The sequence below is a fragment of the Amblyraja radiata genome, chromosome 13 (assembly GCF_010909765.2).
Source record: "Amblyraja radiata isolate CabotCenter1 chromosome 13, sAmbRad1.1.pri, whole genome shotgun sequence".
In the NCBI taxonomy this organism is placed as follows: domain Eukaryota; kingdom Metazoa; phylum Chordata; class Chondrichthyes; order Rajiformes; family Rajidae; genus Amblyraja; species Amblyraja radiata.
In genome coordinates, this window is record NC_045968.1 from 32767598 (window position 1) to 32911776 (window position 144179).

Genomic DNA, 144179 nt, shown 5'->3' on the forward strand with positions numbered 1-144179 from the left:
CCTAATTGCATTTTGAATAACCAGAGAAATGTGCTTTCTGTTTTAAATTATATTAATTCACTTGGTAAATTATTCTAAGCAATTATCACTTTCAGCAAATTGTTTTTTTTTCTTTGATTGCCTCCTCCTGCCTGAGCTGGCTGCTTTGGTGCCTGCAGGCCTTTCAGCAGTTCAATAACCAGGCAACACTTACAGTGATATGGGAGTGCTTTCCGCTGCTGAATAGAAGTAAAACTGCAGAGTACCTTCAATCCCTCATCATGAGCAAATTCGTCGGATGCACATCAAAAATGAGACTACAATGGTCCCAGCTCCCAGCTTCCTGCTGCTTTACCTCAACCAGGACACAACTGGTTGCCACCAAACTCCCAATGGCAAGGTTTCATATCTCATTGCCCGCCAGGGCAGTACTGAGGGAATGCTGTGTTGGCAGTGCTGCTGCCTCTCAGCTGAAATATAAAACCAGGCCTGGCCCTAGAAATGTATCCTACTTTTCTAACCATTAAACCATTATTACACGACACCCTAAAGTCGATTTATAAAACATTATATAGTCTTTGATATCAAACAGCCATTTATAACTGGAGCTTTCGGGTCCCTTATTTATGCCACACCATTTCAGAAACAGCAAGCATTTGCAGGAAGTTAAATGTCTCACATTTATCGCCGATAGACTAAGACTTCACCACCCACGTCTTCTTATCCCCACAAAGCTCAAGACTGCTGTCTGCTTCACCAGGATTCAGAGTTATGAGGGCAGGGAGTGTATACCCAGGTTTACTGTGGGGACATCAGGAGGTTGGTCGATCACATTTACTGTGGGAGGGAAGTATTGTTGGCAAGGGGGCCATAAAGATGCTCCTGAGCTCCCAACAGGTGAAGCGGGCAGAGATTGTCATTAACACAACTATCAGCCATATTATTCCCCATAGTATTGAAAACAAAATGTCATGAACTCAAGACAGACATTAAAAGCTGGAGTAACTCATCGGGTCAGACAGCATCTCTGGAGAAAAGGAATAGGTGATGTTGCGGGTCGAGACCCTTCTTCAGACTGACAGTCAGGGGAAAGGGAAATGAGAGATATAGACAGTGATATAGAGAGATACAGAATAAATGAATGAAAGACATGCAATAAAGTAACAATGATTCAGGAAACAGACCATTGTTAGCTGTGAGCTAGGTGAAAATGAGTTACAAACAATGAGACTCAACAAGACGACTTTGAAGCTAGTACAACTTGGGTGGGGGAGGGATGGAGAGAGGGGGGATGTAAGCGGAAGGATGGAGATGATCAGATGGTTATCAGAATGCGGCCTGGATTGGGTGGTATTGGCTAGAGGAGTGATTGCATTGAATTCTTGCGAATGCCGGAGGTTGAGGAGAAACCTGAAAGCAGTACATAAAAATTTGAGGGGCAGTGATACGGTAGACAGTCCAAACCATTTTCCTAGGATGGCAATGTCAAAGACAAGGGGGAATAGCTTTAAGTGTGCTTGCATGTGTCTGTGGGTGTGGTTGCATGTGTGGGTGCATGTGTGGATGCACGTTGGTGTGGGTGTTTGTGTTTCCCTCCACGTTGTTATCTTACATTTCCCTCTGTGCTATACCTTGTCTCTTGCCCTGTGTACCTCCCCCAAATTTCTCATATTTTTCATAAATATTTCTTTCTGCCCATGAATGGCCCGTGTCGTACTGTTCTCTGTTCTATGTTTCAAACACAAAACTGGCTTTATCAATGCATCAGCTCACAAATTCACATACTGGCCCTGCAGTACTCTCCGTTTCTTTTGTTACTTCCACACTCTGACTTTTCCACACAATTGCTGAAAGTCGCAGTGTGACTTTCACTCAACCTTTCATAGCAAACCTTTCATAGCAAAAGGATTTGAGTATAGGAGCAGGGAGGTTCTACTGCAGTTGTACAGGGTCTTGGTGAGACCACACCTGGAGTATTGCGTACAGTTTTGGTCTCCAAATCTGAGGAAGGACATTATTGCCATAGAGGGAGTGCAGAGAAGGTTCACCAGACTGATTCCTGGGATGTCAGGACTGTCTTATGAAGAAAGACTGGATAGACTTGGTTTATACTCTCTAGAATTTAGGAGATTGAGAGGGGATCTTATAGAAACTTACAAAATTCTTAAGGGGTTGGACAGGCTAGATGCAGGAAGATTGCTCCCGATGTTGGGGAAGTCCAGGACAAGGGGTCACAGCTTAAGGATAAGGGGGAAATCCTTTAAAACCGAGATGAGAAGAACTTTTTTCACACAGAGAGTGGTGAATCTCTGGAACTCTCTGCCACAGAGGGTAGTCGAGGCCAGTTCATTGGCTATATTTAAGAGGGAGTTAGATGTGGCCCTTGTGGCTAAGGGGATCAGAGGGTATGGAGAGAAGGCAGGTACGGGATACTGAGTTGGATGATCAGCCATGATCATATTGAATGGCGGTGCAGGCTCGAAGGGCCGAATGGCCTACTCCTGCACCTAATTTCTATGTTTCTATGTAACCTCCTCTCACAACAGTACCCTATTGGAGGCAAATATCACCAGGAACTTGCTCTCCAGTCAATAGGACCTCACCGCAGCACTGGGCCTGAGAGGTGTTGTGGCTGCTGAGTCCTAGGAACCAGTTGCACAGAGGGTATCTGACATCTCACAGGTATGGCTTCACCGCACCTTTGCACCACCTTACCCATCAGTGTAGGTGTCTGCATCTGAAAGGACTGCACCTGTAAGAGGGCGCAATTCCACCCCACCCACAATCAATTAGCAGAACATCAGGAAACAGGAGCAGGCCACTCGGCCCCTCAACCTGCCCCACCGTTTCATATGAATGTGGTTGATCTGCCCCAGTCTTCTCTTCTGCCAGTTCCCCGTGGCTCTCAATTTCCTAATCTTTCAAAAAATGTATACACTTTCTTTTTAAATTCCCCCAATGATCCATCCTCCATAACACTCCAGCATAGGGAATTCATCACCCTGTGCAAGATGAAGTTCCTCTGCATTTTAGTTTCAAGAGGCTTCATAACGTTAGAGAGACAGAATGAATCGAGTGAATCTAGTACCATCATGGGTACAGCCCTTCTCACCATCAAAAGCATCTGTATGAGATACTACCTCAAGTAGATAACATCTTTCATCAAGATTCCCCACTATCCTTGGTATGTCCCCTTTTTGTTGCTATCGTCAGGCAGGAGGTAGACACAAGCAGTAATTTACAGTGGTAATTAACCTAGAAACCACATATATTTGGGACGTTGGGGGAAAACCAGAGAAACCCATATGGTCACAGGGGGAAAGTACAAACTCCAACAGAGAGCACCTGAAGTCAGGATCGCACCTGGGCTACAAGAGCTGTGTGGTAGGGCAATAAATGTTTTTTTATTTCTCTGCTACTATTTTATTCTCTCCTGTTTCACTTTGTAAAGGGCCCCATTTACCTTTGCTAACATTGTCCCTTTTATGTTTCTGAAGGCACATTTACATTTACTCAGTTTATCGTGACTGACCAATTCACAATTGCTTGTTGTAGTTGCATGCCAACATTGCAGAACACAACTCAAGTTATGGCGCAGTTGGTGCAAATTAATCTGCTGATATTTGGAAGATGGAATTTTCTGGAAAGAGGATTTCCATCGACATCAACATTGATAGGTCACAGCCGTTTTCATTGATTGCATGGAATGGCCATGGGTCAGGAAATGTGGTCAGGCTCTGAGTCAGGAGGAGGTGACACAAGACCTACTTGGAGAGCAAGATCCATGATGATGCCGCAGCTGGGTTCTTCCTGCATGTGGCTGGTTTGGTATAACAGCTCTCAGCCCAGTGTAAGATTACTTTAAAGTCTTGAGGAGAGCCATTATACCTCAGTAACATCACCAATGAAAGTGTGAAGGATTGGGGTTGGCATAGGCACTGAAATTGTGAGAGTGCTGCATGGTCAGACGTTCCACTCTTGAGATGTGTTGCAAAACAAATCAGTGCTGGGTTCAATGTTTTTTATTTATCTGTATTAACAATTTGGATGACAACATAGTAACGTTGTTAGTAAATCTGCAAATTATGCCAAAATTGTTGGGACAGTGGACTTTAGGAAGGATATCTAAGTTTTCAACAGGATCTAGATTTAGTTTTAGTTTTAGAGATACAGCGTGGAAACAGGCCCTTCGGCCCACTGAATCCGCACCAACCAGCGACCACCCTGTACACTAGCACTATTCTACACACGAGGGACAATTTAAAATCATTACTGAAGCAAATTACCCAACAAACCGGTACGTATTTGGAGTATAGGAGGAAACCAAAGCACCCAGAGATAACCCATGCAGTCACAGGGAGAATGTACAAACTCTATATAGACAGCAACCGTAGTGAAGCTTGAACCCAGGTCTCTGGCGCTGTAAGGCAGCAACTCTACTGCTGTGATACTTTGCCACCCTAACTCAATCGGGAAGGTGGACCAGGGAAGAGCAAATTAATTTACTTCTGACAAGTTTTGCACTTTGGTATGTAAAACCATGGAAATATTTGCACAGTTACGATAGAGTCCCGGCGAGTGTTGTGGGACAGAGAGATGCATGGTTCAGCATTGAAATGTACAACATCATGAGGGGCATGGATAAAGTGAATGCATGTGCATGTTTCCCCGAATATGACAGTTCAGGTGGACAGAATGGGAAGGGTATTGAGCACAGAATTTGGGACATTGTGACCTTGTACAGGTCATTGGTGATGTAAATCGCTCATTACTAAGCTTCCCCCAGTCTAGTTTCAGTAAAAACACTGAATCAAGCTCTTGAAACAACTAAATTTTACTTTAACAAAAGCGCATTACAGTTCAACTACTGTACCTATCCCACCGTGGGTTTGATCCTCGTATCTGCCTGTTTAAGCCCTCTAGGCCTCGCTCAGACAGAGACACTCCAGAACTTCACGCAGTCCCAAGCGCTCTCCCAGAAGATCGACTCTGGGCCTCGTGGTAGCGGACCTTTTTATGTCCCGGGACCTCGAGGGGCCGAACCAAATGGGAGTGGTCTCTTAATAATCCAATTATAAATATCGATTAACCCCATACATAACAGACATTTTACTAACCCAATAATACAGCAGCTTAATACATTGTATTCAAACCGGACTTCGCAAGGAAGCCAATTTAGAAACATTTACCCTGATCTGACAGAAACCCAGACAAGGCTCAACACCTCATCCAATCAACACTCGGCAAAGTTGAAATTGCAACATTATTTACAATTATTTACAAAGTGTATGTCTGGTTTACAGCCATTCTATCCATTCTATGCATTTTGCACCTAATTGACAGGGTCTGCAGATGTTCTTATTCTTTTCTTGCAAATTGTATCTAGGCTCTACACACACTGGCACTACTCCGCAGCTTGTCCCAGCTCTGCAGAGAGCAATTCAAAATTGACCAAATCTCCCAGCAGCCCTGAAGCTTTTACCCCATTTTGAAGTCCCAGTCTCTCCAATTTAGCCTGGATTAACAGTGAGACCACACTTGGATTACTGTTTGCAGTTGAAGTCAGCTTTCGGAAGAAGGTTTCAAAGGTTACAAAGATCTTTTTGTGTTACATGTACCAATTAAGTACAGTGATATGCGAATTACCATGAAGTCAAACAAAAACAAAAGCAATGAGAAACACAACCACATAAAAAGTTAACATAAACATCCATCACAGCAGATTCCCCACATTCCTCACTGTGATGGAAGGGAAAAAAGTCCAATCTTCTTCCTCTTTATTCTCCTGCGGTCGGGGCAGTCGAACCATCCGTTGGGGAGATTGAAGCTCCCGCAGCCGATGGTCGAAGCTCCCGTGTCGAGGTGATCGAAACTCCCGCGTTGGGGCATTCGAAACTCCTCCAGCTTGGATTCCCGAAGTCAGTCTCTGACCAGAGACTCCGTGATGTTAAGACTTCAAACACCCATGGTTGGAGCTCCGAGTTCGACCCCTGGCAAAGGAATCGCGAGCTCTACGATGGTAAGTTCGCAGGCGACCGGGGTGGAGCTCTTAAAATCAGTCTCCAGCAAAGCCCATCAACTCCTCGATGTTTGGCCGCAGTGCGGACAGAGATACGATGCGGGAAAAAATCACATATCCGTCGAGGTAAGAGGTTAGACAATGTTTCCCCAACCACCCCCTTCCCCCCCACCCCTCCCACATAAAACAAGCTAAAGCACGCTAAAAACATACATTTAACACATACAATTAAAACACATAGAAGGAAAGGACAGACAGACTGTTGGCAAGGCAGCCATTGCTGGTGCCACTGGTGGAAGAATGTTGTTAAGTTGCAAATGGTGCTGAAAAGATTCACCAGGGCCGTTACCTGTACCTGTGGGCTTGAGTTATAGGGAGAGGCTGGATAAGCTGCTACATTTTTCGCTGGAGAATAGGAGGCTGAGGGGTGACTTCATTGGTGTACAAAATGACGTGGGGACATGAATAAAGTAAATGCTCACTCTCTTTTACCCAGAATAAATGATTTCAAATTAGAGGACACAGGTTAAGATGAGAGGGAGAAATTTAAGAGGGACTTCGGGGACAATCCTTAAACCCGGAGGATAGTCTGTACGTGGAATGAGTTGCCAGAGAAAGTTATAGAACTGGATACAATTACAATTTTCAAAAGACATTTGGACAGATATATGGATAGAAAGGATTGAGATGAATATGGTCCTAATGCAGACAAATGGGAATAGCCCAGAATGACAAATTCATCACCATTGCAAGTTGGGCAAAAGGGCTTATTTCTCATGTTGTATAGCCCATGATTCTATGTGGATTTAACGAATTTCTTGGCAGATAATCTGTCCCTAATGTCCTAGAAAATATTTAAACACCCAATCAATTACCGAAATAGATTTGTCACAATGTCGTTCATGGAACCTTACGATGTACAAAATGGATAGAGTGCTTTTATTACAGCACTTCCAAAATTGCTCATTGTTCGCAAGTGCTTTGGACCAAGAAAGACCTCATATAAATGCAAGCTTTTACTCCTATCATTCTGTAGTGTTCATCCCAAATAATGCATATTCTCATCCCTCATGCAGTTAAGTGCAGACGAGACAAATAAAATCTAACTCTGTTAGGCAGGAAATTGTAGAAAGTGCAGGGAGTTGAGAATGTTTCCACCAACATGCCCTCCCACTGTTCCATTCCTTGTCAGCTATAATTTTAAAAATATTTCTCTAACGCAATGCAGATGGTAAAGGATGTTGCAAGGACAGTTAACATTTCATCTAAACTTGATTATCAATTTATGTTAATCAGATTACTTCGAACAGGCTTAATTTGGGAGTGATAAAAGGCAGTTTAGAAAGCTTTCTCTACACAGTTAATTGAGTTTTAATTAGTTTTCCTCAACAGAGAGTTACGAATTGTTTCAAATCCATCGTGTGCTATTGACCCCAAATTACTTTGCATTCCAGCAGATTCTAACAATCTGCCACTGACATAGCTTCACAGTCAAACATAACATGAATCTCATGTTACCAACATTTACTGGTCCTATTAATCTTTTGACATTGCCGTTCCAACACTTCAGCAGTGCAACAAAAGAACAACATGTTTTGCTATTTCTGCGAGTATGCCTCTGAATTGGTATTGATGTTGGTTTGTTATTATTGTCACGTGCACTGATATACTGTGAGAGACTTCGTTTTACAAGCTATCCAGGCAAATCAGTACAATCAGATAGTGCAAAAGAGATAACAACCAGAGTGCTGAATGTAGTGTTACAGCTACAGGGTAGGTGAAAATAACAATAAAAGTGCAAAAGCTGCAACTAGGTAGATTGGGGGATTGAGAATACATCCTTAATGAGGAAGATTGGGAGATCAGGAATTCATCCCTAGCATATGAGGTCTGTTCAAGAATGGGATAACTTTGTAGAAGAAGCTGCTCCTGCATCTTGTGGTGCATGCTTTTAAGCTTTTATATCTTCTGGAGAGAGTAAGAGAGAGAATGATCGGGGTGTGAATAGTCCTTGAATATGTTGACCGCTTTGCCAAGACAGTGTGAAGTGTATGAGCCTGCACAGAGATCAATTTGATTTCTCATGGATTTAATGAACACGTTGTCTCTTTTAGTAATCAGAAGTGGAAGAAACTGCAGTGAGTTTTAAATTAGAATTTGTTGGGAAAATAATGCTAAACTTAATGCTCTTGATGCAATTAGTATGTAAATTGCACAACAATTTATGGCAGGGAAGAGATAACCCGGTAGCTGGTAATTGCCAGGTGCTGCTGATGTGATTTGTGTCACATCTGTACTGGCCTCAGGGATGGAGGAACACCTTCTAAACTCACTCAAAACTCTCCAGTCATAATTCTATAAACCTCTGCAAGGTCACCCTTCAGCATTCGTTCCTGTGAGAAGAAACCCAGCCTACCTAATCTCTCCTTATAAATGCAACCTTCCATTCCAGGACACATCTTGGTGAATCTCTTTTGCACTCTCTCTATAGCTACCAGCTCTTTCCTGTGATATGGCACCCAGAACAGTACAAAATGCTCTAATGCCCCTGTCCCACTTAGGAAACCTGAACGGAAACCTCTGGAGACTTTGCGCCCCACCCAAGGTTTCCGTGCGGTTCCCGGAGGTTGCAGGTGGTTGCCGGAGGTTGCAGGTAGTGGAAGCAGGTAGGGAGACTGACAAAAACCTCCGGGAACCTCCAGGAACCACATGCAAACCTTGGGTGGGGCGCAAAGTCTCCAGAGGTATCCGTTTATTTTTCCTAAGTGGGACAGGGGCATAAGTGTGAACAATGTTTTGTATTGCTGCAGTATGGCATCCTAACTGTTATACACAATGCCTTGGAATCTAATGGCAAGCAAACCAAATGTCGATCAAGCAAAGCAAGTTCAAGTTCAAATTCACATTTATTGTCACATGCACCAATCGGTATAGTGAAATTTGAGTTGCCATACAGCCATACAATTATAAAAACACAATACACAATAGAGTTTAACATAAACATCCACCATAGCGGAATCAATGTTTGACACTGTGATGGAAGACACTAAAGTTCAGTCATCTTCCTCTTTGTTCACCCGCAGTCAGGGCCTATGAACCCTCCGCAGTCGCCACTACAAATGGCCCGATGTACAGGCCCTCTTGCCGGGATGATCAAAACTCCGGCGTCGGAATGGAGCGGAACACATTCAGCGGCTTGGAGTTTCCGAATCGGCCGCTTCTTACCGGAGAAGGCAGCTTCCGATGCTAAAAGTCCACAGGCCGAGCTGGACGGAGCTCCATTACTGGTGATCCTCAGCAAAAGATCCCAGGCCTCCGCGATGTTAAAGTCTGCACCCGCGGCTAGAAGCTCCGCTGACCACAGCTCCACGATGTTAAAGTCAGCAGGCCCAACACTCCAGAGCTCCAACACTGGATATCCCCGGCAAGGCATCGCCCCGCTCCGTGATGTTAATTCAGCGCTGCGCCCGCTGCTGAAGCTCAGGCCGGTCTCCAGCTAAGTGACTGTAAAATGGTTTCCCCCTATCTATCTAAAGTCCATATCTACCACCCTGCCTTCATCAATCTCCTTTCTCTATTCCATATTACAACAGCAGAAAATACCATCTCCAGTCACATTGTAAAAGCACACAATACAATCTCAATGCATATTGTTACAGCATTCAAACCAATCTTAATGCATATTGTAACTACAGAACCCATTCCTCAATGCATATTGTAAACACACACATTATATTATGTTTCACGATCAATCATGAACAATTGAGCAGAACTTTAGCAAGAGCAGACAACCCTGAGCATCGTGGCCTTCCTCGCTTTGCACAGTTCGCTGGGAGTAACTGTTGTGCCAAGTATGATTATTTACTGACTTTCGTGCACTTCTGTGTCGGGGACTCAACTCAGCTGGCATGCGGTTCACCAGGACCCTGAGAGACAAGCCATATCAAAGAGGAAAGAAAATTCTCTTCAAATGTTTGCAGATGTAGATGTTCAGACAAAGTAATTTCCATAACCACGTCATTTAACAGAAACAGATGCTAACCAGCCGTGGTGTTAGTTTGAATCCTTCTGTGAGCCTGCACCCAGATTGAAGAGGCAGAGGGAAAGAAAACAGTCTTCTCCAGATGTGAATCATGATCAAAAAACCTTCTACACAGTTTAGAAAAATGTTTGGCAAGGACAGTTTGTTTGTAATATTCATTAATTGCAGCTTCAAATAGGAGCCAGCCATAACCAGTTTATCCTGAAATAGAAACACATTTATTTTCATAAGAGATGCTACAGAAGGACCTCACAGACATGTATAGTACAAAAAAGCTTTCAGGAAATTAGGAAGCTTAGGAAACATTTATTTCCATATTTTTGAAACAAATGGTCTAATTGTCTCTGCATAAGTTGTTCATTCTGAACATTTCATTCCATCATTCATCAACTTTCAATATATAAATTATACCAACCAAACTCTCTGCTTGATAAACCAGCATTGAATCTTCTTAACTTAAACCACACACAAAAAATCAACTAAATTCCTGTTCATTGTTAATAAATTATGATTTATTTTCCTAACATATTATTTGCTTTGAGACTTTAGTTCATGGGGCAGAAAAGTATGGAGGAATATGTCAAATGCAGGCAAATGGGATAAACTTGGATCGGTATCTTGGTCGGCAAGGACGAGTTGCGCCGAAGGGTCTGTTTCTGTATTGTTTGACTCTGACTAAATTGAGCCATTTCCTACTGAGAATGATTGTACTATTGTAGTTACAAAACTTAAGTCTACCGATCCCATGCCCCATTAGGATGCATCTGATTTCTCAGGAGCAGAAACCAAGTACCATCAAATGTTGAGCTGGTGCTACATGTAAAATAGAGTAGGAATTCATGCTGTGATGAGACCAGGTCTGTGCCCATCTGCAGTTAGAACACTGAGGCTATTGAGGAAGGCAACTGCTTTGCTTCCAGGTTTTGTATATAACATAAAGTAACTTATCTGCACATATAAAGGATGGCCACTGCCATTGCCACTTCATTCCTTTCCAAAATCTAACCACTATAACATCTCTCATTACACTGACATCATTTAAACATGGTAAGTGATTGATTTCTTGGCACTTCTGCTTTTGTCAAGCCTCTGGAATACATTGAAGAGTTCTAAAGTACTGCTTTGCCCTCAAAGATTGAGCCAGTTTTTGGCTGGCTGGAGATGACATCACATGGAAGCTAACCAACTTAATAGATATAAAGTTCAATTGGAATTGTCCAAAATATTCTCACTCTCTTTGGCTTCATTTTCTCTGAAGTCTTATTGACTCCCTCAAAACATTGCTGGTTATGAGAAGGGCAAGAGCTGAGGCTTTTATTTGCCACTAAACTAAGTGCAGACCCATTGGGTCTGCTCCCCCAATGCAATATTCCACCACTTACCTGTTCCCCCAACACAACCCGTTCACCAACACAATATTCCACCACTCACCCATAGCCCCCACCTGCGCAGGCGCAGCTCATTCCCCCTCATTCCCAGCATTCCCTCCCTCTCCTCTTCAGCCTCCCTCTTCTTTTCCTTCTCCTCCTCCCCTCCCCAATCCCTCCCTCACCACTCCCTCCATCTCCTTTCCCCTACCCTCAGTCATTTCCTCCCTCCCTTCATAACTCCTCTCCCCTCCCTACTCCCTCATATTCCTCTATCCCCCACCTCCTTCACTCCTCACCTATCACCCCCACTATCCCTCCTCACCTCCCCCACTGGCCTCCTCTATCTCTATTCTCCACTCCCTACCTCCCCCACTCCCTCCCTCCTCGCCCTCTATTGCCCCTCCTCCCCCATTCTCCCTCCTCATCTCCCCCACTTTCCCCCCTCTCCCTCCCTACCCCCCCCCCTCCCTCAATACCCCAATTCTCCATCCTCACCTCCACAGGATCTCGAGGGTGCCACCCCTTTCCCTCCTTGTGTGCCTGGAGATAGCAGTGCCACCGCTAGCCTCAGCGCCCAGGCCGCTGTTGCAGAGGGGGGTCAGCCTGTGATGTCACACACACACTAACCCCCCCCCCCCCCACACACACACACACACACACACACCTTAACACTTTTGAATAACGGGGGGGCGGGGGGAGGGGAGGGAGAGGTGGGGCGGTGATGTCACTTGCAGTGCGAGCAAGACGGCAGCAAGCAATCCATTGTGACGTCATCTGCGAAAGAGCCGGTTTATTTTCAAAGTTTTATCAGATTTGTTAACATTTTCGTAAATAACTCGAGAAATAAAGCTCGAAATTATCAGATAAGGCGATTTCGGACTCCAGGGGATAAATGTCTATCGGAATATGTGAACATTTTACCATTAGCGCGTCGTGTTTTCGAGAAGATGTGATTACACACAAACACACACACAAATACACAAATGAAGAAACAAGATCCGAGTTTTAGGTAAATAAGATATGGATATATGTATAGATAGATGCAATAAGTTTGCAGATTGCACTAAAGGGGGTGGTATTGTAGATATTGTGGATAGCTATCAACAATTACAGCAGGATCTTGATCAGTGGATGTGAGGAATGGTTAATGGCGATGGTAAGTCCGCGGCTTGAATCTCCAGGCCGGTCCCCAAGAAAGGCCGCACCACTCCACGTTGTAGGCTGCAGAGGGTAACGGAGATGCGACACAGAGGTAAGTGGCTGAAAAATGTTTCCCCCCATTCCCCCCCCCCCCCCCCCCACATAAAACATACCAAGAAAAATTAAAAATTACTTTAAATAATAAAACAGAGAAGGGACGAGACAGACTGTTGGTAAGGCGGCCATTAAGGGCGCCACCCGGTGAGAAGTGTCTAAGATCATGAGTTGAATAGAGAGAGAGTAGATGCATGGTTCTTTTACCCAGGCTAGGGGAATCACGAACCAGAGGACATAGGTTTAAGGTCAGAGGGGAAAGATATATCAGGAATCACACAGACCTTCATCATATTTGCTGCAAGATCTTTGAATAAGAACCCAGAATTCATCACCCAACAACATTCATTCTTCATAAACACAACATCTTTACTATTTATGGTAATATCCGATCTTATCTTCATGGGAATATATCAGACGGCAAATAAATGATTTGCCAATGTCACAAGAATAGTCTGCAAGAACACCCATTAGGCTGTAATTATCTGATGGTGAAGGACTCCTCAGTGCCACCAATCCCAACTTTCCACTTCCAACCTGCCCCAGCAGATGGCTGAATGAAAATCATCCACTTGTAATGAAGCACTAGCACCTTGACAACAAAGACAACTACCAGATTAATAATGTGGTCACAATCACATCAAGGTCAGCTACCCGATCAATCCCACCACACACTAAAATGGAAATATCATATCCATACAGCATAGGAACAGGAAGCCTTTGATAACCTACCGCATATGGGTCTGTTCAAGAAGATGAGGGCCATGGTATTAGAGAGAAGATATTAGCATGGATAGAAGTTTGGCTGAATGGCAGAAGGAAAAGAGTGGGAATAAAGGGGGCTTTTTCTGGTAGGCTGCCAATGACTAGTGGTGTTTCGCAGGGGTCAGTGTTGGGGCCGCTACTCTTCACGTTGTATATCAATGAGTTAGATGAGGGAATTGAAGGCTTTGTGGCCAAATTTGCAGATTATATGAAGCTAGGTGGAGGGACAGGTAGTGTAGAGGATGCAGGAACTTTGTAGAAGGACTTCAACAGGGAGAGGGGACATGGAATACAGCATAGCAAAGTGTGCCGTCAAGCACTTTGGTAGTAGGAATAATAGCATAGACTATTTTCTAAATGGGAAGATAATGCAGAAATCAGAGGTGCAAAGAGACTTGAGAGTGCTGGTGCAAGATTTACAAAAGTTTAATTTGCAAGTTGAATCGGTAGTAAGGAAGGCAAATGCAATGTTTGCATTTATTTTGAGAGGACTAGAATATAACAACAGGCATGTAATGCTGAGGCTTTATAAGGCACTGATCAAACTGCATTTTGAGTATTCTGAGCAGTTTTGGGCCCCATATCTGAGGAGGGATACACTGGGCCTATACTTGCTGGAGCTTAGCAGGGTGAGGGGGATCTCATTGAAACTCATAGATATAGTGAATGTGGAGAGGATGTTTCCACCAGTGGAAGAGTCTCGGACCATAAGGCACATCCTCAAAATAAAAGGACTATCTTTAAAAAGGAGATAAGGAGGAATTTCTTTCAACAGAGGGTGAATCTGTGGATTCATTGCCACATATGGCTGCAGAAGACGTTATTGGATATTTTTAAAGTGGAGACTGGCAGATACTTGATTAGTAAGGGTGTCAGACGTTATGGGAAGAAGGCAGGAAAATGGGGTTCAGAGGGAAAGATAGAGCAGCCATGATTGAATGGTGGAGTAGACTTGGTAAACAAAATGGCCTAACTGCTCCAACGACATGAACTTCTGAACAGTCTGAGACAGAAGTAGTCTAGGGAGCTGGTAGCTTAGATTTTGTTCATCCTGTTTATGTTAAGTCTGAAATAACATCACCACTATGGGTTTATTTACTCAGTGTGATAGAAGAAGATGCTTGTAACCCAAGAAACAAGGAAGTTAAACCCAGTCACACTGCTTGAAAGATATGCAAGAGGAGACACAGGAGACTGCACATGCCGAAATCTTCACCAACAAATAATCTGCTGGAACATCTCAGTGATTCATAGTCATACAGCGTGGAAACAGGTCCTTCAGCCCCAATAGTCTACGCTGACCAACATGTCTCATCTACACTTGCCCTCATTTGGCCAATATCCCTCTAAACCTATCCTATCCATGTACCCGTATAAATGTTCCTCTTAACTAACTTAACCACTTCTGCCAGGAGCACGTTCTATACACCCACCACCCAAAAAAGATGCCCCTCAGGTTCCTATTAATTTTTTCTCCCGGACCTTAAATCTGGTTCTCAATTCCTCGACACTTGGTAAACAAATCTGTGCATTTATGCTATCTGTGGCCCTCATGAACTTGTACACCTGTAAAATTGGCCCTTCGTTCTCCTGCACTCCAAGGAATAAAGCTCTAGCTTGCTCACCCTCTCCCAATAGCTCAGACCCTCGAGTCCTGGCAACATCCTTGTCAAGTTTTTCTGCATCCTTTCCATATTCACAACATCTTTCCGAAAACAGGGTGATCAAAAAGCACAGTTCCCTAAATGTGGCCTGACAAATGACTTGTACAAGTGTAACATGACCTTCCAACTATACTCAGTAGTCTGACTGCTGCAGGTCAATGTGCCCATAGCCTTCTTGACCACCCTATCTATTTGTGATGCCACTATCAAGGAACTACTGTATATACCTGCAGAATCCCCAGAGCTCTGCTAATCACTGTGTAGGACCTGCCCTGGTTTGACTTCCTACAATCTAGCACCTCACTCTTATCTGTATTAAGTTCCAATTAATATTCCCCAGCCCCCCTGCCCAACTGATCAAGATTCTGCTACAATTTTTATAACCATATTTGCCATCTACAACACCACCCACCTTAGTGTCATCTGCAAACTTGCTAATCATGTCTTGTGATTATCTAAATCGTTCATACTGATGATAACAGCAATGGACCCAGCACCGAACCCTGAGGCACATCCCTAGACACAGGCCTCCATTCCAAAAAACAACCTTCCACTATTAACCTCTGCTTCCTTCTATGAAGCCAATTTTCTATTCAGTCAGCAAGCTCTCCTTGGATCCCAAGCAATTGAACCTTCCAGAGCAGCGTACTATGCAAAACATTGTCAAATGCCTTGCTGAAATCCATATATACAACGTCTACAGCTCTGCCCTCATCAACATTTCTGGTCATATCTTCAAAAAACACTCAGATTTGTGAGACACGATCTCCCACAGACAAAACCATGCTGGCTACCCCTAATCAAGTTCCGTCCATCTAAATGTATTATCTGCCAGAGCTACCTCCTGTCCCCTTTTTGCCCTGTTGATTTTCTTTCTTAGCTTGCTACTTCATTCCAGCTGACTATACAGTACCTCCCCCATGCCTCCTTCTTATCTTGACCAGAGCCTCGATTTTGTCATCCCAGCTTCCTTGCGCCCAGCTGCTTTGCCCTTCACTCTGCATGCCCGGGATTCCTGTGGGCACACTTTTAAAAACATCTAACTTTTTCCAGACGTTCCTTTTCTTACAAATAACCTGCTCTAGTCGCCTTGAGTGAGTTCCTGTCTAATATCTTCAAGGTTGGTCTTGCCCCATTTTAGAATGTTAACTTGTTGCCCCATCCTGTCTCTATCCACAAACCTAACAGAACAGTGGTCACTGGTTCCAAAAGTCTCATCCATGAATACCTCAACCATTTGCCCTTCCCAATATGCTATGACTTCCTTTCCCCAACAGATGTTACTGGACCCATTGAGTTCCTCTAGCTGATTGTTTGTTGCTTGTACATACAAAAGTTGAAAAAGTGCAACATGAGAAAGTAGATACTTACCTACCCAATAGATTGAACTATGTAATATTGTTATCTTGTCTAGTATGCAGGCATTTCACTCCAAATTAATCTTAACCATTCCTTGCTCTTATAATTAATACTCCATGTCAGTTAACATTGATTTACAGTGGTATGCTGAACTTCCTGTGTAACCTTGGTTATTTAATTGCTGCGTCTGTGTCCATTAATGATTTGTTATTCAAACTGCCGGATGACCTTGGAAGTGTCTATTCATATTTATTAAGTGCTTATATGCCCAACATACAACTTATAAGTAGTGATTTTGTAGTCAATAAGTAGTAAGAGTTGGGGTCTGACCTTTTTTTTTTGAGTGATTCAGTCAGTAGCGCAAAGCAGCCTAATTGAGGATTGGTGGAATCAATCCATTTCAATTAGAATGAGTTAATGTAAGGATGATTCACAATCTGACTCAGGCATCACTCTGATGCTAAGAGGTAAAATTCCAACAGTTCCTGGATGGATTAAGCAGGGATCTGGCTGATTTGTTGGTATATCCCTGTGCTGATAATTAACCCCAGGTTGTTACAACATGTTGAACTTGCATTCCCACTGTGCTTCATGCTTTTCGTTTTTAGTTAATTATTAAGAGGATTTTCAAAATAAGTCGTTTGCAGGAAGTAACATTTGAAAGGCAGTTATCCCTTTTAAATATCTGACTCGGGATGGCATAGTGGCGCAACCTAAAGAGCCACTGCACACAGTTCCAGCAACCCATGTTCCATCTTGATCACTCCACTCTGTGTGGAGTTTGCACGTTCTCGCTCTGATCTTGCGGGTTTCCTCCGAGTGCCCCAGTTTCCTCCATTGGGAGTTTCCTGAAAATGGCATGTTGCTAACTGAGGGCTCATCCAAACACATCAGATGCCATTTTCTCTGCATGCACTGTCGAAAGAAATGTTCTTTTTTTTAGCAATCCCTTAAATCCTGCTGACTACTAACCTCTACTGTCAATCCCTCTCGCACTGGACATTAACACTGCAGGTACAACCAAACTTTAACTGTTGTCAAAGAGTTGGTGAAACAAATAAAACATTTAAAACTGCTTTAATTTTTTCATCTTTTTATTCCAGACGAAGCTGCCCATCATGTCTCCTGGTTGGTGTAGATTTACAATTGATCCCAATCCCTTCCTGGTTGTACTGATCACACACTCTCACTAGATCAGTCTGAAGAAGGATCCTGACTTAAAACGTCACCTGTCCATGTTCTCCAAGGATGCTGCTTGGCCTGCTGTTACCCCAGCACTTTGTGCCTTTTTTGGTAAACCAGCGTCTGCAGTTCTTCGTTTCTACACATTCTCCCTTCCCTGATTCTAGTGATCACACACTCCCCCAGCACTGGTTATACAGACCATTTATCTCCCAGCCCTGGTTATCTGGTGATGGGTGTTTGACCCGAAACATTGACTCTGTTCCATTTCTCACAGATGATACCTGACCTGCTAGGTTTCACAGCATTTTCTGATTTGTTTTACAACTAATTTCATGAGCTTTCCAATAACTCTGCTTTTCTGACTTTCTGGTATTTATCCAATCATCCTTAAAATGTCGAATCAAAGTCAAAGTCAAAGTTAAAGTAGCCTTTATTGTCATTCAGGCCTTGCGGTCTGAACAATATTTTGTTGCCTTGTAGTCCTACATATAGTAAAATGACAAAACACACAATAAACACAAATTAACATTGACCACAGTGAGTTCACCAGGCACCTCCTCACTGTGATGGAAGGCAAAAGTCTTAAGTCTTTGTCTCTTCCCTTTTTATTCTCCCTCTGCGCCGAGGCGATCCAGGCTTCAGATGTTGTGACCCCGCCGGGCGATGGTAAGTAATGTCAGTCCCACGGCCGAATCCGAGCTCCGCGAACGGGCCGGTTCAACTCCGCGGCCCAGGGTGGTCGAAGCTGCCGAAGCTGCCGCCCTCCAGTCCAGCGGACGCAGCTGTTGTTGCGGGAGCTCCGGAGAACAGGTCACCAACCTGTGACCTGCGAGCTCCCAACGATGTCGTCCACTGGGCCCGCGGTCGGGTCGGGTGGCTGCTGCCGCCGGAACACTGACCCAGCTCCGAGGCCGGGTGGCCGCTGCCGCTGCCCCAGCTCCGAGGCCGCCAGCTCCGATATTAGGCCTCGGCGCAGGCGGAGACAGAGACGGGGGATACGACAAGAAAAGTCGCATCCCCCCGAAGGAAGAGACCAAAAACATGTTTCTCCCCCCCACCCACACACATACACAACCTAATAAACCAAAAATTAACTAAAACAGGACAAAAGAACAATAAATAAAAGAAAAAAACAGACGGACTGCAGGCGAGCCGCAGCTGCTAAGGCAGCGCCGCCATCTTGGTTCTACTCACAGTCAGACATTCCAGAGCACAAAGATCCTTACAAAATACATGTATCGTTATATCATTTCTTATATAATTTCTGGTTCTTTTTCCGTTTCAATGGGTCCATCGTATCAGAGAACCATAGGATATTATAGGCCTACAAAGGCCAAAGATGAACTCTCAGTTACTCCCACTTCCCAGTGTATGGCTCTTCATGTCCTCACCCACGTACTATGGCTCCACCATCCTTTTGGCACACTCTTGCAATCATTTAATGAAATAACCTTTCCACAAATTCCTTCTGATCATTCTATCAATTCCCTTCCGACAATGTCCCCCCAATTACTGACCTGTCTGCTCTTATAAATGGGGTTTTGGTGTTACCCTGCCCAGGGTTCCAGTAACATTATACCTGTGTACTACATCTTCCCTGAACATTCTTTACTCCAGAGAAAACAACCCAGTGTCTCCTCTCTACAAACCTCTACAGATGGACTACAGAAAGTATCCTGACTGGTTGAGTGTGGTGGACTCATCCCAGCCAAACACAGGCACAATCCTCCCCGCAATCAAAAGCATTTATGTAAGGTACTGCTTCAAGAAAGCAGCATCTATCATCAAATATCCCCATCAACGTGGCCATGCTCTCTTCTCACTACTACGGTTGGCTTACAGGTATAGAGGCCTGAAATCCCAGGTAGACACAAAATGCTGGAGTAACTGAAGTCTGCAGAAGGGTCTCGACCTGAGACGTCACCCATTCCTTCTCTCCACAGCTGGAAAGCATTTTGATCCAGCATTTTGTGTCTATCTTCAATTTATTCCAGCATCTGCAGTTCTTTCCTACACACCGGCCTGAAATCCCACATCCCTACATCAGGATCGGCCACATTCCTGCAACCAGCAGGTTCTTGAAGCAACCTGCACAACTTTAATCATATCTCAGCAACGGAACACTATGGACCACCTTCTACACTACAATGGATGCGTTTTTTCTGTAATTATGTTTTGCACTAATGTCTTAGCTTTTTTCACACAGCCTTTTTTTTCTTTTTTACTGTCTTTACGTATAATTTAGTTATATCTCATGTATGCATAATTTAAGTTTTTGTGTATTGTCTGAGTATGTGTCTGATGCTGCTGCAAGCAAGATTTCTTATTGTACTTTGACGTGATCTATGTACTTGCTATCACCAACTCTTCCTGTACTGGAATACCCATAACCATGAAAAGTTGTCCAGAAGTGGCCTAACCTATTTAAGCACAACCCTACTCTTGTTTTCTGTGCTTCAGTCATTAAAGGCAACTTTCTTTATTGTCTTCTCATACACCGTGTCTACCCATCTTGCTGTCTGTAGGGATCTGTGAAGATGCACTCCAAGATGCTCCTGTTTCTCTACTCTTCAGTGGACAGTTTATTTCAGCACAAAAGCAGCGAATGGAATTCAGTCTGGAGAAGTGTGAGTCATGCAACTAATAGTACCTAACTAGCACATCTTGCAATAAAAAGGAACTGCAGATGCTGGGTTTCCCAAAGGTAGACACAAAATGTGGAGTAACTCAATATTTCTTACATATTCCCTTGTCCAGTTCTATCTCTACAAATGCATGATTTACACTGCTCCAGACTGAATTCCATTCGCTACTTTTGTGCTGAACTAAAATTGAGTCGGCCCACCGAGTCCGCGCCGACCAGCGATCCCCGCACATTAACGCCACCCAACACACACTTGGGACAATTTACACTTATACCAAGCCAATTAACCTTCAAACCTGTACGTCTTTGGAGTGTGGGAGGAAACCGAAGATCTCAGAGAAAACCATGCTGTCATGGGGAGAACGTACAATCTCCATACAGGCTGCACCCATAGTTGGGATTGAATCCAGGTCTCCGGCTCCACAAGCACTGTACCCTGTCCCACTTAGGAAACCTGAACGGAAACCTCTGGAGACTTTGCGTCCCACCCAAGGTTTCCGTGCGGTTCCCAGAGGTTCCTGGAGGTTTTTGTCAGTCTCCCTACCTGCTTCCACTACCTGCAACCTCCGGCAACCACCTGCAACCTCCGGGAACCGCACGGAAACCTTGGGTGGGGCGCAAAGTCTCCAGAGGTTTCCGTTCAGGTTTCTTAAGTGGGACAGGGGCATTAAAGTAGGCAGCAACTCTACCGCTGTGCCAACCTGCCGCCCTGTACACTGAAATCTTCCTGTAACCTACAACTTTCTTACAATCAACTAGATGTCAGTTAAGTAGCCATATTGAACCCCACTGTAATAGCCCTCATCACTAAAAAACCCTTCTATCATTGCCCTTTGCTTTCTGCCAATGAGCCAATCTTTAATCCAGCTTGCCATTTTCCCTTGAATCCCATGGGCTTTTGCTTCCTTGATTAATCTTCCGTGGGATTTTGTCAAATGCTTTGCTCAATTTTTTCTATGCATCATCAAATGCTTCATCCTCATTGACAGTCTAGTGTGTTCCACAAAAAATATAATTGTTAGTCAGATACGACCTTCTCTTCACAAATCCACACTGCCATCCTTGATGAGCCTGTGTCTCTGTAAATGCTGATTTATGCTGTCATTCAGACATTTCTCAAGGATATGTCCAAGACTGAAGACAGATAACTGGCCTGTAGTTACACAGTCCTGGTTTTACATCAGCTCCTTTATGATCGTTTGTCCTGTATCCTGCAGTCAAAGAGTAGCGGAAAATGTCAAAATCTGCCCTGTCTCCTCCTTTTTACAGCCTCGGATGCATGTTATATGTGGCCAGCAATTCACTAACTTTTAAAGATGCTTGTCCCTTTAATACGCCTTCCTCAATGTTAATCATTTCTGATATCTCACATCCCTGTTTAATATCAATCCCTATATCACCTCTTTCTTCTTTGAGCTCAAAGGTTTCATTGAGAACTTTACATAACTTTCTCCTCCATTCCCAGGCTGCCCATTTGGCCATCAATGGCACCTACCTGCCAATGCTTCCGTATGTACACGATATCCCTCAATTGCTCGTTAGTTTAACCTCAACACCTTCTACCACCCCCCTTCCCCAAACTGTATGTAGTCTTGAGTTCTAGGCATTGATTAAAATGCTTTATCTTGTTCCTCAATAACCATGGGATCTGGAATTGGGGGCTCCTCTTTTTCATATATTAAGTATGTATTCGTTCTGAACCTTCATCCTCTCGCAGTGAATGCTTCCACTGGGCCTACATTGCCACCCTCAACGAACTGTTCCAGTCCATTCATGCTTGTACAAGGGTCCATCCAATAAATTGGGCGATACGTTCATGCAGTTGGTAGAGCTGCCTCCTCACAGGGCCAGAGACCCAGGTTCGATCATGACCTTGGGTGCCATCTGTGTGGAGTTTGCACATCGCCCCTGTGATCATGTGGGTTTCCTTCTAATGCTCTGGTTTCCTAAGACATGCAGGTTTGTAAGTTAATTGGCCTCTGTAAATCCCCCCTCGTGTCGAGTGAATGGATGTGAAAGTGGGATAACATAGAACTAGTGTGAACGGGTAATCAATGGTCGGCGTGATCTTCGTGGGCTGAAGGGCCTGTTTCCATGCTGTATCTCTAAACTGAACTAAACTGAATAGGAGCAGGAGTAGGCCATTCAACAAACCTGTACCTCTATTCAACAAAATCATGGCAGATTTTTCCATGCCAGCACAATATATCTGGTCTCTCCCCATAACCCTTGATTCCTTTAATATTTGCAGCAGGTACTAAATGAACCAACACCAAGTGCAACCAGTCTACATATGACAAATGCACCTCTCAATAACATCATTAGTAGAAGTGATCACCACACAGTCTATACCATGATAAGATCCTATCTTCGCACCAAGGACACCGTGCATCACATTATGTGGAATTACAAATGCACCAGATGGAATAGACTCTGAACAGATCTGGCGGCTCAAAACTAAACATCAGCAGCAGCAGAGATGTGCACAGGTGGTTCTGTTATAACACGTGTTTCCATAACCTGAATTGAATATAACAAGATTGATGAATTAGGAAACACCGTATACTGTACATTTTGAGGGTTGAAGACGATTGCAATCGGGAACTAGATAACAACTTAAGAGTTGCTTTGGAAATTGACAAGCAAAAAAAAAGCTATCTTGGAAAATACAAAGTTGTCTTGAAAAAAAATCTGTTTCCATGTAACCTTCCTGCAGTGATCAGATACTATTGTCTCTTAAGAATATAGTCGCTCAGTTTCACTGCAGGTGGCCATAGAAATTGACAAGCAATCGCTTCTATGTATCTTTAATACTTATAGCTATTAAAAATATTTTTACTTTTGAACATCTTATTGGAGGAAGAAATAATTTTGTTTTTGCGAGACTGAAACTGTCTGGTCCCCCTTCCCTTTTTTTCCCGTTTTGATACAGTTATTGTTATAATGCCATTTCCTATAATGCTAGGTTTCTTCAGGATGCAATGATTGTGTTACAGTGGAACTACCTGTACGACCAAATTCTATGATCTCATGATCCAGCACATGCCACACTCTGTCATTATTTGCAAGCTAGGGGATCAATGGAGAGGATAGAGAATGGTTTAGGACCTTGGTTTCACTGGCAAGGCCCTTGAGAAATTGCCCCTGAGAAAGTCATGGTGAGCCACCATCTTGACCTGCTGCACCCCTTCTGATAAGCTGCCCCCACAATGCCGTGGGGAAGGGAGATCCAGAATTTAGTAACAGAGGAAGAAAGGATATGATACACCAGAAAGGTGTGCGACTTAGAGAAGGAACCACAGCTCCGGGTGGTCCCATATGCCTACTGCCCATGTCTTTCTTGCTGCTGGAGGTCGCGGGCTTGCGAGATGCCATTAGAAAAGACTCAAAGAATAACTGCATACTTTGTATATGGTACACACGGCAGTCACTGTTTGGTGGTGGTGGTGGGGATTAATGTTTAAGGTAGTGGCTGAAGTGCCAGTCAAACAAGATGCCTCAGCCTGGACAGTGTTGAGCTTATGGAAAAACAAGGAACTGAAGAAGGGTCAGTTCCTGGCTTACACAAAAGGACATAAAGTGCTGGAGTAACACAGCAGGTCAAGCAGCATTTCTGGAGAACATGGATCAACACCCCCCCCCCCTCCCCTCCCCTCCCCTCCCCTCCCCTCCCCTCCCCTCCCCTCCCCTCCCCTCCCCTCCACTCCCCTCCCCTCCCCTCCCCTGCCCTGCCATCCCCCACTCCATACATCTCCCAGTAAAACCTTAGGATAATCTTCAGCCCTCATCAACGCTGCTCAGTCCCAGCACATTGCAGTCCACCACAGCCCATTGTGCCTGTTAACCTCAAATTTGTATTCTGTACTCTTAGTGAAACAAACCTCTGTGGCAGCACAATGGGGCAGTTAATTGAGTTAGTTAGTTGAACTAACGGTCCCATTGTGCAGCCACAGCGATGCCTCATACATCCATTAACCTGAGTTCAGTGTTGACCTTGACTGCTGCCTTCATTAAATTTCCACATTATCTCTGTGACATCCCAAATATATGTAGATTGGTAGGTTAACTGGCCACTATAAATGCCCCTGGTGTGTAGTTGAGTGATAGAATCAATGTGAGAGCGATGGGGGTGGGAAAGCGGGGAGAATATAATGGTGCTTGATGGTCAGTATGGACTCATTGGCTCAAAGTGTGTTTCCATCCAGCATGACTTTATGACTGATGCAATGGCACCTTGTGTGAAATGCAATGGGATCTACTTATTAATGCAGTATTGCCTCATGCATTGTTTTTCACTGAGGTTCATGGAAGACATGCCCTTGATGGAAAAGATTTTCTGCAATTTCATTTCCCTCCCCCTTCCTCCAACAGATTGCCTGACTCTAGATGCTTGTACTCTCCCAATGATGACTCATGCAGAGCTAAGGATGATACCTGTACAGTTGCACTGCCTCATCACACAAGTCTGTAGGTCCTTTTCATTTACAGGATACAATCTTATTCAAATTAAGTCTGAAAATTGGGGTGCACTTCATTGACCTATTGCAGGGATCCTTGAACATTCATAAAATGATTGACCTGAAGCAATAGCTTGCTCCTTAGTACATCCTCCCCAGAGAGTATATATATATATATGGTGCAAGGTTTCTGATGCTGCACAAAAGTTGAATGCACACTGTACCCAACAGGAAAAGGATTAGGAAAGGGATATCAGACTGCAACCAATATTGTGTTTTTCTTGCTTTAACTTCATTTGGAATTCATTACTCCAGTAGTATTTCTTTGTCTTCATCTTAACTCGTGGATAGATTAGAATAGATTAACAAGGATAGTATCCACCGGGTGGCGCCAGCAATGGCTGCCTCACCAACAGTCTGTCTGTCCCTTCCTTTTTTGTTGTTTGTTTGTACGTGTTAAATGTATGTTTTAGTGTTTTTTAGCTTGTTTTATGTGGGGGGTCGAGGTAAGAGATTTTTCTAATCTCTTACCTCAACGGAGATGCAATTACTTTCCGTATCGTATCTCCTTCCGTACTGCGGCCTAACATCGAGGAGTTGGCGGCCTTTGCTGGAGACGGACTTCAGGAGCTCCACTGCGGGAACCTCCGGACTTACCATCGTGGAGCCTCCAATCCCTTTGCCAGGCTTCAGGAACTCCAAGCCGCAGGAGCTTGAACCGCCCCATCGCGGGAACTTCAATCGCCCTGACGCAAAGGCTTCGATCGCAGACTGTGGGGGCTTTGATCGACCCGACCGCGGATGGTTCGACTGTCCCGACCATGAGTGAATAAAAAGGAAGAAGATTAGACTCTATTGCCTTCCATCACAGTGAAGAACGTGGGGAATCAACTGTGGTGGATGTTTATGTTAACTTTTATGTAGTTATGTCTTGTTACTTTTTTAATAGTATGACTGTATGGTAATTCGAATTTCACTGTACCTTAATCAGTACACGTAACAATAAACTGACCTTGACCTTGTCAACGATGACATGTTTTCTACGAGACGGCAACCCCAATATCAGAGCAGAACCAACCTTGGGCTGCATCGACAAGAAAGCTCAGATGGCTATTCTGTTTCAACCTTCAGACTGCCACTTCTAACTAGCGTGAGTGCATTAAAATTCCCTGGTCAATCTGGGTCTGTGCATGACCTTAGCATGCCATAATAAATAACTGAATAGACAAGAACACAGCACAACAACAGAAAGTCGTGGGCAAAGGAAGATTAGATGCTCTTATGGTGAGGAATGCCACAACTGGACACTTCTCACCATTCTTCAGAGCTTTATTGCCACCTACGAAAGGTGCAAAGGAATAATAATAAATAACTAACAATGGCAATAAATAAATAAATAAATGGATAATTGTGTGGGCAATTAGTGATAAATACACCAAAATACACCAGGAGGTTGATGGTTAATTTACTTACATTTTATATTTCTAATCTCAGTGCCACGAATGAAACAGCAGACATCATGTTTATTATAATATATCCAAATTAACACGGACCAATTAATACTGTATGTAAAACACAATCCACTTAAAATGTATGAAGCGATTGTAACCTTGACAAAATGATTTATCCTAAAATAACTAAGGAAAGTTAGGATGTGAGTATCCCTTCTGGTGATGGTGCCCCACAGTTTGATGGGGTTGGGGGTTCATGTGTATGTAGTCCACAGTTGTTGGGGAGGTAGTTCCAGAGTAGATACTCCCACAGTATGTTAGTGAGGGGTGGTTTCATGATAAGTGCTTCCACAGTGTATTGGGGAGAGGGGTGGTTCAATGGTGGGTAATCCACAATGTGTCATGGAGTGGATTGCAGGTTAGCTAGTATACATTGTTGTGGGGTTGGGATTCCATAGTAGATACAACAACAGTATGATGGGAAGGGAGTTCCATGGTAGGTAGTCAATAGTGTGTTGGATAGGGGTTTTCAGGTAAGCCTTACACAGTGAGTTGGGGGAGGATTCCTTTCGTGTTCTTTTTCTAAGTCTGCACAAAACTTGAGAGTCTTTAATTTACAACAGAAGTCTTTAATGCTTTACTCAATGCTGGCAGCAAGACAACTCAAAATGGCTGCACACACACACACACTGTCTACAGACAGGATAAACTATATACAAACTAATCCCTTTGTCCTGTGCAGCGCCACCTGCTGCACGGGAGAAGCAATGGGTCCTCCCACCCCACACAGTCCACCAAACATCACATTCCCCCTTTCCAGTTTGAACATTTCCATTTGGTTGGACCTTGCTTCACTCTTTTTTTCCAGCCTTTTTTGCATTTCACAACTCCTGCTAAAGGCTCAGAATCAACAGTTTTCCTCTGTATCCTCTTATGAAGAGATATCAGTATTTGCTTTATCTGTATGCTGTTCTTTCTCCACTAGGCTGTAGTTTTTCTCGGCGGTCATCAGCGTTTTGGACGCGACGCGATTGATTCTTCCTTGCCGTTCTGCGCCATTTATGAGATTACAGCTCCATGTCCATATGGCGATGCATCGGCTGCCAGCGAGATCGGCTTCAATGGGTCATAATGGACCAAACGCGTCTTCTGGGCGAGCGTCTCCTTCAACCTAGCGAATGCGTGGTCACACTCTTTGGACCAGTGCCATTCGATGTCCTGTTTTCGCAGGTTATTCTCGCACTTGCTGACCATGTTGCAATCCGTGGTAGATGACAACACTATAGTTGATCCATCGTAGATCAAGACGTTCATGTCAAGCTTGAAAGCATGGATCCAGTCGATGGCGCACAGGGATGTACCTTCTTTACCAACGACGATCAGCGGCAACATCTGTGTCATACCATTACAGGAAACGTCGACAGTGCATTTGCCTTTTGTGGGAATGGGCTGTCGTCTGTATCCAAAAATGCGGATGTTGGCCAGTTTCAGTTTCGGCGATCCGATCCTCTCCCAGATGTCCTGACCCAGAAGCGACGCAGCCACACCAGTCCACCTGGAACTGTAGATTGACGTTCGAGACACGCAGCGAAATCCTTGGCTTGTCGGTGATCTTAGACACCCCGAGCACTTCAATAGAAATGGTCTCTGTGATTTGGTCTTTCTTGTCCTTTCTTAGTTTTCCTACGGATTGACACACTGCCTGGAGATGACCTTTTCGGTAACAGGCATAACAAACGGACTCGATATACTGGCACTCACGGTGATGATGAGCAGTCAAGCCGCGCCGGTAGCAAGGTTTCGATCCTCCTCCCACAGGGGGACGGCTCTTCTGAAACTGTCCCACCTTTTCCGGATTGGCTCTGGGTCGATCAAATGGTTTCTTGCGTTGTGGAATCTGGCGTTGCGGACGAGTCTGGCGAACCGTATGCATCTCCTGAGGGATCTTCGAATCTGTTTTTCCGGCCATTTATGCAGTTCTTTACTTAGCAGCTCAGCCATCTTAGTACACTGCAGCATATTCTTCAATGAGCCATCCGATTCCTTGAGAATCGCCTGCTGGATGAATGCGTGCCTGCAGCCCATGACCAGTCTATCCCACAATGCATTGTCTTGGCACTTTTCGCAGCATTGAGCTTTAAAATCACATGCCTTTGCCTTGGTGCAACGTTCGGCAAGAAATTTGGTGATCGATTGCCCTTCCCGTCTTCGAAATGCAGCTGCAAAACTGTTGTGATTTCAGCATATGAAACTTCAGTTACTTCTTCTGTACGCACATTTTGAAGCAGTGCAAAAGTTTTGGGAGACATTGATGAACACATGAGAGCCTTCTTCTTCAGGTCAGTAGTAATTGCCATACTTTCAAAATAAAACTCAGCTTACATTAAATACGACGACCACCTTTCTTGAAAAAATAGGCTCTTATCTGGGCCTTTGGATGCAATCCGAAGTATCCAACTCCTGACACCACTTTCGTGTTCGTTTTCTATTTCTGCACAAAACTTGAGAGTCTTTAATTTACAACTGAAGTCTTTAATGCTTTACTCAATGCTGGCAGCAAGACAACTCAAAATGGCTGCACACACACACTGTCTACAGACAGGATAAACTATATACAAAACATCTCCCTTTGTCCTGTGGAGTCCTCCCACCCCACACAGTCAACCAAACATCACAATTCCACAGTATGTAGTCCACAGTATGTTCGGATAGGGGTCCTGAATTGTCCATATTGTGTTGGGGTGGTATTCCAGATTAAGTGTTGTACAGTGTATTGGGGAAGGGGTTCCAAGGTAGGTAGTCTACAGTGTATTGTGGAGGGGGCTCCTAGGTAGGTAGTCTGCAGTGTTTTGGGGAGGGGGTTCCAGGGTAGGTAGTCTACAGTGTTTTGGGGAGAGGGTAGTCTACAGTGTGTTGGGGAGCGATTAGTCTACAGTGTATTGCGGGAGGGGGTTCCAGGGTATGCTGCCCATGTTAGCGAGGGGGTTCCAGCCTTTCAATGAATGTTTGATAGATGAACAGGAGGATATGTCCAAGTGTGGACACTGAGAACCTTTTTACCAAGGTGGAAATGTCCAACAGTAGAGTCTGTGCAGGGCAAGTCATTTTACACAGAATGTGGTGGGGGCCTGGAACACATTGCCAGGGGTGGTGGTGGAGGCAGATACGATAGTGGTGCTTATGAGACTTTTGGATAGGTACATGGAAATGCAGGGAATAGAGGGATATGGATTATGTACAGGCAGGCCTGTTCCTGTTCTGTTCTGTGTTCTTCCCATGCTGTGTAAGTTGTGCACTATGAGTCTATGGCAATCTGCTTCAGAGTTTTTTGTGGGGTTGTACCCGTACTGGGACCTAGAGCCTGTCACTGTGGTTATCTGTCAATGTGGATACCTAAGGGTTAAACATGTATTGGAATCACTCGGAGATTATTAGAATTTAAACTGCATTAAATTAGTGGTATTATTCTTAGCTACAATGGCATTAAAGCAAAATCAATTAAAGAGCAGAATATTGACTCAAAATGGAAAAGATCACCGAAGGTTAATTGGAGAAAATTGAAACGCAACCATAAGCAAATCCCACTAACATTACTGAAGGAGGGTGATGCGTCATTTCAGAATTACAGGAAATACTCCAATTACACCAGTCAAATTGTATGACAGTTTCAAGGTCTAATAATTTAATGTAATTTATGGAAGCCTTCAACAAGATTGGGGATTCTGTATTTTGCGTCCTCCCCTCGCAGAATCAGAAGGGTGTCTTGTGTTCATATCAGTGGAAGCAAGATGCGAGCGTAGGCGTGAATTGAAAATAAAGTTACACTTTCTGCTGAAGGAACTCCAGATTAGGGCTGTTCTGGGCATCACACATTGGTTGATATTGGGAGCAGTTTTGTGAGGTAGAGTCAGCGCAAGAAAAGGTTATGAACTTGGAGAACGGATCAATATCAGAAGACACCATATGCTCCCCTCTGGATAGCATGCAAAATACTGCAATATCCTTGGCTCTGCGTCCCCAGGGATCAGGTGTTGTCGCTGCTCCTCCTTTCAGCTCATAATTAGTCCTCTTAACAATAAAGGAAATGTTGCTAAATCAATGCAATAAAGCTTTGGGGAGAGAGTAACATGGATCGATGGGTTGTTATCACCCATTCTGCGTCACCCTTTCAGGCAAATTTTATTTTCTGTGCATTTTCCCATGTAAAATGGTGCCTGAAACATGGCAAGAGGCAGTCCCAGAGATTAAGAAACATGCATATATGGTATACATACATGTATCATGCATTCCTGGTGCACCTCAAGAGGTTTTGCTACCTTTCCAAGTGTCTTTTCTACCTTATTCACCTATATTGTTGCCCGCCCCGCTTTGTTGGTTGCATGCAGCCTCTCCCTGTTTTTTTCATAGACATTCCCTTGTGTTTTATATGTCCCCTACCCCCTTTCACTGAATCTTAAAAAGGAGTTTAAATAATCTTTATCTTTGTTGATTGCCACTGGAAAATGGTTTCTGAGCATTCTTGAAGACTATCCATGTGGCAGCAGTGCTTAATCCAGAGGTCCAGATAAGCCAGGTGGAGTATGTAGTGTATTCCCGAGCAGAGGAAGTGAAAGTCAGTCGCATCTCGGGACGACAGATGGCACAATGAGCTAAGTGTTCGGCTGGCAACCGGAAGGTGGCCGGTTCGAATCCCGCTTGGAGTGCATACTGTCGTTGTGTCCTTGGGCAAGACACTTCACCCACCTTTGCCTGTGTGTGAATGTGTGTGAATGTGTGTGAGTGATTGGTGGTGGTCGGAGGGGCCGTAGGCACAGAATTGCAGCCACGCTTCCGTCAGTCTGCCCCAGGGCAGCTGTGGCTACAGAAGTAGCTCACCACCACCGAGTGTGACTGAGGAGTGAATGAATAATGCGATGTAAAGCGCCTTGAGTATTAGAAAGGCGCTATATAAATCCCATCCATTATTATTATTATTATCTCAAGGTACAGAGCAAGTGTAATAAACTTCATGCAGTCCAGAGAGAGTGAAATACAAATCTAAGGAAGACATAAATGGCAGTGCAGATACAACTAAAATTCGGCACCCTCAGAATTTTGATGGGGCTGGACTGGTAGATTTTCCCGACTATTCCTATTGAAACTTCAATCAACTTCTAATTCATTTTTCTTGAAACAAAGTTGGAAATGAGACAATGGAGCGCCAGTGAATGAAAAGTACCATGCCAGTAAGGCCTCAGTGTGGTTAATTGCGTGTCAGACCAAAGCTATCTGTGTGTTTAAAGGTGGGTGGAAATCAAATCCAATGAGTTTACTGTATATGGAGAACTGGAAACAGGGCCACAGTGAGGATACAAGGAGATGGGAATAGGAGCCTAGTAAGCCAGATGCCAAGTTAGAATTAGCAGAACCACACCACAGGTGGAGCAGCAAAGAGGGGAACTGGCAATAGAGGAACGGGACTCAGAGGCAGCAAGGGCAGGCAGATAAAATTAACCCGACTGAGAAAACATATTGGTGCTGCTAGGTAAGTGTTGCCAGCATATCCAAGGCCAAACTATAGGGCAGAGTTTCAGCCATCCAGGGTATCTAACTAGGCTTTTCCCTGACAAGCTATCATACCAATCTCCACCTGCCCACATATCCCACTCCCAAACCCTCTTGGCCACATAGGAACTAGTGATCCACCTTCCTTTAGACTAACTATTCTTTGGAATAGACTCGTCTGGGCCGTGGGTGGGCTGAATTCCCTGAATCCTCCTACCTCCCAGTCAGGAAGTCAGACCCACTCAAGGCTCTGTGGTCCTCCAGCTGGGATCAACACTGCAAGACTAGCAGCCCAATATGGTCTGATTTTCTTTTGGTGCAGAAATAACCTTACAAATTGTACAGATGCACAATAGAAAGCATCCTATTGGGATGCATACCAGGTTGGTTTGCCAAAGGTTCTGCCCCAGAAAGCAAGAAATTGCAGAGTTGTGGATGTGGCCCAGTCTAGAACACAAACCTCTCCATCGACTGCTTCCACACCTTCATGCTGCTTTAGGAACGCATCCAATATAATCAAAGACCAGTTTCATCCCGGTCATATGCTCTTCTCCCCTCTCTCATCAGGCAGAAGATATAAAAACTTAAAATGATATATACCACCAGATTCAGGACAGCTTTTCCCCCACTGTTATCAGACTACTGAATGTCATTCATAAGCTAGGGTGCAGTCCCGATCTCCCAACTTACCTCATTGAAAAATAACTTCCAAATACTTATTTCCATAGCTAGGGTGGTCTTCAATCTAAAACGTTATCTCTATTTCTCTTCCCATAGCTGCACTATGAGTAATTCCATTATTTGCTGTTTCAAGAAAAAACGTCCATTCTTATAAGAATGCCTCCAATACACCAGCTGGACTCACAAAAATATCACAGATTAGGCAAATATTGGAGTCTGAAGAAGGGTTCCAACCCGAAATGCCACCCATTCTTTTTCTCCAGAGATGTTGCCTGACCCGTTTATTTACTCCAGCACTTTGTGTCTATATTAGACAGGAAGCAGTCAGGCTATGCCACCAGTGCTGGCTTGTTGGAAACTACTTGTGTTTAGTCCAGATGCCTGGCTATGACTGCGACCTTGTAAATTCCTCATCATCAGATTACTGCCCAACCTCCCTTCAGAGTTATTCAAGGAATGAGCTAATTGGAGTCTTCTTTGGCTCTATTTCCAGATAGTTCCCCAAGTAAGAATTTTTCTACTCCTCTCCCATCTAGATCTTCTTTATGGTTTCGATTCTATGACCTTCTTTATCAGAAGGCATAGAGATGTTCTATGAATATGCCTCATTAGCTTATTTCTTATTGTAACCTTTTATCTTCTCTGTTCCGAGAAGAATAATTTTAATTTTTCCAACTCTCCAAATGAATAAAGACCATTAAACTGGAAATATCCCAGAAAATCACTGAAACTCTGAGATCCTTGCTGAAACGTGTTGCCAGGCATTGTCACCCTTTACCAGTCCACCAGTGAACCTGAATGCCATGATGCAATGCTTTGGAATTCTTGAAGTTTAATTTGAAATATAATATTTTTAAAAGTAAAAATTGATTTTACAGTTACTAAATTAAATTAAACTAAATGTTTCAATATTGGTCAATTACAGGGAGCCTCTATATTGTCTTTATTTTGTTACCTATTTTTTCCAAATTAAATTCTTGGTTTGTACGGGAGTCAGGGATTATGGAGAGAAGGCAGGAGAATGAGGTTAGGAGGGAGAAATAGATCAGCCATGATTGAGTGGCAGAGTATACTAGATGGGCCAAATGGCCCAATGCTGTTTCTATCACTTATGACCTTGTGACCTTAAATTTCAAGCAAAACATAGCAGCTTTGAATGGTAAAGTGAAAAACTCTGACAACTGATTTAAAATCATTCCAGTGTCACAACTTTGTGTTGTTTAAATGAATCATGATACTTCTTGCTTTATTTCTGTTGCTAGGTGCAAAATAGTGGAAAAACATGTCAAAGATGTTATAGTTCGGAACAAAAATGCAATTAATTTATTTTGTACGAAATAATCTTATTAATCTTATTTACCACAATTTTATTTAAAACAATTACATGCACCTCACTTCATCAAGGTGTCCTGTGCAGACAATTTCATGATGATTAATGAAGCACCTATTTTTCCACTTATATACAGTACTACTGTTATAGGTTTATACATCTAAGTATTCTGCATTCACAGGGTTGAGTCATAACATTGCTCCATCCTACCAGTCATTGATATAGCAGGCAAATTGTATCTGTTAAAATATATTCACCATAAACAATGGCAATTCAATAGCAAATGCAATCATTAGACTCAGAGAATCTTGCTGATATGCAAAGACTGGGTGGGGATATGACTCTAATTCCAAAAATTGTTCAAATACACAACATGAGAATGAAGGCCCAAATGCTCTCAGTCCAGGCCCCATGGATCTATTATTATAAAAAACAATGATAGCTCTGGAATAACGCTATTTGCATTACACATGATTAATTGGTTTATAATGGGATTTCAATCAGAAACTAGAGAATCATTTAAAAGTTACTTTAGAAATTGATATGCAGAAAAAAAGCTGTCTTGGGAAAAAAAGCAGACGAGGAAAAAAAACTGTTTCAATGCAACCTCCGCACTGTAATCAAACACCTCCTTTCTTTTAAGCTTCACCATGGGAGAAATTGACAACCAATTGCTTCCATTGATACTTACACAATGATACTCTATTGAACAATGTAACATATAGCCTTGAGTAGTTTTAGTTTGCAGTAACACAAATAAACTTATAGTGATTAAAAAGACCTTTACTTGAAAATATAATAGAGAATGTAGAATAGAACAGCACAGGAACAAGCCCTTTGGCTCACAATGTCTGTGCTGAACATGGTGTCAAATTAAAAGAATCTCATCTGTCTACACGTGACCCATTTCCCTCCATCTGTGCATGTGCACGAGCCTATTTAAAAGTCTCTTAAATCCTCCTATTGCATCCGCCTCCTGGCAGTAGGTTCCAGGCACTCACCACTCACTCTCTCTGCTCTGCACGTCTCCTTTAAACTGTTCCCCTCTCATCTTAAAGCTCTGTACTCTAGTCTTTGACATTTCCTCCCTGTGAAAAGATTTCTGACTGTGTACTCTATCTATTCCTCTCAGGATTTTGTAAAGTTCGATCAGGTCTGCAGTCAACCTCTAACATTCCAAAGAAAACAACCAAGGTTTGTCCACATCTCCTTATTGCTAATATCCTTAAATCAAGGCAGTATTCTTGTAAAACTCATTGCACCCTCTCCAAAGCCTCCACAACCTTCTGTAACGGAGCTACCAGAATTGTGCACAATACTCCAAATGCGGCCTAACCAAAGTCTCATAGAGCTGTATCACAAATTTCCGTCTCTTATTCTTAATGCCTCAGCCATGCATTAATCTGTCCTTTTCCTCCTCTTCATAACCTCATTTGCACATGGCGCAAGAAGTATTTGGAGATTCCTATCCTTTTACCTAACTCCCTATATTCACTCTGCAGAATCCCTTCCCTTTTCCTACATATGTCATTTGTGCCAACATGCACAATAACTTTCAGCTGCTCAACCTCCCCACGGAGAAAGTAGAATTTGTGTGTAATTCATGTATAATTTATATATAATTAATTTTTATGTGTTACCTGAGCCCACGTATCCGTTGTTCTGTTGCAAGCAAGTTTTTCAGCACCTCAGCATAATTCTGCATATGACATTAAACTCGACGTGACATGGCTTGAAAAACACATTGTTTTATTATAGCAATTGATCTAATGGTAAAATAGGTGCTAACATTAACTCAAAGGCAGATTAGTACTTAAACAGGAGTGGAATAGCGAAGGCTTCATCGTGGAAAACAGTTTAAATTCAGTGTCTGTTGCATCTTAATTTAGCTACCTCATTGTCATTTCACTTCTGGATTAGGTGCATTTCAGTAGGTTCAATGATGAGTGCAATTTGTAAAGGTATATATATGTACAGATTAAGAGTAGAGTATGCCACTTGTCCTCTCTAGCCTGTTCCACTAGATTACAGCTGGTCTTACTGTTAGCTCAACTCCACATCACTATCCACTGATGTTAACCTGTCTGGTCTGGGTTTGGGCTGCGTCCACAATTCTCTGCAATTGCTTATGATATTGAATAGAGCTGTTCCCAAACCATGCTTTGATATGTCAGTTTTAGTTTGTAGGCAGGGGGTTAAAGCACAACTAGTTGATACAAAGCAATTTCCTGAAGTATCGTTGAGGAATGGAGCAGGAGGCATTGTGTAGCAGTGGTCGAGGATGTTCTTGCTTTGGTGGGACAAGAAACATGCTGATACTACTTTGGTAGAATGCCCCTGAGGATGGCTTCATTGAAGTCTCCAGCTGTAATGGCCAAGGGTACGGGGTGTTTTGTCTAAAGGCTAATGAAATCTGCATGAGGAGGAATGTAGACTGCTGTCAGGATAGCTGAGGAGAATTCTCTTGGCAGGTAGTAGGGACAACATTTCACAATCAGATATTCCAGATCCGGGGAGCATGAGCTCTCTAGGACCACCACATCTGAGTACCACCAAGTATTAATTAGAAAGCAGACACTGCCGTCTCTAACCTTGCCCAAAAAGTGGCGTACAGTTCATCCGGTGAAGGGAGAAGCCTTCAAGGTGAATGGCACAGTCAGGTATGTCAGGGGTGAGCCACGTCACTGTGAGACAGAGCACACAGCTCTCTCTCAGTTCTCTGAGGTAGGTCAGTCTGGCTTTAAGTTCATCCAGTGGGTTTTCCACACACCGCACATTAGCCAGTTAGTATGCTGGGGTGGGGTATCCTGAAACCACGTTGTGTCAACCTCACTTTTAGCCCAGCGCGTTTCCTTCAGTTCCTCACTAGGTGGCAGCACTTTGGCCCTGTGGGTCGATTCCCTGGCCTATAGTCGCCGTTGGACTCCCCTGGAGGTGAGTGGCTGCTCTCAGAATAGGCATTGGCCACTTCCAAGGATCGGGCCTCCAGCTAGGACGGTACCCAATGGATGGAGTCGTCAGGTGCTACCTTGGTTCAGGCCTCTGAACTGGAGTCAGCATTGGTCAGCCTGGGAGGTCGGGCCTTTGGCCTGGCTGGTTCCCGCAGGTCAGTGATGGCTCTGGATGGTCCCAGAGGTGAGTAGCTGTGTTCAGTGGGAGCATCAGGCACTTCCAAGGTCAGGCCTCTGGCCAGGCTGGTTCCCGATGGCTGGTATCCATGTCAACGCATTCCATCCTTGTCTATCTAGACATAGATCACATTGTCTAGATCACGTTTAACAGAAAGTATCAGGCACTAGTTTTATTAACAAATTGCTTAAACATACATTTTACAACCATTAGCATCATGTACAGTGTTTGCTGTCTGCTGAGTACAATTGCACTGTGACATTAGCTCTATTAGTGACCTTTAGGCAATAACTCCCTTTTCTTCTCCTGTGAACCATATAAGAAGGCAAACATTATTGCCCTGGTGGAGGCAGTGCCATCATCCCAATATCGTTTTGTTAGAGGCATCATTTGTTTCATGGGCAGACAAGTATAATGTATACTCCCATTGGAGAGAGAAGGAAAACCTTTTATTTTACTTTAGAGATACAGCATGGAAACAGGATCTTCGGCCCATCAAATCCATGCTGACCACAAAATCCACCCCTTACACTTACACTATCCTGCACACTAGAGACAATTTACAATTTACAGAAGTCAATTAATCTACAAACCTGTGCGTCTTTAGAGTGTGGGAAGAACAAACGAGGATGTAAGGGCAAGGCTGCTTTATCGAATGAAAATTAGAGAATGCTATGTTTGGTTTTAGTTTAGTTTTGAGATACAGCAAGGAAGCAGGCCCTTTGGCCCATCGAGATCACGCCGACCAACAATCACCCGTACACTAGTTCTATACTACACACGAGGGACAATTTACAGATGACTATTGAACTCCAAACCGACACATCTTTAGAGTGTGCGAGGGAACTGGAGCACCTGGAGAAAACCCAAGCAGTTACAAGGAGAATGTACAAACTCCGTACAGACAGCATCCGTATTCAGGATTGAACCAAGGTTTCTAATACTGTAAGGCAACATCTTTACCACTGTACCACCCCAAACCTCTTCAAAGTGGGCATACTTTATGGAGATTTTCTAGTGCCGCTGTAAAATTGAGCAACAAGGAACTGCAGATGCGAGAATCATCAGCAAAACACAAAGTTCTGGGGGAACTCAACACGTTAGGCAGCATCTGTGGAGGGAAATGGACAGACAACATTTCAAGTCGGGTCTGGTCTTCTGAGTGCCAGGCTTGAAAAGGATTATTATTTTACAAAATGCTTAGGTGGCAATTGATCAAGAGGGATAATTATTTGAAAACTGAATGTTGGAAATTTGAAGTTATAGGTTCATAGGTTCATAAGTTCTATGAGCAGAATTAGGCCATCTGGCCCATCAAGTTCACTCTGCCATTCAATCATGGCTGATCTATCTTTCCCTCTCAACCCCATTCTCCTGCCTTCTCCCCTTAACCCCTGACATCCCTACTAATCAAGAATTCCTCGGGCTGAGTTAAGACAGCATCAAGGAGACAAGAACAGACAAGATCGTCTGCCCTCTTGGATTCTGGATTCCCCGCTGTTGGTTAAGTATTTGTCTTGATCATATAATTATCTTGTAAAAGCCTGTGCTACCTAACAAAATAGCTAGGAAGGAGCAGCAGATGCTGGTTTAAACCGAAGATAGACAAAAAAAAGCTGGAGTAACTCAGCAGGGCAGGCAGAATCTCTGGAGAGAAGGAATGGATGACGTTTTGGGTCGAGATACTTCTTCATTGGGGGTTCAGTATTGATGTGGATAGAGAACTGGCTGGCAAACAGGAAGCAAAGAGTAGGAGTAAACGGGTCCTTTTCACAATGGCAGGCAGTGACTAGTGGGGTACCGCAAGGCTCAGTGCTGGGACCCCAGCTATTTACAATATATATTAATGATCTGGATGAGGGAATTGATGAGGGAATTGAAGGCAATATCTCCAAGTTTGCGGATGACACTAAGCTGGGGGGCAGTGTTAGCTGTGAGGAGGATGCTAGGAGACTGCAAGGTGACTTGGATAGGCTGGGTGAGTGGGCAAATGTTTGGCAGATGCAGTATAATGTGGATAAATGTGAGGTTATCCATTTTGGTGGCAAAAACAGGAAAGCAGACTATTATCTAAATGGTGGCCGACTAGGAAAAGGGGAGATGCAGCGAGACCTGGGTGTCATGGTACACCAGTCATTGAAAGTGGGCATGCAGGTGCAGCAGGCAGTGAAGAAAGCGAATGGTATGTTAGCTTTCATAGCAAAAGAATTTGAGTATAGGAGCAGGGAGGTTCTACTGCAGATGTACAGGGTCTTGGTGAGACCACACCTGGAGTATTGCGTACAGTTTTGGTCTCCAAATCTGAGGAAGGACATCATTGCCATAGAGGGAGTGCAGAGAAGGTTCACCAGACTGATTCCTGGGATGTCAGGACTGTCTTATGAAGAAAGACTGGATAGACTTGGTTTATACTCTCTAGAATTTAGGAGATTGAGAGGGGATCTTATAGAAACTTACAAAATTCTTAAGGGGTTGGACAGGCTAGATGCAGGAAGATTGCTCCCGATGTTGGGGAAGTCCAGGACAAGGGGTCACAGCTTAAGGATAAGGGGGAAATCCTTTAAAACCGAGATGAGAAGAACTTTTTTCACACAGAGAGTGGTGAATCTCTGGAACTCTCTGCCACAGAGGGTAGTCGAGGCCAGTTCATTGGCTATGTTTAAGAGGGAGTTAGATGTGGCCCTTGTGGCTAAGGGGATCAGAGGGTATGGAAAGAAGGCAGGTACGGGATACTGAGTTGGATGATCAGCCATGATCATATTGAATGGCGGTGCAGACTCGAAGGGCCGAATGGCCTACTCCTGCACCTAATTTCTATGTTTCTATGTTTCAGTCTGAAGAAGGGTCTCGACCCGAAACATCACCCATACCTTCTCTCCAGAGATTCTGCCTGTCCCGCTGAGTTACTCCAGTTTTTTGTGTCTATCTTCTATAACAAAATAGATGCCTGCTTTCGAAATCATCATACCCTTGCCTGTGAAAATGATTTGACCAATTTAATGTAGCAATTCACCAACCTACCCAGTCTTCCCTTACAACTGAAAGGTTTCTTCCCAGCCAACTTTCTGGTGAATCTCTGCTGCACCGTCTCCAGCGTAATTATATCCTTACTACGTACAATAAAGATAGACACAAAAAGCTGCAGTAACTCAGCAGGTTAGGCAGCATCTCTGGAGAAACGGAATAGGTGACGTTTTGGGTCAAGACCCTTTTTCAGATTGAGAGTCAGGGGAGAGAGAACTAAGAGGTATGAAAAGGTACATAGAACAAATTAATGACTGATATGCAAAAAGGCATATCAAAGGCTGCAACAATGATCAAGGAAATGTGGAGCCCACAATGGGCTGTGGAGAAGGTGATAATGAGTAATATAAACAGTGAAACTTAGCAGGACAACAGTGAAACTAGTACGACGACAAGGGTGGAGGACGGCCTCTCTCTCTCCATCCCTCCCCCACTCTAGTCATCGTACTAGTACCTCTTCATATCTCTTGGTTCCCTCTCCCATGAATCTCAGTCTGAAGAAGGGTCGCAACCCGAAACATCACCTATTCATTTTCTCTAAGATGCTGCCTGACCCGCTGAGTTACTCCAGCTTTATGTGTCTATCTTCGATGTAAACCAGCACCTCCAGTTCCTTCCTACTACATACAATAATCAGGCTGTGGCCTAACCAACGTTTTATAATGAACTCCATGCTCTTACAAGTCAACTTCTCGTATGCCTTCTTCACCACCAACCAGTATCTACCTGAGCTGCCTCTGCCTGGGATTGATGGTTATATACAAAAGTCCTCCTGTTCTACACTATTCTGCAGGACTCTGCCAATCAGGTGTGTATTTTATCCTTATTAAATATCCACCAATGCATCACCCTGCACAGATTAAGATTAAATCCCATCTTCCACTGTTCCACCCAATTTTCCAAGATACCTAGCCTATAGTTCCCTATTTTTTCAACATCTATTTTTATTGGAAGTGCTACATGAGCTTCATCTATTGTGGTTGTTCCAGAATCAAGGTAACTTTGGACGATTATCACTAACATATCTGTTAGCTACTCATTTATCATTTTAACTCATTTGGTCTCACCATTACAGAGATATTCACTTTGTTCTACTCTACAACTAAAACTAACTTTTTTTCTCAGCTATGATGAAAGGTCTTGGACCCAAAATTGTAATTCCATTTCTCTCCCCACAGATGCTTCCTGACCTGCTGAGTGCTTCCAACATTTCCTGTTTTTATTCAAATTTCTGGAACTTGCAGTTTTTTTGAATGATTTTCACGTTTTTCTGCATGGCTTTAGCCTCCTTATTTCACAAATAATTAATCTTTACTGACAGTAACTATCTTGTCCCTCACTGTATCAGGATCACGATCCATTACTGTGTTTTCTGTGTCATGAGCAGTGAAGCCAGTTTCAAAACATTTGTTTAATGCTCTGGTGTTTGTTCAGGTCACTTATAATTTCTGTTAACATTGATTCCCAGGTACCCACCTTGCCACTCACTCCCTTTTATACAGAAGTTCTTAGAACCAGCTTTCAGTATTATGAATGTGTTACTTTCTGCCTCTTTAACAAAGTTTTGTTCAATCATTGTTATTTCCTAAAACGCTTCCAATCCTAGACTACCCTTCCTTGTGGCAAAGGATGGCTTATCAGCCTGTTGTAAGGCTCCAACCTTAGACTATTTTTATGCCTATTGATCTTACTTTGCCATGGATGGTTCACTTTTCTTTGGGACCATTTATTTCAAAATGAAATGGACATTTGTTGGGAAGTTTGAAAATATTTTTCAGTTTTATCTATTGTAACAACTTTTAATCTAATTTCCAGTCTTCTTTAGCCAATGTACTCTTGCATGTATACAATTGGTTCTGTTTAAGTTCCAGCCTTAAACTTTCAATTTCCCAAATAGGAGAGAGTTCTATTATATTTTGACCACTTTTGCCCATGAGGATCCTCACTGTGCAATTACTAATTGACTCGATCTCATTACACAACAAGGGGTCTAAAATAGCCTGCTCCCTATCTGTTGCATCATATCTTTTTTCAGAAAACAATCATCTTCCAATGAACTTTGGCTGATTTGATTATATCAGTCAAACTGAAAAATCAATTTTCTGAAGTTATTGCTTATCTTTGCTGTAAGCTTTTCTTATACTTTGATATGTATTTTACCTGTTGTGTTGCTGTTGTCGACTCTCCCACCATCTCTTCTCCACTCTCACTGATTCTGTTTCCTCCTCTTCTTTTTAAAGATTATTCCAACATTCTGCCTCTGTCCTCAACTTTTCCATTATTATCAGGACTAGTCCAACTTCACAACTCCTTTTCCATATTTCTGAACATCACATATCTAGGAATAATGAATTCCCAACCGAAATCATGTTATTATCTACAGTAAATAATACTCCAGCACCATTGCATCTTTATTGATTTTCTGGACTAGACTATTCGATGGTACTCCAGACCAAGCCATATTTTATTCATTTATGTTAGATGATAGCCAGATTGACAATAATATTTTCAGTGAAGAAGGTGAGTTTAAAGAGAACACGAGAAATAGGGCCCTGGTGTGGTAAAACAGAGCAATGGGAATAGGGCCCTGGTGTGGTAAAACAGAGCAATGGGAATAGGGCCCTGGTGTGGTAAAACAGAGCAATGGGAATAGGGCCCTGGTGTGGTAAAACAGAGCAATGGGAATAGGGCCCTGGTGTGGTAAAACAGAGCAATGGGAATAGGGCCCTGGTGTGGTAAAACAGAGCAATGGGAATAGGGCCCTGGTGTGCTAAAACAGAGCAATGGGAATAGGGCCCTGGTGTGGTAAAACAGAGCAATGGGAATGAGTTTAAAAAAAAAGTTGGAACATGGTCTTGGTCTTTTTAAACCTATACTAGACCAAGTGCAGACCCGTTTTCTGCTCCCCCAACGCAGCCGTTCCCTACCCGTAGCCCCCACGGAAGAAGTGGTCCTCCAACTCAAACCGTTCCCGAAGATAAGATTCCAGCACTCAGCAGTGCGGCTGTTTTTAAATGGCGTCTTTGAGGCGAGAGGCGGGCGCCAGCAGCCATTATGGTCGCTGGCCAGCAGGAGGCGACAAAATGAGTGAGTGGAGGGGGGGGGAGAAGGATTTTATTTAAAATGTGTACACGACGAAATTTAATGAGGAGTGGATACTTGGAATGAAAAGTGAAATCTCTACCGAAATGGAAACAATCTGGGCGTTTTTGGGTCTGGTGTTGGCGTAGCAACGAATCAAAGGCTGGCACCCACAAGTCAGGCAGAAACACACACAGTTTTAATATTATATAGATAGATATAGAACCCTGCTGAGTTTATAAGAAGTGTGGGAACCGTGGCCCAGTAAGTTTAAAGCACGGAAACAACACCAAGAAATATCCAGATGTTCAAACAAATGGATAGCACATTATCAGAAATTGACTGAATTAGTGCAAAGCCATTTATCTCCTGTGCCATGTGTTTGCCCAATTTGTCAAGAATGCTCACGCATTCAGGTACAGCTTTAGTTTCTCACCTTTTCTTTCTTCAATTTACTTTGCTAACACGCACCAGAATTGTTAAGCAGCCTGGTTTTGAAATTCATTTGCTTCACATATATGTCAAATGTGCTGATCGAATAGAAAACTACACAGGAATCACAGTTTCCAATCTTGGCCCCAGTACAATAGCTGAGCAAATTTTCTCAGAATTCTCTTCTTTTAACAGAAATGACACAACTGAGTGATAAGTGGCTAAAGCCCCTGTCCCACTGTACGAGGTAATTCACGAGTTCTCCCGTGTTTTCCCCTGATTTGAACTCAGAGAATGCCGTAGTTGGTCCGTAGGAGTTCGTGGATGTCTCGTAGCGGCTCGTAATGCTAATGGTAGGTATAAAAAGTAACAATTTTTTAAATCATGAGTATTTATTTACTCGTGGACATTTTCTGCAGGGATAAAAAAACGTCACGAGTTACCGGATGTCCCGAGTACCTACCGTTAGCATTACGAGCCGCTACGAGGCATCCACGAACTCCTACGGACCCGCTACGGACATTCTCCGAGTTCGAATCAGGGGAAAACTCGGGAGAACTCTTGAATTACCCCGTACAGTGGGACAGGGGCTTAAGTTACAGAGTGATCTGCACAGAAACAGGCCCTTTGGCCCATCCTGCCTGTGCTGGACATCAACTACTAATTTGCACTAATCCTATATAAACCCCAGTAGAGTAGTGGTTTTCTGGAATGAGCTGCCAGAGGAGGTGGTAGAGGCAGTTGCAATTATAATGTTCATCTCAACTACTCCATTTTGAACACTCGACTGATTAAAACTCTTCACTGAATTGCTGATTTAATTATTTTGTGTCAAACTGCAAACATGGATACACCTTATTTATATAAATCCTGTCAAAACCCATCACTGGGCCAATGCAAGCCACATAACCAGGACAGAGCCAACACTGCTAAACCAGCAGCCATTGACAAATTTCTCACCAATTCCCAAAATCTCCCCTTCCTGGGCCAGAGTAAATACAGCAAAGATCTGCTATCCTAGCTGACTGCCACTGATGACAGACCTGCAAACCTCAGCTGCTTTTTGGTTCAAAGCCACATTTACTGCACACAAATGATGTATCACTGCTGCAAAACAGAGGCAGTCTGGGAGAAACACAGGCTCAATTATTGCAGCTCCAGAATATATAATCCCTTTTAAAGATACATCAATCCATCTCCAGGTTGTTACTTAACTCCATTTATATTACTGAACTGTCAATTCCCATTTGTCACAAGTAAATGAATATTTAAACTTTAATAAATAAAAGAAAAATGTAATTAGATCCAGCCACTTCAGCACACACAGATCTTCCTCCCAACACATGTCCCAAAGGGGTAAATGGAGATCTGTGACAATTGTAGCCTTATTCACAAAGTAAATAAATGCTCTGATGTGCGAATCTATGGTACAGGTGCACAACCTTTTATCCGAAAGCCTTGGGACCAGACACTTTTCGTAATTCAGAATTTGTCGGTCTTCGGAATGGAATTTTTTTAGCGTAGATTTTAATGGCTGGCTCAGTGGTAGAGTGCTCGGCTCATATCCGCAAGGTCGCGAGTTTGCGCCTTGATCCTGGCAGTAAACTCGGTCGCGAGTTTGAGTCTTCAACGTCTTTTCTTGCAGAATAAATGTTTGTATGAAATGCAGTGTAGGAGAGGTGTACTGACTGTGTGGGCAGAACTTTGGAAGTGATTGCCCACCAGTCTAAAAAGCCGCTGTGTCTCCCTGTCCCTGGGATAGCAGGGGGCGATCAAACAGCACAATACCCCCCTCCCCCTCCAACTACAGAGGAATCCGCTCCCCAATGGGCCGCTACGGCGACAAGTGGCAGTATGCCCACAGCCCGAGCTGCGCCCCCTCATCCGCCACCCCAAGAACAAGACGTACCTTGCACACCATCAGCTTCTGCCCCTACGTGTTCCTCTGGAGTTGGAGCGGGGCTGGGCTGGAGTTGCTGCTGGCTGTGGGTCTCTGGGATCTCCGTGCTTGCAGTGGGCCTGGGGGTCGGTGTCCCGATGAGGGGGCGCAGCTCGGGGAACGGCTTCTGGTGGTCCTGACGTCTCCGGCCAGTTTGCAGTTTTCCTCTGGAGTTGGAACGGGGCTGGGCTGCTGCTGGCTGTGGGTCTCTGGGATCTCTGTGCTTGCGGTGGGCCTGGGGGTCGGTGTCCCGTTGGTCCTGACGTCTCCGGTGACAGTGCAAAGCCCCCGCGCCGGTGCAATGGGCGGGGAGCTGGAGAGGGGAGGGAAGGGGTCACACACATGGCCGGGAAGCAGAGGGGTGTAGGTGGGGTGAAACTGAAGGGAGCGACAATCTGCTGCTGCCTGCCCCGCTGAGTTAAAAAGTTCCCACGCAAGACTCACGATACACTGTGTATCGTGAGTCTACCGTGGGAACTTTTTAACTCAGCGGGCAGGCAGCAGCATATTGTCAATTATTAACCCTCCCGCGCAATATACCCTCACCTTCTCTTTTATGAATGGGGATTTAGTTCCCCTTTCTTCGAGGACCGACCGGAGGTTCCGCTGTCACCTCTGCGGGCCGCCCTCGGTGAACGTTTTCAAGGACCTTTCTTCAAGGACCGAAAAAATGGCCGCTATTCGGAGGTTTTCGTTATTTGGATCTTCGGATAAAAGGTTGTGCACCTGTACTACAGTGTGTATTCACCCCAAGTCCGGATCTAATGATTTTGATGATTAAATCTACAGAACACACACCCACGTGGAAGTACAAAGATACATCATTATGCTCCACTTACTACAACAGGTACTTTGTTATCTCTAACACAACAAAACAAAATAATTCTTGTGGGAACATTTCACTGTCCTCAAACATCGCCTGCGTTTCTTTCCATTTGTACTATCGGACCTATTAGTATTTCCAATGGGTAACTGCTTTACATTCAGCAGCAGCATCTCACGTACACTCCCACACACATCCAAACACTCTCACACACATACTCCCACACCAACACACATGCACGCACGCATGTGCACACTCGCACACAAAAATACATACACACACAGGATCATCTCGGTCTGTTTCGAAGGCATCTGGGTCTTCTGGATCTTTAGTATGGACGGTGGACAAATGAGAGGACATACATACAGTATACAACATATCCTGTCCTGTTAATTGAGTGTACGAAAGGCAAGTTGGGAAAGATTGAAGCAGGAAATCCCAGTGGCCGAAAGCCAGGAATCAGTTAATTGCAGCTACCATCGGCGTTCTTTGTTTGGATGAGTATCGACTGGGTAATGTCAGATGGGGTGGAAACGATTAGCCTCTTTATAATCTACATTCTTGAGTCAGCAAAGGCTTAACATAAATATTTATTTGACATTTTATAACAAATCTTGTAAAGATTTTCAGAATCGCCAAGGTGTACAGTGTAAGGTTATGGCAAATGGGATCAGTGGATGGGTGCTTGATGGTCGACTTGGATATGGTGGGCCGAAGGGCTAATCACTGTGCTCAATGATTTATAAGGAAATATAAATCCGTCTAAATTCATGGGTCATGTCATATGTCATATTTCAGAGGACTGGATTCATTATTTGGGCAATGTGATTTGAGATCCTATTCCACGATTCATAAACATCATAGCTGATCTGTATGCCATTCCACACATCCACCTGTCCCGGGTAAGTACTCACCCTTCATCCCACCTTTTGTCTATCAAGAATCTATCATGAGACACCAACAATAAGCTCTAATATGAATTGTCCCATTTCACATGACAAGTATCTATGATCATCATAAATGTGATACACATAAAGAGAAACAACATGGAAACAGACCCTTCAGCCCACCAGCTTGACCATCAAGCACCCATTTATATACGAACCATACCTTAACCTATTTTGATCTTCCCATGTTCCCATCATCTTCCTCATCCCCCTCATCATTTTACCTTTCACCTACACTAGGGATAATTTGCAGTGGCCAACTCACTGACCAATCCGCATGTCTTCAGTATGTGGGAGGAAATGCAAGCAGTCACAGGAAGAATATGCAACTTCCACAAAGAACCCCAAATCCCGGGTTGCTGGTGCATCTCTACCAGCTGCACTGCTGTGCCACCCACAATAGCATTGTGACACATGGTTCTGATACATTGGCAATTGTGGTAGGGTGGCCTTCCTCATATGTTACCACAAAAACTCATGTGCACTGGATTTCTGTCTGCACTACTTAACACACCCTGCCACAAGAAATGTTAATAACATGCAGGATTGAAAGAAATCTGCATGAATGGAAATTTTGTTGAATGAAAAGAAGAAAGCATTTTGTTATTCTCCTTCTGCTTATGTTTCTTTTAAATTTAAACTACATTTTCTCCTTAAATATCTTAAACTATCAAAATTAATGTATATTTCTGATTAACTGTCAAAGTTGATGATTCCACCAACACCATACAAATCTGTCTGAAAGATAACAAGTTATGCCCCTGTCCCACTTAGGAAACCTGAACGGAAACCTCTGGAGACTTTGCGCCCCACCCAAGGTTTCCGTGCGGTTCCCGGAGGTTTTTGTCAGTCTCCCTACCTGCTTCCACTACCTGCAACCTCCGGCAACCACCTGCAACCTCCGGGAACCGCACGGAAACCTTGGGTGGGGCGCAAAGTCTCCAGAGGTTTCCGTTCAGGTTTCCTAAGTGGGACAGGGGCACAACTGTGCTGGAAGAAACTGCAGTTGCTGGTTTAAACCAAAGATAGACACAAAAAGCTGGAGTAACTAGCAGGACAGGCAGCATCTCTGGAGAAAAGGAATGGGTGACGTTTCAGGTCTGAAGAAGGTTGTTGACCTGAAAAGTCACCCATTCCTTAGAGAGAGAGAGAGAGAGAGAGAGAGTGAGATGCTCCCTGTCCCGCTGACTTACGCCAGCTTGTTGTGTCTATCTTCGATAACAAGTTACTAAGTCATTAAGATTTCCAGATTAATTTTCAAGCGTTTGAACCTTTTCACATCCTGTGTCTCTGTCCACTACAACCCTTTCTTTCTGCTGGTGGAATGTTATTGTCATTTTCATCCAGGTGTTTTGAGTTGCTCCCAGGATTTCAGTACCTGCAGGAGGATGCTGATAATGGCGCTCTGTTGAGCAGCACTGCCCTCTCTTGGTGGGCAGTGTGTGATCAGATCAGAATGCTTTATTGTCATTGCATGTGTCACATACAACGAGATTACTGTGTGGATTCAGATAGTGATGAGGCCAAGATGGTGGAGCACTGTGAAAAGTGAGGATTCCCTGAGAATGCCGCTGACTTCAATTGTAAAGAAAGTCAAATGAAATGTAAATGTTTTGTGCTGCTGCCAAAGGAAGTTTTAACCATCCTTGTGAATCAGGTGAATCTTCAGCAGAGCTTATTTCCCACCAGCAGTCTTCATGTCAAAAATGAAAAACAAAAGCATTCTAAATCTACATTTTTTTTTTCTCTCCTTGGGGATCGCTTACAAGGGATTTAATTTTGCATTACACATCGGCTTGTGCACCGCAATGCATCAGGCTTGCTTTTGAATTAATAAGTTCTGGTTTCAAGCGCCTCACCAAAAACATGTAAGAGTTAAGACTGACCATCGCTCGACTGTTAGAGATTTTATCTTTCGATTAAGTGGGTGAATGCATTCACAGAGAAGCTTAATGGCTCCATTCCTTGTACTCTCTCTACTCAGCCTCCTACACTATTCCAGTAAAACCCACCATAAGCTTGAAGAACTGCACCTTCATTTCCATTTAACCATATTGCAGTGCTCAGGACTCAGTACAACAGAGTTCAACAGATAATCAGCCTTCCCTGGACCATGTCTTTCTCCATGGTTAAAATGGAGGGCAAATACTCTTAGATATCCATATATATACATATATATAGTCATCTAAATTAGTGATATAAATCACATCAGCAGTGGACCCAGAATCAACCCTTTTGACATCCACTGTTGACAGGCCACCAGTCAGAAAAACAACTCTCCACAAAGACCCTTTGACTTCTTCTTCCAAGACAATTTTGAATCCATTTCACTAGTTTACCCTATATTCCATGTAATCTAACCTACCATCTTAGCCAACCATGCGGGACCTTGTCAATGGCCTTGCTAAAGTCGATACAGACATCCACTGCCCTGCCCTCATCACTCCTCCTAATGACTTCTTCAAATAACTATCAGATTTGTGAGACATGATTTCCCACAAACAAAGCCATTCTGACTATCCCTTATCAGTTCTTGCCAATCCAAATGCTGTTAGATCCTGCCTCTGAGAATCCCCACCAACAACTTTCCCACTACTGATGGCAGATTCACCAGCATGTAGTTCCCTGGCTTGTCCTTTTTTGCCCTTCTTAAATGGAAGCACGACATTAGCCGTCTTCCTTCCTTGTGGAACTTAGGGCGGCATGGTGGGGCAGCAGTAGAGTTGCTGCCTTACAGCGCTTGCAGAAACCCGGGTTCGATCCCGACTACGGGTGTTGTCTATACAGAGTTTGTACGTTCTCCCTGTGACTGCGTGGGTTTTCTCTGAGATCTTCAGTTTCCTCCCAAGCCATACAAGTTTGTAGGTTAATTGACTTGGTGTATATGTAAATTGTCCCTTAATTGATGAGCTGTGATTTGAGGGTGTTAGCATTGGAATCAATGGATTCCTTGCATCATGGAGGACAATACGAACATTCTGCAGTGGGTTTTGTTACCATTGAAAGGCCTGAAGTGCTTCCTAGCATTGCCAATGAGGAAGGTCAGCAAGCTTTCTCATACAAGAGCAGTGGCAATGACCAAATAATTCATTGGTTGAAGGACCAATAGTGGACATAACACCATGGGGGATGTGAACCAGGATCAGAAAATGCTGGAAATGCGCAGCCTATCACTCAGGAGAGACAACCTGATCTGCAGAACAACAAAAAGGTTTAAAGTTGAATCAAATGCATCTTCACTTGCCCAACAATTTACATCTTGAGTCACAGAGTCATAAATAGATAAAACATGGAAATAGGCCTTTTGGCCAATTGAGTCATGCCGGCCAGCAATCATACAATACATTAATCCTACATTAATCTAATTTTTGTTAATAAACCCCTGTTTCGTATGGGGCAAATGTGCCCCATTAACACAAACTAGAAGCAGTAGGCCAACACTTCATGTCTTCCCCATTGTTTGATTGAGGAGAGATGTCTTCAGTCAGAGGGTAGTGAGTTTTTTGGAGTTCTGGAACCATGAGAGCTGTGGAGACTCAGTAGCTGAGTCTATTCAAAGCACAGATCAATAGATTTTTGCATATTGAAGCATTTGAATGATTTGGGGTCAATAGAGGTAAGATGCACTGAGGTAAAGGACAAGATGTGAATGAATGATGGAGCTCTCCCAAGGGGTTAAATGACCTCCTCTACTGTTTTGGATGGGATGGGATGCGATGCGATGGGATGGGATAGGATGGGATGAGATGGGATGATACACCATGGAAAGAAACTCTTTTACGCAGAGTCCACTTCAACCATCAATTACTCATTCACACTAGTTTTCATCCCTATGCACTGGGAGGAACTTACAGAGGCCAATTAACCTACAAACAGCATGTCTTTGTGACGTGGGAGGAAGCACTCAGAGGAATCCCTTGCAGTCACATTCCAAACTCCACATAGACAGCACCCGAATTTAGGATCCAACCCAAGTCTCTCGCATTGTGAGCAGCAGCATTGGGCCATGCTCACATATGATGCTCTAGCATTTTGATGGTGCAAGTAAAGAAACAATGGATCGGTCCAGAGAGGCAGAGCATGGACCTCAAATGACCAGAGAAAAATAATGCTGAATCTGGAAATCCAAAATGAAAACAGCAGATGATGGAAAGGTTCATAGGTTGCATTTGTTAAACTCCTCAGTGACAGTGTGGTGGATCCAACCCATCAATTAAACCTGCCACTCCCATCTGTTGATTTAGGTCCATTGTCACGGTATGTGAAGCCAACAGTTTTGAACCTGGGTTTTAGGATGGACAGTGACTTTAAGTTAGATCACCAAATAGGCGCGGTGGTTAAGTCCAGCTTCTTTCACTTAAGGAAGCTGGCAAAGGTGAAGCCCATTCTCGAGCGGCAGCATTTTGAGACAGTAATCCATGCCTTTATTACATCTAGGCTGGATTACTGTAACGCACTCTATTTTGATGTTGCTCGTTCTTCACAGGCTCGTCTCCAGTTGGTTCAGAATGCTGCTGCTCGCTTTTTAACTGGAACTCGAAAGAGGGAGCACATAACACCAATTCTGGCCTCCCTCCACTGGCTCCCGGTGCACTCTCGAGTTCATTTTAAAATTCTGTTATTTGTTTTTAAATCTCTGAATGGGCTCGCCCCGCCTTACCTCTCTGAGCTGCTCCACCCATACGCTCCTGCCGGGTCCCTCAGGTCAGCTGATCAGCTGCTCCTGGAGGTACCAAGGTCTAAGCGGAAGCTCAGAGGGGATAGAGCCTTCTCTGTTGCTGCTCCGGCACTCTGGAACGCTCTGCCGTTGCACGTCAGACAGGCCCCCTCACTGTCCATCTTCAAAGCCAGTGTTAAAACACATTTATACTCCCTGGCTTTTGACCATGCATGAGACTTTGCTCCTGTTTTTAGTATTTTTAATATTTATTTATTTTGAATATCTTTACTTACTCCATCTTTTAATTGTTATTATTGGTGTGTATTAACTTTTTTGTCAATGATTAGTGATGTACAGCACTTTGTTGCAACTATGATTGTTTTTAAAGTGCTCTATAAATAAAATTATTATTATTATTATTATTATTATTATTATTATTATTATTATTATTATTATTATTATCTGCATTTATCTCTACTTTATATATAAATTGCAGTCCCACGAGACTGATTGAACTGGAGGTCCTGCTGACTCAGTGGTTCTGGGGGGTGGAGTTGGCCACGATCTCTTCCTGGGCTCCAACCCAGGGCCACACTCGGTGTTGCCAATTTTAAAAAAAATTTTGAATTCTTTTCTGACAATAATTTAAGAGAACAACTAACTTCAAAGTTTAAAGGGCCCAAAGTAAAATAGATAGAGGGATTTGGGCCAAACACAGGCAGGTGAGACTAGTTTAGTTGGGGCATCGTGGTCAGCAAGGGCAAGTTGGGCCAAATGGCCTGTTTCTGTGCTATATGACTCTATGATTACTAGAAATTAATCAATAAAGAAAGAATAACCAAAATGCTCACTTACATTTAAGGACCTGTCCCACTTGGGCGACCTAATTGGCAAGTTTAGAAGAGTTTGAAAAAATGTCATGTTGAAGATCTCCTTCGACTATGTAGAAGACCTCCTTCCACCTTATTCGACTGTTGAAGACCAGCTTCGACTAGCTTCGACTAGCTACGACTATCTTCAGGAAAATTGGACACCGAATAGTGGAGAGTGAAGACGACCTCCTTCGATCTCCTTCGACCGCCCTTCGACCTCCCTTCGAATATGATGAAGACTATCTATGACTACCTTCAACTACCTTCGACTACCCTCGATTACCTACGACTAACATGCCGACCTACTACGACCTACTACGACTAAACCTACGAGTAAAAAAAATATCGATTTTTTTCCATGGAGACCTTTTTTTATTCGCGGGCATTTTTTAACATGTTGAAAAAAACGCCGCAACCTAGCTAAGGCCTCGAGTACGCGGAGACCACTCTCGAGCATGAAGGAGAGTTACAAAGATCTCCTACGACCTCGTGTTGACCATGCTGCCTCTATGAGTCGAGGGCAAACTCGCCAGAACTCGCGGATTAGGCGCGCAAGTGGGACAGGCCCTTTACACTTTCTATCAGTTGCTAACCCATTCGTGAATTGTGACACGCTGATTAGCTAGATTTGAAATGCATCCTGTCCCTAAGCTGGGGTCATTTGCACTGACTCTGCACTCAGTGATGAGCCCAGAGTTTGATGCCACTTTGTTTGGCCTTTATATGCACACATGCACAAATCAGAAACATGCTGACTTACAGGAGAACATTGCCAAGGCTTCTCTATCAAGTGGCCAGTAAAAGGTTGAGTTTTAGTCTAGGTTTATTATTGTCATATATATTGAGGTACAGTGAACAGCTTTGTTTTACATGCGATCCAAACAAATCAGATATACCGTACATAAATACAAACATCAAAATCAAGTACAATAGATAGAGCAAAGGTGAAATTACAGACTGTAGTTCTCAGCATTGTTGTGCATTTTAGCATGTCAGTTCTATGGAAAACGTCCAATATCTCTAGAGATTATAGGTGAATTGGACAGTATGGAAGGGCCTTAAAAAAGTACTGTTCAGAAGCTTGATAACAGAGGGGAAAACGCTGTTTCTGAGTGTGGTAGAGTGTGCTTTCAAATGTCTGTACCTTCTGCCAGTCGGGAGCAGGGAGAAGAAGGAATGACTGGGGGTGGGACAAATCTTTGATTATGTTGAAGATAGACACAAAATGCTGGAGTAACTCAGCGGGTCAGGCAGCATCTCTCGAGAGAAGGAATGGGTGATGTTTCGGGTCGAGACCCTTCTTGAGAGAGAGAGAGAGAGAGAGAGAGAGAGAGAGAGAGAGAGAGAGAGAGAGAGAGAGAGAGAGAGAGAGAGAGAGAGAGAGACGTGTGTTGCTGTAAAACAGACCTCGCGCATACCAAGACAAATATTCTTTTTGTTTTCTCTCTTGCCAATAAATCTGATGTGTTCATGTATGAGAGCGATTCACTGATGGACTGAGTCGCGATCAACGCTGTGGGCAGAGGCGGAGAGGGATAGAGAGGTGTGCTGCTGTAAAACTGGATCCCACGCATACCGAGACAAGTATTTATTTTGTCCTCTCTTGCCAATAAAACTGATTTGCAACTAAACAGACGAGTGAGCCTTTTACTGTTCTACTAGTCATATCCTTGAACCTGTTCCCTTGTAACAAAGGCAGTGTGAAGTGTAAACGGAATCAATGATGGGATTTATGCTCTGTGACCCAATGTGGAGTTCTATACTTTACCAAGTCAGAAGAAGAACTGCTACTGTCGTTGAGCTTAATTGGCACTGGGTAAAAGCCCAAAGACAACATGGGCATGGTAAAAAAAATGCAATGGAGAATTAAAGTGACAAGTCAAGTCAAGTCAGTTTGAGGTTATTGTCATATGCATAAGGACAGGGTGGTACAGGTGGAGTGAAAATGTTGCTTGCTGTAACATCACAGGCACGTGGACCTAGACAACGTAAAAAAAACATAAATTAGACAGAAATTACACCTAGATTCTACAAGGCAGTGAAATGGAAAAGACAATGCAAAAATAGACCGTTGCTGAGGTAGGATTAGAAAGTAACTAGACTAAGTGGGACCTGTTGGGTCCCTGTCACACTGGAGGCCTGGTCCCCCAACGCAAACCGTTCCCCCAATGCAATATTCCACCACTCACCCATAGCCCCCAACTGCGCAGGCCCGGTTCATTTCCCCTCATTCTCCAGCACTCCCTCCCCCTTCTCTTCATCCTTCCCCTTCTTTCCCCTCTCCTCTTCCCCTCCCCAATCCCTCCTCACCTCTCCTCCCCTCTCCTTTCCTCTGCCCTCAGTCACTGCCTCCATCTCTCCCTTCCCTACCCCCCTCCTATCCCTCTATCCCCCACTCCTCACCTCCCCTATCCACCCCACTATCCCTCCTTACCTCCCCACTGCCCTCCTCTCCCTCTATTCCCCACTCCGTACTTCCCCCACTCCTCTCCCTGTATTCCCCCTCCTTCCCCACTCTCCCTCCTCACCTCCTGCACTTTCCCCCCTCTTCCTCACTACCCCCTCCTCTCCCTCAATTCCCCCTCTCCCTCCTCACCTCCCCAGGTATCCCCCACTCCCTACCTACCCCCCACTTCCTCTTCCTCTATTCCCTCTTCTCCCCCACTCTCCCTCCTCATCTCTCCCACTTTCCCTCCTCTACCTCCCAACCCCCTCACCTCCCAAGGATCTCAAGGTTGCCACTCCTTTCCCCCGGAGCAGCGGCGGCGGCTGTGGCCCACTGTGGCTCTGGCTGTGGCCTGCGGAGGCTCTGGCTGTGGCCCATGGCAGCTCTGGCCGTCCCCTCCGGCCGCTTCCCGCCGACTGGCTGTGTGGCTGTGGCTGTGGCCGTGCAACGCTGGGCAACACTGGGTGAGGCGGGCACAGCCGGTGAATGACAGGGCAGGAGACCAATCCGCGTGCCGGTCACTGACAGGAGAAGAGGCCAATCTGCGCATGCGCATTTTTAAAGATTTTCAAACCTTAATAACTTTGAAACTATACGATCGATTGGAACAAAACGTGAGGCACTTGAGCACAGGAGAATAATGAGTAAGATGGCAAAATATTGTAGTGCTATCATGAGGGGAAATGAGGGAGAACGAACCGGGCCTGCGCAGTTGGGGGCTATGGGTGAGTGGTGGAATATTGCATTGGGGGAATGGTTTGCGTTGGGGGACCAGGCCTCCAGTGTGACAGGGACCCAACAGGTCCCACTTAGTCTAGTTACTTTCTAATCCTACCTCAGCAACGGTCTATTTTGCGCAAAGAGAAAAAAAACCGGAAGAGCACAAGATCAGAATTTTAGTTATGTACGAGACCAAGTGAGACCCGCTGGGTCCCATCCCCTTAACATATTGCGGGGGGGGCGGCCTGCAGCGTTTTACATACACACTAACCACCCCCCACACAAGGTGGGGGGGGAGTGAGGGGAGGTGAGAGGGGGAGGGGAGAGGGGGAAGAGGGGGTAAAGGGAGGAGGTGTGAGGTGGAGGAGGAGGGGAGAGGGGGAGAGAGAGGATGGGGGAGAGAGGGGGGGGTAGTGGGGGGGGGGGAGTGGAAGAGGGGGGAGGGAGGGGGAGAGGGAGAGAGAGTAGAGTGGAGTGAGGAGGGGGGAGAGGGGGGAGAGAGGTAGGGGTGAGAGAGGAGGGGGGAGAGAGGGGGGAGAGAAGAGGGGGAGATGGGGAGGGAGGAGAGGGGAGGGGTAGAGGGAGAGGAGAGGGGAGGGGGGTGAGAGGTGGGGAGAGGAGGAGGGGGGAGGAGGAGAGGGGGAGAGGAGAAACGGGGAGAGGAGGGGGGGAAACGAGGGGGGGAAAGGAAGAGGGGAGCTGGTCGGGCGAGCAGGCTGCGAGCGAGCGTGCTGCGGGGCTCATGGTGAGTGGGCTGCTGGGCCCACGGGAGCGGGTGGCAGAGACTCGAGGGAGGCCGCGGGCGGGCACGTTCTGAGGATGGTCAAAAGCAACTGCGGGCCGGCAGATCGTGGCTTCCGCGAAGGGAAGCCTACACACCCGCATGACAGCCGGCCGAGTGCGAGTCGTCTGAGAGTTGGGGGGGGGGGGGGGTTTAAATAACTTGCAGCTCGTGCAAAAACAGTGCCCAGCAGGCTGCGCTTTGAAAACTGTGCACAGCTGGCCGCAAGGAGCAGAGCCATTGTGACGTCATCAGCTCGTTAGCTTTAAAAATTATCTCAGATTTTAATTAAAAAGTCAAGAAATAATGAATCAAATTTTCAGATAAGGAGATTTTTGAGATCATGAGGTAAATCTCTATCGGAATATGTAAAAATGTTACCGTTAGCGTGTCGTGTTTTCGAGGAGATGTGAATCATAGACACAGAAATAAATACACACACCCATCCACGATCAGAGTTTCATAAGTATAGTGATAGGTAGATAGATGTATAGATAGGTGGATGGATGGATGGATAGTTCAGGATCACACCAGCAGACCGCATAGAACTGTCATCAAAACACTCACCAAATGTATTCTTGATCTTCCCAGTTTATGGAAGACCACTTTGTGAGTGCTGAACGTAGTGCACTAAATCGAAATAAGGACAAATAGTGGGGTTTTTTCTGCATGATGGCTGTTCCTGTATAGTAGGAAAAAGGTTGGCAAAGGGGCAACTGTTGGGACTCCTACAATTACATAGCTGTAGCTTTGGGAAATAAACTGCGAACTATATAGACTTGGACGTGTTTTTGTCTTTGCACTGTTATTGCTTGTTATTATATACTGAACTTTGTTTTAGTTGTTTATTATGGTGTTTACAGAGAACTATCTGTCGTGCTGCTACAAGTAAGAGTTTCATTGATCCGTTTGTGACATATGACAATAAAATCACTCTTGACTCTCTTGACACTTGATGAAGTGGCATTGGTGAACGTGAAGGAAAGAAGGAAAGAAAATGCCACAGAGAGACGTCATAGAGTAATTGAGCCATACAGCATGGAAGCAGGCCCTTCGGCCCAACTTGCCCACATGATCTAATTTGCTCCAGCAGGTATCTTTAGACTGCTGAGAGGGGAGAAAAGGGGAACATGTGCTTGTGATGGCATCACATGGTAAATTGCAGAGGATTGAATTTCATCCTAGATGGGTTTACATCTAGGTGAGATATAGTTCTGGGAAAGAAGAGAGGAGATAAGAGCAAAAGACCTGGAAATGAGGACCCTGCGAACTATGGTTTTGGAGAATCCTTGGCTGAGGAAAATAGATGATAGACCATATAAGGAGGTGAAGGGAGAGAGGAAGTGGGATGAAGAAAGCAAGGTAGTCAAGAAAGTTGTGGGATACTGTGGGCTTATTGTGGATGGTGGCGACCAACCTAATCTCTGGAATAGAGATGGTAAACTGGAGGAGGGACACATGTTCCAGGTGAAGAGGACAGACCATCGAAGATTATCAGCAAGGTGGGAGTGGGGAGTAGCATTGATCCATTCATCCTTACCAGGCAACCTACTAATCAAATCTGGATCATTACAAAACACCAAACACAGAATTGACTTTTCCCTCGTGGCCTTGACCACGATGTGCTCTAAAAACCTATCTTGTAGGCATACTACTAAGAGTAAGAGTATATAGCAGTTTTATTTTTGCTCTAGATTCCAGCACTTGCAGTATCTTGTACCACTGTCCCTCTGGGTTTGTTATTCCTTCTACAACATTCCAACATTCTCTGGAGGAAACTTTCAAACCGTTCTTGCACTTCTAAAAATGCCTACAGCTGGGAATAAATCACACTGGAGTATTAGATGAAGGTTCTGTGAAATTGAAGCAAACACATTTAATGTAAAAACTGTTTGCCTTAGCCCACGCAGATAGATGAAAATGAAAAAAACCGCAGGTGCAGTTCTGAAATCTAAACAGAAGATGTTGCAAACACTCAGCAGGTAAGGCAACATAGATGTGAAGAGAAACAGTTAAGATTTCAGGTTTGGATGCTCCATTGGAACGGAAGGATACATACAGATCATTATCCAACCATACAGTTGAGTAAATGAAGTCAAACCAGGGCAGAACCTTCACAGTGAATGGCAGAGCCCTGGGAACTATTGAAGAGCAGAGGGATCAATGAGTACAGGTACATATTTCTTGAAAGTAACACACATAAGGTGATCAAGAAAGATTTTGGTACATTGGCCTTCATCAATCAGGATATTGAGTATATAAATTGGGATGTTACAGTGATATAAGATGTTGGTGAGGCCTCATTTGGAGTATAGTATTCAGTTTGGTCACCTTGCTATAGGGAGGATGTTGTTAAGCTGCAAAGAGTGCAGAGAAGATTAATGAGGAAGTTACCAGGATTGGAGGGCCTGAGCTATAAGGAGAAGTAAGGCAGGCTAGCACTTACTTTCTTGGCGCGCAGGAGGACGAGAGGTGATCTTATAGAGGTGTACAAGATCATGATGGAAATAGATAGGGTAAATACACAGTCTTTTACCCAGAGCAGAGGAATCAAGAACCAGGGGACAAAAGTTTAAGTTGAGAGGGAAAATATTTAATCGGAGTCTGAGGACAACTTCTTCACACAGACGGTGGTGCGTATATGGATGAACTGCTAGAGCAGGTAGTTGAGGCAGGTCCTATAACAACATTTCAAAGACATTTGGATGAGTACATGGATAGGAAAAGTTTAGAAAGATATGGGTCAAACACAGGAAGGTGGGACTAGTGTAGATGGGGCATATTGGTCGGCATGGGGAAGTTGGGCCGAAGGGCATGTTTCTGTGTTATATAACTATTTAGGTGTGATGCTTAATTCAACAATTGATAGTAGCCCAAATGGCAGCAGGATTAACCTGGTGCTGGATAATGAAAAGTTTTATAATTATTTCTGATGGAGCAAGTACTATTTTAAAGTAGATGATATGTGCACATTATTCTACCTCTTCATTGTAGCATGACTACTTCTCATATTTCCCCACAGGGACCCCTTGGCTTTTGGGGTTGATTTAACACAATATGAATGGCAGCCTGTGGCTCAAGGCCCCATAATGATTTTAAAAAACCTTCTTACTTCTCAGAGAGCAAACACCACAACATAATTTCTTTACCATTATTTGTAACATTCATATAATCTTGTCTTTTTGTATGATTAATGGAACATCAATGATGTCAAGTTAATGGATAGTTTATCAGTCTAAAGCGTTCTGAGTACAGCAAGCAAAGTGTTTGCTGCTGCACGTCAGCCAGTGGCAGTGAAATGCACGTTAGATTGTAAGTAGACAAAAAGGCTGGAGAAACTCAGCGTGTGAGGCAGCATCTATGGAGCGAAGGAAATAGGTGAAGTTTCGGGTCGAGACCCTTCTTCAGTCTGACCCGAAATGTCACCTATTCCTTCGCTCCATAGATGCTGCCTCACCCGCTGAGTTTCTCCAGTATTTTTGTCTACCTTCGATGTTACCAGCATCGGCAGTTCTTTCTTAAACAAGTTAGATTGTAATGTCTCTTCAAGGGGGATTAACTACGATAATTGTTTCTTAAAACAAAGCTGAGCCAATTCTGCATTTCCTTATGACATCCTCTGGTGCAATAAGCAGCAGCCATTTAGGGCTCTAAAAATGTCTGAAAACATAAAATAGGAGCAGGGTAGGCCACTCAGCCCCTCAAGCTTGGCCCACCATTCAATCTGATCATGACCTCAACTCATCTTCTTTCCCAGATCCCAGTCCTCAATTCCCTTATCTTTCATACATTTATCCACTTCCTCTGATATTCCTTCAATGGTCTAGCATCCAAACCCCACTCAGATAGAAAATGCCAGTGACTCAGCCCCAACGATCTACAGGTCAGAAAATGCAGACACTCAATGGCAGAGTGGAAAGCATGGACATGGTGGGCTGAGGGGCCCATTTCCGTGCTTATGAAACTATGACCATGAGAGGGCTATTCATTCAGCCGCATATTTGACCATTCAGCTGGAGCGCGTCCAAACCGTTCCTTTAACCCAGCTTCCACTCCTGCTTCTTCCTACCTTACTCATAATGGAAAAGGATTCAATTTATCATCCTTAAAATAAAAGCGAATGACCTTACACTGAACTCCATCAGCACTGGATATGTGCGCTTATAATCGCAGTTCATGGGGGGCAGGGACTATGACTCACACTCACCCATCACACCATTCTACAGTGAGTTTATTTATATCCACGACACCAGTAAGCAATGACTGCAGGTCTGGTAACAACATTTACAATTTGAAATTTGCTGTGTATTTAAGGGATTAAGTAAAAAATGTAATTCAATCAGATATCCTTTTCAAAGGAATAAAGATATCAGCTGCAACTTGGATTTCAGAGAGTCTGGACTCAGTGTGTGGCTGTTGGAATGGAAAATTCTTCCAAATTGCCAGGGTTTGATTTGAAAACCTGCAACTGCAGCATGTTCGTGCATAAATTATCTGATGTGCTTCTTTAATGACATCGAAAACATGGGCTTTCCACTTGGATATTTCCCAAGATTCCACACTCATGCTGTTATTCCCAGAATGTGTTGTGTTGTTTCCCCAGACTATTTTTCAGTTATTTTAGCTCCATTTTATTGCAGGTGAACTCCAGTGACTAGAAACTTGCATTTATTCAATGCCTTTATCTTACTTAAACAGCCCCTGGTGTACTTTGACACCAGACAACAACTGAAGATATTAGATTCCAAATGAAAAGCTGGTTAAATGAATAATTGTTATGGAGTGCCTTAGTAAAGGGTAGAAAATAAGAGAGGAAATCTAAAGCTACGGGGAGAGGCAGATGAAGGTATGGTGTCCCATAGAAACCAGGCTTGATAAGATGACAGAACTGGATGCTTTAGATCGGAGTGACATGAGAATGAGTGACTAGATTGCTCTCCCCCTTTCTCCACATTGCAAAATGTAGATGCTTCTTGACAGGATGGTTCAAATCAATAGTGCAGTGCGTGGCAAATATAGAATCACACAAGGGACAGGAGCAGGAGGGGGATGATCAGTCCTTTGAGTCTGCCCTGCAATTCATTAAGATCATGGGTGCTCCACTCTTAGCCTCAGCTTCTAAAAACATGCTCCACTCTTAGCCTCAGCTTCTGAAGAAGGGTCTCAACCCGAAATGTCACCTATTCCTTCTCTCCAGAGATGCTGCCTGTCCCGCTGAGTTACTCCAGCTGTTTGTGTCTATCTAATGACTAAACGGCGTAGTTTTAAAGTGAGCGGGGTAATGTTTAAGGAGATGTGCAGGGCAAGTTTTTTACACAAAGGGTGGTTGCTGCCTGGAATGTACTGCCAGGGGTGGTGGTGGAGGCAGATACAACAGTGGTGTTTAAGAGGCTATTGGATGGGCACATGGATATGAAGGGAAAGCAGGCTGATGAGATTAGTTTATCTTGGCATCATGCATGGCACAGATGTTGTGAGCCAAAGGGCCTGTTCCTATGTTGTACAGAACAGTACAATGCGCTATGTTCTTTGGTCTCACCTTAAACCAAGTTCTTGATCACTCAACCCTGGGGAAAAAATGTGTCCATTCACCCTGTGTATGCCCCTCAGGATTTTATTGTGAGAGGTCGAGAAAGAATCATCAATTGGCATTACAGATTCATCTAATTAGCAGTGGGGATTAAAGGGTAAAATTGATGACTTATTTTCCTTCATATATAGATCGGGCATTGCTTTTGAATTCATGTATTGCCCATCCTTATTTATCCAGTGAGGCTGGTGGTGAACTGCCTTTCCATTGTCCAAACAAATACTCACACCTTAAGATTCCTCTTTCAACAATTTCAGCTTCAATTCTTTGATCTGTGGAAATAAGAGGAGAACTATTCTCCCTGCTGAAGTGGGGACCAATGGGTGCAAATTTCACATATCTTTAATTGGTCTGCCACTGTCATGTCCATCTTTCTTTCACAAAGCAAAGGACTGGGTTGAAGTGTGACTGGAAAAGCCTGCGGTCACCACTCTGAGCTTTGCAGAGAAACTGAGCATTAGATTCTGAAACTGGAACCACACTGCTTTCACAAAGGCTGCATGCGGTTCCATTGATCAGATACGTGGTTTAAACAAGTAAAGTGAAATATTTCAATGAAAATTAACTAGAAATTGGACTTCATTACATTATTTTTAAGAACCACCATTAATTACAATTAAAATATTAAGAGAGCAGAAGGGAGTGCAGATGATGAAACCTTATGCAAAGTGCTGGAGGAACTCAATAATTCAGGCAGTATCTCGGGAGGGAATGGACAGGCGATGTTTCAGGTTGTGGCCATTCAGGTCATCGCCTGTCTATAGCCTCCCCAGATGCAGCCTGACCTGCTACGTTCCTCCAACACTTTGTGTTTTGCGCAATGAAATATTAAGATTTTAGTGATTGAATTTCAAAATCCTGGTGTTTCTGTGAATTGTTTGCAAGCTTGTAAGCTTACGCTAGTGTACTATTACACTGGCAACTGATAAAAGTCATGGAATCTTTTAGAGTTATCAAGCAAGAGGTATGGAAAGGGTAGCGCGGTGGCACAGCAGTAGAGTTTCTGCCTTACAGCGCTTGCAGTGCCGGAGACCTGGGTTCGATCCTGACCACTGGTGCTGTCTGTATTTGTACAGAATTTGTACATCCTCCCCGTGACCACGTGGGTTTTCTCTGAGATCTTCGGTTTCCTCCCACACTCCAAAGACGTACAGGTATGTAGGTTAATTGGCTTGGTGAGTGCGTAAAATTGTCCCTAGTGTGTGTAGGATGATCGTGTTAATCTGTGGGGGATCGCTGGTTGGCGCAGGCTCGGTGGGCCAAACAGCCTGTTTCCATGCTAAATTAAACTAAACTAAACAAAGCTATATCCAGTTTAACACCAGCTCCAACACTGCAACAGTGCCTCTGTTCTGCACTGAAATGTCAGCCTGGATTTTTGCTCTCCGGTTTCTGGGCAGATATAAACTCTCAACCCTTCAGCAGGAAAGTCAGATTCCAATCAAATGAGCCAATCAGCACACACTCTGTGCAGAGGATGAACAGTGAATCGACTCATCCATCATGCAGCATTCATTTGGAGTGTTGCCAACTGAAACTGGGTCACGTTGTTCTGATTTAGAACAGTTTCCCTCTACTTACAGGAAAATGAGTTTCCATTGAGTTCTATTCACTACAGCTACATGACTCAAAGCTTACTCCATTATTTGACACTTACATGCCTAAAAGTGTAAGTGTCACTAAAAGCTGTCTGGTAACCAGTCCTGGCTCCATTATTCCATAGATCAATGTATCCAGAGGTTACAGCTTTATGTCCGAGGTGATAGAGGTGTGACTGTCCTTGAGTAGAGGTCTGCCAGTGGAGTTCTTGCTGTGGTCATCAGGTTCACTGTCACTTGATTCTCATTGCCCCCTAGCTTGAGCTTAAGCAATGCTCAGAGGAACCACAACAGAAGCATCCATGACAACAAGACAATAATCAGAGAGATGGCTGTGCACCTCCTTCAATGGGTCCATGAAACTTTGCTTCTCCAATTCCCCAAATCACTGGGATGATTGATTCATGCTTCATGTTTCCCAGTTTCCTGCACATGGCTGTGGTAGGGTGGCCATTAATTCTTCCTGATCAGTAGAAAGGGACCTTAGTCTAGTTAAGTCAAGTTTATTGTCACATGTACAAGTACAGTGAGTGTATAAGTGCAATTACCATCTTGCTTGCAACAGTATCACACTCACATAGACTCAGAAAACACACAAAACATAAATTATTCATAAATTACGCATAAATTCTGCATGAGAGTTGAAAACCGACTGTAAAAATACAAAACATTAACACAAAAATATACAATTAGAAAACAACATGGAAAAGCAATCCCAATCAGTGCAAGAGGTGATGCACTCAGTGTTCCATTGCTGAGGTGGCATCAGTTAGAGAACAGTGGACTGCACAGCGGCATTGATGATAGAGCTGCTACCTCACAGTGCCAGAGACCTGGGATCAATCCTGGCCCTAGTTGCAGACTCTGCAGAGTTTGCATATTCGCCCTGTGACTGCATGGATTTTCTTTGGGTGCTCCGGTTTCCTCTCACATCCAAAAGACGTGCAGGTTTGTAGGTTAGTTTGCCTCTGTAAATTGCCCATAGCGTGTAGGGATCGGAAGAGAAAGTGGGATAACATAGAACTAGTGTGAACACGTGATGGATGGTTGACGTGGACTTGGTCGGCTGAAAGGTCTGCTTTATCTGTAGACTGTATCTCTAAACTAAACTAAACTTACTAAACTAAACTAAATTAAGTAAATTGAAACTATAGAAAAGTAGCTGGTCCTGAATCTGGTGGTGTGGAATTTCAGGATTCTGTACCTCCTGTGTGATGGTAGGAACGGGAATAGGGTTTGTGGGGATTGTGGGGATCCTTGAGGCAGTGCCTCCTATTAATAGTTTTGATGGTGGGGAGGGCCAAGCTCTAGATAGCCTGGGCTGTGTTCACGACCTCTTACATTTTTGTATGCCATATTGGAAAATTCAACATAGCTGTTTTGGCGACTTGGAAGAACCAACATGGGAGCAAGCTATTTTAGATTCAGGCACTGAGCAATGAAAATAAATTAACTAATAATCTTGTAGTTAGGTGACTTTATGGAAGAATGAAAATATGAAGTAGTATGTTATACAGAGGTTGAAAGTGATTTTGTTCAACTTGAAGCCAGGGTCTTAAATCTAAAGAAAGCAAAGTACAAAGTTGTCAAAGTTGATTTTGGTAAATTGCAGAAATACATTGTAAAGTATGACTGGAGACAAAAGACGTTTAATCTTAAAGAATTCAAACATTTTCAACAAATATATATTTCTTTATGGCACCAAGAGTCAGGATGAAAATCAGTTCAAACATGAAAAAGGACACGTGCACGAGATCAAATGTTGCCAAAAAGAACAGTAATCCTGTGGATTGGAAAAATGTTAGAAAAGGTGAAGAAAAACATTGATAAAAGAAGGGAAGACAGAATACAGGGGTCAGATTAAGGAAAATCCCAAGGGTTTCTATACATGCATTACAAATAAAATAACCAGGGATAAGGGAGGACTGCTCAAAGACAAAGGAGTGAAACTATGCTTGGTCACTGGATGTAGGTGAGGTACTAAATGATTACTTTGCATCTGTATTCACCAAGGAGGACAGCAAGATCAGTATGGAGAATAAAAATATGCTTGGGCAGTTGAGATTGAGAAAGAGGTGGTGCTGAGGCTATTGAAGAACATGAAGGCGGATAAAGCCCCGTGGCCTGATAGGATCTATCCCAGGTTATTGAGCGAGGCAGGAGATTGCAGGAGCCATGAGGATCTTTGTTTCTTCTCTAGCCACAGGCGAGGTCCCTGAAGAGTGGTCATTGTTGTTCCTTTGTTTATGAAAGTAAGTAGAGAGAACTATAGGCCAATGAGCCTCATGGCAGCGATGGGGAACCTAGTGGAGGGAATTCTTTGAGATAGGATTTATTCCCATTTGGAAGAGAATTGTCTAATTAGGGATAGCCAGCATGCTCTGTACACAGCTGGTCGTGTCTCTCAAACTTCAACAGTCAAGAGTGTTTTATTGTCGTATGTCCCAGATAGAACAATGAAATTCTTACTTGCAGCAGCACAACAGAATATGTAAACATAGTACACTGTTAACAATTTACAAACAAGAGAAAAAAAAGTTCAGTGTGTATATATATATATATATACACATATATATATATATATATACATATATATATACACATACACACAAATATATATATGCTTATATACATACACATACGACAAACACATATAAAAACAAACAATAATAGTGCAATAATAACAATAATATTCTATGTAGTTCAGAGCTTATTTGAGGTTGTAGTGTTTAATAGCCAAATGGCTATAGGGAAGAAGTTGGTCCAGAACATGGAGATCATAATTTTCAGGCTCCCATACCTTCTTCCCGATGGCAGGGGTGAAATAAGTGTGTGGCCAGGATGGTGTGGGTCTCTGATTATGCGATTCTGGTAAATCCCTTCGATGGTGGGGAGGTCAGAGCCGGTGATGGACTGGGCAGCGTTCACAACTTGATTGAGGTTCTTGAGGAGATTGATGAAGGTAGGGCGATGGGTGTTGTTTACATGGACTTTAGTAAGGCTTTCATAAGATTCCTCACAGTAGACTGATCCATAAGATTAAGATGTACAGGATTTATGATGACTTGAGCATATGGATACTGAAGTGGCTTATTCATAGATGACTGAGGATTTTCATGGAAGATAGATAATCTGGCTGGAGGTTTGTGACAAGAGTGGTTTTGCAGTAATCTGTGCTGCTTGAGATATATATAAAATACGTAAATGTAGATGGGTGAGTAGGTTTGCTGACAACACCAAAATTAGAGGAGTTGCTGACTGTGAGGAATATAGACCAGGATAAAGACCAGCTGCAGAAATTGTTGGAGAAACGACTGATGGAGTTTAATCTGAGCAAGTATGAGATGATGCACTTTGGGAGGTTGAATGTAAGGAGAGAGTATATGTCAAATGCAAGACCCTTTACAGCGTTAATGTGCAGAGGGATCTTGGAGTCCAAGTTCACAGCTCACTGAAGGTGGCAGCACAAGTAGATAGGGCAATTAAGGTTTATGGTATGTCTGGCTTCATTGCTAGGGGCATTGAATATAAGACACAGGAAGTCATGATGCAGCTCCATAGGAGTTTGGTTTGGCCACATTTGGAGTAATTTGCATGGTTCTGGTTAGCCCATTATAGGAAATATGTGGAGGCTTTGGAGAGGGTGTTGAGGAGGTTTACCTGAATGGTGCCTAGATTAGAGGGTTTCAGCCACAGGAACAGGTTGGAGAGACTGGAACGTCAAAGGTTGAGGGGAGACTGGACAGAAGTATATAAAATTATGAGAGTATAGATAGGGTAGACAGTGAGAACCTTTTTCCCGAGTGGAAATGTCCAACACTGGAGGACATAGCTATAAGGTGAGAGAGGGAAAGTTCAATGAAGATGTGCAGGACAGGTTTTTTTTACACAGAGAGTGGTGGGGGCCTGGAACACATTGCCAGGAGTGGTGGTGGAGGCAGATATGATAGTGGCCTCCAAGTGACTTTTGGATAGACACATGGAAGTGCAGGGAATAGAAGGATATGGATCATGTACAGGCAGATATAATCAGTTTAACTTGGCATTATGTATGACACAAACATTGCGGGCTGAAGGGCCTGTTCCTGTGCTGTACTATTTTCTGTTCTATGAAGAAGACTCTATAGTTGGAGAATTCAATGAATGAGAAGGTGAAATTCTAGTGTAGGTCTCCATAAATAAAGAGGAGGTAAGCAATATCCTAGGGGGCTTAATGATGAATCAATCCCCAGGGCCAGATGGGGTTTATCCCAGGCTGCATTGGGAGAAAAGGGAAGAGATTGCTAGAGGTCCGGCTGAGATTCTTCAATTTTCATTGACCACAAGTGAGGTACCACCAGTTACATGCATCCATTCACAAAACTCTCCACCATGTTTTTCTCCCATTGACAAGCATAAAGTGCTGCGACCCTCATTGCTTGTAATATACACCATGATAAGATCACCCCTCAGCTTCCTGCACTCAAAGGAATAAAGTCCCAGCCTACCCAACCTCTCCCCATAGACCCTCAACTTCTGGAAAAATCCTCGTAAAACATTCTCTATAGTCTTTCCCTTTTTCCTACAAAACCTGTCTTAAAACTGAGCAATATACTCCATATGGAACACCAATGGCACAACAGTAACATAACATTCAAACTTCTGTACTCATTATCCTAACTGATGAAAGCCAGCATGAAACTATGTGTTTGTACTCCTAGATCTGTATAGAAAGAAATTGCAGATGCTGGTTTAAACCGAAGATAGACGTAAAAAGCTGCAGTAACTCAGCGGGTGAAGCAGCATCTCTGGAGAAAAGGAATAGGCGACTTTTCTGGTCGAGACCCTTTTGAGACTCAATACTCTGATTCAGACTGTAACCCAAGATCACGCTGCTCTACAACATCCCCAAGATCCTACCATTCACTGTGAAGGTCCTGCCTTGGATTGACTTGCCAAAATGCAATAACTCACACTTATCTGAATTAAACTTAATTTGCCATTCTTCGCCCACCTTATCAAGATACCGCTGTAATTCTTGATAATCATCTTCACTGTCTATGATACCACCAATTTTGGTGTAATTTGCAAACATACTAATCATGCTTTGTACATTCTCATCCAAATTGTTTAAATAGACAACAAACAGCAATGGGCCAAGCACCTATCCCTCGGGAAGACCACTAGCTACTCTGCTCACACTAACTCTGCTTCCTATCATTAAACCTATTCTGTATCCAGTTAGCCGGCTTGGCCTGAATCCTAGGCGATCTAACATTCCATAGGTGTGTAGCATGTGGAATTCTATCAAATGCCTTATTGTACTCCGTACAGACTATGTCTATGGTCTTACCTTCATCAATCTTCTTGGTTCCTTCATCAAAAAAATAAATCTTCAACCTGTCACTTGCCCAAGCAGTTGTCCCCATGTGCCTTAAAACCACCTCCATCGTGCCGGTGTCAAAACACTCCACTGCGGCAAGCCTCAACGACTTCCGCCCAGTTGCACTTACTCCCATCATCACCAAGTGCTTCGAGAGGCTGGTCCTGGCACACCTCAAAGGCTGCCTACCCCCCACATTGGATCCCTATCAGTTTGCCTACCGTAAGAACAGGAGTACGGAGGATGCCATCTCAACGGAACTTCACTCCGTCCTCTCCCACCTCGACAACAGAGACACTTACGTAAGAATGCTGTTCATCGATTACAGCTCAGCATTCAACATCATTATACCATCATTATACCCTCTAAACTGATCACCAAACTCGGTAACCTGGGCATCGACCCCTCCCTCTGCAACTGGATACTGGACTTTCTAACCAACAGACCCCAGTCTGTTAGGTTAGACAAGCACACCTCTTCAACCCTCACCCTGAACACCGGCGTTCCACAGGGCTGTGTGCTGAGCCCCCTCCTCTACTCCCTCTTCACCTACGACTGCACACCTGTACATGGTACTAACACCATCATCAAGTATGCAGATGATACAACGGTGATTGGCCTCATCAGCAACAACGATGAGTCGGCCTATAGGGAGGAGGTCCAGCTCCTAGCAGCATGGTGCGCTGACAACAACCTGGCCCTTAACTCCAAGAAGACCAAGGAGCTCATTGTAGACTTCAGGAAGTCTAGGGGCGGCACGCATACCCCCATCCACAGCAACGGGACGGAGGTGGAACGTGTCTCCAGCTTCAGGTTCCTGGGGGTCAACATCTCCGATGACCTCTCTTGGACCCACAATACCTCAACTCTGGTCAAGAAGGCTCACCAGCGTCTCTTCTTCCTGAGGAGACTGAAGAAGGTCCATCTGTCTCCTCAGATTCTGGTGAACTTCTACCGCTGCACCATCGAGAGCATCCTTACTAACTGTATCACAGTATGGTATGGCAACTGCTCTGTCTCTGACTGGAAAGCACTGCAGAGGGTGGTGAAAATTGCCCAACGCATCACCGGTTCCTCGCTCCCCTCCATTGAGTCTGTCCAAAGCAAGCGTTGTATGCGAAGGACGCTCAGCATCACCAAGGACTGCTCTCACCCCAACCATGGACTGTTTACCCTCCTACCATCCGGGAGGCGCTACAGGTCTCTCCGTTGCCGGACCAGCAGGAACAGCTTCTTCCCTGCGGCTGTCACACTACTCAATACTGTACCTCGGTGACTGCCAATCACCCCCCCCCCCCCCCCGACACTCCTCCCACAGGAAAAACACTATGACTGTATGCATGTAAATAGATTTATTTATTGAAATCATATTCTATGTCGCTCTCCAGGGAGATGCTAACTGCATTTCATTGTCTCTGTACTGTACACTGACAATGACAATTAAAGTTGAATCTGAATCTGAAATCATGAAATACCATTTCTCACACACAAAACAATGCTGACTATCCCTATTAAACCCGTGATTTTCCAAATGCATGGATATCTTATCCCTCAGAATCCTCTCTAGTAACTTACTCTTGGGAGCATCTTAAGAAAGATGTATACTTTGATCTGGTGAAACTGTATCATACATTTAAAGCAGATCTGGAAATGGCTTTGGAAAAGTCAAGCAAGAAAATGTTCTTCTTTTTGGAATAGGGCCAATTGCAGTGGGGAGGGAACAAACCTGATCTAAGTAAATTAGAACCAAACTTGGCAGATAAACTGTAATTGAACAATGAAGTCTTTTGAAGTATAGAGATGCTTCAACTGCAATCTGGGAGCATTCACATGAGGGAGCCGGATCAGGTAATTAAAGGCAGAAACTTTGAGATGGCTAAAGAGGTAGAGAATAACAGAGGGGAGAACAAAAGAGCAGGTGACAGATATCAGGTTGATAACCAGGGAGATCATTAGGAGTTTAGAAAGGGGATGAGAAAGGAAATACTAGAGGCAGAGTGATCGCATGAGAAGAGACTGGCAGGAAATGTAATAAGGAATCCAGAATTATTCTGCAGGCACGCAAACAGGAAGAAGGTTGTAAGGTGAGAGGTGAAGCCAATCAGAGGCCAAAAAAGAAACCGACACGCAAGGTGCTAAAATAATAGTTTCGATTAGATTTCACCAAGGGAATCACGTGAAAAGAAGATGTAATGAAATTCTGGATGTGCTAAAAAAGAATATTATTTACACAGCAGATGATTTGGGTCTGGGGCACACTGCCAGGTAGGGTTATGGAGGCAGGTTTAATTGCAGGCTCCAAAATGGAGCAGACTATGTATCTGGAAAGAAAGGACTTGCAAATGCTATGGGAAGAGGGTGGGCAGTGGCATGGACTTGATAGTGCTAATAAAGGAACGAAGAACGACCCAATGCACTGAATATGACTGTTCTATGATTCTGATTCTGAACAGCAAGAGACTCCAATGTGTCATTATATTACAATGGCTAATTTTATTAAATTCTATATTGATATGAATCATTTACATATAAATAAATACTCAACAAGCACAAAATAAAATGGCCAACCAGTTTGCATATTTTTGCCCAAGATTTACCTCAGTGTGAGGGCCTCAGATTCCACAAAATCACACTAGCCAGTCCAGTTGTAGATGGGCAGCAACTGGGCCTTAAGTGCCTCCCTCCCTCCCCCCCCCCCCCCCCCCCCCCCCACTGAACGGACGCGATGCCGAAAAGCCAAAAAACGGACATAAGCTCTCCAGGGACAGGAGAGAATCCAGGAGAGAGCCCTAGCCTGCTCAACCTCTGCCTATAGCTCAGCCCCTCAAATCCTGGCAACATCCTCGAAAATCTTCTCTGCACCCTTTCCAACTAAACAACATATTTCTTAAAACAGAGTGAACAGAACTGAACACAAAACGCTAAATGTCACCAATGTCTTGTACAAATTTCCCAATCTGCCAACTCTGTACTCAATACTCTGACTGATGAAGGCAGGAATTGGGAGTAAGGAATAGAGTCTTTGCAGGAAGCAGAGTGGGAAGAAATGTAGTCGAGATAATTGTGCGAGTCAGTGGGTTTGAAGGAGATGTCAGTCGATAGTTTATCTCCTGTGATGGAAACGGTGAGATCGTCACCTTCAAGTGAGATCAAGTTTGCTTCCTGTAAAGTCTTTATCCTCTACTCCAAATTCCTCTGTCTATGCCACATCTGTGCCCAAGATGAGTTGTTGCATACCAGGACATCTGAGATGTCCTAATTCTTCAGGGAACGGAGGTTCCCCTCTTCCATCATAGATGAGGCCCTCACACCTGTCTCCTCGGTGCCCCACAGCCTGCCCTTGTTCCTCCTCTCCCTAGTCATAACAGGGACAGAATCCCCCTAGTCCTTACCTTTCATCCCATCAGCCATCGCGTACACACATAATCCTCCGACATTTCCGCCACCTCCAACGGGATCCCACCACGAGTCACATCTTCCCATCCCCAACCCTTTCCACCTTCCGCAGAGACCGTTACCTCTGCAACTCCCTGGTTAACTCATCCGTTCGAACCCAAACCACCCCCTCCCCAGGTATCTTCCCCTGCAACCTCAGGAGATGCAACATCTGTCCCTATACCTCCTCCCTCGACTCAGTCCAGGGACCCCTACAGTCCTTTCAGGTTAGATAGTTAACTTGCACCTCCTCCAACCTCATCTACTGTATCCATTGTTCAAGATGCGGACTCTTATACATCAGTGAGACCAAATGTAGACTAGGTGATCACTGAACACTTTTGGTCTGGACTAATATGATCTCCCTGTTGTCAACCACTTCAATTCCTTTTCCCAATCCCACATTGAACTTTCTGTCCTAGGTCTCCTCCATGGTCAGAGTGAGGCTATTTACATATTGGAGGAACAGCATCTCATATTTAGCTTGGGCGGTATGAATATTGATTTCTCTAATGGGCCTGTCCCACTTTGGTGATTTTTCAGCGGATTGCCAGCGACTGTCAAGTTACCGGCAGTCGCCTGAAAAACCGGCAACTGGAACTGCGACTGTCAGAGTGGAACACACACAAACACATCGCTTCCTTCACCAGCCCGTTATGCAGACGGGGGACAGGGCAAGCGGGGGTTGTGCTGTCTAAAAAATTCACACGATGCAAAGCCAAGGTGAAACAGACACACACCGTGATGAACAGGAAGGTTGGCGCTGTAAAAAGATGGCTAAAGTGTACGGTAAGTCCTTTAAAAGAGGGGGAGAGAGGGGGAGAGAGGGGGAGAGAGGGGGAGAGAAGGAGTGGACACAACTTTTAGGAAGCCAGAGATACACGGCTGTGAAGCTCGGTGGACATTTAACATTACCGGTCAGTTATCCTTGGTTGTGAAAACTACTGCTTACCTTTTTTTTTCCCCCAATGAGCCAATGAAATTCACCGGTCAGCATCGGCTACAACCTATGAGAACCTTCAACCTCCTGGCAACCCATTAGGACCTCCTGGCGACCCAACTACGGCTCGAGAATTTGCGCGACTCTCCATGGCGGCTTCATTCTAGTCGCCGCTAATTTTTCAACATGTTGAAAATTTTACGGTGACCATAATGAGGCCACAACTAGTTCCCGAAATGTGGGAACTCCTCACGAACATGAAGGCAACTCCCTGACAACCACCCGCGAACATGTGCCAACCATGTGGCAACTGCATTGTCTCCTGCAGTCGCCTAAGTGGGACAGGCCCATAACTTCAAGTAACCCCTGCACTCCCTCTCTCCACCACCCAAGCCACACCAGGTTCTCGTTCTCACCTAGCAAACAGCTAACAATGACATCTTTCCTTTATCACTGTTACTTTTTTGAAAGACTTTCATTCATTTGTTCCGTATCTCTCTACATCACTGTCTACTGTATATCTCGTGTTTCCCTTTCCCCTAACTAGTCTGAAGAAGGGTCTCAACCCGAAACGTCACCTATTCCTTCTCTCCAGAGATGCTGCCTATCCCACTGAGTTACTCCAGCATTTTTTGTCTAAAGCAACATCTGCATTTCCTTCCTACACTTGTCAAATGGCTTGTTGAAATCCATATATACAATGTCTACAACTCTGCCCTCATCATCATTTTTGGTCACATTTTCTAAAAACACAATCAGATCCATGAGACATGATCTCCCACGTACAAAATCATGCTGATTCTCCAGCACTGAGAAAGTCCCAGTCAAAATTGGGGAAGTCACTCGCTATGACAACTCTGTTACTTTGGAATCTTTTGGAAATCTGTCTACAAACCTGCTCTTCTAACTCTAGCTTGCTATTGGGGGATCTGTAGCATAACACCATTAGAGTGTTTGCACCTTTCATATTCCTAAGCTCCACCTGTAAATAGCTCGTTCTAAGCTTCCCCTAATCTAGTTTCAGTCAATAAAATACTGAGTCAAGCACTTGCGCATATAAACTTTATTTTGGAAAAACACAATAACAGTTCCCCACTACTATACCTAACCACCGCGGGTTCGATCCTTGTATCTGCTTGTCCAAGCCCTCCGAGCCTTGTGCAAGCAGAGACACTCCAAAAGGTCACGCAGTCCCAAGCGTTCTTCCAGAAGATCGACACAGGACCTCGTGGGAGCTACCTTTTATAGGTCCCCGAACCTAGAGGGGCCGAATATATAGGGGTGGTCTCTTTACAGTCCAATAACAGATATCGATTAACACAGTATATGATAGACATTTCCCAAACCCAATAATACAATGACTAATACAATGTATTTGAAAGAGTGTTCCAGAAGGAAGCAAACAAGAATAACATTGAAACATGTGCCCTGAGATTCAAACAGTTTCTCCAAGGCTCAACAGTTCGACCAATTATCAATTAACAGGATGACCATCTCGCAACATTATTTATACTATTTACAATGCCCTTGCAGCAATCCAATCGAAATGATGCCTCTAGGGTTTGTTTGCAAAACTGCTATACATTTTATCAATTTAGGAGAAACAAGGAGAACACCTGGACCCCTCACCATCCTGCATACCATTCTGAGCCTAGACTGGCTGGCGCCATCCATAGCCTGTAAATATCAGCTGACAAGGGTTAAGCAATTCTGACAAGTGCAGGGATCCTCCATTTTATGGTGTCTTTAATTTGGCCAGTATTAACACACCCATTTCGCCTCAGCAGATGAACCTTCCAGTATGTCCTCTCTGAGTGACAGTCTCCCTGATTAGTAGCACAACTCATCCACCTCTTTTGCCTCCTTCTCGATTACATCTGAAACAATGAGACCCCAGAACAATGAGCTGCTAGTCGTGGCACTCTCGCAACAACATTTCCACAATGGCCAGAACATTATGGTGTAGAGATTGCACATTGTTCCTGTGACCTGCATAGGTTTTCTCCAGAAGCTCTGGTTTTCTCCCATAGTCCATAGACATACAGGTTTGTAAGCCAATTGGCTTGGTAAAATTGTAAAAATTGTCCCTAATGTGAGTAGGATAGTGTTAGTAGCCCCCAAAGGGCCTGTTTCCACACTGTTTCTCTAAACTAAACTAAACTAAACTATGCTAATTAAATTAAACTAAACTAAATGCTTCCTATTTAGTTTTGACCAAATTTACAACTTATCTTCCCTTACCTTGCCATCTCGCCTCCTTACTGAAATATGCTGGTCCTGAACTGATCACCTGCCTTTTAAATGATGCCCACATGTCCCATGTAGACTTATCCAATAACTCCCAATTTATTCAACCTAGCTCCTGCAGAATAATGCTGTAATATACCCACCCCTAATTTACTGCTTTTGCTCCAAGGTCCAGACATATGCTTATTCATAAGTATCTTAAAACCTACAGAGTTACTTTTCCCATTGAAATGCCAGTCACCTCATCAGGCTCATTTCTCAATGCAAGATCCAGTACGGTTTCCCTTCATGTTGGACAACCCACCTTATAGATTCAAGAAAACCTCTTGGATGTATCTAACAAATTCTAACTGTCTAATTCTCTTGCACATAGAAGTCCCAATCAATATTGTGGAAATTAACGTCAACCACAACAATTATTTAATATCTTTCCACAATCTGACTACATATCTGTTCCTCTTTATCCCAGACGTTATTGGGAGGCTTATAGTATTATCTCATCAGAGTGATTGCACCTTTCTTATTTCTGAGCTCTACCATATTGCCTCAGTGATGAATCCTCCACTATGTCCTCTCTAAGTGCCACTGCCATTCTCCCTGATTAATGATGCAACTCATCAACCTCTTTCATCTCCCTCTCTGTCATGTCTGAAACATTAAAACTCTGGACACTTCAGCCCATCAGTCACACAGTCTCAATTAATCTCTCCCTGCCTGTTCTTCCTTTGAAGCATACTGATTATAAGCTTGTTATTACCTCCACTTGCTGTCCGGCTGCTTTGGTTCCTTCCCCCTGTCCCTTGCCTTAAACTCTCCTAAGTAGCACTAGTGAACCTCTGTGCAAAGATATAAGTTCCCCTCCAGTTTGGAGCAGCCCGTCTGCCTTGTACAGGTCTAACCTGTACTGGAAGAGCCCAATGATCCATACATTGGAACGCCACCCTCCTGCATCATGATTTGAACTGCACCTTTCTATTCCTTGCCACATGGCATTGTAATCCTGAGATCATCTTCTTCAGGTGGCTTTGGTTGGGGGTGGGGCAGGGGGGGGGGAAGGAAAAGCTGGAAGAGAGGAGGGGCAGGACAAAGCATGGCAGGTAATATGTGAACACGGGTGAGGGTGGGGTGGTTGTGATAGGCAGATGGTTAGATATATACCAGAGATTATTATAAAAAAGTGAACCAAAAAGATTGAATAATTGCAAATTATTTGTTGAAGCACGAGGAAAAATATAGGTGGAGGGGGAGGGGGACGAGAAAAGTAAGTGCGAGCCTAGATGGGGTACAGGGAAAGGGGTGAAGAAAGCGATGGTGTAGGGGAGAATGGAGGGGAGGAGGTTGTTAGAGGTTACCTAGCTTTGGAGAATTCAATGTTCATTCTGTTAGGTTGTAAGCTACCCAAGCAGAATATGTGGTGCTGTTCCTCCAGTTTGTGTGTGGCCTCACCCTGGCAATGGAGGAGACCCAGGACAGATAGGCCAGTTTGAGAACTTTTACCTGCAAGCGGCATCTCTTCCACCTCAAAGCAGCCCCTCTCAAAATGGCAGCTTCAAAATGGCCACTCCACCAGGCCCCAAATCCTTTTTGTGGTTTGTGCAATTCACAGAGAGGCATTGCATTCTAACCTGTATAAATCACTAGCAACATCTGGTGTCAGTTGGAGCTGCTTGTTATATCTTCCAAATATGCTCTGCCAATAATATCCTTTCAAATATCTTAAGAGGGCAAAGCATCATGGAAATTCTTACAAGAGTTGTATTGTAGCCACAAGAAAGTCTGTAAATAATTTAGACAAATTCTATTGAGGTTAATTCCGACTATTACACGGCTGGGGATGGATTTAACCATTTACTATTTGAAGGAAATGTTCCCCAGGAAGCTTGCCCGTGCTTGACTGTATTTATAATGATACAAGGAATTTGGAGCATGCCTAATTATAAACATGGAGACTTGTGTAACCTAATCTGGTCAAAGAAAACTGATGTGATAGTGTGCACTCCTGCCCAAATTTGCTCTCCACTAAAGTCAGCATGGGGGTGGCCATCTAATTTTTCACTCAATCCTTGAGGTGTTTGCCCAGAAAAATATGAGCATTATTGAACTACAAATAGACCAACCATCTTACTGATTCCATCTTTAGTCACTAAAGAATTCCTGTGGATGCAGTATTGATATTACAGAATGAGCCCAATTCTCCTCCTCGTGAACTAGTGCAGGACAAAACCTGAAGGATTTTGTACTAATCTCAGGTATAGTGACAATGAAACTGCCAGATTGGTATAAAACCATTTAGTGCATCAAAGAAGGAAATGCGTCATCTTTACCTGGTCTAGACCAAACATAATCTCAGACACACCAATGTGGGCAGTTATTGGCAATGGGTAATTATGGGCAATCGTGGGTGCTCAGAATAGTCAGAAACTGCAAATCCTATGAATGGGACAGAGGAGCATTCAATACAAGCAACAAACTGCTTCCATTCTTCAGCAACTGTGCCCTTCATTCCTAATATTTACGTGAGTAATGCATATCCTGCACCCCACAAATAGAGATCATTAATTTTTCTGGGGTAATTAAGTCTTAAATGATTTATAATGTAACATTAATACTTATTGGCGAAAATCTTGGAGATGTGGCCTAAATACTTATTTGGTTGCTATTTTTACTGTGAATGTTGCATTAGGGTGTTTGATATCTTATAATTGGTTTGAGGTTCTTCCAAGATGTGGGAATTTGCATTGTGCTTCAAAAGAAGGGTCTCAAGGCATTTGACATGTGAATACACAAGCCACTTTTCACTGTGGTTGACCAAAGAAATTGGCCTATAAGGGCAAGAGCAGCAGCAGAAGGTACTCAAGGAGTTGAAGAATGGCTGGACACAAAAGCTGGAGTAACTCAGTGGGTCAGACAGCATCTTTGGAGAAAAGGAATAGTTAACGTTTGGCTAAAAGATGGCTAAAAGTTCCCATCAAACTGCAGGGCTTACCTAAACAACAGTAATTCATGAGATGACCTCTGGGTGCATCTCCATCACCTCTGAACGTGAATCACTGCAACCCCACTTTCCTGCACCACATTTACACCTGTGAAGGAACAGTTCCAGTTATAGAATGCTTTATTCCTACAAATAATTTCTTCAGTGTTCTAACAAACAGTTTGCGAGCAGAGCACGTTGTTTCACAATTCTTTTTATCAGTTCATCAATTTGGTATGTGCAATTAGAAGATTCATCATGAGTAAATCTTATCCAGTCTAGAGACCGGGTTCAAACCTGACTACGGATGCTGTCTGTACAGTGTTTGTAAGTTCTCCCCTTGACCCCGTGGGTTTTCTCCAAGATCTTCGGTGTCTTCCCACACTCCAAAGATGTACAGGTATGTAGGTTAATTGGTTTGATGAATGTGTAGTTTGTCCCTGGTGAATGTAGGATAGTGTTAATGTGCGGGGATCGCTGGTCGGTGTGGACTCGGTGGGTTGAAGGGCCTGTTTCTATAAAACTAAAACTAAAAGATAACAACTCTCCATATCGCCTCATTATTTTAAAATATATTATTATTTCATAAAATACTAATGTTAGCTTAAATTTCTTAAAGATGTTTCAACATCTCCCAGGATTATCCTGGATTTTAATAAATGAATAAGCTCTTGGGTTTTATGACGTGGCAATTCAGAACATTTAAATTGTAATGTGTCAGATTATTCCATTAAACCAGCCATGAAGCAACAATTCCTATCTGATAATGCATATTAGAGAGACATGCGCTATAGTGAATCTACTGCTTCATCTCAGCATGGACTGAGGAGGAGGTAAATTGGCAATCTTGAGATTAATTCCACATTTTTTTAATTCCAGGTTATTTACCTAGTTGAATTGGAATTCCATAGCTGCCATGGGATTTAAACGTGGCATTTGCAGATGGTCTTTCATTATCAGGGAACTGGACAGAAACACTCTGCTTGCGCTAATTAAGTATTGAGCATTGAGTATAGAAGCTGGGATGTAATGTTAAAATTGTACAAGGCATTGGTGAGACCAAATCTGGAGTATGGTGTACAATTTTGGTCGCCCAATTATAGGAAGGATGTCAACAAAATAGAGAGAGTACAGAGGAGATTTACTAGAATGTTGCCTGGATTTCAACAACTAAGTTACAGAGATAGGTTGAATACGTTAGGTCTTTATTCTCTGGAGCGCAGAAGGTTAAGGGGGGGACTTGATAGAGGTCTTTAAAATGATGAGAGGGATAGACAGAGTTGATGTGATCAAGCTTTTCCCTTTGAGAATAGTGAAGATTCAAACAAGAGGACATGACTTCAGAATTAAGGGACAGAAGTTTAGGGGTAACATGAGGGGGAACTTCTTTACTCAGAGAGTGGTAGCGGTGTGGAATGAGCTTCCAGTGGAAGTGGTGGCGGCAGGTTCGTTGGTATCATTTAAGAATAAATTGGATAGGCATATGGATGAGAAGGGAATGGAGGGTTATGGTATGAGTGCAGGCAGGTGGGACTAAGGGAAAAAAATTGTTCGGCACGGACTTGTAGGGCTGAGATGGCCTGTTTCCGTGCTGTAATTGTTATATAGTTATATGGTTATATGGTTAAATGTGATCAATTGTTCAATAATTTCATTCTTAACATAGATCATAGAACATAAAACAATACAGCACAGGAACGGGCCCGGCGGCTCACAATGTTTGTGCCGAACATGATGCCAAGCTGAACTGATCTCATCTGCCTGTACATGATCCATATCCCACTCTACCGTACACTTCCATGTGCCTATCTAAAAGCCTCTTAAATGCTACTTTCAAATCTGCCTCCAACACCACCCCTGGCAATGTGTTCAAGGCTCCTACCATTCTCAGTGTAAGAAACTTGCCCCAATGCTGCAATGCTGCAATGGAACAAATCCAGTGGTCCAAAAATCTAACTGTCAAATACAATCAAATAACTTTAAATAATTTTTTTATTGATGTGATCAATATTTGGGCCGTACTGGTAAGGCCAGCAGTTGTTGCATATCCCACGTCACCCTTGAGGTGGTGGGGGTGAAACGCACTTCAGAAACTGCTGCTGCCCACGTGATGGACAACTTGAGAGATCTCCAGATATTGACCAAACAACAATGAAGACTCAAAGATTTATTTTCCATTGCATGTGAAGAGTCCTTACTGGTGGTGGTTTTCCCAAATGTGTGCTCCTTCTGTCCTTTGAGTTGACAAGGTAGTGATTTAGGAATTGATAGACTTTTGGTGAGTTGTTGCAGAGTATTTTGCAACGGGTAAATATTAAAATCAAGATGTATGATTGGTTAAGGGAGTGAATATTTTGGGTGCTGGATAGGATCCCAATCAAGAGTTGTGCAAGAAATTGGATAGGCCACAGTTGATGTATTCAGTATAGGAAGGAACTATAGTTTCCAAGCTGTATCTAAACTAAACTAAATTGTTAGCTCTTTCAATCTCTCCTCTGATGCTGCCTGACCTGCTGAATAATTCCAGCATTCGGTTTTATTTCAAATTAACACCACCAATGGTATTCAGTTTTTGGAGATAAAAGAGAGGCCCGTACCCAAAATGGTCTGCCATTTCCCTCACAGCTGAAATCTCCTTATTGTTTTAAGACTTTGAGTTAGTGCGAGAAGGACAGAAAAGATACGTGTCAGCAGCTGGAAATGGTATATTTTGGGGAATAATTTCAAGATGGCAGGCTTTGAAAGAAAGCTACGTTGCTGGAATTGTTGTTGGCAATAGAATTGTCCTGACTTTACAGACTGATTTTCTGCCCTCAAAACTGGAAATATAAACCATCAGATGCCAGATGTGGATTGCTGTCTCAGATTGATAATGAGTCCATAAAAGGCAATGTAAAGAAATAAAGTCAATCAAAGCCAAGACTCTTTTAGACAGAAAAGTAACTTCCATAACCACAAGACTCGAAATAGAATCTTTTTTTAATTTATTTTATAAAAGAATCTTGTTTTAATTAGAGACTGTTGCCTATCCCAAACATTTCACTTTGACAACTGCAACTAAGCAGGCGGCTCATGAAGTACTGATTATTTCCTGCAAACTCATGCACCCTTGAGGCACCAGTAATTCCTTTGGCACATCCATGTAAACTGGTATAGCGACTAGACCATTCACAACCATAATATTTTCATTGTTTGAGCTTCAAATTTGGGGACATTAGCATGTCAGATGACCTGTCCTGCGCCCAGCACACAGATGTAACCACAAAGGAAGCACACCAACACTTTCTCAGAAGTTTAAACAGATTTGGCAAGTCACTGAAGATTCACCCAGAATCTTGAGAATCAGAAAACCTTTTCACCCAGAGAGTTGTGAATCTGTGGAATTCTCTGCTACAGGGGGCAGTGGAGGCCAATTCACTGGATGTTTTTTAAGAGAGTTGGATTTAGCTCTTAGGGATATCAAGGGATATGGGGAGAGAGCGGGAACGGGGTACTGATTTTGGATGATCAGCCATGATCATATTGAATGGCTCGTAGGGCCGAATGGCCTACTCCTGCACCTATTTTCTATATTTCTATGTTTCCAACAATCTCTACAGATGCATTGTAGAAAGTATCCAGTCTGATTGCATTACGGCTTGGTACAACAATTCTTACACACAGGAACATAAGAGGCTGCAGGAAACAAAGGACTCCACCCAATCGTTCATGGGCACATCGGAAGCATCTATGTGAGCCTCGACCTTATAAAGGCAGCATCTATCTTCAAGTATCCTCACCATTTAGGCTATGCTCACTTCTCTCTGCAAATGTTTGGCAGGAGGTACAGGAGCCTGAAGACCCAGACCACCAAGTTCAGTAAGTGTTAATTGTCTACAACTAACCAACCTGCATAACCCTAATCCTGCCTCTGCAATGGAACATTATGGACCATCTCTCGCACGACTTGTTTTCTAATTGTATTTTGCACTTATATCTTGTATTTTGCAGTATTGTTCTTGCCTTGCAATGAAACGAAGGACATAAAATAGTTCATGCATCACACACAGAAGAGATGCAGAAGAGCTGCTAAAGGGTCTGCTTACCAACATTTATCTGCCAAGAGAGGGCACTTCACTAAAAATATTTATAAAATAATCAGCTATACCATAAAAGAAGTAGAAATCTAAACAGAGTTGCTGAAAATCAGAAGAAATGGCCTGCAGTTGTTGGAAATCTAAAAGAAAAAACCCCATAAAATGCCAGCAACACTCTGCAGGTAGATAGCATCTGTGGAGAGATATCTGAGATCCTTTGTCAGTACCCGGAAAGAGAGAAGATAGGTTAGTTTTCAATAGCAGGCAAGTGTTGAGTAGAATTAAGGGAATATCTGACAGGATGAGGTCAAATGCATGAAATGGTGGCAACTAGAAACACATGATGCTTCTTTGGCCGTATGACGTGTTACAGATAGCACGGCTTGGGGACACGCCGAGCAGGTAAGGCTGTACTAATAGAGAGAGGAAATAACCAAAGTTCATCAAACAAGCCAAAATCACAGGTGGATGTTAGGCAGAAATGACCAATTGTAATACAAACAGAAAGAAGCGCTTAGCTAACATTGGAGAATTCGCCGTAGAACACAAAGTGTTGGAGCATCTCAGTGATATCACTTTGTCCAGCTCACAACTCTTTTCCAGCTTTCTTTCATCTACTACAATCAATCAAGAAGAGTTCCATCCTGATACGTTGCCTATCCATATCCTCCAGAGATTCAGCCTGACCTGACTAGTTACTCCAGCACTTTGTGGTCTATGCAAAATTTCAACATCTGTCGTTGCTTTGTGCCTACATTCGTGAATTTCAATATTGAGTCCTCCTGGCTGTAACTGTGCAAGACAGAAGAGGAGGTGTTGTTCCTCAAGCTCGCATTGGGCCTTATGATAACAGTCCGCACCTCAGAGTGGCAGTGGGGCAGTGAATTAAAGTGGCAGGTAACTGCAGCTCCATGTAAGTCCAACAGTTCAAACACAGGTGCTCCACAAAGTGATCACACAATATGCATTTGGTTCCTCCATTGTAGAGGGGAACACATTAGTGCAGCCACTGGTTGCAGCACACTAGACTGGAAAAACGGAATCACTGTTTCACGTAGAGAAACTATATGGGTCTCTGGATAGTGGGATGGGAAGAGGGTCGGTCTTCTCGGCTATATTATGGCTATACAAAACATTGGTTAGACCGTACTTGAAAATGGGACCCTAGAATGTTGGAGAGAATGTGAGTTTGGCATCTGGTGACCCAGATACTGATCCATCAAGTTTTCCAAACAACTTGATAGTGTGTTATTGGAGTACGACTGTACTCCCTTAGATCCTCCTGCACCTCTGTTGTTATTGGTCTTTTTCCCAATTCTGATGAAGGATCAGAGAGAACTGCAAATGTTTTGAACTGACCAGAGGAAGACAGAACGTGCATTCTGTCCGGAGGGAAATGGAGTGTCAGTGGGAACAGACGATGCAAGATCTCCACCTTCCTTCTCTGTTTCCAGGAATGGACAGTGTGAGAGTTCCGGCCCTGTGCTCATATCACTGTCCTCACCCACGGAGAGAAGAAAACGGCAGGGCAATATAAACATGACCTTCTTCAAGAAAGCTGATGCCTGACTGTGGTAATTACAGAGGGGCCTCCTTCTGTCTACTGCAGGGAACATCATCATCAGAGGCCCAGTGGATGGAGAGTTGTTGAGGATTCACCTGTCCACAGGCGGGCTGGATATGACCTCCACACTGCGGCAAATCCAAGAAAAACACAGGCAGCAGCAAACCCCGCCACTCTACAGACCTCTTTGAGACCTCACTGCAGCCTTTGACATGAGGGGAATATGGAACACCCTTTTCTATTGGAAAATGTTGACATGATGAAGGTCTCTTCAAATTTGGCTACCCACAGAAATTAATTTCCATTTTATGTTTGCTTCCCAGCATTGTATGACCCAAAAACATTTGGCCCATTTGATCTATATTAGCTCTCTTCAGTTACATTCTCTGTTGCCCTGTCACTTGCTCTCTCACAGGTCTAGCAATGTCCTTCGAACTAACACGAGCTGCACATGGGCAGTAATGGAGAATAGGATTGAATGTTGAGAAAGCAGCACAGATTTTCATACCACCATATGTCCCAGGAATCCAACAGTCCACATGTTACCAGGGAAAATGCAAAATCTCTGTGTTACTGGGGAAAGAAAGTAGAATAATTCCTCTGTATTACGGAGAATGGAGAGACCTGGAGTTCCCATGTTACCAGGTACAGATAATATGGGAGTTGCATTGCATCTGGGTACAGACAACACCGATGTCTCACTGTTACAGAAACAGAGATTGGTGGAGTTCTCCTTATAACAGGTATGGTATTTTGGAAATATTGCAAAGAATATGGTATTTAGGAATAGTTGCAGTTTGGTTGAGTGGGTGATCTAAATTAACGTTCTTTGGGTAAGCAAGCGTGGCTTCAACTCATTGAGTTTCAAGCTCATTTTCCCATGCACAAGCTAGTTTTGGGTATAAGCAAAGTTCATTTGAAGGTGACTTACAGAGTAATATCTCTTTGTCAGACTGCAGAGGACAGCAGGTCAAACACCAGGTTAAAAGCACCGGACCAGAGGTTTATCATTCTTTCTGCAGATGTAGATTCACGCATTTACTTCTAGTCCATCTTTGTAATCTGCTAATCTACAATGCTGATTGTTCCTCTACTTTCAGTTGTGCTCTGACTAAGATGATCTTCAGTAAATGTGTCCCTATCAGGTTAATGGACATTGATTCCCAAGGGACAAGTACCATGAACCTTCCTGTGGTGTTAAGGGGAGAAGCAGATCATATCTGGAATATCTCTTGGCTTTGGAAGGAAGATTCTTGCCAGCCTTTGGAGTGACATTACAGCTGCACCATGCCTTGTAACCAAGGGGTGATTCAGACTCGTAACCAGATCCTTCCCCTAGAGATTGGAAATCTATCACGTCTTCATGGCCAGGAGAGAGAGTTATACTCTGGCTGATTCCTCAAGCAGGAAGCTGAATTGGCAGAAACTGACAACAGTGATAAAAAATTAGCTTTCAATTCAGCTGTGAAATAGGCAGAATTTACCCACTTGGCTTTAAAGACTCTTGCCGTCTGTCATCTGATTTCTGCTCTCCCACTTGTCTCATTTCCCAAAATCAACCCGTCTTGTTCAAATCCAGTCGCAAAGGCAACCCTCCCTTAGCCAATTGCACTCTTTCTATGAAAAATTAAAACAAATATTGCAGATGGTGGAAATCTGAAATAAACAAAATGATGGTGCTGAAGGAAAATCTGTGGAAAGTGAAACAAAGCAAATTTTAGGTTAGTTTAAAGATTCAGCATGGAAACAGACCCTTCAGCCCACAAAGTCCACACCAAGAATCGATCGCCATTCCCATTAGTTCCATGTTATCCCATTTTCTCATCCAGTCCCTGCACGTTAAAGGCAATTTTATTGGGGCCAATTAACCTATAAACCTATATGTCTTTGAAAGGTTGGAAGAAACTGGAGTACCTGGAGGAAATGCACATGGTCACAGGGGGAGCACTCAAATGCCACAGAGACTGCACCTGAGGTCAGGATCGAACCCAGGTCTGGTGCTGTGAGGCAGCAGCTCTACCAGATGCACCACTGTGCTACCCTAATGTTTCAGGTCAAAGTTGCTTCGTCAGAACATTCATTATGACAATTGTTGGGGATACTAAACATGGGTTAAGTATTTCAGCTTATTTTAAGTGTTCACAGATGATAACAAATAAATGTGACCTTGCAGAGTCTCTGGTGTGGATTCCTTTCGATGTGCACCTATCAAGTTCAGTTTATTATTGGATTATCTGCAATTTGACATCTAAGCCGTATTATCTTTCCTGAGAAATAGGAAAAGGTGTTTAAAGGGATTTGGAAGGATAATGTTTAGAAGGATTAAGCTGCTCAAGTAAGGGTGAAAGGAAGGACTTGCTCTAATGAAGCGTTTTCCGTGATCTCAAGGTTTTCCAATAACTTTACAATTACAACGATTCACTGGAACTGCAGCTGCCTTGTATTGTGAACCATAGGCAACAAACTTGCATCCATCAACATCCTAGTGAGGAAATATGTTCATCACCAGATAGCTATGTTGGTTGATATTGGTTGATGGGTGAATACGAGAGTCAAGAGTGTTTTATCATGAAAGATTGAATTGTAGGCTCAAATCCCTAGAATGGGATTTAAAAATCCACATCACTAATGCTTCTATCTCCTGAGGCAGAGTAAGGACAACAAGGCAATGAAAACTAAACAAACTGCAGCTGCTGGAAACCTGAAACAGAAAGAGAATATGCTGGCTGAATGATACTTCCTAACTTTAGTTTTCCTTGGCAAATCATCTCAAGGAAGCCTCTGACAGTGCAATAAATTATCGTGCATGGAAATGCGACTTGCTTCCTGTCTGTCTCTGCCTCTCTTTCATGTGTGGAGTGCTGTTTTTCTTTTAATTTTTGCCTTACTTTCTTGTTGCCTTTATTTTCTTAGTTTAAATTGTTCGTGATGCTGCTTACATTCTTTGGTTTCACTTAGAAACTCGTTTGATATATTTTGTTTAAGCAATATCATCTCAGATATAACATTTCTTCGAAGCAATCGGGGATGAAAATCATTGAAATCTCTTACCAGTGTGAACACAAAGCATTCGGCAGTATGCACAGGAACAGGCCCTTCGGCCCACATTGCCTGTGTTGAACACAATGCACCAGTTTGCTTCCACAGCCTACAGGCATGCTGACTGGTGGATTAATTGGCAGCTGTACCTAATATATAGGTGAGTGGTAGAATCTGAGGGAGAGGATGTGAATGAGGGGAGAATAAAATGGTATGAGTGTAAATGGGTGGTTGATAATCAGCACAGACCCCATGGGCCGAAAGGCCTGTTTCTGTGCTGTCTGGCTATGACTACATAATCAGAAGATTTCTTTGACCACAAGAAGGTTATTTGCACCATTGCAAAGTTACCAATGACAGCTCTTCAACGCAGCTTTTTCTTCTCTTTGTTCTGTTTTTGATCTACAGCCTTTTATATTCTCCCTTTCAAACAGATATCTAATTCCTTTATAAGTTATGTAACCTATGTTCTGTAACCTTTGTGTAAAAAGTGTCCCCTTGCTTTTGCTTGTGATCCAAGTCTCACCCAAATAATTGTTGTTTGGCGAATGTTCATTTACCTCACAGAACCCAAATCCCCATTGATATGTTCCAATACCTTACTCTGGAACACATCTCCATCACTGAACATCAGGCTATTGCCTCCTGGACAATTAGGGACCGCATTTCCTCAGAAGTTTCCAGCTTCATTGTACCCCAAGCATCAGCTCACTTTTACCTCCTCTCCAAGATCCACAGACAGGACTCTCCACCTGACTGAATCACATCCTTTCCCTCAACTCTACAGTCTAGATTAAGGGTCTCAACCCTCACTGTCTCAAACCTAAGTCCATTTCCTTCCACAGATGCTGCCTGATCCATTAAATTCCTCCAGCTGCTCTCTTTATTTGTGCTGAAGGGACTGTTTCCCTGAACAAGTCTTTAGTTCAATCTTCCATTGCTATCAATAGCCACACAAGACAGCAAGAAGTTGCAGAGAGTTATGAACGCAGCCCAGTACATCACACAAACCAGGCTCCTCCTTGTCAACTCTTTCTATATTTCACCCTTTCTTCGGAAAGCAGTCAATATATTCAAGAGCCACTCTCATCTGTCTTCTCTCCTCTGCCACTGGGCAGAAGATACAAAAACTAAAAAGTACGTACCACCAGATCCAGGAACTGCTTCTTCTGCGGGATAGAATTTATTCCCATTTGGATAAGAATGGGTTAATTAAGGACAGTCAGCATGGCTTTGTACAAGGTAAGTCATGTCTTAATAACTTGATTGAGGTTTTTGAGGAAGTGATGATGATGATCAATGAGGGTAGGGCAGTGAATGGTGTCTACATGGATTTTAGTAAGACATTTGATAAAGTTCCCCATGGTAGGCTGGTCCACCAGATTAAGATGCATGGGATTAACAGTGTATGGATTTAGAACTGTCTTATTCATAGAAGACAGTGGATTGTGGGAAAAGGTCAATATACAGGCTGGAGGTCTATGACCAGTGGAGTTCCGCAGAGATCTGTACTGGGACCTCTGCTGTTTGTGATATATATAAATGACTTGAATGTAGACATGGACAGGTTGGTTAGTAAATTTGCAGATGACACCAAGATTGCTGGTGTCGTGGATTGTGAGGAAGGCTGTCAAGGTATATAGCAGGATATAAATCAGCTGCAGAAATGAGAAGAGAAATACAGATGGAATTTACTCTGGGCATCTGTGAGGTGTTGAACTTTGGGAGGTGAAATGTTAGTTGAAAATATACAGTAATAGCCTGACCCTTAACTGCATAGATGTACAGAGGGATCCAAGTGCATAACTTCTGAAAGTGACAACACAAGTAGATAGGGTGGTAAAGAAGGCATTTGGAGTGTTTGCTTTTATTGATCAGGGCGTTGAGTATAACACCTAGGAAGTCATAATGCAGCTTTGTAGGAATATGGCTAGGCAGCATTTGGAGTATTGCATGCATTTCTAGTTGCCTTCCACATGGGAAGGATATGGAGGTCTTAGAAAGGGTGCAGAGGAGAAAGATACTTGGATTAGGGAGTAATAGCTACAGGGAGAGGTTGGACAGACTTTGATTGTTTTCTCTAGAATGCAGAGGTTATGTAGAGATCTGAAAGAAGCATATAGAATGTTGAGGGGCATAATTAGGGTAGACAGCCAGAACCTTTTTCCCAGGATGGAAACAATATATACTAGAAGGTATAGCTTGAAGGTGAGAGGGGCGAAGTTTACAGGAGATGTGTGGAGCAAGTTTTTTTACATAGAGGTAGGTGAATGCTTGGAATGCTTTTCTAGGTATGGTGGTTGAGGCAGATACGATAATGGCATTTAAGAGACAATTAAATGGGTGTATGGATATGCACGGAATGGGGGAATATGGATTATGTGCAGGTAGATAAGAGATGGTCGTGGCATCATGTTTGGAACAAACATCATGGGCCAAATGCCTATGTTTGTGCTGTACTATTCTATCTTCTATGTTTTGTGATTTTCTGTAATCAAATTGTTTGCACGGTGGGTTGTGGGTGTATGGAACGTGCAGCCTGGAGTGGTGGTGGATGCAGATAGGATAGTGGCATTTCTGAGGCTTTAAGATAGAGGCACATTGATATGCAGGAACTAGTGGGATATGAATGATGTACAGCCAGAAAAGATTAGTTTAACAGCATCATGTTTAACTCAGACATGCTGGACTGAAGGGTATATTGCTGGGCTATACGTTCCATTCCACATTGTCATGATGCATTTATCCCTCCTCACTGTATCCTGCCTGATAGCTATTTCTCTATCCACACCAATATCTTTCCTCTAACACCATGGACTCTTGTGACATAACCTTTCTTGATCCTTCACATCCAGGAAGGGGAAGCCCATGTATGCTGGCAGCGGGCTGGGCCCATTCTGATCCAGTCCTATATAATTGGAAGGGTTAAAATTTTGAAACAAAATCTTTCTGATCAAAATTTCAGGAATTCAATGTGGGTAGCAATCAGGATTCAGCAAAATTTTCTAATCCATATTGGTACCCATTTCAATGGGCGGATGCTAAATAAAATAGATCAGGTATGGCAATCATTTGCTGCTAATAAGTACCTTTTGCACATTTGAACAAACTGTTGCATTTTCTAATCATGCTTTTGATGTCCACTGCAAAGACTCCCAGTGCAGTTCAGTGTGATTAGCATGGTTAGCAAGCAGCTTTAACAGTTGCTGACTGAGTGATCACTGTGAAGCTACAGCCCGGAAGCATGAGCACAACGTTAGCTCAACTTGACAGGACTGGGGTGCCTCTTAATGACAAGACTTTGAATGGAAATTTGGATTGCCCACTAAATTATTGTTAAAGGCATCACTGAGAGAAGAGCAGGGAAAATTTGCCTCCGTCCTGGCCTCAACCAATAAAACACTAATTGGTGATTTGATTGATGAATCGCCAGCTAGTAACAAAAACTGCACTGTATTTCATCAGTGATAAAGTGCTTTGATGTTTGCTGAAAATGCAAGTCGGGCTACTGAATAGTATTCTATTTTCTCTCTTTCCTTCCTTTCCTTTATTCCTCTTTCTCTCCTTTCTTCACAGGTGCCTGTTTATTTTTCACAACAGCTGTTGCATAGAAGTACACCCAGCTGCTAAGTTTTAATGGAATGTCATGTTTTGGAAAGGAGCCAAGACTAATTAGTATTCAAAAATGACTCGCATGATTTTTGCAGATGCTGAAAATGTAATTTTATGGATAATTGATTTTTAAGCTTCCGCTTTGATATTATTTACCCACAAACTGTGTAAATACTGCATGGTGATAGCAGAGAAATCCAGCCCAGCATGGCCCTTTTTAACTCAATGCAAAGATGACAAGACATCCATCTGCTCCTTTGTCTCGAAATGCTGTTTATTTTCCTGAGTCAGTCAAGTGGTGAGGCTGTTTGAACGCTCTAGAGGACTAAGTAGCCAATTAGAGAAAAATATTCCTCGCTCAACAGAAGGTGGGAATCTGGAACGTACTCCTTCATGGGTTACCTCGATTTGGGGGAATAATTCACTGATTTATAGTTATCAAAGGATAGATAGATCAAGGTAGGTGGACAGAATTAATGTACATTTCAGCACTGATCTAATTGAATAAAGGAGCAGGCCTGATGGACTGACTACCCGTTGATCATTGAATTCCAATTGGACAAATTTACGATAAATTATTTCTAAATATCCATTTCTATTCATGATAGGGAAACTTGCAGAATTGCTCCCAGTTTATAAACTAGCTTACACAGCTCAAGGTGAGAAGAAAGGAGGTTCAATTTAGCTACAGTGGCAATGCCTGACATTATTCAGCTGAAAAGAAGAAGCATGCCTCTTTGATCCATTTACTGTGACTGCTTTTGATCAGTTAGAGCCTTGCTGCTATTTAGATGGATATTCAGATCTGTAAAGTTCAAAAAAAAAAGTAGAAAATGTACTTGTAGATTGCCCAAGTAAAACTTGAGGTGGGTTACAGACTACTTGCACCAGATATAATTGATGTGCTGCCGTCTAATATATTCATGGGTAGCTGTGTAGGGCCAGGTCTCTCATGGTAACCCACAGGGAAGTGAGAGGAGAGAGGGCAGGTAGCCCAGAGGGGTAAAAATGTACACCAGCCGACCAATGTTCAGAACCATCTCATACCCGTGGATCCCTCTCTGCCACAAAAGCCCAGGACTGGTGTGATAAGTTTGATCTCTCCACCCAATTTTCCATCAGTACAATAATTGAATATCTCCCATTGAATATCTTCAATGGCAGTTTAGGAGTGCCCTCGGAAATAAGTTGAACCACTTTTAAAAACTTTTTTTATAGACTTTTAGAGATACAGCATGGACACCAGCCCTTCGCACAGACCAGCGATCACCCCATAAATTAAATTAAATTAAATTTCTTTATTTATATAGCACATTTTTAGTCAACTTGCATTGACCCCAAAGTGCTTCACATAATTACATTCACACACACAGGCAAAGATGGGTGAAGTGTCTTGCCCAAGGACACACACAGGCAAAGGTGGGTGAAGTGTCTTGCCCAAGGACACAACGACAGTATGCACTCCAAGCGGGATTCGAACCAGCTACCTTCCGGTTGCCAGCCGAACACTTAGCCCATTGTGCCATCTGTCGTCCCTACACACTAGCACTATCCTACACACTAGGGACAATTTACAATTTTACAAAAGGCAATTAACTTACAAACCTGTACGTCTTTGGAATGTGGGAGAAAACCGGTGCACCCGGAGAAAATCCACGCCGTCATAGGGAGAAGGTTCAAACTCCATACAGGCAGCGCCCGTAGTCAGATTCAAACCTGGGTCTCTGGCTCTGTGAGGCAGCAACTCTACCGCCACTCCACTGTGCCGCCCCAAGTCAAACCAATTAGTTTCGCATCCTAGAATAATTTCTGATGCCGTAACCCTGTAAACAAAAATAGTAGGAATGGGCAGGTCATCTTGGGGTTAGAAAATGTCACAGGGATCGATGTTAGGACGCCAGCTATTTTCAAGCTAGATCAATAATTGATGGAGGATGCCAAGTGCAATATATCCATGATTGCAGATGATACAAGTCTGAGTAACAGTGTGGGGGATGAAAAGGATGTCAATAGGCTTCAAGGGGATGTAGACAGGTTAAGAGAACATGACAGATGAAAATAATGTGGAAGAATTTGAGCTAATTCCTTAATTTTTGTTGTTTGTCACTCATTATCAAGACCATTGGTGGGCGGACTGGTGGCGCAGCGGTAAAGTTGCGGCCATCCAGCGCCAGAGACCTGGATTAGGTCCTGACTATGGGTTCTTGTCTGTACAGTGTTTGTATATTCTCCCCGTGACCTGCGTGGGTTTTCTCTGTGATCTACGGTTTGCTCCCACACTCCAAAAACATGCAGGTGCAGGTTAACTGGCATGGTTTAATTGAAAATTGTCCCTAATGTGTGTAGGATAGTGCAAGTGTGTGGGGATCGCTGGTCAGTGCGGACTCGGTGGGCCAAAGGGCCTGTTCCCATGTTGTAAACTAAACTAAACTAAGCTATATCTATAATGTTGTAAGATCTAGTGTTGTGACGTGTACAACGATTAGTGTTTCCTCATCTTCTGAATTGAGATCCTCCCATCGCCATAGAACAAATGCTATGGATTGTTGAGGAGTGAAAGTTGTGCGGATTCAACCTCACTTTCCTGTCTGGGAACATCTGGTTTCAGCGACGTCAAAGTGTAGATGGCTGGAGATGACTCTGGATGCAGAAAGCAACTGAAGGATTGCAGGATATACTCTCACACCGCCCGCAGAGCTCCACTCCTGCTTTTCTGTCTGGGTTGGTGGTGAAAGGAGAAAAGCAGAGTATTTTTTAACTGATGAGAGATGCGAGGTGTTGGTAATCAGAGGGCCATTGGGTATCCTTGTATACAAATCACGGGAAATTAACATGTTGGTGGAACAGCTAGTAAGAAAGCAGCAAAATGTTGGCCTCCATCACGAGGATTTATGTACACGTGTAAAGACATCTGACAGCAGTAATCTAGGACCCTGGTGAGACAGCATCTGAAATATTATGTTCAAGTTTGGCATCCTTAGTTCAGAAATAGAACATAATGAAGGCTCAGCTGATTGATTCCAATAAAGAAAGGTTAAACAGCGTGAGCCCTTATTCTCTATATTTTTATGTAAGAATGAGAGATGATCTCATTGAAAGCTTTCTGTGCAGTTTGACAGTTAGATGTAGAGCTGGCAGTCATAGAGTCAAAGAACGATACAGCACAGCAACAGGCCCAACCTTGATAGCCTCTTCTTATAACTCAAAACCTCCAGATCCAGTAACATCATTGTAAATATATTTTGAACCCATTCTAGTTTAATGACATCTTTCCTATAGCAGGGTGACCAGAACTGTACACAGCATTTTAAATATGGCTTACCAACATCTTCTACAGCTGTAACAAGACATCTTAAAACCAGTACTCAATACAGTGACCAATGCTAGTCTATCTGTGTCACCACTTTAAGGGAACTATGCATCCACACCTCGAGGACAGTTTCTTCTGCCACTCTCCCTAGGGCCCTGCCATTTAATGTGTAAATCCTGTCTTGCCTTAAGGAAATACAACATCTTGCATTTAACTGAATTAAATTCCATCTGCCATTCTTCGGCCCATTGTCCTGTTTATCAAGATCCCAAAATGATCATAGATAACCTTCTTCACTGTCCATCGTACCACCAATTTCAGTGTCATCTTCAACCTTACTACCCATGCCACGTTACATTCACATTCAAACCATTAATATAAATATCAAACAAAAATGGCCCCAGCAAAGATAGTTACGGCAGAAAAACAATCATCTTTCACCACCCTCTTTTTCGTACTGTCATTCTGTATCCAATTGGCTAGCTCACCTAGGTCCACATGTGATCTAACCTTCCTGATATTTCCTCTGACTGGGGTTTCTAGAAGTAGGATAGAAAAAAAGAATTTTTTATCAGCCAGAGAGCAGTGAATGTTCGAAATTTACTACACAAGGATTTTGATTGCTCAGTTACTGAGTATATTCAAAAGATTGAGAAGTTTTAAAATATTAAGTGAATCGTGAGATATGGTGTAATTGCAGGAAATGTCACTGAAGTAAAAGATCAGCAATGATCTTACTGAATGGTGGAGCAGGCACATGGGGCCAAATGACCTACTCCTGCTTATATTTCTTAAGGTCCTATATTCTTAAAATTGTAGTCTGGTTAATATTCTCTTCAATATTTTTCCTTCTAAATTGTTTCACTTCTCTCTAAAGTATTTGCAGCCACCCTTCATGCTGAGTGCAGTATTTTCTCCAAATTTGGAATTGATTACTGGTTTTCTCATTAATTTTCTATCAGAAGGATGAATAGTTTAAACATTCGTTTCCCCCCCACTGTGGTGAAGCACTACAGTACTTCTCATCACAGTGAAAACAAGCCTTCAACATCACTGGCTTTGCTCTGCCTTGTGGAATAGTTGGCCGATCGTTATAATTTAACAATGAATAATGTTTCATAAGTTGTCGCTAAGCCTTGTACCAGCGACAACCTTGTGCCAGAAAGTGTCTGGACAATAAAATAAAACTAATAAAGAGAAACCAGTAATCAATTTATAACTGAAATCACACCACGACCAGTAATGTGATTGACCTCTTTATTTCCAGTTTTACCAATTAATGATATCTATCCAAAAAAAGTGTTCCAAAGGGTTCAAAGCTATACTTCTGATGGATTACTAAACCAAATACTTCAGATGCCAAAAAATCTGGAGTAAAAATAGAGAAAAGCACCGATTTAACCACATTTCTATATGAAGCACTTGATAGTCAGCAGAGACCACCCTGATCAAAGTCAGAGGGTCACATATTCAAGCCCTGCTGCATATAACTGATCCAATTATCTCCATTGAAATTCCATTGTAGAGATGAGGAGTGCTGCACTTTCAGAAGACTTGCCTCTTGGATGAGATGTTAAACTAGCAAAAGTTGATTGGAGAAGGTTGATTCCAGGCAAAGTGGTGCCAGGAAAGTGAGATGCTGTTAAATCTCCCTCAGAAATCAAACTGTGAATGTGAGAGTTCAAGGTGTACATGTTCCCATTAGAGTGAAGTGCAAAGCAAGTAGGAGTAAGGAATCCTGGATGACGAGAGAAATTGAGGTTCCAGTAAAGAAAAAGGAGGTGGTATGGGTCATGTATACGCAGCTGGGATCAAGTCTATCCCTGGAGGAGTGTAGGGGATTGAGGAGTATACTTAATAAGGAAATCAGGAGGGGGAAAAGAGGCCGTGAGATAGCTTTATCAGCTAAGATTTAAGGATAATAATTTTAAAAAATAAATTAGGGGAAAGAGCATAACTAGAAAGAGCGTAACTAGAAAGTGGTCATCTATGTGTGGAGCCACACGAGATGGCAAGGTTCTCAATTAATATTTCTCTTCTGTTTTTACCGCGAAAACTAGGGAACCAGATAAATTTAATAGAAATGTCTTGAGTATAGCGTTAGTCATGGAAGTGCTGGACATCTTAAGATGTATGAAGGTAGATAAATCTCCCAGGCCTAATCAGCTGTGTACAAGGACACTACAGGAAGCTAGTGATGAAGTTGCAATAGTCCTGGCTGTGATATACAGGAGTTGGTCAGTAGGGCTTTGTATGTGGGAAAGGTTGATGATGATGGAGCCATAGACATGGCCTACATGGACTTCAGCAAGGCCTTTGATAAGATTCCAAATGGTAGGTTGCTATGGAAGGTTAGATCATGTAGGATCTAGGGCGAGCTAACCAACTGAATATAGAATTGGCGATATGGTAGGAAACAGAGGCTGGTGGTGGAAGATTGTTTCTGGGACGATGTCTATAACTTGCAATGATACTAGTCACAAGGATTGGTGCTGGGGCCTTTGCTGCTTGTCATCTATATCAACGATTTACATGAGTATGTACAAGGCATTTCTGGGAAATGTCTTGCAAATGACATTAAAATAGGTGCCAGAGTAGACAGTAAAAATGGTTACCAAGAATTACAACAGCGTCGTGATAATGGAATGACTATGGAGACCACCTCTCCACCAAGTCCAATTGAAGTCCAATCTGGGCAGTGAACAGTAGGACCCTGAGGAACGTTGTAGAGCAGAGGGATCTCCATGGTTCATGAAAGTGACATCACAGGTAGATAGAGTGGTGAAGAAAGCATTTTACATTTTGAATTTCATTGGTCACGGAATTGAGTAGATGAGTTGGGATGTTATGTAATAATTGTACAAGACATTGATGAGGCCGCACTTGGAGTGTTGTGTTCAGTTATGGTCACCCTGCTACACCAAATATATCATTAAGCTGGGAAGGGTGCAGAGAAGATTTACGAGGATATTACCAGAACTCGGGGCCTGAGCATATAGGGAGATACTAGACTAAGTGGGACCTGTTGGGTCCCATGTTCACACGGGAGGGCTGATCCCCCAATGCAATATTCCACCTCTCCACCAATTCCAATATTGGTGGCCAGTGGGGGGTGGGGGGTGGGGGGGGGGGGGCTTTCTGGAGCGCTAGTATGGGTGTTGTGGGCTGAAGGGACTGGTCTCCAGAGGGCTAGTATGGACATTGTGGGCCAAATGGATTATTTGGGTGGCAGCTCAGTTCCTCAAGCCTGATGTGCTGGCAGTTCACTCATGGCTGGTGGGCTGGCAGTTGACTCACGGCTATTCCTTGAAATTCCATTTCAAGCAGGGTGTAAGGCCACCAAATTTAAGTGCAGTTTCTTACAACTTCAAGCAGGATGCAAGGCCACCAAATTCAAGTGCAGTTTCCTACCACTTCAAGCAGGGTGCAAGGCCACCGAATTCAAGTGCAGTTTCCTACCACTTCAAGCAGGGTGCAAGGCCACCACATTCAAATGCAGTTTCATACCATTTCAAGCAGGGTGAAACCACCATAAAACCACCACAAAACCACACAAAACACCATACTCACAGTTCAGTAGACATTCAGTGTGTTCAGTTGATTCACAGCTCATACAGAGTCATGACCTCTCCCTCCCCCATCATGCAGTGACTGAGCCACACCCACACTTCCGGGTTTTATAATCCCTCCCTCCTCCCTCCGGAAAAGGTGTGGCCTTCATGGCGTGATTGGCAGGAGAGAGATTCTCAACATTTTTTAAACACTGATAACACTTTTATTTTTCATTGATGGGAAGAATCCTCTGCACCCGATGAGCAGAGGGGGACTGAGTAAGATGGACAAAAATCACAGCCATAAGTGGTAGCGTTTTATCTAAAATCAATATACAGTGCAAACAGGAAGTTGTCAAGTTTAGATCACCAACCATTTGCAGCGCTTTTTTACTTCAACCCAAGACCCCACCCCAACCATTTGCAGCGCTTTTTTACTTCAACCCAAAACCCCACCCCAACCATTTGCAGTGCTTTTTACTTCAACCCAAAACCCCACCCCAACCATTTGCAGTGCTTTTTATTTCAACCCATAACCCCACCCCAACCATTTGCAGTGCTTTTACTTCAAACCAACCACATTTTCATTTTCAAACCACATTAAGAACACTCAAGGTCAGTAAAACCACACTCACAGTTTAGTAGACATGTGTTCAGTGTTATTCACAGCTCAGACTGAGAGACGTGACCCTCTCACTTCCCCCATCTTGCAGAGAATGACCGAGGCACAACACTTCCGGGTTTTATAGTCCCTCCCACCAGCAGGGGCAGCAGAGAAAATGTCAAACAATTTTAAACATTAATAACTCTTTTATGTTTCATCGATGGGAAAAATGCTCTTGTCCTGCTCAGCGGAGGGGAACTGAGTAAGTTGGCCAAAAATCACAGCCGTAAGTGGCAGCATTTTTTCTAAAATCATGAAACAGTAAAACAGGAAGTGGTCAAGATCTTACTTTTAGTAATATAGATTCAGTGGACGAGGACTTTAATTCTTGAAGTGCAGGAGACTGAGTGGTGAAACAATAGGAGTGTATCAAATCATGAGGGGAATAGATTGAGTGAATGCACAGTCTATTTCCTGGGGTAGAATCATAGAGTCGTAGAGTGATACAGTGTGGAAACAGGCCTTTCGGCCCAACTTGCCAACAAGTCCCAGCTACACTAGTCACACCTGCCTGCACTTGGTCTATATCCCTCCAAACCTGTCCTATCCATGTACCTGTCTAACTGTTTCTTGAACATTGGGATAGTCCCAGCCTCAACTACCTCAACTGGCAGCTTGTTCCATACACACACACCACACTTTGTGTGAAAACGTCACCCCTCAGATTCCTATTAAATCTTTTCCCCTTTACCTTGAACCTATGTCGTCTGGTCTTCTGGTCCTCGATTCCCCTACTCTGGGCAAGAGACTGTGCATCTACCCGCTCTATTCCTCTCATGATTTTATATACTAGGGTGGCATAGTGGTGCAGGGGTAGAGTTGCTGCCTTACAGCGCTTGCTGCGCCAGAGACCCGGGTCCGGATCCCATACAGTTCGATCCCGACTATGGGTGCTGTCTGTATGGAGTGTGTTCGTTCACCCCATGACCACATGGGTTTTCACCGAGATCGGTTTCCTCCCACACTTCAAAGACATGGAGATTTGTAGGTTAATTGGCTTGATATAAGTGTAAATTGTCCCTAGTGTGTGTAGGATGGTGTTAGTGTGCAGGGATTACTGGTCAGTGCGGACTCAGTGGGCCGAAGGGTCTGTTTCCGCACTGTATCTCTAACCTAAACTAATGTTTAGTTTGATAGATTGCTATGGAAGATTAGATCATATGGGATCTAGGGCAAGCTAGCTAATTAAATATAGAATTGGCTTTATGATAGGAAGCAGAGGGTTACAGCACCAGAGACCTATGTTCGAATCTGACTACAGGAGCAGTCTGTACAGAATTTGTATGTTCCCCCTGTGATCGTGTGGAGTTTTTTCCAGATGCTCCGATATTCTCCCACATTCCAAAGACTTGCAGTTTTCTAGGTTAATGGGATTCTGTAAATTGTTCCTAGTGTGTAGGATAGAACTAGTGAACTAGTAGGGGATTGCTGGTCGGCATGGACTCGGTGGGCCGAAGGGCCTGTTTCCACGCTACATCTCTAAAACTAGAGTAGAGGAATCAAGAACTAGAGAGGTCAAAGGGGAACGATTTAGTAAAATACCCGAGGGGTTACTTCTTCACATAGAGAGCGAGCTGGCGAGGAAAGTTGTTGAGCATGGACAAGTTAGGCCGAAGGGCCTGCTTCCATGTTGTATAATTCTATGACTAATTAACTTATCAACCAGTCTGTGCTTTCAACCGAGATTTACCTGGCTTTCCTTACAGATTGCACCTGAATGTGCATAGGTACTCAGGCAATCTTCATACATGTCTCCTTCGTCCTCATTATTCATTTGTTTTCAGCTTCAGCAATAGCTTTTCACAGCTTTTCCCTTTGTTAATCTATCAACCAGATGGCTCAATAAAAAGTGGATTCATCTCAGCGACCTCACCCTGTCAGATATTCCCTTTGTCCTATCCATATCTACTCCACCTGCAACTTTAAACTGATTTTTGTTCTCATTTTCCAATTCCTGAAACATTAACCTATTTCTCTTTCAACAAATACTGCCACATCTGCTGAGCATCTCCGGCAATTCTCTTTTCTTTTTAGATTTACAGCACCTGCAGTTTTTTTTTAAACTTGATAAGTAGAAATAAATCAAACGGTTAAAAGAAATGAGTTTTGTATTTCCCATATTCATGGATCCAGTTCAGAGCACTGGCACAGAAAGTGATGGCTTGGGACGTGTTTCACCCATACTGTGCAGGGACCAGTGTCCTGGCAAATTACACAAAGTGGGTTGTAGACAGAAAAGGGCTCCATGGACAGAATGTTTATCATATCAAGAGGCCACAAGAGAGGGGTGGAATAGCTTAGTGAGGGGAAGATTGTAATCCAAATGTGAGAGGAAGCGGAGAAAGAGGGACCCAGCATGGGGGGGGGAGGGAGGTCGCAGAGAACAATGAGGGTCCGGGCTTTGGGGGCCACCTAGAATAAAGAGGGACCACTGGGGACTACTTTGTAACTTTGTCGCCGCCCTATATGTGGCGACTCTTTGCATACTTTGTGTATGGTATGCAAAGCGAAGAATTTCACTGTGACATGTCACATGTGATAATAAAGTATCAAGCAATCAATCAAACAAATCCCCCTCACCTGTATCCACCTATCACTTGCCAGATTTTGTCCAGCCCTTACCTCTCTTCCAGCTTTATCCCCTTACTGCAATCAGTCTGAAGATGAGTCCTAACCCGAAACATCATCTATCCAGGTTCTCCACAGATGCTGCCCAACCCACTGTGTTACTTCAGCACTTTGTGTCCTTACTTCAAACAATATGCTTGTGATCTACATTTGGATTATTCAAAGCCCTAATACTGCACACACATTAGAACATTTGGTCCATTATTAGTTTTATCCAGTGTTAGTAAACAGCAGCCAAAACAACAGTTTGCTATAACAACTAATTTGATTCATTGATGTTCACCTGCAGCTCAACGCCAACAAGACTAAGGAGTTAATGGTGGACTTTAGGAGGAGAGGAACACCCCCGTCTCCTGTCTCCATCAAAGGTGTGGATGTGTAATTTACAAGGGAATACAAATACCTTGGAGTGTACCTGGACAGTTTTCTCAATTCCCTGCATATCAATATCCCTGTCCAAAAGCCTCTTAATTGCCACCACCGTATATGTTTCCACCACCAAACCTGGCAGCGCGTTCTAGGCCTTCACCACCCTTTGTGTGAAAGGAGACCAAAAAAACCTGCCCCACACATCTCCTTTCAACTTTGCCACTTTTACCATAAAGATGTGCCCTCGAGTATTTATTTTTTTCATCCTGAGAAAAAGGTTTTGACTGTCTACCCTCTGTCTACCATATCTAGGAATTGGTACCTGAGGGACAACTTCTTTACACAAAGGTGGTGGGTATATGGAATGAGTTGCCAGAGGAGGTAGTTGAGGCAGGTACTATCACAATGTTTAAAAGCCATTTGGAAAGGTACACAGATAGGATAGATTTCAAAGGATATAAGCTAAACACAAGCAGGTGGGACTAGTGCATATGGGCATGGTGGTTGGCATGTGCAGATTGGGCTGAATGGCCTTTCTGTACTGTATGACTCTATAGCTATGACTCTAAGCCTCTCATAATTTTATATACTTTGATCAGATCTCCCTGCAACCCTGCAACCCCTGGCATTCCAGAGAAAGCATTCCAAGTCTGTCCAACCTCCCCCTAGTATTGCATGTTGTACCGGTTGCCCCATTGCAGGAGAGATGTGGAGGCTTCGGAGAGAGTGCAGAGGGGTTTACCAGAATGCTTATTTATCAGAATATCTGGATTAGAGGGTATATTACAGGGAGAGGTTGGATAGGCAGACTGTTTTCTCTAGAATGTTGGAGAGTCAGGGGAGACCTGATAGAAATATATGAAATTATGAGAGGCATAGATAGGGTAAACAGTCAGGGTGGAAATATCCAACAACAGAGGACATGGCTATTAAGTGAGAAGGGGAAAGTTTAACGGAAATGTGTGGAAAAAGTTTTCATAGGATCATGATGCAATAAAAAGTGTGAATGGATAGAGACTTTTTCCCCAGGCAGCAGAACCAAGAACTAGAATTTATAGGTTTAAGGTGAGAGGGGACAGACGTATTACAAACCTGAGATTTTTTTCGCACTGAGTATGTGGAATGAGCTGCCAGAAGATGTAGTTGAGGTAGGTACAATAACCACATTTAAAACTGATTTGGACAGTTACATGGATGGGAAGGTTTGGTGGGGGGGGGGGGGGGGGGGGGGATAAGGGTCAAATTAGGGCAAATGGGACTATCTAAAATGGAGCATTTTGGTCAGCATGGATTAGTTGGGCTGAAGGACCTGTTTCCATGTGGTATGCCCTCATGACTTCATTTGATTTTAACTGGAATTAGAGAAACACAGAGATTAAGACCATTCTGCCTGGAACATTGAAGATGGCTGCACAAAAGTAGCTATTGTATGATTGCACATCATCACAGAAACAGACTCTAACTATCTGAGCATGCTGAACTCGTGCAAAGCTCTGAAACAGCATGGATAAATGTGGGGCTTTGGCCAGGATTTGTAATGTAGGGTAGACTGAGGCGGTGAGTGTTCCTGCATTCCCCAATTATTTCCCAGGAATTCTGCTTTTTAACTTCACAGCAAATTGCAAACATTGGCCTGTGCAACTGCAATGCTTTCTGAGCACAGTGTGAAGCTTGCCATCTGCAGCATCAGCATGCACAGAAAGGTTTGATCCTTGTTAGACAAACTGGTGCTGAAACTGGTTCATTGACTTTAAAATATGCACACTGCTGCTTAATGTAAACTCCTGCTGGTTGTATACACCCATGCAACCTCTATAAAACCTCCGCTGAAACAGTAATAAAGATGCTAATACCTGTCAAGCACTTGCTATGTCAAATCCACAACTTATTTTAGGCTGTTGTGCTGGTGAAGGACATCTGCTCCGAGGCACGGATTTTGAGTAAACAAGCACTATTCACTTCATTTAAAATATAATCTTTTCTAAAAAAAGTGGGTACATTTTTCTGTGTCAAAAACAAAATGCAGATTCGCCATAGTGGGCCAGATCTCGAACAACGATGAGATGGAGTAAAGGAAGGAAATAAAGAGCTTGGGTAAAGTAGTGTCAAGACAACAACCTCTCCCTCAATGACAGCAAGACAAAGGAACTAGCTATTGACTAGCTAGTGGTGTATATGCTCCAGTCAGCTTCAATGGTGCTGAAGTGGAGATGGCTCGGAGCTTCAAGTTTTGAGCTGTAAATATCACCAACAATTTGTCCTGGACCAACCAGATTGAAGCTACTGGCAAGAAAACAAACCAAAGTATCTACTTCATATGGTTAGGGTGGCACAGCTGAAAGGGCTGATGCCTTACAACACCAGAAACCTGGGGTCGATCCTGACTCGGGTGCTGTCTGTGTGGAGTTTGCATGGTCTCCCTGTGATCCCATGAGTTTCCTCTGGGTACTCTGGTTTCCTCCCATATCTCAAAGCCATGCGAGTTTGTAGATTAACTGGCCTCGGTAAATTGCCCCTTGAGTGTAAGGAGGGGGATGAGAAAGTGAGATAACATAGAACTAGTGTGAACAGGTGATCAATGGTCAGTGTGGAGTCCTATCTCCATGCTAGATCTCTAAACAAATCTAAACTGAGAACATTCGGCACATATCCAACAACTCTTCCCAATTTCTACAATTACACTGTTTTACAGATTAGTTTGGCAAAGCTCTGCCCAAGACCACAATATATTAGGATGCCTTGTGGATATAGCCCAGTCCATCACACAATCCAGCCCCACAACGCATCAACTCCACCTGTACAGCTCGCAGCCTCGAGAAAGCAGCCAATATAATCAGGGACCATTTAACTCTAATCATGACTGTGTGGGTTCCCCTAGGTGCTGCAGTTCCGTCCCATATTCCAAAGGCATCCTGGTTGGGAGGTTAATTTGCTGCTACAAATTATCACTGGAATCCTGGAATGTTGGGAGAATGAATGGGTTGGTGTGGTATTTGTGTAGATGATGTGGACACAGTGTCTGAAGGACAATACCTCTATGCAAAGAAAGATGTGAATAGAGAGGGGATGGAAAGAAGGAAGAAAGGAATGATGGGAATGTCGGGAGGAAGGAAAGGATGAATGGGAGGGAGGGAAGGCAGAGAGAAACGATGTATCTTTCACATCTTCAGTATCCTCAACTGCTTTTTCTCACCAATTAATTACCTTTGAATTGTTGTCATTGTTCTTCATAGCAAAACACAGCAGCAATTATCACACAGCAAGGCTCCACAAACAGTAAAAAAATAAATGACCAAATGGCATACTATTGTGTTGTTAGTTAAAAGCAAAATACTGGCAAGGGCAACCCCCTTGTTCTATTATACAGTAGTGCCCAGGAATTATTTACATTCATCTTAAAATAAATTGTGCCTATTTCAATCATTTATTTGAATGAAAGCACTCTTTCAATATTGGTCCAGAATAGGACTTCAGCCCAAACTCTGGACAAAGAAGTTTGAGTAATGGATTCAGATTTAATTTTCGACAGTCACATCAAATCAGTAACAAAATCGGCCTACTATCACCTCAAAAACATAGCAAGATTAAGAGGACTCATGTCAGCTCAAGATTTAGAAAAACTTATACATGCCTTTATTAATAGTAGGCTAGATTATTGCAACGGTCTCCTTGCAGGTCTTCCAAAAAAAACTGTCAGGCAGCTACAGCTTGTTCAGAACGCTGTTGCTAGAGTTCTAACAAAGACCAAAAAATTTGAGCATATTACACCAATTCTTAAATCCTTACATTGGCTCCCTGTATGTCAGAGAATTGATTTTAAAATCCTGCTGCTCACCTATAAATCACTACATGGTTTAGGGCCAAAGTATATCACTGACATGCTTCCACTATATAAGCCTTCTAGACCGCTAAGATCTTCTGAAACCAATCTGCTAGTGATTCCCAGAGTAAATACAAAACATGGGAAAGCAGGATTTAGTTACTATGCAACAAATAGCTGGAATAAACTTCCTGAAGATTTAAGACTTGCCTCAACTTTGACCACTTTTAAAATAAAACTGAAAACTTTTATGTTTACTTTAGCTTTCAGCTAAATCTTAACTACATTGCACTTTTAACTTTTGCACTTTTTATAATGCATTTTTAATTTTGTTTTTCTTTTCTTTTAGTTCTTCTATTTTATTTCATTTTATTATTTCATTTATTGTATGACATGTTTTTATGTGAAGCACTTTGAGTCTGCCTCGTGTATGAAATGTGCTATATAAATAAAGTTGCCTTGCCTTGCCTTGCCTTGCCTTGCCTAATCCAAGTCAAGTTTGTTACCATATGTGCAAGTCCTCTGAGGTACAGGTTCACTGAACATCAGAAGCAAATACTCAGAAAACACACAAAAAACATTAATTATACGTAAAGCTAGGTTGTAGTCCCAATCTTCCAATCTACCTTGTTGCAGATGTCGATCTTTATCTGCACTTTTTCTTTTACTGTAATGTAATAATACAGTGATAGAAGAGTAAGGTTCATGCCTCAATGACTACCAACCGGTGGCACTAATGTCTGTGGTAGTGAAGTACTTTGAGAAGTTGGTTATGGTAAATGTCAGCAAGAATCTGGACCCATTACAAATTGCCTGTGCCAGAATAGATCAATGGGGGATGTGATCTCACTGGCTCGCTGCATTCTGCACTGGACCACTTGGTCAATAAGAACTCACACATCAGGCTGTTGTTCAGTGACTACAGCTCGGCATTCAACACCATCGTCCTTTTCATACTGATTACCAAGGTCAGGGAACTGGGTGTTTGTGTCACACTTGCCACGCCTCCAGACATTTTCCACACTCCTCCCCTGAACTATTAGGAGTTACACCTGCATTTGAATTGAATTGAATACCTTTATTGTCATTCAGACCTTACGGTCTGAACGAAATTTCGTGCCTGCAGTCATACATACAATCATACAATAATAAACAACAATCTGTTTATCCGGTACCTGGAAGGTGATTTGGCTGTACCGCATCCTGCGCAAAGCCGCTGGCACGACCACGCACCTTCCGTGTCTGGGCTTCACTGTTGGGATCGGGGTTGTCAGTAGTCCGGGGGCGAGTGAGTATGATATTTGAGCTCAGTGCTCCGAGTGGCATCCTCGAAGGGGAAGGATCTATGTGCACACGTGATTTGATGCTGGGATGGGGACAGGATCCATGTGTACACATGATAGATGTGGCCCGCCATCCACTCACAGACACATGTCCTGGACCCTTGGCAGAAAAGGTTGCCGACCCCTGATTTAGAACAAAGGGTTAAAAACAATCCTGCTTTGCACAGATTGGTTTTAATCTGCTCACTAATTAACAAGTTGAATTTCTAAAGTGCAATGACATTCCATAGAGCTTTGTAATTTTGGGCTGCAGTGATAAACATGTACAGTGAAGTTAATAAATTGAATGAACGTGTTTCAGTCACCACCCATTGTGTTTTGTTGTGTATTTCTTTTTTTCCCTTTGAATGGGGAGATTTCTGTCAAATTAAGAATGTGTATAGCAGGCATCTTCTGGGAGGTCGATGGAAAAACATATGGAAAATAATTTTGTGACTGCTGTAAGGATATACAAAAATAATTTTCCAAGAAATGTGAAGAGAATGGCTTAAATCACCAGTATTCTTCATCTGTGTGATTGAGTGTCTGAACTAGTTTATCATTAGAGTAATGACAGTTCCAGAAGAGCCAAACCTCCCAATTCGATCCACAATGTAACATCATGTGGAAGATTAGTAAAATCAGCAGTGTGGTTCATATGGTTGCCAATGGATCTAGTGATATGACATCATCTTGCCAGTTGGAGCCAGACCACACATAGAGCATGTGCATGGTGCTGGCTAGTAAGATGTAAAAGATTAATCATTGTCAAGAAATTCAAATGTTTAGAATTTAAACCTTGGGTGGTTAATTGGCAGAAGATGTCAACACTTTCACTTCTCACTTCGACAAAAACCGTTTGCTCTGTCTCAAATTTGGTCACCCTCCAAAATGTATTTCCATCCTATATTTGTTATATGTTGACATGCAATAAATGATTCTATCCAATGGATCCACCAGTGAGTCAGGACTCAAGCAAGGTACTCCATTGCTCCAACCCTGTTTTCAATCTCCTTCACTGCAATATTTCAGCCTAGATCCAACAACCATTCCTCTAGATTGGAGTTAATCTACACACCAAAGAGGAAACTGTGTAAGTTTCTTAATATCCACCTGAAAACCAAGATCACTCCAACCTCAGTTACTGAGGCAGTGTGCATTGACAAGGCTGGCATGGGTGCACTTCAAAGGCTGAGCATTAAGATAACCTCAATTCTTTTCAGGAAGTGTGAGTGAATAGGTATTACGCAAAACATGTAGAACGCAGAGATCCTCCAACCCCATTGCATAACACAGCCTTCCATTAATAAAGATCTAGGATGTGATGATCCTGGGAATTGTGGGCTAATTCCAATGTCTTTGGAGCCACTTCTCAGCAAAGGAAAAGATGAATGAAATTTACCACATCCCGATTACACCTGCACAGCCTATGACCATTTGTGGAAGAGTGTTAAAAAAAATTCCATCTTTAAAGCCGGCATCAATTTTTGTCCTCCTATACACTTCAGAAACAGGGACTGCCACAACAAGCCAGCAGGCACTTCAAACCCAGGATGGACACCACCAGTGCGGTCTCTGCAATGTTCTTAAAATCTTCTGGCAGTAGAAGCAAACTAACATTGAGTCCTCTCCCAGGTTAATATCTTCAGTTTTGTGGCTCCAATTATATTTCACACTCCCAAACTAACACTCTATCCTGAGCTCCAGCGTAACAGTGGTTAGTGGAAAGATATAGGGAATTAGTCAAAGATGATCTAAAATACTTCATCAATGGAGCACACCACATCCCAAACTACCAGCCCACTCATCTCAGCAGGCACCGCCTGCCCCATCTGAGGCAGGATCTTCAAGGTCCTCAATGAATTCAACAGTCACCTCAGTACCAGAATAGACATCGGTAATCCTCAATTCCAAGGAACTGAGATGGAGGTTTCCATAACAAATGCAGCTTTGTTCTTTAAGGCCTCACTCAGCCTAGGAATTGAGATTGCCAAGGAAGCACTTCCATTCACCTTGCGAGATTTGGACAGAGAGGTGGGGAATGAAGGTCTTCATTCAAAGTGAAATCATGCTCATTCATAACTTGTCTTCTTCAGACCTCTTTGGCAATTCCACCAGTGCATACGCCTATTAAGGCACTATATAGTGTTAGAAGCTTGGAGACTAAACAGCCACCAATAAAAGGCGAAAAAGGAAGTTGTCTCTCCTGTAGCATGTCGCAGGTATAACCTTTAGATTTAAAACATTACGCCTTTACATCTAAAACCTTTATACTTTCATTTTGTTAAGAGGTAAGAAGTTAGAGTGGATCTAAGGAAATATTTTTCTCCCCCCAGAGGGTGGTTGGAAACTGGAATGCATTATTTGACTGAGGTGGTGGTGGAGTCAGAGATTCTCACAACATTAACGAAGCATCTGGACGCATTCTAGAATTGGTCAGGCACAGGAGACAAGGACCAATATCTGGGAAATGGGGTTAGTATAGATGGCTCAATGATGCTTAACATGGACGTGCTGGGTGAAAGGACTATTTCTGTGTTGTATAAATCTATCACTCAAACTGAAATGAAACAAGATTGTCAGAAAGGACATCAGTGCCTCTACTTCATCAGAAAATTTGCCTTATCTCTAAATACTCTTAGTAATTTCTACAGAAGCACCACAGAAACCATCATATCAAGAAGTATCTCAGCTTGGTTTGGTAATTGTTGTACCCCAGACAGCAAAATATTGCAGAGAACTGTGAACAGAGCCTAGTCCTTCACACAAACCAGCCTCTCCCCCCATCAATTCCATCTACACTTCAAGCTGCCTCACAAAGGCAGGCAACATAATCAAGGACATACCCCGGTCATTCTCTGTTCTACCCTCTCCAATCGGGCAGAAGGTACAAAAGTTCAAAAGCTCGTACCACCAGTTTCAAGAACAGCTTCTTCCTTGCTGCTATCAGACTCTTTAACATACCTTTCATATGCTAGGGATGAATTGCCAATCTCTCAATCAACCTCATTGCAGCCCTTGCATTTTTTTTACCTGCACTTTCTTTCTAGTGATACTATATCCTGCACACTGTTTATTTCCTTTTACGTATGGTGTGTGTTTTGAATGAATCTAGGTACACATAGCTATAATAAACCAATAACAGTCTACCAAGTTGTTACCTTGATGCATTGCTCAGATAACTACTAATTTCAGGTACAAACATATTAACAGGAGTCAGATAAATATTTGAAGTTTAAAGATCGGCAGCATAATGGTGGAAGAACTGGGCAGAGGGGCTAATTCAAAGAGGGGACACAAGGCACAATGTCAGTTGGATTTCTGTGAAGGAAATGTACCTCTGAAGTTGTGAGTTTGTGCTAATTTGCTGAAATTCCGCTTCGATTTCTGCTGAACAGCTCCATCTGCAGGCAGAGTGGAAACAAGTGGAAAAGTCAAGCAGACCACAGTGTAGAAATGTGGATATTTTATTCAGTCCACGGCAAGTCAAAATTGTTCACTTTGAAGGTCAACTGCACTTGCCATGATTTCTGCGTTGAATCATTTTACCCCGGCGCAGAATGTGAATATCAATCCAATTTAGTTTAGCGATACAGCATAGAAACAGGCCCTTCGGCCCACCGTTCACACTGACCATCGATCACCCATTCACGCTAATTCTATGTTATCCCACTTTATCAACCATTCACTGCTGCAGACTTGGACTTCACTTAGGAGGCATCACCTCACGATTCATCCATGTTTTCTGGTTGGGAAATAAGCATATTCTCTTCTTTGGTGCACAGTCCTCTACACAAATGCTGATGAAGTTTGTGACAGCAGAGACATATTCATTTAGGTTAGCCACAGATTCCTTGAATACAAGCCAGTCCACTGACTCAAAGCAGTTGCCATGGGTGTGGTCTGTTTCCTTGGACCAACATTGCACGACTTTCTCTACTAGATCCTCCTGCTTTAGTTTATACTTGTAGGCAGGGAGTAGACGCACAGATGGTGATCAGATTTACCGGTGTGGGTCTGGGAATAGAGCGGTATGCAACTGTGATAGTTGTAGAGCTGTGGTCTAGGGTGTTTAGGCCTCTGGTTGGGCAGGAGATGTGCTGACAATAATATGGCAGCAGCTCTTGAGTTGACCTGATTGAAATCTCTTGCTATTATGAACAATGTCTCAGGGTACTTTGATTCAAGCCTACTGGTGGCAGTGTACAATTCCTCAAGTGCAAGCTTAGCATCGACCTAGGGTGGGATTTAGACTACATTGGATATCCAAAATGATTTCCTGTGGAAGGTTGTAGGGACAACACTTCACTGAAAGATATTCCAGTCCTAGGGAGAGGAGCTTGCCAGGACCTCCCTGTCCGAGCACCACACAGAGTTAATTATAAAGCAGATCCCTCCTTCTTACCTTGACCAAGGATGCCATTTGCTCTATCTAGTATAGTGAGAAACCCTCAGGTTGATTGGCACAGTCAGGTGAGGCAGAGGTGAGCTATGTATCTGTATAACAAAGCATACTGCAGTCCTTCAGTTCTCTAAGATAGGTAACTCTAGCTTTAAGTTCATCAAGGGAGGTGGTCTTGGAGGGGAGGATGCTCCTCAATCTGTGGAGCATCTTGAACAATGCAGCTCACCCCCTCCATGACACACTAGTCAACCTGAGGAGTACCTTCAGCAACAGACTGGTTCCACCAAGATGCAGTACAGAATGCCACAGGAGATCCTACTTCCCCGTGGCTATCAAACTGTACAACTCCTCCTCCTCCTTCTCTCTTGGGGTGGACTGACTCCCCCTCCCCTCCCCAAATCTTTGCACATCCCCAATCCTTTCCACTCGTCACTTTAATTTCATGTATCTTGTGTTTTATGACTGTTGGCAGATCAATTTCCCTCCTGGGATAAATAAAGTTCTATCGTGTCTTATTGTATCGTATCAGTTTAGTCTCAATAGCTTGTGCATTTGCATCACTCTGCAGGGGAGGGGGGATTTCAAACCTGATTGTTTCAGTCTCATCTGCAGTCCAGCTCACCTCCCATGTTTCCTAAGAGAATGGTTTCTTCTGGTTGGGTCCAGGAGCAGGAGCAAGGAGTTGGCCTCTCCATCAGGTAATTGGATGTGCTCAGGTCAGTCCGGGAGTCGGATAACAGCTTTGGGCACAGCTAGGTTGTCCTCTGGCCATTCCTTAGAAGTAGAAACCCAGGCTTGAAGGCTATTACACAAAGGATAGCATCAGGTTGTTGATTTAAAGTTGTATAGTTTGTAAATTTATTTTATTATTATTGTTGTGAGATGAATGTTCAATAAAATATTTTGTTTAAATTGTTCTGGAGGACCACTCCCATGTTCGAATGAAAGCACTATGAAGGCTTTGGAAAGAAAGAGCACTGCCACTTTAGTGGTCTTTTCTCTGCAAGCTTAGTTGTTGAATTATTTATTCTGTATGCTCGCCTTGCTGAAATATCTCCCTCGTGCCTTTTGATTTTATTTAAATGCTGGAAATTACTCGTACTGCCATCCTCGTGATCAATGAGCCCTGCGTCACAACCCTGGCATGTGAAAACAGATTTCCATGCATTCCTACAACCATGTCCTTTGATTCATCACCCCTTCGACTACTTCAACCACCTGTTAATGGAAACATTCCCTCCATCTACCCTGTGAGCTTACACTCCTCCATCAAAACCCCAACCCTCAGTCTTTGCTCTGAGGAAAATCCTGGTGTCTCCAATCTAAATCTGTGCCGAAATCTTTCATACTTTTAGGGCAGCACAGTGGCGCAACGGTAGAATTGCTGACTCACAGCGCCAGAGATCCGGGTTTGATCTTGACTCCGGGTGCTGTCTGTACATGGGTTTTCTCCGGTTTCCTCCCACATCCAAAGATGTGCAGGTTTGCAGGTTAACTGCTGTGAAACTATCATGAGCAAAATGTGTGTGGCCCTATAAATTGGGTCACTCACACACTTTTTGTTCAAACTTCTACAGAGTGCTGTGAAATACTCTGAAACATCAACAGCTATCCTCGTAACCTTTAGTCAGCATACCCCGAGGAATCACTCTGATATTTAGGCTGGATACTTCATGCTGCTGCAGTGCTTGGAAAATGTGTACTTGGACTAACGGGACTTGACCCTACTTGGCAATATTCCATTACACATGCGCTCCTTCACGGAAAACCGGTGTTTTAAACTTCAATTTGCAGAGAGGTAAATTGCGTTCAATCCAATTTTCAATAAGATGCGACTCGGACAGAAAATGTGCATAGTTGCATTGCACCCCAAAAAATATTGATGTTGTCATCAATGATATACATCAGTGAAGAGACCTTCTGGGCACCTGAACAAACAGTGTGCCTAATCACTGGTTGACTGCCATATCTTCAAGCAGCTGCTTCCTGTCCAGATAAATATGAACACAAATGGACCAAGACTGTGTGCTGGAACAAGACTTTAAACCAGAGTTGTCACCAAAATAATGCCCACTGCCTAAAACGCTAGCACCCTTGGCCCCAACCCAAAGCCCAGTTATATAATGTAACATTTCACTGAGTGATGAATTATTTTTTTTCCATATTCTTTCAGCTGCCTCCTATTTTGTTCTCTCTGATTTAGCTTCAGTGATTGGATTTGCTCTATTTCAAAGTATTCAAAGGTTTTTATTAGTCACATTCACATACACTGAGGTGTAATGAAGTGAAATGCTTTTTAATAATAATATTTATTATTTAAACTAATTTTACCCATTTTTCCTTCCTTGGATTACCAAAATTAAATGATAAAAAAATATGAAATCTAAAGTACTTTTGAGGACATGTGCACTCACTGGGATCGGTAGTTTACATTTAGTGAATCCTTGGTGCCACAGGGAACTATATATTAAGTAGTGTAGCAGGTAAGGGCTGACACCAGTCAATGGTGCATCCAGAACAATTTCAACTTGCAGCTTCCAGGTAATTAGTCAGTTGTGTGGGTATAGATTACTGTATCATTAGGAATGAATAACAAGACTGCAATTTGCCAAATAATGATATTTACAAGCCACAAGAGGGATTAATATTTAAACAGCCTGTGCTTCAAATTGAAAGCATAGTTTCTGTACCATCTTTAACGTACCAAAATACATTGGACGGGCAGCGTGGTGGATGGAGGCGATGTTGGTGGGCTGGTTGGGTCAGGCTTTTGGACCAGTATAGGGTCCCTGCAGTTCATAACGTCTGCCTCGATTCCACCCACTGTACTAGTCATGAACTGCAGAGATGTGGACCACCTTTGAAGGGCAGGTGCAGAGGGACTCGATGGAGAGCTGTTACTGTGGATAGATATCTTATTTAAAGGGAACCTCCTGAGGTGGATTCCCAGCATTGGATCTATGCAGGGGTGTGTGGGGAGGGGCAGTGTGTGTGGGGAGGGGTAGTGTGGGGAGATCCCTTTAACCGAAGCCAAACAAAACTTGGAGCAATGCAGAGCACTCCTGATGCCTCATCCTCTGAGGACTCATTGTGTACTGACCATAATCCTGATCCCCAGGCAGGTACAGGAGTTTCAGCGGTCTGGACTCCTCTGTGCATGAGCAGGGGAGAACCCCTCAAGAAAAAATGCAGAAATTAAATTAAGCCCACAGGTTTCCTTGGATGATTTTGGGTTGAAATCAAATTGAGTCACACATCAAAACATCTCTCTTCAGGATCTAGTTTCTAGTCTGTTGGCATTGACCAGTGGAAGGAGGCATTTTAGGTCAACTGATCAATGCTGGCCCTTTGGTTTACCCTGTGAAATTACTGGATATAATCTGCTTTGTTTTTGTCTTTCATTAACCTAAAGGACAAGGCCTGGTGCTTGGTTACATGTATACTGTCACATTACATAGTCATGACCAATGCAGGCAAATATCCTGAGAGTGGGAAGGGTTGTAGGGAAGGGAAGGGCTGAAGCAGAATTGTGCAAGAGACCTGAATGCTGGGTGTTGTCCTGACATTTAAACAACACCAGGTGAAATGCTATGTGGAACGAGTAGAGGTCATTGTGATGTCAGTACGGCTCACAATGGCATTGTGTGACTTAGGAGAAGACACTGGAGGAGATCCATTCTTAACAGAACTTGAAGCAGAAATATAAAGGGGTATATAAACTGAAATCATCAGTCCAGGATATAAGTCCAGATCTTGACATTTGACAGCATGTTTCGACCAACATTACAATCACCGTGGATGCTGTATGAAATTTAACCTGTCCAATCCACTGTTCTCCAGGTAAGGTTGTTTTATACAGTACTCCACTTGGTTTTAGTTGGTATGTGTAAGTTATCAACTGCTCCTAATTTCGCTCACGCAGTGAGGATCGACATTTCCTCACAGAGTTTCAACATGTCTGAAATATTTGGCAGTGACTGGTCGGGACATATTCATGGGTGTTCTGGACACCTTCCGAGATGGAATAAAAGGCAATGAATGTTTGTCAAGTTAGTAGAAGCACAGTCATTCTCATAGGGAAGAAAGAAAGTGGATGAAGGCCTCCACTTCAGAGATGCTGCCAGTGAATCCTTGGGTCCCCACAACTGAGGGAAGTGCTCAGCTGACGCTACTAGATATCCCAACACGTTTAGATACATGTAGAAACAAGGAACTCCATTTGCTAGTTTACACAAACGAACACAAAGTGCTGGAGTAACTCAGCAGGTCAGGCAGTATCTCTGGAGAACATGGATAGGTGTGGATTCGGGCCGGGACCCTTCTTCAGACTGTCTGAAGAATGGTCCCAACCCAAAACATCACCTATCCATGTTTTGCAGAGTTGCTGCCTGACCTGCCGAGTTACTCCAACACTTAGGTCCAAAAGTTCTCTCCCATTACTGGTTCTTTTTAACAAAGGTGCAGGCAGAGACCAAATACTTATAGCCTTTGCAATAACATTAGCTGAAATTGGAAAAACTTAAAACATATTCTTCCAAAAGGAAAGTATATTTATATCAATTAATTTCTGAGTCAACATTAAGCTGCTGGGTTTGTCAGAAGAGAAAAGTAATTAGAGGAATCTCCAACAGTGTCCAGTATTTAAAAATTTATCTGATCGAATCACATCGACGTTTCAGAAGATGGTACAGAAAGGATGGAGTTCAATGTTCAGAATATACCTTCACGTTTCCAGTAGCTCTGGTAACAATTGTCAGCAGGACAGCAGAATATAATCCTCCTTGTGTTGTGCATTGATGGATTGACAAGAGCAGCTCCCAGGAATTTGTGATTCTGGGCACTTAGTTCCAGGCTGTGTGAAAGCAGTCACTTTGTACAGTGATTCTCCCATCCAATGTGCAATGCATACTCTCACAACTTCAGGGGAGTTATGGACAGTGAGATTGAACTCCCAGCTCAGTTGCTCATCAATAACCCTGTTACTTTGTCGGTGGCAAGGGAGTTGGGCTGGTCTCGGAAATAAACCTAAGCTGCAATTTCCAGCAAGTCAGGCTATGAGCTGGAGATGCGGAGCTGGCACGGGAAGCTCACACAACACTCCTCACAACTTCAGGACTTTCTGTAAAGCTTCAGAGTTATTGAAATGGATTGGTGTTGTGATGTGGGGAAAGTGCATTTTGTAAGATCATCGAAACAGCATGATACCTGCTTTTATAACTGTGATAGATAACTGTGTTATCTATGGTGATTCAGGAATAGCAATAGTGGGAGGCAATGTTTTTTTAAAGTAGGGCACGCATTTTTGTGCTCAATGCAGACAGATTAACGTTTGGCAACATGTCCGACACCCCCTGCTGTCAGCCAAGGTTTTGCTCACAGTCTCTGGAGTTGGTCTTTGCGCTCACTGCCTGCTGCCCAGGTGTTGCCTCATCCATTGAGCCAAGGACAATAGCTCAGTGCTTGGCTCCACAGATCCCTCTCAGTTTTTGAACCAAACCAAACGATGCACACATGTTTACCACAGACCTGAGGCCTGCCTTCTGTGCAAAGATTTGGTGCACATCTCATCAGGGCCACTCGTGGCAATGTCACCCAGAACTCATTACTGCGTGAAGTTCTGGTGGGGCTCGGTTGTGCAAGCAACATGGCTGAAATAGGATCTAGACCCCAAACATCACCTATCCATGTTCTCCAGGGATGCTGTCGTCTGAATAAGGATCTCAACCCAAAACGTCACCTATCCATTTCTCACGGGATGCTGAAATCTGGAAAAGGAAAACGACCCCAAACATCACCTATCCATGTTCTCCAGGGATGCCTGACCCGCTGAGTTACTCCAGCATTTTGTGTCCTTTTGTGTATTAACCAGCATCTGCAGTTCTTTGTTTCCATGCTTCATTGGACAATGGAACTGGGTCTGTCACATGACCGTCAGATGATTTGTTTAGTTTGCATCAGCTCCATTGGATATTAGTGAACTAAAGCCAGGTATATACAACTAAATTACTTATCAGACATCAAATGAATGTGCATGGAACAATTATAATCAAAACTAATTCATTTGACTTAAATTTAAATTATTTCTACTGACCAAGAGAAATGACAAAGCTTGGTTTGGCCTTGGTTTGCAAATGAAAATATATTGATTTTCTGGCACCATCTGTGGAGAGAGGTACTCAGCAAATGTTACCAGTTAATGCCCCTTCATCATAATTTATATTTTCACTCCAACATTTTCACCAAGAAGAGCAACATTTACAAAGGCTTGTTTGCAATAAACTGGGGAGACCATCGGCAGATCTTTGGGAGGGATTTACCCCACCGTTTTATGTCACTCCAGAAGCGGGGAGAAATATTTCTCATTTAGTGATGTAAATAAAATCTACTTCCTCCTCCTCAAGAGCAGTTATAGCTAGTGCACTGAAATGATGCATAGAACTGAGGCATTCAAATGATAACATGTGACTATGTGTGTGGGCAGTGGATGTAGTCTGGGAGTGTTTTGAGTGCACACGTGTATGTGCAGGCGTAGTGTGTGTGTGCACAACTGTGACTGTGTATGAGTTAGGGATGTGAGTGAGTATGCGTGTGCACAAGATATGGGTGTGTGAGTTGTCAGTCTGAGTGATCAGTGATGTGTGTGCAATCTTTGAGTTTATGGGGCTGTGGATGTGTACATAGGTTATGGGAATGCAACGATGTGTACTTACTATGCATGAGCATATGTGGTCTGTGTGTGTGGTCCGTGAGTGTGCATGTGCTATGTATATGCCCTCGGCCGTGTATGTGTGTGTGTCTGGGGCTCTTGGTTTGTGTGTGGGATTTGGAACATTGCAAAGGGTCTGGAGGGAATGGAAGGACTTCACACTGTACACATATGTAATAACAACATTTCAACCTGGATACAGAACATCTGTGATCGGGAAGCTCTGGTGAGTAGTTCCTTTGACCTAGAACTGCAGTCACCTGACAAATAGTTTCAGTGCAACCTGAAATAACATTCACTTTTAAGTGAAGCACCGTGGCAACAGTTTCCAGGTTGTTTCTTGTCACTCGGCACATGCTCTGTGCTTCCGATGTCAGGAGCACACATCATTAAATTGTCACCAGGTGAAAAACTGCAATGTTCCTACAAAACCCTGACATCATCAGCCCTATGAACAGACCAGGTCCTCGCTTTACACTTCTTACTCTGCATATGAATGTGTACAGTTTGCTGGAGGTTGCCAGCTCATTCTGAAAACTTCTCCAACCCTCCATTGCCTCTGTGTATGTGATCAATCAATCAATCAATCAATCAGTTTTATTCATCACATACACAATAAAGTGCAGTGAAATGAATTTCCCAGCAGCAGTACAATTAAAAAAAGAATACAGAATACACAATAAAATGTAACAAACATCCACTACAGCATTCTTCACTGTGGTGGAAGGCACAAAGTACAGTCACTCCATTGTTCCCCCGTGGTCGGAGCCATAATCTCCACAGTCGCCACGGTTTCAGCTCCGGATTTTAAGTCCACGCCGCGCCTGTGGCTAGAAGCTCCGCAGACCGCGGCTTCAGGATGATATCGGCTGCGGGCCGGCGGTCGGAGCTCTTCTCCGCCGGTTGCTAGCGAGGGGTTCCAGGCTCCGGACTCCGCGCCCGTGGCTAGAAGCTCCGCAAACCGCGACTTCAGGCTGTAACAGTCCGCGGGCCAGCGATCGGAGCACTCCCTTCTGGCGACCACGGCAAGGGCTCGACCGCTCCGCGTTGAAAAGTCCACGCTGCGCCCGCTGCTGAAACTCTGGGCCAGACTCCGGGAAAGGCCACACCAATCCATGGTGTTAGGCCACGAGGGAGGTGACATGGAAAAGTCACCTCTCCACCCCCCACACAAGACACCCCCCCTCACCACCCCCCACACAAGACACACCAAGAGACATTAAAACACACATTTGGACAAACTAAAAAAAACAAAAAGGTAGAAATGACGAACATGCTGCTGGCAGGGCAGCTGACACGCAGTGCCCTCACCGACCATCATGCATGTTTGTGTGATGTGCATGAGTGTGTTGATACAGTGCGGAAACAAGCCCTTTGGCCCATCGAGTCACGCGGATCAGCGATCACTCTGTACACTAACCTACAGACTTGGGACAATTTACCTCTTTACTGAAGCAATTAACATACAAACCTGTACGTATTTGGAGCGTTGGAGGAAACTATGGCACAATGAGAATGTACAAACTCCGTACAGCTGTGGCGCCACCCGCGGCAGTCGGGGTAGGGTCACGTGACTGGGTTATGGCGAGAAGGAGTTGTCACGAGGTTTACGGGTGTGCCCTAGTGTATGTAGTGAGCCCTGTGTCAGCCTTCCCCCATTTGCGTGTGTTGTTCTCTTTACTTCAACAGTAAAGATCTCTTTGATTCACCACGTGTGGCTTGCTTATTTGCCCGCCATACTGGTGACCCCGACGATCCAAAATGGTCATTTTGGATTTCAATCTTGTTTGCAGCCAATGTCCTACCTCAACAGCCCAAGGTTGCTGACAATCTGGCCCAGCAGAATGCACACGATTCTTTCACTCTGCTCCATCAATCTGCATAAGCACAAGCATTTGAAAGATGTACTTAAAGTTACATATGTATTCATTTACCAAAAACACAGATTATTTTGATGCAGGGTTTTTAGCCAAAATATTGACAGTTCCTTTCCCCCATAGATGCTGCTGAACCCACTGAATTACTCCAGCAGATTGTTGCTCCAAAATCCTGCATCTGCAATCACTTGTGTCTCCATTCAGTTTATCTTGCCCATGTTATTGCTTCCGTTCAAGGACAATGTGCCAGGCAATTATTTCAAGGTACGGTTATCTCATTTCCACAATCTGGTTTTCTCTGACTCCTTGAAATAAATCATCGCAGATTAATCCACACATTGTAAATTACTCTTTCCATTAAACGCACTTCCAGATTTTAACCAACTAATTAAAGTGGGTTGGATTTAAATAGCTTAATGGATGGATAAACAGAAACAATGATAAGGCGGTGGTTAACTTACGGTGCTCTGTTAAAAATGATGTTACCCAAGCATTTTGTTGGCTATATGATTGAATAGTGATGATTTGTTTGTCACCACGAATCAATAAATCCTCCATGGGATCAGTTATTCTCAGAGACAGAGTGATCGAGCTCAGTTAAAGGCTAGTCTTTCTTTTCAACTTGCACTTTGTTTACCGTGGAAGTATTGTTAGTCAGGCCAGGAAAGTAAAACATTTGCAAAGCTAAGGTCAGTAGGGTATAGCAATAGCAGATGGAACTTAATCCTGAGAAGTTTGAATTGATGTTTTAAAGGAGCAAATAATCACAAAAATAAATTAAAGATAGAAAATACACCAAGAATGATAGGGCCATGGGGTATGTTGAGGAATCTTGATGTACAAATTTAAGAAACAGTTAAATGGTCAAGTCGAGTTTATTGTCGTATGCATCTGGTGAGGTACAGGTACGATGAAAATCGTGCTGGCCAGTGACATCACAGGCGCACAGTCTGACAACGCACTACATACATTTCCCAAAATTGTGACAAGACAGTGAGAATGAAAAGTGTGCAAAAAGAAGCAAGATATGTGCAAAATACCCAATTACAAAAGCTTATAGTGGTGTAAGTGGTCATAGCCATAGAGTCATGTAGCACAGAAGCAGGTCCTTTTGCCCAACTTGCCCATACCAAAGTGATCCATGGTGTTCCATTGCCAAGGTAAGATTTGGGTTGTGCGTCACGATGCGCCAACCAATTTTTGGGATGTCGCATAAATGACGTGCAAATGACTCCCAAGTGGGACAGGCCCTTAAGGCTGGGAGAGGCTGGGTGCCGACACTGGGGCCCAGTGTGACTGTGCTGACACTATTCTGCTGGTTGAAACCTCAGGAAATTCTAAAATATTTGTCAGACCTGATTACCCTTTGATAAATTCATGCTGACTTTGTTCAATCACATTATATTCTAGTTGCCTTGATGGGAACTGGAGTTGGCTGGCAGTTGTGATCTTGTATGATGAATAGAATCTATTTATCTTGAGGGAGGGGGGGGGGGGGTGTGGACCGTTTGCCAGAAAGGCAGAATTAATTAAAAATTCAAAATATACTTTATTGTACATCTCTGAAATACTTGAGCACAGAATAGTCAACATTTCCATCACAGGTCACCTTATTGGATTTGCAGACACAAAGTGCTGGAGTAACACAGCGGGTCAGGCAACTTTTCCGGGGAACATGTATAAGGTGGCCAAGCATAGACTCTGCAACCAGTTTGCCGAATACTTGCGCTCGGTCTACCAAGGCTTACTAGATCTCCCGGTTGCTAACCATTCCCATACTGATCTTTGGCAAGGGTGCTGAGGAAGAGGATTTCTTGGAATGTATGCGGGATAGTTTTCTAAACCAACATGTAGAGGAACCAACGAGCGAGCAGGCTATTCTAGACTGGGTATTGAGTAATGAGGAAGGGTTAGTTAGCAGTCTTGTTGTGCGTGGCCCCTTGGGCAAGAGTGACCATAATATGGTTGAGTTCTTCATTAGGATGGAGAGTGACATCGTTAATTCAGAAACAAGGGTCCTGAACTTAAAGAAAGGTAACTTTGAGGGTATGAGACATGAATTGGCCAAGATAGACTGGCGATTGATTCTTAATGGGTTGACGGTGGATATGCAATGGAAGGCATTTAAAGACTGCATGGATGAACTACAACAATTGTTCATCCCAGTTTGGCAAAAAAATAAATCAGGGAAGGTAGTGCATCCGTGGATAACAAGGGAAATCAGGGATAGTATCAAAACAAAAGATGAAGCGTACAAATTAGCCAGAAAAAGCAGCCTACCAGAGGACTGGGAGAAATTCAGAGACCAGCAGAGGAGGACAAAGGACTTAGTTAGGAAAGGGAAATAGATTATGAAAGAAAACATAAAAACATAATTCCGTATTCCGGCAGGGAACATAAAAACTGACTGCAAAAGCTTTTATAGATATGTGAAGAGAAAAAGATTAGTTAAAACAAATGTAGGTCCCTTGCAGTCAGAAACGGGTGAATTGATCATGGGGAACAAGGACATGGCAGACCAATTGAATAACTACTTTGGTTCTGTCTTCACTAAGGAAGACATAAATAATCTGCCGGAAATAGCAGGGGACCGGGGGTCAAATGAGATGGAGGAACTGAGTGAAATCCAGGTTAGCCGGGAGGTGGTGTTAGGTAATTTGAATGGATTAAAGGCCGATAAATCCCCAGGACCAGATAGGCTGCATCCCAGAGTACTTAAGGAAGTAGCCCCAGAAATAGTGGATGCATTAGTGATAATTTTTCAAAACTCTTTAGATTCTGGAGTAGTTCCTGAGGACTGGAGGGTATGTTAGCATTCATAGCAAAAGGATTTGAGTATAGGAGCAGGGAGGTTCTACTGCAGTTGTACAGGGTCTTGGTGAGACCACACCTGGAGTATTGCGTACAGTTTTGGTCTCCTAATCTGAGGAAAGACATTCTTGCCATAGAGGGAGTACAGAGAAGGTTCACCAGACTGATTCCTGGGATGTCAGGACTTTCACATGAAGAAAGACTGGATAGACTCGGTTTGTACTCGCTAGAATTTAGAAGATTGAGGGGGGGGGGATCTTATAGAAACTTACAAAATTCTTAAGGGGTTGGACAGGCTAAATGCAGGAAGATTGTTCCCGATGTTGGGGAAGTCCAGAACAAGGGGTCACAGTTTAAGGATAAGGGGGAAATCTTTTAGGACCGAGATGAGGAAAACGTTTTTCACACAGAGAGTGGTGAATCTGTGGAATTCTCTCCCGCAGAAGGTAGTTGAGGCCAGTTCATTGGCTATATTTAAGAGGGAGTTAGATGTGGCCCTTGTGGCTAAAGGGATCAGGGGTATGGAGAGAAGGCAGGTACAGGATACTGAGTTGGATGATCAGCCATGATCATATTGAATGGCGGTGCAGGCGCGAAGGGTCGAATGGCCTACTCCTGCACCTCTTTTCTATGCTTCTATGTTTCTATGTTTCTGTCCTGTATCTCCTCCACTGCCAGAGTGAGACAACACGCAAATTGGAGGAATAACATTTCAATTTCCACTTGTGTAGCTTACCAATAGTATGAATATTGAATTATCCAATATTAGCCAACGACCAAACACCCTTCCCCCACTTCTCTCTGCTCTTTCTCCTCTTTCCTTGTTCCTTGGACTCACACCTAGAATTTTGCAGTTCCATTTTATTGCATTTGCTTAATGCCAGCAGCAGTGTCCTCTATCACACACTCCCTCCCCTTATCCCCCTCATCCACACTCTCCATCTCCCTCTTTCTCCACTTCCACCTCCCTCTCTATTCTTCTCCACCTGATCCCCTTTCTCTATCTCCCCCTGCCCTCTCCCTCTCCTCCTGCCCCTCCCTCTCCCTCTTTTTCCCACCCTCCTTCTTTCCTCTGCCCCTCCCCCTCCCTCTCTTCCATCACTACCCCCCTCCCCCCACCACACCACCCAGCATGGGCATAGTCAGCATCTCTGTTTCCCTGCACTATCGACTGCTGTAGTGAAAATGTTGCCAGATTTCCAAGATAGAGATATATTTCTGGAATACCTGCTCAAGTTAATTTGCATATTGCTGAATGTAGAATATTCTATGAACCATTCTAATCAGAGCTTGTAGAATGCAACTTCTGCTGCATTAAAAACAATATGTGATCCTTCTGACTGTAATTTTATGCAGTTGGCCAAATACAGCTAAAAATATTTCTGTTACCAACATTACAATCCATTCACAGCCTGTACAGCAGCTATTTTGCGAATTAAGCTAGTTTTCAAATTAATATTATTTAAACTGCAAGAATTTTACATAATGTTAATTTGCAGTTTAAATTCCGTAATTGTTTATCAATCCTTGGCAAATTGCAAAGAATAGTTGGAAAACTCTACCCCACTGATGTGTGGAGCAGCTTTTGAGTATCAGTGGGCATGTCTATGTGGATGATCTTGTAAAATTGGCACACATGTAGCTGGTGGAGTCAAATGCGAAAATAATTTGAACCACATTAGGAATCTGAATCCAGCATATTCCCAAGAACTGCGCTACAAATTTAAATGTGTTAGTATCATCATAAAAAATCCTCAAAAGTTCACTGTATTTGTTAGTAAACCAATCCAATGCCTTCTCCCAGGCCAATATCCCCATAACTGAGGCACGTTACACTCAGTCTTCAACACTGGGCAGGAGACAGCATCCTTGTTCCAACATTAGACTCCTGAAAACAGATATTGCTTCTGCAGGTGGAAACAATGAACTGCAGATGCTGGTCTACAAAAAGAAAACACAAAGTGCTGGAGTAACTCAGCAGGTGAGGCAGCATCCCTGGAGAACATGTATTGGTAACATTTCAGGTCGGGACCCATCGTTTAAACCCAGCATTTGAAAGGGAGTGAGATCACATCAGTACATAACCAGCAATAGTTATGTGGGGTTTACATTTTGGGGTTTAAATTTTATGACAACATTTACATTTAAATATGACGAAGGCTATGCCTTCTCTCATCCATCAGACAGTGAGACCCAGCCCTATGCCATCCTCTGGGTGAAAAAGACAAATTCAATCAGTAAAATTTAATACAGTAAAATTTAATTAATCCCCCTGATTACATTTTATTTCCATATGCTTCGTCCGCTAACAATGATCTATTTTACATTTTCCTTGATCTTCACTCCCCCCCCTTTGATAGGGGCTTTCGCACCTTACCGTTCCTTATCTCTGTGTCTCCCTCTCCCCTGACTCTCAATCTGAAGAAGGGTCTCGACTCCAAACATCAACCATTCCTTCTATCCAGAAATGTTGCCTGTTCCGCTGAGCTACTCTAGCATTTTGTGTCTTCCTCAAAGGCCTGTCTGATTTCCTCTTTATTTTTGACCAAATTTACAGCATTATTGCATCCACGGTTACCTTACCGTGCTATCGTTATCCTTACTGGAACGTGATGGTCGTGAAATCTGATCAGCAGTTGATTAGTAGTTTGCAGGCAAGTGAGTTGCTTTCAAAAGAGTGAAGGTGAAAGTGTGCAAGTTCTTGTTACAGTGAATTGCAAGGCAGGTAGGAGTAAGGGAGGTGGACAAAAATGCTGGAGAAACTCAGCGGGTGAGGCAGCATCTATGGAGCGAAGGAAATAGGGGTAAGGGACCTTGGATGACAAGAGAAATTGAGTTGGGTAAAAGAAACTAAGTCAGGAAAAGGCAGCTGGGATCAAGAGTATCCCTGGACAAGTATAGGGGATTTAGAAGAAAATCAGAAGGGCAAAAAGGTGTCAGGAGACAGATCTGGCAGATTAAATTAAGGTGAATCCAAAGAGGTCAACGTCTGGGTGTCAAAATCGAGGAATTGAGTAATATTCAGGTGTGTCACTGATGGACTGTCCATGATGGACCCAATGTTCCAGGTCCCCAATGTCATGTGGAGGAGTGAAGGGGCCTCGACCCCTTGATCCAATAATCCTAACTGACCTATAACTTTCATCCTTTCCTGCAAGCAGCATTTGAACATTGTTATCGATGAGCCAATTCTTTCCCAGCTTGAGAGGTGGGATCAGTTGCCTGTCAGATATTGTGACAGCTTTTGTCAATAGAGTAGCTAATCTGTTTCCATCTGATGAGAAAATGTGACAGTAATGACAGATATCCAGTGAGCGAAGTAGTGAAACAAATTTGTCTCGTCAACATCCCGTCTAGATTCATAGTCCTCAGCACTCAGGACCTCACTGTGACTAATGACCTCTGAAATATTTGCTGCTTTGAAATGCTGTTGATCTTAGATAAAGGCATACATTTAGCATGTGTATTCTTTGTTTAAAGTGTAATCAATGGGAAGAACTTTGCATTAAGGTTGCAAAACAAACAAACCCAATCCATGCATTTCTTACGAATGGAAGGCTACATGCAATATTTACAATACGATTCAAATATTGTTAGAGCTCAGGGTTGTCATCCAATGGCTAATACATCAAAACAAAAATCAGTAATGGTATATTATTTATCCAGTCACAGTACTTCTTGATGTTGACCTCACAGATTAATACTGTATGGAGAAGGGTCCCGACACGAAATGTCAACTATCCATGTTCTCAAGGGATGTTGCCTATCCTGTTACTCCAGCACTTTGCATGGGGTGGAAGATTGCAACCTTCACGTGGTCTGCCCTGTTTCGACGAATGCAATCAACTCGGCGTGTCCAATCAAATAGGATCAAATAGAACAAGTTGTCTTACAACTTTAGGCTATGCATGCCATATACAAGAATAAGTAGAAGAAGCACTTTGCATCTTTTTTTTAATACTGCCCTACATAGATGTGTTAGGTTGCTCTCATCATGGTTAAACCGCACTGAATACTTTCCCAACAATTAACTGCAAATGATTTCACAATAAGGCAGCAGTCATATTGCAATTATTAACCCGCTAGTGTGAATGTTATGGTGTATCATGTAAAATATATCATAATGAGAGCATACATGGGTGTTTCAGGCAACATCCAATAATTTTGATGACTAACATAAATAGTTTGAGCTTTATTCTTGAGGATTACGGTTAATCTGTAACCGAGAAAAAACTACTTTGCTCCACTACGATTGTTGTTGTAATTTGTCCTCCATTACAACCAGTGAACAATTCAACTAATCTGTGAAAGGTATTTAGCCTTATAATATGGTCATCCAGCTCATGGTTCTTTTAAATGGTCAATCCTAACAAATTAGACAGTAGTTCACATGTTATCACATTACTGGTATAAGATGTAGAATAGAAACACAGTGAGTTTTCATAGCAGCAATTAAAATCAGCCATACGTTCCTTGTATGTGCTGCCATTGCAAGCTCATCTCGCACAACATCCTTTACCATGGTTTTCTGATGGTTTAAGCATCTACTAGCCTACTTAAGCTGAGATCATCAGAGAGAGGTTTCATTTTAAATCCTCACAAATATTTGGGCGGCACAGTGGTGCAGCGGTAGAGCTGCTGCCTTTCAGCGGCAGACCTGGATTTGATCCTGGCTACGGGTGCTGTCTGTACGTTCTCCCTGTGACCACGTGGGGTTTCTCGAAGGCGCTCTGGTTTCCTCTCACATTCCAAACACATGCAGATTGGTGTGTTCATTGGCTTCTGTAAATTGGCCCTGGTGTGTAGGATGTGAAAGTAGGGTAACATAGACCTAATGAATGGGTGATAGGTGGTCGGTGTGGACACGGTGGGCCAAAGGGCCTATTTCTTTGCTGTATCTCTAAACTAATCTAAATAAGTCTTATGGATGGCAGCTTTTCCCATTTTGCTGAATGTATGCTGTCTCCTCAATATACAGACTCAACAATATCTGTAAACTTAAGTGTTGCACTTACCAAAAATTGGGACTTGAGAGCTGTGTCTTGAGGATGCTCTGCAGACTATGTAACAATGAGAATTAATGGACTTGACACCCTCTTTCCGAAAGAACCATTTTATCAGCCGACCATCATACTCATGAAGCTATTAGCATTAACCTCCAGCAAATTACAGTAGTTGCAGTTTCTGAACATTTTGAAAAGGAACAAAAAGAAGAAGAGGACTCGGCCCTTGTGCTTGCTGTTTCGAAAAGCAATTAAATTAGTTCCATGGTTACCCCCTTCCCAACAACCTTGCAAGTATCTCCCCTTTGAATATTTAGCAAGTTTCCTTATGGAAGCTTCAACTACTTGTTTGGATGTTTCCCAGATCATAATAATTTAACTGTGTTGCATCACTTACCCTTATACTTTATCTACATCCTTAATCAAGTACCTTATATTAATGTCCCTGATTGTTGACCCATTGGAAATGATCATTGCTTATATACTCTAATATAAGCTATTACATCTCTCCTTAATGTTCTTTCTAATAAGAACAAGCCCTGCTTCTTCACTCTCCACAGAACACAGTCCCAGGTAAATAATAATGCAAGTCACTAACTCTGTTATGATATAATAACATTACCATATATTAATTTCAGAAACATCATTATCTTGGTGCTTTTTAACAACTTTTTTCCCATTAGAACCATCTATCATAGAACATAGAACCGTAACAAAATACAGAGCAAGAATAGGCCCTTAGGCCTACAATGTCTGTGCTGAACATGATGCCTAGATAAATTAATTTAATCTGCCAGCACATGATCCTTTAGACTTTAGAGATGCAGCCCGAAAACAAGGCCTTTCGGCCCATTGAGTCCGCGCCGGCCAGCGATCACCCCGTATACGAGCACTATCCCACACACACAAGGACTAATTTACAATTTTACAGAAGCCAATTAACCTACAAACCTGTACATCTTTGGAGTGTGGGTAGAAACGGGAGCATCCGGAAAAAACCCCACGTGAATGAGGCTGCAGAAAATGGAGATCCATCGCAGGTGTTGACCTCGCCACCATCGAAGCGATGTATAGAAGGCACTGCTACAAGAAGGTAGCTAATGTCATCAAAGACCCACACTGAGATGAGGAGAAATGTCTTAGCTATGCTCTCTTCTCACTGCTAACAACTGGAAGAAGGTACCTGAAGACCGTTATCTCCAGGTTCAAGAACAGCCTCCTCCCATCAAATCATTAGGACCCTGAACCGCCCTGCACAGCCTTAACCACAACCCTACCTCAGCACCAAACTACAACAGAATGCAGTGTAATGGTTGCTCAATTGTCAATTTGTTTTTGAAGTATCATAGTCTAGTTACTTTGAATAATTGACAATTTATTGTATATTTATTTATTTGTTGCTGTCATTGTTGTGAGTCCAATGTGCCTGTAAAGGTGGTCAATAAGAATCTCATCGTTCCCATTCATATGACAAATAAACACTCCTGACACTTGTCTCTCACCTTACCCAAAATGCGAAGCAATCCATGATCTAATATTTCCAGCACCTGCACCATTTGATTTTCATTTAAATGAGGCCCCTCCGTCTGAAGAACGGTCTCGACCCGAAACATCTCCCATTCCTTCTCTCCAGAGATGCTGCCTGTCCCGCTGAGTTACACCAGCTGTTTGCGTCTATCCCCTCCTGTGACAGTCTGCTGTTCCCACACTGGGCTCATTGACCACCTCAGAATCGACTGAACCGAAGTGGAAGCAAGTCATCGTTGACCTTGAGGGATCTTGAATAAGACACTTATGCGAGTGATGTGACTGTGACTGAATGTATCCGGCACTTTCATTGGCCCTACTCTGGTCTCCACTGACCTCCCGGCAACGATAAGGTCAGAGGCTCATACAATAATGAAACAGCGCACTCTCAGTGATACTGCGACACATCTGCTCTGTAATATGGGACACAATGTCACGGGAGTCACTCATTTTGTTGTTTTAGTAGCATTGTTTCTCTCCCAAGCATGACTTTGAAGCTGCATGGAGGAACACCTTCATTTGAAAGGTTCATAGAGCAGCTCAATCAGGTTATCAGTTAGGTGGTTGTTCTGTGACAAGTACAAACTCTTTCTTCCAGCTATCTCCATTGGTTTTGACACACCTGACCATTTTGCCTTCATCATTTGACCCACCACGTATCAAAATACAAACTACTGGGGAGCATGCTATTCGATGAATGGATGCGTTTTGATTATGCAGGTAGACACAAAGAGATTCTGCCATGCTACAAACTCTATCCACACTCGAAAGGTGAACAGGTTTGTAGGTTAATTGTCTTGATAAAACTGTAAATTGTCCCAAGTGTGTGTAGGACAGTGTTAGTGTATGGGGATCACTAGTCAGCGCAGACTCTGTCGGCCAAATAGTGTTTCCACGCTATATCTCTAAACTAAACTAAGCTACCTGCTCTTGTGGGATGAAGGAATCATGGATGAGGTCTTCTCCCCATGTGAATGGAGGTTGGGTGAGGTTTAGCTCAGTTTAGTTTAATGTCACTTGTACCCGAGGTACGGTGAAAAGGTTTTGGTGCCTGCTTAACCAGTTATCGGAAAGACAATACATGATTTCAATCGAGCCATTCACAGTGTACAAATACATGATAAAGGGAATAACGGGAATAACGTTTAGTGCAAGATAAAGCAAGTAAAGTCCAATCATAGATAGTCCCAGGGTCTCCAATGAGGTAGATAGTAGTTCAGAACTGCTCTCTAGTTGTGGTAGGATGGATCAGTTACCTAATAACAGCTGGGAAGAAACTGTCCCTGAATCTGGTGGTGTGTGTTTTCACACTTCTATACCTTTTGCCCAATGGGAGAGGGGAGAAGAGGGTGTGACCAGGGTGCAGACTTGTCCTTGAAACACTTCACACTCATCATAGAACAAAAAACACAGAACATAGACAGTACAGCACAGGAAGGGCCCCTTCTGGGGTATAAATTGAGTCAATGGCAGGGAAGTTGCTTTGTGCGATGGTCTCGGTTACGTTCACAATTCTCTTCAATTTCTTGCGTGCTTGGTTAGAGGTGTTCCAACACCAATTTCATTGTCCTAAATAGAAGTGAACTTTGGAGGTGGTTTTCAATGCACTCGAATTTTTACACCATATGTTTGGCACTCTTTACTGTGATGAACTTTAAGGCATGTGTGTCCATTGTGAACGTGTGTTTCGTGTTACCATCAGAATCATTATTTAAGAATTATTTTATTAAGCATTAAGCTGGGTACTTAAAGAATGTAAATATTGAATGAGCTTCTAAAATGCAGTAAATTCTCATTTGTTTGCTGCGTTGCCAACTATTAAAGCACTTTGTTCAATTAATGCTGCATCCATGTATAATTAAACATAATTAAATCATAATAAATGGGATAACTGTTCTAAGATTGCAGCAGAGGCAAGGAACTGAAGCAACTTTAAAATTCTAACCATCCCTGTAAGTATTGTTTCACCTTCAAAAACTGCAACATCAAACAACCGCATCTGATCTGAGAAATATCTCATTAGGCAGCGAGAACCATACTGCACATGTAAAAGAGCTTTGTGAAAGCTGTCTTGAATAAGCTGAACTGTTCCACCTGCAGACATTGGCTGCAGCTAACAAGATTCCATAAATCCTCTGCAAAAACAAGGTGTCCTGCAGAATGCTGCATGCAGTTTCCATGGGGTAAAAGACGACACCCCCATCACAAAGGGCAGGAGATTGGTTGTTCCTGATGAGACGCTAGTGATCTTAGAACATAGAATAGTACAGCACAAGAACAGGCACTACGGCCCACAGGCATGTGCTGAACATGTTACCATAGCAACACTTAAAAGGCAGACACAAAATGCTGGAGTAACTCAGCGGGACAGGAAGCATCTCTGGAGAGAATCAATGGGTGACGTTTCGGGTTGAGACTTCTTCAGGCCCATTCCTTCTCTCCAGAGATGCTGCCTGTCCCGCTGAGTTACTCCAGCATTTTGTGTCTCTCTTTGGTTTAAACCAGCATTTGCAGTTCATTCATAAACATTTAAAAGGCATTTGGACTGGTACATAGATTACAAAGGTTTAGAAGGATATGAGCCTACCGTGGTCTGGTGGGGCTAGTGTCGATGGGCATTTAATGGCCTAGAAGGCCGCACTTAAATGGCCTAGAAGGCCGCATGCCTGTTCCAGAATAAACAATCCAAGTCTGTCCCACGTCTCCCTGTAGCTAATTACCACTAATCCAAGCATCATTCTGGTAAAGCTCCTCTATCTCCTTTCCAAAGCCTCCACATCCTTCCTGCAACAGGGCAAAAATAACTGAATGCAATGTAGAAATGCCACTCAAGCAAAGTTATATATAGCTGCATCATGACTTCCTGACTTATACTCAATGCCCCAACCTATGAAAACAAGCATACCATATGCCTTTGTTACCACTCTATCTATATGTGTTGTTGTGAGAGTTGTTGACTTGGACCCCAAGAATCATCTGTACATCACTGCTGTTCAGGGTCTCGCCAATAATTGTATATTTTTCCCTTACATTTGACCTCCCATAAAACCTCACACTTGCTCGGATTAAATTATACCCCATTGTACACCTTGACAGCCTTGCATACATTCCACAACCCCAGCAATCTTGGTGTCCTCTGCAAACTTACCGACAAACCCATCCATGTTTAAGTCTGATTAATTTATATATATCACAAACAGAAAATGTCCCAGTACTGATCCCTGCAGAACTCCACTGGTCACAGACCACCAGCATGACTATTGTCCTTCCAAGTCAACCCTCGTTCTTCTATCAGTAAGCCAGTTTTGAATCTACATGGCATTCATTTACCTGGACCGGCACAGTGGCGCAGGGATAGAGTTGCTGCCTTACAGCACCAGAAACCCGGGTTCAATCCTCACTAAGAGTGTTGTTTGTATAGAGTTTGTACATTCTCCCTGTGACCCCGTCGGTTTTCTCTAGGTGCTCCGGATTCATCCCACATCCCAAAGACGAGCAGGTTTGTAGGTTAATTGGCTTCTGTAAATTGTCCCTAATGTGCAGGATAGAACCAGTGTATGGATAAACATAGATCGGCGTGGACTCAATGGGCCGAAGGGCTTGTTTCCATGCAGTATCCTTGAAACTTAAATACGTCCACTATCTATTTTATCTGTGTGTTAATGAACAGTATGGAATGATCGATGCCCTGTTGAAAAATATCCGCATAGACTCTTTGGAATGATTAAGTCAGCCATTCCCATGACTGTGATTGTGTGGTAAGTGGTATCTCTCTCTCTCTCTCTCTCTCTCTCTCTCTCTCTACATTGCTCGCTAACTGTTTACTTGGCACCACATTTCTGCAGCTCTTTATCAATGGTTGATCAATACACAGAACTCATGGCAATAGCCTCGATACTGGTGAGTTCAGCTTGTTCAGCATGATTTCTTCCATGGTATGGAGGTACAGTCCCTTTCAGAAAATACCTCAACAGAACGCTCCATGTGCCATTTGAAACATCCTTAGTCAGTTATAACCTATGATTATAAAACAGCTGTAAGGCAACTTTTCTCTGGCTGATATTTCCTCTCATGCTGTGCACGTAGACCCATCTTGCTGAGTATATCTTGCCTAGTGGCCTAAACCACCTCAATGCCTATTACTGGGAAATCCACAGTAACAGGTTACAGTAAAAATCATGGTTTTACCATGAATATCAAGTGACTCATGCAGCAAACGGTCTGAACGTTGATTATGTTTTGCGTTGATGCATGATGTTCAACCAAGAAGCCAAGCTGCTCGCTCCACACACTGGAAGCTGATTTTATGAATTTAGGCATTGCTGCTGTAGTTTACAGAATCATCAAGAAGAGTTGCGATCTCTTAAGGGGTGAGGAATTGAGGGGGGGGGGCACAGTGGCACAGCCGTAGAGTTGCTGCCTTACAGCACCAGAGATCCAGGTTCGATCTTGACTGCGATTGCAGTTCCTCTCACACTCCCATGAAGTACAGATTTGTAGGTTAATTGACTTTGGTAAATATATAAACTGTCCCTAGTGTGTAGGATAGTGCTTGTGTATGCGACGATTGCTGGTATCCGTGGACTCAGTAGGCTGAAGGGCGTGTTTCTGCGCTGTATCTCTGAAGTCTAAAGTAAAGTCTAAATCTGTAACAAGAATAAAGTCTTCACAAAGTCCCACACCTTGCACCTTGCAATATTTTGACCTGGACGTCTTCACTTACAGTATGAGGTGGGATACAGTCAGAGGCAGAATGAACTAATTGAACTCGCAAGTAGTGCAAAAAGAGAAATAGAGTGCTGAATTTAGTGTTCCAGATCCAGAGAAGTGCAAGTTAGAAAAGTGCGAGGATCACACATCGGGATAGATTGGGAGATCTGGAAAACATCCTTGGTATATGAGAGGTTCGTCCAAGTGTCTGATAACAACGGGGAAGAAGCATTTCTTTAATCTGGTGGCACGGCTTTCGTTTTTGTATCTTCAACCCGACAGGAGAGAGAATGACCCGAGTATGAAGGTCTTTCCTATGCTGCTTTCCTGAGCTAGTGTCGTTCAGATGGAGTTGATGGTGGGGAGGCTGGTTTTCATGGTGTACTGAGGTGGGTCCACAACTCTCTACAATTTCTTGCAGTCTTTGGCAAAGCTGTTGCCATACCAAACTGAAATGCATCCTGATAGGATGGTTTCTATAGATTTCTTCTATGGTATGGAGGTCGGTACCCATGATGGATCCTGTGCTGTCCACCATTTTAGTAATCTTCGTTCCTAGGCGTTCCCATTGATAAACCAGGCCATCTCGCAATTAGTAAACGTGTTCAATCAACCACCTAAGAACCAATGGAATTGGAGTGAAAGCGAGTCATCCAGGATTCCAAGGGATTGTCGAAGAAGGGAGTGAGAAAATATCAACAGCCCACAAGCTATACTGTATGTGCATCAGATGCTGTGAAGATTTTCAGCACAATAAAATATAGTTGTCAAGATAATAAATCAGCACTGTTGAGAAATGTCAGAAGTGTGTGAATAGCTCTGAGAGATTTAACAGTCTCGAAAGAGCTAAAGTGGAATTTCTTAACATTCTCATAGATGTATAAAATCCTGTTTGTTTTAAAAAATTCAATTTGCCAAACATAAGATATTTGCAGCAATCATTCCCCTTCCACCCTGCAGTTTGTGATTCAAAGGCCTTTCCCTCTTCTCCACAGTATTCACAATGGACTCAAAGTACAAATGCCACTTAACCTCCCCAGGAATTGATTGGACTGGGTGAGCTCAGAGTGAGAGGGTGTGATGGCATCTCAGTGGGAAGCTGGGCAGATGAGCAATCAGCTGGTCACTTGGTTGGCTGAGACACTTCTGATTCCTTTGTAAAGCAAATAAACCCCTGAAGAGTTAGATAAAAACAAATCATGTTTACAAATGAAGAAGACTTGCAATTTTATTGTGTTTTTTACGTGCTTAATTCTAACTTTAATGAAAAGTATTCGCAGGAATACTTGCAAACCAGAAAAATCTCACAGAGTAAAATAGCCATGATCCGGCAATGTGCTGAGAGAATTAACTGCATTGAAAGTTATCCAAAATAAAGCTCTCTATAAAGTGTGCCAGTTGTAATAATGGCTTTAAAATTTATCACCGAAGTGGAAACAGAATATGTATTGCATCAGAACAATCTAGTGTGACAAATAAGGTCTCATATCATCAGGGCATAGAAGATAATAAGTGTCTGGGAGCTGCTGATTGTTCGGTTTTCTGCTGCCCAATTCCTCAACATTTGATCCTTGCAATCCCACTCCCCATTAACTTCCCACCGCCCGTGTGTTGTTTGCCAGATTACAACACACTCGTACGTCTGCATGAGACGGGGACTTGGGCTGGTCCACTGATAGACCTGAATAGATAGACTTGAAGGTTGAGGTGAAATCCACTCACACATCTAATAATCTTTTGTTAAATCATTACCAGATATAGTGAAACTGTCACCAACCTATCAATTCAGTAAATTTGTTCCTGTATGGCACAGATTGCATCTAAAGTGAATTTCAGCAACTCCATGCTCAGTTTTCCACATGTTTTCCAGTTAGCCTTCACTTCCACATCCCACACACCCATTCCCTCTGTCCTCATGGACACTGACTTCCAGTGACTACCATTGTCACAAATGTCAATCTTAAATGTCTCCTCTTCATTCAAACGCTTGCTCAACCTCGCTCTTCCAGCCTCAGGACTCTGAGATAGTTGTACTCCCTCTTCCACACTGCTGAATTCCCCTGGGCCATCCCCCACTACAGGCTGTGCTTTCAACTTTACCCTTCCCTCACTGAACCTTTCTGTCCCGTCTCATTTCTGTTCTGCGATCAGAAGATCTTTAAAATCTCTTTGGCCAAAAATTATCATAAAGTTGTAGAAGGTAGATAAAAATGCTGGAGAAACTCAGCGGGTGAGGCAGCATCTATGGAGCGAAGGAATAGGTGACGTTTCAGGTCGAGACCCTTCTTCAGACGATGGGTCTTCCTCTGAAGAAGGGTCTCGACTCGAAACGTCACGTATTCCTTCGCTCCATAGATGCTGCCTCACCCACTGAGTTTCTCCAGAATTTTTGTCTACCTTCAATTTTTCCAGCATCTTAAACATAAAGATGTAGAAGCTCTGTGGCAAAAGTGGTAATTTGCGCCTGTCAGAGTAAACCCATCTACTGATCCCTGCTTATAGTCCTGCAAATGCTCTGTCTGTTTCCCCTTTCCTTTCTGAAAGCTCTGATTCCACTCTGCATCCAGACAGTAACTTCCAGGTCACACCTGCTCTGTCTAGTATCGTTAACTCCCCGCTTCCCATATCTTTGCCAGCAGGTTCATGTGTGCTCTCTGGGACTTGCACCAGACTTTCGCATTATTATCACACCAATCAATTCTCACAAACTTATTTGTATCAAGAACAACCCCAACCTTGTCAGTCTGTCCTAAAAGTTGAAGTGCTTCATGACTGAAAGCAATTTTTTTTCCTGCCCGCTCTCAAGGACACCACCTGAAGAGTGTTGACCAGAATTGGACTCAGTAACAATGCTACAGCCTTACCAGTGTTCTCGGCAGATCACCATGACCTAGAACATACAACATAGAATACACTCATAAAACATACAACATAGAGCGGTACAACATAGGAAAAGACCCTTTCAACACAATGTCTTTGCTGAACATGATGCCAAGACCAACATGCGCCTGCACACAATCCATATCCTTCCATTCCCTGCATATCCATATGTCTATCGCATCACCTCCTACAACCATAATGCATGACTACACACTTTGCTACACTGTATTCCATCAGCCATTTCTCTGCCCACTCTCCCAACCTGTCCAGGTCCTTCTGCAGAGTCCCTGCTATCTCTACACTACCTGCCCCGCCACCTATCTTCGTATCATCTGCAAACGGCCACAAAGCTTTCAATCCCCTTATCCAAATCATTGACATATATCATGAAGAGCGGCTTCCCCAACACTGGCCCATGTGGAACACCGTTAGTCACTGGCAGCCAACCATTCAAGGTTCCTTTACTTTGTCTTGTTATCTCTCCTACTTACTGGAACATTCTGGTCCTGAACCTTAATCAACTGGCCTTTAAAAAAGTCCTACATGTCAAATGTGGACTTCACCAAAACAACTGATCCCAATGTACCCTCCTGAGCTCCTGCCTAATACACTCATAGTTTGCCTTACTCTAATTTAGTAAGTCCAAACTTATCCTTGTTCAAAACAATCTTTAAACTTATGGAGTTGTGATCATTATCCCCAAAATGCTCCTGCACTGAAACACCAGTCACCTGCGAGACTTGTATCCCAACATAAGGTCTATTATATTCCCTTCTCGGGTTGGACTATCCGCATACTTTCAGGAAACCCTCTTGAATACGCTTAACAAATTCTGCCCTATGCTAAGCCTTTGGCAGTGAGGAGTTCAGTCAATATTGGGCAAGTTAACGTCACCAACGAAAACAATCGCCTTGCTTTCCAGCTTTTGTGACTTCTCTGCTATTGTTTTCTGTCCCTAAGTATATGAATACCAGCATCTCCTGCAATTTACCAACCACTCCATCAATACGCTCCATCACTTTAAAAGATTAACAAATAGTGCACCCAGCTCCCAATGTCTGCACAATCTCCACAAGCATGTGATTTGTCTCACCTCATTCTTAATTCACATTACATTGCATTAAATCCAATTTGCCACTTGCTTGCCCACACAGCCACTCTATCCCTGCCTTTCAACGCTCGAGTACCATTCTCCCAGCTATTTGCCACACCTCCAGGTTTGATGTTATCCATTTTAATGTCACCATAACCACTTGGCATTAGTGTTTTCTGCCTTATTATGCTCTTCAGAAGCTTCTCACGAAATTTTAGCATCTAAAACAACAAAATATGTAATTGGACTTGACAGCTCTTTGGCTCACATGGGGAAATATGTTTTGTGCCTTATTCTTCAAATAGCCATATAGGCAGAAGCTGAAGCCAAGTAGATCAACAGCCAAAGTAATGAATTACAGCATCAGCTTGTTCACAGCATTGTGGCATCTAGTTAATTACGGTTCTATGTTTTGCCCCTCTCACCTCAGTTATGCCCTCTCATATTTACTATTTCCATCCTAGCAAAAACATTTGACCGTCCACCCTATAAATAGAATAGAATAGAATATGTTTATTGTCATTGCACAAAACTGAGCAACGAAATTCCATTTGCTTCTCCTCCGTTAAAAGAAATACAACATGACAACCAATACACATATATACAGTTAATAGTAAAATAATAGATACATTTTTTAAAAAGTTTAAAAGAATTTAGCGGTATTCCTCGAAGTTACTTCTTGCTTCCCAGTGTTCACTATTGGAGTTAAGCTCTTTTACTGCACATGGGTAGAAACTATTTTTTAGTCTACCGGTGCGAGCCTGCAGAGACCTGAGTCGCCTCCCCGAGGGTAGCAGAGTAAAAAGGTGGTTGGCAGGGTGGGATGTGTCCTTCTTGATATTTATGGCCCTGCGCAAGCATCGGGCCTTGTATATGTCATCCAAGGAGGGCAGGTTAGCGTTTGTAATGCGCTGCGCAGTTTTTATAATTCCCTGCAGCGCCCTCCTCTCAGCCACAGTACAGCTGGCAAACCACACCAGGATTCCATAGGTGAGGATACTTTCCACGGCGCATCGATAGAAGGACAGCAGCAGCGGCTGTGAGACGTTAGCTCTCATTAGAGACCTCAAGAAATACAGCCGCTGATGTGACTTCTTCAAGAGAGTGACGGTGTTCATTTGCCATTTGAGGTCCTGGGAGATGTTTATTCCCAGGAACCTAAAGTCGTTGACTCTCTCCACCATGTCTCCTTTGATGTATAAGGGAGCAGGTTCCTCTCCCCTCTTCCTCCTGAAGTCAACGACAAGTTCTTTTGTCTTTGATGGGTTTAGTACCAGGTTGTTTTTGGTACACCAGACGGTCAGTTTTTGGACTTCATCCCTGTAGGCAGACTCGTCATCGTTGTTTATCAGTCCCACCACAGTCGTGTCGTCCGCAAACTTGATGATCCTGTTTGTATTGTGAGTTGGTATACAGTCGTAAGTGTATATTGTATACAAGATGGGACTCAGCACACATCCTTGTGGCGCACCTGTGCTAAGCGTCAGGACTGGGGAGTAATTGGACCCCATCCTGACAGTCTGTGGGCGGTCTGTTAAAAAGTCCTTAATCCATCCACATGTGTTTGCATTAACACCCAGATCAGACAGTTTGTTCACCATTCTGCTGTGGATGATAGTATTAAATGCAGAACTAAAATCTACAAATAACATCAGCACATATGAGCCAGGACGCTCCAGATGTGCCAGTGCAGAATGTAGAGCTGTGTTGATGGCATCCTCCGTTGACCTATTAGCTCTATACGCAAATTGATGCTGATCCAGGGTGAGTGGGAGTGAGGACTTAATGTGGGCCAGGACCAGCCGTTCAAAACATTTCATCACGGTCGAAGTGAGAGCAACAGGTCTATAGTCATTCAAGCTCGTAATGAATGTTTTTTTGGGTACAGGTACGATGGTAGCAGTCTTAAAGCATTTAGGGACAGTGCACGTTAACAGAGAGAGGTTAAAGATTTTGCTAAAAACCTCCGCAAACTGGTCTGCACAGTCCTGCAATACTCTCCCTGGGATGCCATCTGGTCCAGCAGCCTTCCTGGGGTTGACCCTGCGGAGTGTTCTTCTGACGTCCACCGTACTCACAGCGAGTGGCGGGTTGTCAGTGCTGGGTGCGGCTGCAGGTGCAGGCTCTGCCTCATTCAGCTCAAACCGGGCGAAAAAATGGTTGAGCTCCTCAGCTAGCGAGTTGTTACTGCTGCAGATGATCGGCCCCCCTTGCCCTTATAGTTTGTGAGTTGCTGAATGCCCTGCCAGACACGCCGAGGGTCCCTCTCGTTGAAATACCCGTCTATCCTTCTCCCATAGGCTGTCTTTGCCTCCTTAATGGCTCTCTTTAGTTTAGATCTGGCAGTGCTGTACAATTCATCACTGCCAGATCTAAAGGCTGAGTTCCGTTCTCTCAGCAGGTTCCTGACATCCCTGGTCATCCATGGTTTATTGTTTGGGTAGCACCTGACCTCCCTGTTGACAGTGACGTTGTCAATACAGTTCTGTATATAGAACATGACTGTGGATGTATATTCATGTATGTCCTGGTTTGCAAACAAGTCCCACTCGGTGCGCTCAAAACAGTCCTGAAGTTGGGCGGCAGCGCCCTCGGGCCAAGTCTTTATGCTTCTCACACTGGGCTTGGTTGTCATAATGAGAGGTCTGTATGCCGGGGTGAGAAAGAGTGATAGATGGTCAGACTGGCCGAGATGAGGGAGAGAGGAGGCTTTGTATCCATCCCTAATGTTGCTGTACACGTGATCCAGTGTATTTTGACCTCTCGTCGGACACGTGACATGCTGGTGGAATTTAGTACTTTATAAAGTACTCTATAGCCACATAATAACTTCCTGACTCTTATACTCAACGTCCTGACCTATGAAAGCAAGCATACTCTATGCCTTCTTCACCTCTTGTGTTGACACTTCTTCACTACATTGGGAGCTGGGTGCACTATTTGTTAATCTTTTAAAGTGATGGAGCGTATTGATGGAGTGGTTGGTAAATTGTAGGAGATGCTGGGATTCATATACTTAGGCACAGAAAACACTACTACTCTTCAGGGAGTTATGGACTTTGATCCCCCTGTACATCAACGTTGTTAAGGTTAATCCTGGCAAGCCACATGGCAGGAGTATCCCAACAAGCCATGGCCAAGCCCACCAGCAGGCTCAGCTCGCCCGCCGCAAACCGAGGACCCACGACGCGGAACGGGAACCCACCCTGAGGGCCCGGGGCCCATGGTCTGAAAACCATGACCTCCAGGTTTAGGAGCAGCTTTTTCCCACAGCCATCGGGCTATTCAACACCACTCAAACTAATTAATCCAAATTACGAAATGTCTTGTTCTCGCCAGGGACTTGTGTTTTGTTTTGCATTATATTGGGGTTTTAAAATGTTTTGAACTTTTTTTTTGTTTGTTTCTTATCTTATCTCTTGAGTACTATGTTTACTTGAGTACTTGCTCGGATAAAATTCCTTCTGCCATTTCTCCGCCCATTATATTTAGATGATCTATATGACGCTCTATAATTTGACTGCGTTCCTCACAGTCTGCGACCTCAGCAATCCTGCTGTCATATCAAACTTACTAACCAACCCGCCTACATTTACATCCAATTCTCATCACATACAGTGGAGGCCCCACTACAGATTCCTGCTGAACTCCACGGATCATAGCCTTCCAGCCTGATCATTGTCCTTCCACCACAACCCTCTCTTCTATCAGCAAACTGGGTCTGAATCCATATAACCAAGTCACTATTAATCATATGCACCTTAATCTTCCGTATCAGCCTACCATGGAGGACCTTATCAACTGCCTTACTGAAATCCATGTAGTCAGCATCCTCCATCCTACCCTCATCTATCATCTTTGCCATCTCCTCACAAGACTTGGTTAAATTAGTTTGACATGACCTGAATTATACAGCAGAAAAGGAAACCGCTGTGTCATTGCACCTGTGTTGACTCTGAAGGAGCCCTCCAATTAATTTTCCATTTTCTTCCATTAGAGACAATTAAAACTCTCACTTTCAAGTGTGCTGGATGCCAGGATGGATCTGATGGATGAAATGGTCTCCTTCTGTTTTTAAGTAAGTATACACCAAAATAATTTACAGTGTCTAATATACTTTTTAGATTGTTGGCGGTTGCAATGCATGATGCATGATGTCGGGCTGGTTCAGTTCAGTTTAGTTTATTGTCACATACACCAAGGTACTTTGAAAAGCTTTTGTTGCGTGAAAATCTTGCACTATGGAAACTGAAATTTGAAAAAGACCAGACAATTTGTAATGTTATTAATACCATAAACATATTACACTTCCTCGCAGAACCAGGCCTCTTAGGCCCCTCGGCAACTCAAACACCTCACACCACATCCTCTTCATTCTGATCCTTTACCTCTGTTTTCTGTGGGCCTGAATTTCCACCTCCTCCTTCCAGGCTTTTACCCTAATCTTCCATGAACTCAGATAAGCTCTCACCAGCTATTCCATTATCACTGAGATATGGTGTGTGTTTTCCATCACTCTTTGATGAATTTAAAGGAAAAGGACATTAAAAGTGAGGGAATTATTCCAACAGCTTGGGGTGCTTCTGTTTCTGTTTCCTGGAGACACGCTGCAATTTGTTCTCATAGAAATGGGGACAGTGCAAGATCTCTGTGGATCATGATTGGATGGATAATATTTCCATGATTTCTGAGGGGATTAAGAAAATATATAAACTAGTCCCAAAGATGTGCAGATTGGTAGGATAATTGGCCACTCTGCAGTATATTGCCACGGGGGTGGAGGTAAGTGATAGAATCTGGAGAAATACTTGAAGGGCTGAAAGGCCTCTCCCATGTTTGTGACATCATGATTGCAATGTGTGGCAGAAGTGCCATAATGTTTGGGGGAAATTCTGAAGGTTCAGTAATGTTGCTATTAACTTTGGATAATAATTAGAATTACAATATTTACAAAAAGTAATATGATTACTTTTCAGTATAATTTTTTCAAATGTTGTAACATTCAGTGAGAATTACAGTAAATATTCAGTTTTTGGAAATATTGCTGTTAACTTTGCAGATTGCTTCATTTTTAACTGTAATTGCAATGCGTGTTAAATGTAGCACTGTGTTTGGAAAATGTATCAGACAATTTAGATCTAACATAAAATTTGGAAAATATTACATTTGAATTAACAGTGTATTGTCTATTATAAATGTGACCAAATATGTGTAGTTTCAGTTTTATTTGAGGAAGGTGCATTTGTACAGGCAGAAAGGATTAGTTTAACTTGGCTTCATATTCGGACAGACATTGTGGGCCAAACGACCTGTCCTGTGCTGTACTGTTCTCTGTTTTATGTTCTTACTGTGGAGGTTATACATACAGCTAGAGTCATAGAGCTGTACAACATGGAAACATGCCCTTTGGCCCACCTTGCCTAATGATGATCAAGTGGCATTCTGGGCTAGTCACATTTGCCCCTGCATTTGTCCATATCCCTCAAAACCCGTCCTTTCCATATACCTACACAAATGTCTTTTGAAAGTCATAATTGGTAGTTTTTGTTTAGTTTAGTTTAGTTTAGTTTATTGTCTATCTGCTTCAATAGCTTCCTCTGGCAGCTTATTCCAGTTGATTTAATTTGATTTGATTCAACTTTATTGTCATTGTCTTCAAGTAAGAGACAACAAAATGCTATTTCCCATTCAGTCATAAGAATACAAAAACAAAAACACAGAACACGATAGTCCACAACACATCCCCACAGCGGCACCAAAGTTCCCCACTGTTAGGGAAGGCACCAAAGTCCAGTTAACCACCTCGCTGATGTTCCCCGATGTTCACCCGCAGTCGCCGCTACGGGCGGCCCGATGTTCAGGCCCTCTCGCCCGGGAACGATGGAACCCCGACGTTGAACGGAAGAACATCCTCAGCGGCCGGACCTCCGAATCGGCCACCCTCCCACCGGAGTCCGCGGCTCCCGAAGTCCACAGGCCGAGCTGGGCGGAGGAGATTCAATGCTGGAGGTCCCCGGCAAAGGGTCCCAGGACCCTGCGATGTTGCTCAGCGTCGTGACCACATCTCCGCGATGTCGATGCAGCAGCAGGCCCAACACTCCGGAGCTCCAAACGGCGATCCCAGGTGAGGCATCGCCCGCTCCGCTCCGCGATGTATCCAGCGCTGCGCCGCCGCTGCTGAAGCTCTGGTCCAGTCCCCAGCAGGAAAGGCCGTGCCAATCCAGTTGGTAGGCCACGAGGAGGGGGGCTAGGGCGCGACTCGGATAATATTCGCATCCTCGCCAGGAAGTGACTGAAAGACGGTTTCCCCATTACCCTACTCCCCTCCCCCACATAAAATACTAAAAAAAAAAAACCAAAAAACATACTTTAAACAACTAAAAATAAAAAAGACAAACAGACTGTAAGCGGAGGCAGCCATCAACAGCGCCACCGGATGTCCCACTTACGGATTACCCTCTGAGTGAA